Raw genomic sequence first — 125,079 nt, 5'->3', positions numbered from 1 at the left:
GACTATTTGCACTGTAAAATGTCTGGTGTTAATTCAACTCCAAACAGTGTTCATTTAACTCTTAACAGACAACGTTTGGTTCCACTCTAGAATGTGGGACCCAGTGTCATCTATTGAGTGTTGACTGAACACTGGATGTTTTTTTTTTTTACTGTGCCAGTGCATTATTAACAAAGGAAATCCGTAGACAAAGGTACTGCCCTTAGTGGTGTGTGTAAGCTTTGTTCAAAAAGAGCTATAAAGCTGGTGGCTACCAATTACAGTCTTCCATAAAGCCCAGGGGTAATTTATGGGTATGTTGTGCTTTGTCTTTTACCCCTCAACTCCAAATAAAGTTACAAAGCGCGACAATTTCAGTGTCTGGTACAGGACAAGCACTGTGCTCTTTTTATAAGATAAATCACCTGTGGTGACCACAGGTGCTCTACTTTTTGATTTACCACACACACAAGAAAGAAACCTTTTAAAATCCCCTTTAACAAGCTGAATGTATTGCACCCAGTTGGGAATTAGAAGACTTTCATGAGCTAACAGAAAATTCCCCATTAGGATGACAAATGTTTCAAAGGAGGAGTACGTTGAGTGCTTGATGTCATTTTTGGCAGGACGAGAGGCACAACAGTATTCTGGGACCCCTTTGTCCCATTATTAAATTTGCAGAGCACAGGTGGGGTGGAGTACATTATGTTCCTGTTTTTCAGTTTTCACATCTTTTGTGATTTGTTTCATCTTCACAATCTTTGTATGATCACTGCAAATCCTGCTTTTTGGAATAAGCACAATCAGACTGGGATTCAATAAACCCTCGTCCTTAACTTTGACTGGATCCAATCAACCCCTTGTCCTTAACTTTGCCTAGAAATTAAAAGCAAGACTTTCACTCACTTTTTTCCCTTTACAAGCACAGTCTTGTGGCTTTAGCAGTCTCTATAATTAACTCTTCATACCGAGTTTGTGAATTGGTTTGGATTCAATCAACATTTGACCAAAAATTAAAAGCAATAATTTATCAAAGGTTGAGCATTAGGCTATCCTCTCTGATTAGAATTTTCTTCACAGTATATTCTAAGGCTGATGTAACAATCACTGCTGGCAGTTGGAAGTAACAGAGTTCTAGAACACCGACTTAGATTTTTGAAAAAAAAAAAACAGATCTTCCAGAGGGTTAAATGTCCTTGTCAGATGAGAGAGTGAGGAAAGTGGTTAGCAATGGCGGGATATTTGAAACGTCGGAGTGCAGAGGCTGTTTCGGGTGCAGGTTATGGAAGCGTTTTTTGGCCGTGGGTAACTCTCGCCTCTCTGTTAGCGTACCTTGCGAAGGAGGTCTTCCCCACGCAAGGGGAAAGTTCAGTGAGTGTTTCCTTCTCCTTTTGAAAGCTCATCTCTTCACAAGAGGGGGGGGGGGTGGGGGGAGATTTCCTGTCAGACAGAGCCAGCCGTTTCCTGCGACCTCCGAACCGTTTGCGAATTTACCCACCCCCCCCGGCACCTGGGGTCCGGCGGCAGTCTCCGTCCCCCTAATGTCAACCAGGCTCTCTCCCCCCCGGCCCGATTTTCTTTACTTTCTCGTTAGCCGCCGCAGCGTACCGTCACTTACGAAGTCGACTGGTCACGGGAAAGCGATTCTCTGACAGCGAGCGAAGACCGCAGGGGACGAGGGAAGCCATGCAACGCAACCTTAACATGCTTTGTTGAGGGAACTGCCACGTGTGTCAGGCTTTTAATGATGTGGAGACTCCAGTTACGATGTGGGCGTGGCCATTTAAATGCACAAACTCTATGATTTATAAACGCCCTCGGGCCCAGTCTCGTTTATTTTGGAGGAGAGGGTCTCAGGTGGTGTGCTAGGGAGACAGAGGGCTTGTCGGATTGCTGGAAGGTCTTCGTGCTCTCTATCTCTCCCTCCCTCATGCCCTTGCTCCCTCTCTCTCTCTCTCTCTCTCCTACCTGTGAAGATTGGGATGTCCCGTCTCCTAGAAGTGAACAGAGGACGTAGCGACGGACATGCTGAATTTCGCAAGGCTCTGTGGCCAGGCCGTAGACCACGGCTGTCCAAGATGGCGTCTGGCCAGAGCTGCTTCATCACCTGCATGAGACTCCGAGCCTGTCTGGGCGTGTGTGCGTGCGTGTGTGTGCGTGCGTGTGCGTGCGTGTGCGTGCGTGCGTGTGTGTGTAGGGATTTCTTTCACCGTAGGTGTAAATTCAAAGAAAAGTTTCACAACACCTACCGATTCCTGGAAAAGGATAAATGTAGGGATGTTCCCACTTTGAACATTTTCGCTTGTTAACTTCCATTCATCACTTTAAAGGTCACATTAAAAAAAAAAAAAACATTTTCTTTGTTTGGTCTCACACTATATGGAATTAAATTGAACTGAATGGCGAGAGAAAGTTAGGTTAAGTGTGTGTGTGTGTGTGAAATGTGCACTCGTGTGAGTCTGTGAGAGAGAATAGGTACATATGCATTTGTGTGTGTGTGTGTGTGTGTGGGGGGGGGCTTAGTTTGCTTGTGTATGCTTTTCTACATGCTTATTTTTGGGGGGGCTGGGGGTCAGTATGCTGTGGCCAGCTGGTGAGACTCTCTCTCTGTCAATTATTCACACCCCTCAGGTCCCAGGAGAGGGGGGGGGGCAACTCTGACAGACCCCCCCCCAACAGAAGGCAGGGGGAGGGAGCACCCTGAAGCCCAGCACTGTCTAGTCATCATGCCCCGCACCCCCGTCTATTTTGCACAACAACAGAAGTCAAAGGGGGGTGTTGATGATTGACTGGAACCCCTTCTGGTAAACATACACACCCACACACACACATACACAATTAAGATGACAAATGAAAGCTCATAGACAAAAAAAAAAACACACACATACACAATTAAGATGACAAATGAAAGCCCACACGCACACACACACACACACACACGCGCATGCAAATAATGTTCATAATCGGATCAGCCTAAGACTAAATGACTGCATCTTTCATTAAGCCCAGATGAATGGCTGAATCACGTCCGACTCCACGCATGATGTATTTATAACCAGGTACAAAATGTCTCTGGGATTGAAGCTCATTGGGGCCCCGTGCACAGCCAGAGCCTAATCCCGCTTGGCTCACTCTCTGCGACTCCGTTCCCCTTTAACGAAATTCTGTTTTAGCCTCGAATCAACTTCGTCTTCAGTTCCACTTTCAGAGATTTCTCCTCAGTCGACTGGGTGGCGCACACCTGATGCCACTCAACCGGGTTCAGTTTATGCAACCTGACCAATTAAGGGCAAACCCCCGCGCCCCCCCCCCCCCCAACCCCCAACCACCCCCCTTTTTCACTTTCAAATGACAACCAAACAACAGAAGCAGCAATTAAATGATTAAAAGCTGTAAAAAAACATTTTTATATCTCATAATTACGCCGTGCGTCAGTATCCAGCCCTGCTGGAGGGCTTGGACGACGCGAAACCGCGCAAGTGCCGAACGTGAGCGCCGTTAACCCTTTCCTCGCCGCGAGAGCGGAAGCTCAGGCCATCGTTACGCTGGAGGGGGAAAGGAGAAAGCGCTTCCTCCTGAGTGACCGGCAGGCGCCCGGCATCCTTCCTGGAATTCCCGATTCTGGCCGTATTCCCGAGCGCCGCCCCCCCCCCGGGAACGCGCTGTCGGAACGTTCTCCGGTTTTTCCGCCCGAGGGGGAAACTCGACCCCCCCCCCGCCTGGGCGCAGATGAAGCGAGGGATTAGAACAATGGGGATAAAGGTAAGAGAGGGGAACAGGTAGGAACGGGCAGGGCGCTCAGAACCCTGGCGAGTGCCGCTCGGTGACCAAGGTGATTCGTTCAGGGGCGTGTAATCGAACCCCGAGCAGCCCAATTATGATGTCGTCACGCCAGCCGACACTCCCAAACCGCTGGGTGCTCGGTTTCACCGCGAGTGTGTGTGCGTGTGTGTGTGTGTGTGTGTGCGTGTGCGTGTGTGTGTGTGTGTGTGTGCGTGTGTGTGTGCGCGCACGTGTGTTCTCCCATTCATTTTGCATTTAAGATTTACTGATTTACTAAAAACTTTAGCATGTGCAAAACCTTCTAGAACGCGCAACGGCAATAACATGACCGCTGATTGGCCGTGGTAATCGTCTCGCACCAATCACTGGCCGCGTTATTAGTTTCATGTGCGTTAAAAGGCTTTGCGTATGCTGAAGGTCTCAGTAAACCAGGCGCACAGACGCTTAGCAGATGAGTAACAGGCAGTGACGACGCCAAGTCATCAGTGTGACAGGTGACAGTAGTTGTCAGCATACAGACCTACTGGAACACTATGTACCCTGGTAGGTGCAACAGGGAGACTGACTATATAGCGCTGCAAGTAAGCTACACTTAAGTAGGAGGATGCGTATGTATGCGAATTCATTGACAGACCTGAAGGTTTTTGTTTTTTTTTAAAGGAGAGAAGACAATCCACCTTCCTTGTTTTTTTTCCCACCCAAATTTATTCAGACAGGGGAAAGTAGAGATAGAGATTGCATCACAGTACTGGAGGTGTCATAGCACGGGTGGATTTGGTTTACACACTCGCTCGCAGGCACGCACACAAGCACACATGCAACGCACGCACACACACACACACACACACACACAGAGCCATGAGCAGGGGTGACTCACTACACAAGATAATATGCGGGCGAAATGAAAGAGAAAACTTCAGAGCTCTCCGACAGAAGAACAAAACAATAAGAAATGCCGTGGCAAGCCCAGACTGGAAGACAAAGAGTTAAGTAATAATAGGCTACTTTTAAGTGACTAGTGTATTAATGACTGCCACACGTACACCAGTTTCAGAAACCGTACATAGATTTTAGCACCCAACACCTCCTGGTTTACTCATTTGTTTATTCGGTCACTCGTTTAATCATTCAGACAGGCTAATCGAGGGCTCGTTGTTACATCACGGGAAGCAGGGTCAGATGAGAGATAAACACCAGATGACAGCCTTTCTAGGAGGGACGTCTCAGCGCGAGAGGTGTTAAATATCCTAAGTGTTACAGATACTAGGCCGAGACAGCCATCTCCCATCCCACCACTGTGCTCTCCGGTACAGTATCAGGGCCACACCACTACAGAGTAAAAATTAAACAAAATAAAATGATCATATTAGTGGAGTGTATGGTCATTCATTGCTAAAGTTGGATGGTTCTGCAATACCTTGCCATTGGCTACAACAGAGAAGACAGGAAGTGGAGATCCCAGAATCAGCAGGTAGGGCAAAACAAACAGAATTTAAAAAAAGCAATACAAGTGCTTTCAAGAACTCCACTCACACATGGTTACCTTTTCAAACAAGTTCACTTTATTTTCAAGGGAAGAAGAAGAAGAGAAAAAAAACTACAAACATGGACCTGATTATCCAGTCATCAAGCATCCAATCATTTTATCCAAACCATTTCAGATGTTTTTCTAATTCACTACATTCTCCCATACATAAGCGCAGGGCTCTTATGTATGTCTTACTCATACTGGTTAGCAGCCCGTTCCATACAATGCGATCATTCAGCTGAGGGTCACCAAGTTGAACTTTTTAGAGATTATACCCCATCGCAGAACAGGGCCTCAATCCTGCTAAGCATCTCGGAATTTCCCTCCTATAAGGAAGTTAAGATAAAAAGAATTACTCAGTTCACAGTTCCGTGTTCAGAGATGTTGAGCAAAGAGTCACAAACAACAGGAGCAAAATGGTCAAAACTATGTATAATTGTCTAAATATGACCAATAATTATATCTATATCTTCTCTATATAGCGTTGTCCAGATAAAGGCTGTGGTCCTGTCATTTGGATCCATTGTACTGTTATGATACCGTGGCCAAGGTGCGTTTTTTTGTAAAGGTACAGCAAAGGCACTCTTTCACAATAAATATCAGGTCATAATGCACCCCCCAGTGCCAGTAAGCGATGAAGACAGACGGACGGACAGCGCGATATCAGAGACAGCGGATGTAAACAGCGGGGGGCGGGAGAAGCGCTCGGATGGTACACGTCTCGTCTCGTCTAACGGCTGAAACCCAAGCTCCGCGGACTTGTTATCCTGCAAGAGCCTTGCACCGCCGCCGCGGCTGCAGGTAAACACGCAGCCTGGGCGGTTTCCCGGCTGGTTGCCGGGAAACGAGGCCCTTCGCCATGGCGCCGATGCTCCGGTCCCAGGAGGAACGTCAACGTTTCCCCTCACAGGCCCGTCCGTTGCCATGGCGAGTAACGCGATCCGTCATCGCGAACCGTGAATAATGCTAATTTAGTTAGCCCTCTTTAAAGGGCGTTGTAGTTCTTTCAGTCGCGACCGCCATGCCAAACAAATCAAACAATGGGCTGTCGACGCGATCATTTCCTTTGGTAGGTGTCAATACCAGTGTTTAAAGGAAATTACCTTTAAATAGTTGCCGTTCAAAATTAAACTGCTACAATCACATTTCGTTTACATGCACTTACATAAACTAAAGCTAGTCAGAGTAGTTATCAGCGTTACAGAATCATGGAACAATGACGCAGCACATTTCTTCAGACAAGCATGATATGAATAAATATTGCATCCTTCAAACCAATAAACCAGCTCTACATACATATGTGATCTGGTATTGATGGCCTACTCGTGTAAGGCAGACGTTGGCCATTACTGGTGTTTCACGTCCTTGAGAGGGTCACTGAAGCTTAACCTGAAGGCAAAATCGCTGGACTCTTATGACCATCTGCGATTTGACATCATGACTTCCCGATACGGTGTGCAGCTCCTTACCGAACGCCTCTCAAGGCTAAACGAGTAAACAGCTTTTTAGCGCGCGAGCGCTGAAAGGTCGGCCACGAAGCAGCAAAGTTGTGCCCTCCTACTGGTAAGATAACGGCGTGCACGGAGGAGAAAGCCTTTGCCCAATAAACGATATGAAACATGCTGACAAATAACAAGATACCAACAGGGCATTTTTTACTCTGATAAAACGGCTCGTCCTTTGCCTGCAAAACACACCCACCCACGCACGCACACACACACACACAGGAACAAGTGAACAACTGAACAGATTTAAAGTTTGTACACATTATGTAGAATATTGTTTATTATTATAACTGTAGGCACAAATTTTGTGTGAGAAATCAGGACATATTTGAAAAAAAGATGTATATTAAGCTTTCACTTCCATGGGAGTTTTTTTTGCTGACCTCAGGCATGCGTTTAATAAGCTACTCATTTGCCAAAACAAGATTAGCTTTGTCCCAATTGTTTTCTGTAGAGATACATTTTTACAGGCTTAATTTAGAAGACTAATAAGATTTTGTGATTACGTACACTGATAAGATATACAGGCTTTCAAAGGTCAACATTTTATACATGAAGAGCAGGGTATTATCAGTATATCTGATCACAAAAGCAACTGTCAGTCTCCGTCACAGATAAAGACAATCTCACTGATATCCCTCCGATTTACATAAGGTCAGAACATCTCACGCCATTTTAAAACAGGCCTAAGGGAAGAGAAATTTTAAAGAGAGCATTCTGCACAGCACTTTGTAGAGCGGTAGCAACCAACCCAGTTTCTGGAGATCTCCCGGCCCTTGTGGGTTTTGCCTCCAACCGTGACAAAGCACGCCTCATTCAACAGCTACAGCAGGGCTGCCCAACCCTGTACCTGGAAACACCTACCATCTTCCAGGTATCCACACCAACCCTAACAAAGCACAGCCCACTCAACAGCTAGAGCAGGGGCTGCCCAACCCTGTTCCTGGAGATGTAGCATCTTGCAGGTTTTCCCACCAATCCTAACAAAGCAGCACACCTCACTCTGCAGCTGGAGATTCCACTGAGCAGCTAATTAGTAGAATCAGGTGTGCAAATTAGGGCTGAAAGGAAAACCCACAGGATGGTAGATCTCCAGGAACAGGGCTGGTCGCCGTTGCTGCAGAGCTACGTGCATCAACAGCGAAGCGGAAAGCGTATATAAAAACTGGGAGCAATAAGCGGAGACAGAGTGGACGACGACAATCATCTAATTTCCATCAATTTATTCTCCTTATCACATTACTGCAATGTACGAAATGTGGTACAAAACAAGGAGGGGGGGGGAGGAAGGCCCCCCCCCCCCCCCCCGAAATATAAATGGTCAAGAAGTGCACTTCCTACGAAGCACGGCTGGAGCTAGCATCAGCGTTTCTGCTGCACGGTGACTTCAAGCTGTGCAAAGGTTTTTTTTTTTTTTTTTGCGTGTGGCACTGTCTGTCTGGAGGGGGGGGCGGGGCGAGGCATTTTCCCTGGGGGAAACATTTAATGCGCTGGGTTCACTGCCCCCAAAGCTAGCATAGCACAGACATGAGAAAACCAATTAGAACTGCCGACGCAGAATTCACTGCAGAGTGCCAGTGGCTGCCGCTCTCATTTGTTTGAATTTGAATTTGTGGAAATCGTGGCTTGAAGCCATGGTATTTTAACACACAGAACTACGTGACACTATCCACCTGTCAGGGGAAACCACCATTCCAAATGGGGAAACCACCCAAATTTAATCTATTATTAATGGGGACAAGAGTGGGCCACTCAAGTGAAAGTGCGCGGCTTAGGACTGTGATTGGATATCGTATGGACCAATCAAAATCAGCCATACCTTCTCCCAAAGAGGGAGGGTTTTCGGCTGCCATGTTTTCCCCCTTTCCACGACACGCGAGAGCGCCCCCCTCTGTTCGGAGGACTGCAGCGACTGCAGGGGGAAAAGATGCGGCGTTCACGTTCGCCTCCCAAACTGGGAGGTACTAGAGGCCGTACTACATGAATGAAAACGGAGGTAGAGACCAACAGGGCTCAACAACGAAAGAGTTAACCACAGAAACATAGGTCCCCACGTACGCCATGACTAAGCAGCTGGACAGGCAGAGTTTTCAGAGACGAACAGGAAATGCAATTGATATATATGTGTATATATCCCCTAACTGAATTAGGAAATACTGTAATGGCAGTAGAGAAGGAAGGGAATGCAATTTTATCCCTGGCTGTGTAAAAGGACCGAGTCTGCAGCAGTCATCCTTGGGCTGAGCTTGCAATGAAGACTGATGACAGAGGAAGGGTTCGAGAGAGAACAGCCCAAGGGCCAACAGTACAGACAGCAGGAACAACGGTACAGACAGCAGGGCCTAAAGGTACAGACAGCAGGGCCAATGGTACAGACAGCAGGGCCTAAAGGTACAGACAGCAGGGCCAATGGTACAGACAGCAGGGCCTAAAGGTACAGACAGCAGGGCCTAAAGGTACAGACAGCAGGGCCTAAAGGTACAGACAGCAGGGCCAATGGTACAGACAGCAGGGCCTAAAGGTACAGACAGCAGGGCCTAAAGGTACAGACAGCAGGGACACATAAGGTACAGACAGCAGCCAAAGGTACAGACCACTGGTACAGACAGCTAGGGCCTAAAGGTACAGACAGAAGAGCCAATGGTACACAGCAGCCTCGTCTGCAGACGAAAACATGCGATCAGCCTGCTTTACCCCCCAAAAAAAAAAAAAAAAAAAGACTGACACAAGCTCGTGCTTCTGAGATGATGTCTGTATTTCTGGCGGCACATGCGGGCTACTGGATGGCAACGCAACGTGTGGGTCTGTGGGCACATTGTAGACAGACTGCAATTAACATGTGCAAAATGTGTATAAAAACAAAAAAAAACAAAAAAAACATTAATATATCTAAACTGGCATCTCAATTTTTATGTGTTCATCGCGCAGTGTTTTTGTTTTCTGACGCTCCCTGGGTTGGGGGAGTTGGGGGGGGGAGGTCATGACACAGCATTAGGAGGAAGAGCACAATCCAACCAATCAGGGATCAAAGCAACAGGAAGGGAGTGAGTGGCCGGGTTAGGCTGACGACAGGAGGCCCCGCCCCTCCGTGATCTGATTCGCCGTCGGCCTTCCCCCTTCAGAACAGATGTACGTTCGGGATGCTTCCCGCTGTCCTGTACAGTCCACCCCCCGCCCCAGGCCGACGCACGGTCCACGGCCGGTCTCCCGCGGCTAGCTCTGGTGCACCACGCGGTCGATGCTCTCCTGGATCTCCGCCATCTTCTTCAGCACCTGGTTCACCTTCGCCTCGTCAAACTCCAGGCAGAGGAACTCAGAGTCCTGCGAGCACAGAGACAGAGAGAGAGAGACACGCATGCGTATGCACGCACACACACACACACACACACACACACACACACACACACACACACAGACAGAGAGACGCGCACACGTATGCACGCACGCACGCACACCACACACGCACGCACACACACACACACACAGACAGAGAGACACGCACACGTATGCACGCACGCACACACACAACACGCACACAGACAGCAACACACAACGAGCACGCACGCACGCACACACACACACACGACAGAGACACGCACAGTATGCACACGCAGACACACACACACACACACACAAGACAGCACGACACGCACACACGCACACACACACACACACACACACACACACACACACACAGACAGAGAGACACGCACACGTATGCACGCACGCACGCACACACACACACACACACACACACAGACAGAACACGCACGATCACACACACACACAGACAGAGAGACACGCACACGCAGCACACACACACACAACACCACACGCACACACACACACACACACACACACACACACAGACACGCACACGTATGCACGCACGCACACACACACACACACACACACGATGAAACACAAAAACGACACGCACACGTATGCACGCACGCACACCACACACACCGACGAGACACACCGTATGCACCACACCACACACACACACACACACACAGGAGTGGACACCACACACACACAGCACACGAGAACCACACGTATGCACGTACGCACACACACACACCGACAGACACACACACACACACACAGACACAGACACACATGCCACATACACACACAAGAGACACACGCACAGACAAAGACAGACAGAGCAGACTGGTTGAGTCACTTCATGTTTTCCTTGTCAAAGCCACATTAAATTACAATCACTTGGCAGACGCTTTTAATGAGAATGACAAACAGGAACGGAGAACATCAGTGCTACTCTCAGGAACACAAACATGCGGTATCACCAAGGAGGCACGGAGGTGTGATACTAATAAGTGTACAATAAGGGGTATAACAACCCAACAACGTTAAGAATGCATATGACCATACGGACTGTGAATTTACAGAAACATGGCACAATAATCAGTCATTCCCCATCCCAACCGCCCACGAAACTGGATATCAAACGCCTGTTTTAGCTCGGAACACATGGACTGCAAAAGTAAAAATTTCACTCTGTGTGTGTGTGTGTGTACAGAATGTGGGCGGGGCAAATGCAGGTCATGTGACAGGTGAGGGGAAATGGATGACAGAGCATTCTGGGGATGCGAGTTCCTGCGCAGGAGAGGAAGCGGACGTGAAGCTGAACAAAGAAGCGGAGGAAGGTCCCGCCCAACAGAGGCCCCACTAGGACAAAAAAGACCAAAGTGGAAATGGTGCAGAGCTACGTGGCTATGCTCCCAAAACCCCAAATACAGAGCAGGGGTTACAGCAATAACTGCCGAAAAATACAACTGGGCGTTTCAAACTGGGGAGAAAATGAGGGGAAAATCCAAATTATTATTATTTTTTTATTTTTTTAAACAATGGATGACACATGTACATTTTACCATTTACTCGAACAAAGAAGAGCTTACACGCAGTCATCTGACCGGGACTGGACATTTCTCAATTTTGCCCCAGAAGAAAGTCCCTGCCGAAATCTCTTACGGGCCACACAAAGCCCTGGGCCTCTTTATAAATAGCCCGGAATATCAGCCAGTGTTGAATGTGACCTTTTCCTAAGTGTGCGCCGCGCGCCCCTTTTTCGGTCTGCCGAGAGCCGCTGGTGGAGGCGGCGTTCACAGCCACGGGAGCGGCAGACACGGAGATAAGAGCTGGGCTGGGGAGCAGGATGGACAGGGGACAGGGGACAGGAGACAGGGGGCAGGGGAGCAGGGAAGCAGGGGACAGGGGGCATGGGACAGGGGGCAGGGGAGCAGGCCGGTCAGGTGGGAGGGGGCAGGGGGCAGGGCAGCAGGCCGGGCAGGGGGACAAGGGACAGGGGACCGGGCAAAGGGGCCAGGGGAGCAGGGGTACGGGTGAAGGCTGAAGTCAACCTGCAGTGAAACGGGCTGGTCCTCACACTGCCTGTGTCTGTGCGTTCAGCAGCGTACGATGTACAGCCAAGACCTGCAGCGTCTACAGCCACTTCACTCAACCCCTACAGAGGAAGTGACATGCACAGCCTCAGAATAATCTTTTAACCAATAAGTAACTTCACTCAACCCCTACAGAGGAAGTGACACACGTTACCTGAAAATGATCTCAACCAAAGCAATCTGGCTTCCAGATCATCCATTGCGTGTGACTCAACTACCCTGATTTTTAATATTTTTTCTGCCCCCACCCCCCGCCCCACCCAATATATTCTTTTTTCCTGGATGTGAATCATTAAATTAGATTTTCCAGAAACTGCACAAGAGCTTCTAATTTCATAAGACTATGATAATGATTTCCATCAGCAGTAAAAAGGAGAAGAAAAAAAAGGAAGAAGGATTCTAAGAAGCATGTTCCCTTCATGAAACTGCAGGGATAAAGAAATGGGCCCTGGATAGTCCTGCTGTCATCACATTACACTTTAGGAATACAGAGAGGGACTCCACCAATCACGAAGCACCACTGTACCAGACAGTGGAACAACACCAACAGTGATTGGTGGATACATTCTGACTATATTGTTGGTTATCTAGGAAGCAGAATCCACCAATCACCACTGGCCCTGTGCTATGGACGGTTAACAGCACACAGTTGGTGAAGCTCCTCTCCACTATGCTATGATGATGGTGATGAAGAATTGCGACCGTGGGAAGAAATGTGAAGAAACTGGCGAAAACGGTGCATTTAACCCCCGAAAAAAACATGGCAGCGGGAGGAGTCCGGCTCCTCCCCCTTTTCTGAGAGGCCACTCCCACACCGTCCCGTGCCGTTGCGGCTGAGCTTCACCCGGCTCCTCTGGAAGCCTCAGAAAACACCAGAAAAACGGCTAAAAACACCAGAAAAACGGCTAACCCGTCAGACGGAGGGGGAGGAGCCCGCCGTTTAATTTGCCCCAGCGAGCACTGAAAGCCCCTCCTTGTTCGCGCGATTGCTCCGTCTGGCCCAGCACATGTAGCATGTTTCAGAAATTACCACGGAAACAACCGAGCCTATAGACCGGTGGGGGGGGGGGGGATTTACAAATGAAACGGCCTTACTGTTCAGTGGAAATGCAATGGTCCTCCCTGCAGTCACTGCAAAAATGAGCCTCTGTTGCTTTGCCTAAATCTAATCAACTCCCGCCTTCAGAAACTAGGAAAAAAAGAACAACAGGCAGCTTCTGGATAACCTGTGCTCATGTTCTACATTCCACATTCAGATCCTCGGCACACAGTAATTATTTTGTATACTTTTGAACAATTTTGTACTGTTAACTTGCATGGTCACCAGCATGGATAATGTGTCACCTTTCATGCCTATGAGTGTTTATCTGCATCTAAAGAAGTATTTTAAATAATGATTCAATCTGAGGTCTGTCTATAACATCACAATTACAGAACAAAGAAAGGGGAGGGTGCGGGATGGGGGGGGGTGGGGGGGTGGAGTGTCCCAGTTTTGGCTAAACGGTGCTCCAGTTTACCGCGGCACATTGAACCACTTTGAAAACAGCGATTGTGTTCACGAACACAAAAAAAAGGCCAAAATAAAAGAGGTGAGTGGAGCTGGTTTTACTAGGCAGAAACACTGAAGAGTATCTGTTCCAAGGGAGGGAACCAGAGATCAGAACAGCACATCGAGGGGGTGCTGGGTGACTCACCCTGTTAAAGAGCTGTTCTACTGAATGGATTTTTTTTAAAACATTTTATTTAGACTAACCCCATTGAGATCAAAATCTCTTTTACAAAAGGGGGGACATGAACAGAAAACACAAAGTTACCAAACAGGACGGTTGACAATCAAAAGTTGAGAAACGTCAAATGGGGAATGAGGCAGTGGAAAAAGCAGTTAGAAAAGCAGAGTGGAAGGTTAAAACGTCATACTTCAGTCACTGAGTCATGAATTTAATTGTTAAAGTCAGCAACTGAAATTAATTTGTCAGGCTGCAGGGATTGGCCCCCGCAGTGTGGAACTGAACCCTGGACTACATCGGGGCCAATCACGGCCCCGCAGCCCTGCAGGGTGACACGTGATTGGCTGAGACTGGCTGTGGCGTTCGCCCAGGGAAGAGAGGGGTGCGTCCCAATACTCTAAAAACGTATCCTCCTTTCCCTCCACTACCACCTCCTCTCCTCCGTGCCCGGGGAAACCGATTTTTGCGTCCTCTCTCCCTCCAATATCCCAATATGGGAGAAGACGAGTGGGAAGCAAACAAAAAAAAGCAGCTCCTTGTTCTCCCCGCTACCACACATCACCAATTTAACTCCGAAAGGAAAATTAGCCGCAGCCGATTTTGCTGCTGGTTTAGTGGGTACACCAGTTGAGCTCGGCAAACCAGAGAGACAATCTCCTCTCTTAAGCGGATGCTTACCGTGTCCTGTCACTGGGTCCCCGATCACGCTGAAATCCACCCATATTCCCATAATGTAGACAAAAGGACGGACTCGATGTGATCGGCCTCTCCTGATTTCATCAGTGGTGGCTTTGTCGAGAGCCAATTAACTGATTAAAAATTTAAATAGTCGGCAGACAAAGAGCGAATTTAAAATTAAGTGGAAGTTAGGAAATCGGGGGGGGGGGGGGGGGAGCAGGCCATTAGTCAAGGGTAATTACCATGCCAGATTGAAATATCACAGAAGAGGGGGGAAAGGTTTCTGTCCAGTTTTACTCTTAATGACTGATCGAGCCCTGGGGGGGGGGGGGTTCAGGGATGGATATTCTCCACTGTAGCAACAGCCCCTTCTAATACAGCACAAAAACCCCACGGCCAACTCACATCTCTCACCACATCGGGCCCATCCCATCCCATCACATCACATCACACAAGACCAACTGACAGCAGAAAAGGCGCGCCACTGAAAAATGAATGAAGTTTCCGGAACCCGTAACCACGGACACCGGATCGTCCTCGTTCACGAACCTCTTTATTTATTAATCCGATCGTTTGAGGCAGTATAACTGCATTCTCACTCGATACTCCCCCCCCCCCCCCACTTCTCCACTTCGCCGCCGCACGTGCCCACACTGGCCCGACAAGGACGGGACAAACTTCCCACGCAGTGTTCAGAACAGCAGGATCCTAGTCCGCAAGCAAAAAACAAACAAAACAAAAAAAAAATCCACCTCCTCAGATGACATCCTGTTCCCCCCTCCAACCATCAGCCTCTATCTATCTCTCATAACATTCAGACTAGTTCAGGTTCTGAAATGTTTTCAAAAAAAAATTTTTTTTAATTGCTATTTTTTTTTTAGAGTGCTTATTATGGAAGTACTCCGTGTGCAGTATTCAGGATTTTAACATATTTTTGTTCTTGCTTTGCATAGTTACTCCACATTAGCACGTTAGCGATGCAAGCCTGGGAATGCTGTTAAGCAGGCCTGGCGGCATTACTCACACAGACTAAATCAGGTGAAAGTGCTTTTGCTCTCCTGTAGTGTGCGTCGCTCTGCATAACAAAACGAACATGCTAAATGAATGTAATGCAATAAAAGTTAAAAAAAAAGAAGAAAAACCTTTCAAAGTTAGCCAGTCTGTGCCACAGACGAGTAAAGATAGAGAACAGAGGGGCTGATCAGTACAGGACGGTTTTATAAACAAGCCCCTTATCACATACCACCAACAACCAGCGACTGGGCCAAATTTTTTCCCTCCAATCTACTGTGATCATATCAACGCGAATGGCATCTGAATTCCAGCGCCGTGAGACACATCATTCCTCTAATCAACAAAAACAACCTCTGGCTGTTCGGTTTCTCCCATAGTTCTCCAGCCCATCGAATTCCAGCCCACTGTCCACCGGGCACAGAATCAGCCAATCAGCAGGAGCTCCGCTGTCTACAGGTCCCTTCTTTTACATTACATTACATTACAGGCATTTAGCAGACGCCCTTATCCAGAGCGACGTACAACAAGTTCTTCAAGGGACAGTTTGGGCATTATGCGAGGACAGCGATAGCCACAATGCTACGTTCGCCATCGCAAGCGGTGCCAAGGCTTGCAGCACAACCACAGAAGCGTCATCACTCAAGCTTGGTCCCTGCGCCTGACCGAACCACAAACAGACAGTTCCGGGGGCGCGTTCTCAGGGCGCTTCTGCGATTCGATTTGGGGAAGTTCCAGCTACGCAGACTCGCCCCCTGACCACGCTCCCAATCTCGCCTCGTAGTCTATGCGGTTAACTCTGCCACTTCCCCTTTCCCGCAAGAAACACGTCTGGGGGGGTCGTACAGAACAGACACACACGCACACAAAAAAAAGCGGTAGTCTCTAGCTGTGCTGGAAACTCAGCCCAAAGTGACCGCTATCTGCCGCAGCGAGGCGATTTCGAATTTCCAGAAAGTTCCACGAGTAACGAGGGAAATGAAGCAAAGAAAGTAAAAAAAGGGCACTCCATTGGCCTGACCCCAATATGCAAAACCACATAAGAGGATGACCTGGACACCAGGAAAAATTGTCCTGAGCACTGACTAACAAACAGATTACTGCTTGTTTTTTCTGCACAAACATTTTTGATCATATTAATTTTAATGATTGCTGTACTTTGCCAAACTGGGTTTGTGCATTAAAAGGTTGTAAAAAAAAATCACTCCAAATTTGAAGGACAAAGGTTGGCAGAGGTTGGCAATCCAGGCAGACAACGGCTCATTACCGCCATTTGCTTGTGTGTGGGTGTGGGCTGGCAGTGTGCAGATGGGGGGGGGGGGGGGGGCGGGGAGAGGGAGGGGTTTGGGGGTAATCTAGGCCAGTCTTCCTAACAGCGACCCCCCAAAACCGCCAAACCACCACCCCAAGGCTCACGCTACCCGTGTGGTTTCATTCCATCAGCGCAGCCTACGCCCATATAAGGGCACACGCAGAACTTCTCCCGCCACTTCACTCTCACATCCCTCTCACAGAGCAACGGTGCAGAGGTGTGCCTGAGGGCAGAACTGCATGCTGGGAAACCGGCTGGCTGGCTGGCTGGCTGGCTGGCTGGATGCCCAGCCCTGTGGCATCGGGGTAGAGAGGGGGGGGCACCTGCGCCGGCGCCTGAACCGCTCCGAGCGGCCCTTACCGCTGGAAACCCGCGGTGAGAAAGGGCGAGCGTACCGCCAACGCGACCGGGACAGCATCGCCCCGGAGGAGCCCGCGTTACAAAGAGAGGCACCCGACACCTAATCTTACCTTGGGCTTGTGGGACATTAATTAGGTCTGCGCATCGAGCTGGGGGACCCCCCACTAACGGGACCCCTACTGATGGGACCCCGCCCGGCCTGAGGAGCCACATTCATTGGCTGCGCTCATCCCTGTCACTGAATTTAACTTTCTCAGGCCTACACCCCCTCACCCGCGCTCGCCCCTACGTCACTGTCCCCGTCCCGTCACAGTGACACAGCCTGACCCTCCCCCTCCACCTTAATTAAATCAAGGGAGACGCACATAACAGACAGACTCTCGGTCCAACGGCACTGGACGTGAAATTTAAGTGTGTTCGCTGGCAGAAAAGGGGAATGAGTTACTGTGTAGCCTACTCGCTGTGGCCATGACCACACTGTTAATTGCGTTGTTGTCGTTGCCGCAATGTTGTTTGTATTTCATGTTGTTTGTATTCCTGTTCCTGTTTCTGTGTGTACGCTTTGGCAATAAGTGCAAACGTATTTCATGCCAATAAAGCATTTTGAATTCGATTTTGAATTTTACTGTGATTAAAACGCCAGGGCTTGGCACAGGATCTGATCCCATGTAAACACCAGAGTGCTCCCATTACTAAGGAAGGACATGCAAGAACATAAAAAACACAATGAAAAGGGGGGGGGGGGGGGGGTCAGAATCGGGGCGTAAAATAAAAAATCCTTTAAGCCTGTGCAAGACATACATCTGCACCGATCGAGAGCGCGAATTCAGGATTTTGCATCATAACCCCTCATTAAATTTTGAAACCTATTGCGCTCGGTTTACACAAGATCCATTAACTGTGCAACCGCAACTGAAATAAACAGGCTTCTGAAGGACAGCGGAAGAAGATCGGAAAAAAGCTGCCATAAAAGTTCCTTCGTCAGCCTGAGCCAGCAGCACAATGCATAAGTGGTGCTCATAACTGTGCAACCACCCCACCCCCCCCCCAAAAAAAGGACAGACCCATTATCAATAACCCTGTAATAAACAGCGCATTACCACCATCAGCACACGTCATCGTATCAGTGATGGAGGTCTTCTAAAAATACGTACATAAAATGGACAAGTAGTAAAAGACTGCGTTTTTATGTTATGCAGCCGAAGCATAGGCCTACATAGATGCAGGGCTTTAGGGATAACATTAGGCCTCTATCTCATCACCGCAGCCAAAAACATTTCAGGCTGCACGTTGTTGCTTTCCCGTTCCCAGGGCAGTTTGTCGCCATGGCGATGGATGCGCGCTCCTTCAGACTGAGAGCGATGGTGAGGACGTTACTCTTGACACTCCCCCCCCTGAACGCCGGTCTGAAATCCCCATGTGAGGAAGTGTTCATGTGTTTTTGGCGTTACCTCACAGCTAACTGTGGCTCCCGTTGGCCTGGTTGGCTTTAATGCGCCGTTCGGCATCGCCTCCTGCTTTCAAGCCAAACCGCTCTCTCGCTTTCTTCAACAACGACGACGACGACGACAACAAAAAGGGGTTTAGAACAGGACACTCCGGGTGAAGAAACTGCCCGTTAACGTAAAGAATAAGCAGAACGTGCTCTCCACTGCAGCCGAATATGACCACGATTAGAACTTCAGGGTAATCACCGGAGGTACCTTTCATTTCAATATTCAGGCGGTTCAGAGACAAATCAATTTCCTGAGTCGGACGGTCCAGCCGTTCCAACGATTAAATCAATGTTCCCCGTCCAGAACGAGATAATGGAATTACGGCCGTGGGTTTCCTGTAAGAGGCGCCGGCTTTGTTGGCCGTGGAGCCCACGGATTTTGTGACGTCAGACGTGACGAATCCTCTCTTGATTTATCGTCAAAGGAACCCATCGACTGAATCCATTTCTAAAAAAAATATATCTGTCAATTAAGCCGACTTCTCCCTCCCTGGGAGTTATGGGTCCAAGACTGATCTGCTCAGGTTACTTGGATCCCGGGACGGAAAACAGGCTTTCCGAGCGGGAAAAACAGAGCCGTCCTTAAACCTGCACTTTAATTCTGTTTGAACTGAGAGTTAATCAGCAACGACAGCACCTTCATCACTGTATGTGTGCCTATGTCGTTCATATGCATGTGTGCGTGTGTGCGTGTGTGCGTGCGCGCGTGGAGTGCATTTCCATGATTAAGAATCTGTCACTGTGTTTCTGTGCGCCTGGGTGAATGTGTATGTGTGTGTGTGTGTGCACGTGTGTGTGTGCGTGAGTGCATTTCCATGATTAAGCATCTGTCACTGTGTTTGAATGTGTGTGCATTTCCATGATTAAAAATCTGTCACAGTGTGTGGATCTGTGACTGTGTGTGTGTGTGTGTGAGTGTGCATGTGTGGATCTGTGACTGTGTGTGTGCATGTGTGTATGTGTGTGTGTGTGTATGTGTGAGTGTGCATGTGTGTATGTGTGCGTGCGCGCGTGTGAGTCTGTCACTGTGTGTACAGGTGCTCCTGTGTGCGCTGTTTGATCAGCACAGGTTGGGTGACAGTGACAGATGCACAGTGCTCCGTTGCCGGGTTTCAGAGCTCTGCAAGCAGCGGCAGGCTCAACAGACAGCTGGAGGCTGGCGGCAGTGGGCGGAGCCACGGCAGGGTCGGGTTCGAGGATAGACCCAGTGAAACGGCGCAGGCTGAAGCCACGCCCCTCCCTGCGCATCGACCCCAACGGGCGGGGCCAGGCTGTGTCGATGCAGCGGCACTGCCTGGGCCACGTGCCACCGCGAGCACGTTAGCATGTTAGCACGTTAGCGCCCTCGCGCCTGTCTGAAAGTGTACCCTCCGGTCTGACGGAAATGTAGCGAGCTTTAAAAAAACGCCACCGCAACAGGTCCACTCAGGACTGGAACCCGCAACCCCCGCAGAGTCCGCCGATCTGCCCTTCACAGGACATACCACTAATGCCACCGTGCGCCTCTAGCCAAATTACAACATCTTCTGTACAACGGCAAGCAGACAACTGTGGGGGGTGGGCGAAGACTCGCTCAGGCAACTCGCGTTCGGCATACAAATTTTGAAGCCAGCGGTCGATTCCAGACTTGTAGGCTGTCTAATGTCCGGTCGTCTCCCTCCTCCACTGAAAAAATAAATACCATGTATTTACAATCCAACAGAAATCTGGGCCTACTTCAAAAGGAAAGGAACGAAGAGGGAGGATCACAACCATGACCAAAGAACAAACTGGCTAATTAGAAGCCTGGTATGGATTATGGCTTAATCTCTTATTCATGTGCGTGCGTGTGTGTGTGTGTGTGTATGTGTGCGCGTGTGAACGTGTGTGTACATCACAGTGTTTCTTTAAAAATTTTTCTACTGCCCATTCAGTGATCAGTTTGACACAAGCTGTAATTAGAAGCTTTGAGAACAGGATTCGGGGAGTCCTTCGCTGGGTTGCTGAACTGGGATCACTCAACACCGACAGCGAGTCGTGAGTGAAGGTCACACTCAGATTCTGTCACCGCACGCCACCGTTGTCAAAAAAAAAAAAGCCCTTACAAAGCCAGACAAACACGTTGAGCAAACACGGGTCTATTTCAGACTACCGGGAGCTCTGTTACTGATTATCAAGGTCAACAGGGTACAGACACCGTCTGGCCCCAGCGCCGACAAACAGCACTCAGGTTAAGAAATAATCAGGTTTTCTAACCGCTGAATTTTCGCCGAGTTTCGACTGAACCGTGTTTTTGCGGACGTTTGCTCAGACTGCGAGCGAAGCCCTCTTTGTCAACAGAAGGGGCGCGACTGGGAAGCAGCCGACCAATCAACACGGAGCGGCAGAATTTCGAGGCGCGTTTCAGACCGCGGATGTCAAGCTGACGAAAGGTTTTAACGCGATGTCCAAACATTCGCTCGGCCCGAACCGAAGCAGACCCACCCGCGCGCAGCCCTGCGCTGTCTCCTCTTATGAAATCGCGGCGCTCAGAGTCGCGATCGATAGGCTGGCCACGCACTGTGCACGCGCTCGTATCTCAAATGAGATAAATCAATAGGTGGGGGTTCCTCTGACTGCGATCAGCGGGCGAGGCTGCCGTCTCGCATCGACAAATCAGAGCTCTCGGCCTTCATTTTGCCGAGTTTTCCCTTTTTTTTTCCCAGCGGGATGGCGGGTGCAGATATTACATGACATTACATTACAGGCGTTTAGCAGACGCCCTTATCCAGAGCGACGTACACAACTTTTTACACAGCGTTTACATTTGCATCCATTCATACAGCTGGATATACTGTATACTGAAGCAATGCAGCTTAAGGTACCATGCTCAAGGGTACAACGGCAGCGTCCCACCCGGGAATCGAACCTTTGGGTTACGAGACCAGGCCCTCACCCGCTAGCACCACACTGCCGCCAGTTAGCGGTGCAGCGTCCAGCCGAGCGTGAGAACTACGTGCGTTTCCCTGACGACGAGGGGGGAGTGGCTCGCGGATCCCGGTCGCACGGCGAGCTAACGAGCTAACGAGCTAACAGCGTGGGCTGCTCTGTGGGGGGCAGCGGAGCGCGTGAGCTCCATCGAAAGCAGACCGCGGGAGACGGGAGGTTCAGCGAGCCGCCCCGAAATCCACGGCCCTCCGTCTCGACAGGCAGGGGAGCTCGAGGAGCGTTGCACTCTGGGAAAAATGCGCCGGAGCCGCCCGCGCGCTCCTGGATGCGCTACGCCTACTTTGCCGATAAAGCGGGGGACAGGCTGCGTTAAACAGATAAAAACCCCGAATCCCAGCGTGCTGTCGCAAACGCTGGCACCACACACGCACACGTCTAACGGAAAAAAGACAGAGTTTACATTCCTGTAGAAATGCTTACCAGGCCCCGGTGCCCACATAACGCTCGGCACGGAGACCTTGAGTCCGATCGGTATCTAGGCTACAGCTTGAGTTTTCGCCACAGTATCGGCACACGCTGTACTTAACAACCGTGTGCCTAAATTCGTTTTTTTTTTTTTTTTTTTAAAGATTTAAAAGATTCCTTTCTTTTAATAAAATGCCACAAATCAGTGTTTGCGATCGGTATCTGCGGCTTGAGTTTTGCCACAGTGTTGGTACACACTGTACCAACACACGGTGTGCCTAAATTAGCTTTCTTTTAATAAAATGTTACAAACAAATCTTCGTTAACTTCACGAGTGGCCTTAAAAACAAAAAACAGGCAAAGGGACAAAACCAGCAAGGGCAAGATTTGGACAGTGACTCAGCACTTCGGCACAGACATTTTGGCATTCGCTTATCAGTAATGCCCGGAGTGCGATGACCCCCTTGGTGTCTGTTGATACGGGACTTTCTTCACTTCTGAAATTAAAAATACATTTTTAAGTGATGCCAGTACCGGCGTGACCTGCTCATGCTGTGCATCAGCCCATTAACAGTGTTCTTTTTTAGGAAGTCCTCCGCGCAGATATGGGTTCACCTCTGACAGAGGTGCGGCAGAGTTTAAACCGGAGTAAGAAAACAATGACACACGTTTACGAGGCCTTCTGGGTGGCCTGTTACCCGCCCCCCCAATGCCCCCCAGGAATCAAACCCCGTCGTTGTCAGCGCACCACTCCCCCAATCCCCCCCCCGCCGCCCCCCTAATCTCCCCCAGGAATCAAACCCTGTCCCTGTCGGAGCACCACTCCCCCCCCCCCCCGGAATCAAACCCCGTCCATGTCTTCCAGCACAGCGGCTACATAGCTGGAGTCTGCAGACTTTCTCTCCCCCCCTCAGCGGTGTGGCGGAAGCGATTAAAGATTGCAATCCAGCAAATGCATGCCTCTGATTGGCTCGTGCGGTAAAAACAGGAAGCCGGGCTGTGAAAGGGCTTCCAAAAGTTTCGGGGGACGCCGCGGCGGAGGCCGTCTGCGCGCCCCGCTAACGGTCCGCCCTCTGTCAAACGAACAGGAAGTCACAACGCCCGCCCGGGGCGGGGCACAGGAAACAGAACCCCCGCCCCACCCCGCCAAAGGGAAGAGCTCGCCTTTCCTCCGTTTGAAAACCGCGTAAGGCCCCCGCCCAAACCGCCCCTTTGGCGGAAACGTACAGGCCCGTTCTGCGCGTCCACAAAACCCTTTCGGTGCAGACCTCCGCAGCTTCCGTTCACCTGGTGCACAGGGCCGCCGGCTTCAGGTCAGGGGGTTCGTAACCTTCTCTGATCCAGGGACCCCCACCCAGGCTCAAAGGCATCCAGGGGACCCCCGTCGTAAGTTAAAAAGGGGTGCATTTAAAAAAATAAATAAATAAATGTAATATTTTAAAATACTATCCAAAAATCTATATACATTCATTGCGTAACATGTCTGGCCCGGGACCCCCCCCCCACTCCAGTATCTTCAAGGACCCCCTGTTGAAAACACAGGGTGTAGCTGAAGAGGAGTCGAGCAGGCTGGAACGCACTGCCGTTAGACTAAGGCCTTAGATGGGCACTCGGGGAACACAAACGCATTGGCTCCGCCCACACAGGACAGAAGAGCTGCCCATTGGCCGCTCGACAGCAGTGTGCTGTATTGGTTTATTATGCTGGGTTAACTCCACACAGCCCGTGTATAGCATGAGTGAGGAGATAAGGAGGACCAGCTCACAGACAGGCCTGGCTTATATAATCATTTAAAATACTTCCAACACCTTTAGACTCAAGTAGGAAAAGATAACTGCAGATTGCCTACAGTTTTAAAATAAAAGTTGATCTTCATCAACATTCAGAAAAAAAAAAAAGAAGTTCTTTCCTGAAGATGGTTGGTTAGAAACATGTTTCACTGAAAATTCTCAGGGAGTTTTTTAACATTCTCAGGGAGTGTTTTAACATTTCAAAAGCATCTGAAATATTTCAGGTACTTACTTAACCAAGGAGTGGCACGCATTCATGCATGCTGGAGTGACTGTTGTTGTGTGCGCACAGACATGCACAAACACACACGCATTTTTTTATTCTGCGAGAAATCGGTCCAGACAAACCGCTAAATGGCTACCCACAGAGAGTGCACAGAACACACACACACACACACACACACACAGACACACAGACACACGCGCACACCCAGAAATAACACATCCTTGCTCACGTGTTCTCTCCAGGCATCAGACAGCTGAAGATAGGACAGTCAAGGCCTGTCCTGTTGCTGGCGAGGGACGGGGCGGGGGCGGCGTGCTTGAACCGCTCAGCGTGTGAAGCCAGGCGCTGCGGCCGCCCTACGCCCCGGCGCCGCCAACGCCAAACTTCAACCGGACAGGAAGTGTTTTTTGTTTTTTTTTCCGGTTTTTTTGGGGGGGACTTGGCGCCGAGATCAAAGCCCCCAGAAGAGCGCTGCGGTCTACAGGACGCCAGGTCGGGTCGGCCCCGCCCCGGTCTGTCCTCATCGCGAAAAAAGGTCAACGCCCTCCAGTTAGAACGCCGACCTCGTTTCAAACCTGCGCTCCGCTGGGACGGCCTGTTTTAGAATGGGATCAGGATCGGGACCGGCCAGAGTGACACGAATCTGGGACACTTCTCATTACACCCGTCCTGCCAGGGGATGGGGGGGGGGGGGGGCTGACTCTGTCCTGGCACCCTCACTGCATCTGCCCCTTATCAGGGGCAAAGACATTAGTACCCAAAATACAGAAACCAGTTACAACTGAATTGATAAACAGAAACAAAGAACAATGCAGAAAAAAGTACATATTACCAACATAGACATTACATAAATACATATTTCAGTATGCTATTTACCTTCACTTACTCTGCTGGGACTTCCACACTGGTAAATCTGCACTGTGCTCAAAAGCTAGACAGCTTTTCTCTGCTTCACCTAATTTCCTCACGTAGGCCGGCCAGCCCTGTCTCATCTCTCCTCTGATTGGTCGGGGACCCCAGACGGGCTGACCTCCAGAGGTTTTGGCGAGACTCTCGGCTTACACCTCTCGCCTGTCTGGGAGCTTTTAGTTTTGGCAGGCGGCAGAGATCCCCCAGCCGAAAAAGGAGGCACAGGACATCGGCCCGATTATCAGCGAGCGGAGAGGAAGGAGAGGGCTCATCTGCGAGAGAGCCAGACGGCTCACCTGTGAGAGGGCCACAGAGTTCACATGGCCACCCCCCATAGTACCTTCAAGGGCCCCCAGGGGTCTGTGGAACCCCTGTTGAAAAACCCTGGCTCTAGAACACACAACACTGTCCTTTACTGCTTTTCTTTTTGGGGGTATTTTTGCATTATTCAGATAGGGAAGACAGAGACGGTAACAGATACAGGAACAATCACAGCACAGAAATCGCTGTGGCGGGGGAATCAGAAACCCCCGCTGACATTTGGTGTGGGGATTCGTACACGGGAGAAAAGCCGTCTCAAAAGAGATGTAGAACTGCAGAGTTCTGTCACGGAGGTACATGCTGCTATGGAACAGACACAAAAGCAATGTCTCCGTACAGGACCAAAAGCTTTTTTAGAGGACACCTTGACCTTGGAGTGGGCCCCTACGATGGTTTTTAAGAGGACAGCCCCCCCGGCAACGGGTCCTATCAACGTGCCCAAACCCCCCTACGTAAAAAAAGTAAATAAAATTGTAATAATAATTTGCTGTAATGTCTGGAACGCAAGCTTCTCAAGCTACTTTACAAAACCCTTCAGGCACGGGGGAAAAAATTGGTTTAGAGGAAAAGCCTTCCTTGATGTAATAGAAGCCTGAATCAAATCTAATTTACCTGGCATGTGGCATTTAGGACTTCCCATTTACTGTGCCACTGGGAAAAAACATTTCCCCATGCCTGGTCTTCAGTGTCACTTTCCAGTTACGTGTGTGTGTGCGTGCCTGTGTGTGTGTGTGTGTGTTGTGTGTGTGTGCCTGTGTTGTGTGTGTGCTTGTGTGTGCATGTGTGCGTGTGTGCGTGTGTGTGTGTGTGTGTGTGTGTGCGTTGGTGCCTGTGTGTGTGTGTGTGTGTGTTGTGTGTGTGTGTTGTGCGTGTGTGTGTGCGTGTGCCTGTGTTGTGCGTGTGCTTGTGTGTGCCTCCGGTTGTATAACCACCAGTGCAGGGGAACGCACATACAGTGCATTAAAGGTGCTCGAGCAGTTGCATCAGAGGTTAATAATTAAGAGAGGTTGGCACAAAAGTTGGCACGCCCGTCCTAATGTATATCCAAACTGAGTATTGCATTTATCACTTCTTACACAACATTAGAATTTTTTTCCCCCATTTGAAAAACATGCTGGGAAAATAATAGGCACGCATCCTGCAGACACTGGAGCATCGTGGCAGGGGGTGGTGGCATTGAGATCGTGAGAAGGAGCAGTTAACCCCCTTCCTCTCCTGTTTTTTCCACTCAGGGCTGCAGGAAGCGGGCTCACTCATCCAGTTCTGCAGAAAGGCCGCAGCAAGCCACAGAGCCTCCTCAGACCTGGCCTGCAGCACACAGCGGCGCAAAGTGACACCGCTATCTACACAATGCAGGGGGAGAGCAGCACTCTGTGGTCTCTGGCCCTCAAAACTCCACTCTACACAGCCTCAAAACCCACTCAACACAGCCTCAAAACACCACTCCACACAGTCTCAAAACACCACTCAACACCATCTCAAAACACCACTCCACACAGTCTCAAAACACCACTCAGTCTAAAAACTTTGCCCCACAGTCTCAAAACTCCATCCCCCGTAACTGACATCCTGCCCCCCACACCAATCAGTCTGCAATCGCCCAATCAGAGGTCAAAGTTCGAGGATTCTACCCGGTCTACTTACAGTGGGCCCACTTCAGAAACCTGCACAGGAGCAGCTAGCGCAACCGCTAAACCGAAGCACGACCTGGTGGGTTACACCCATTGATAACCGGGATGTGCTGGATTACACCCACTGATAACCGGGATGTGCTGGATTACACCCACCGGATGCGGATACACCCACTGATAACCGGATGTGTTTGGGATTATTACACCCACTGATAACCAGGATGTGCTGGATTACACCCACTGATAACCGGGAGTGCTGATACACCACTGATACCGAGTCTGGATACACCCACTGATAACCGGGATGTGCTGGATTACACCCACTGATAACCGGGATGTGCTGGATTACACCCACTGATAACCGGGATGTGCTGGATTACACCCACTGATAACCGGGATGTGCTGGATTACACCCACTGATAACCGGGACGTGCTGGATTACACCCACTGATAACCGGGACGTGCTGGATTACACCCACTGATAACCGGGACGTCCTGGTAGCCCGGTTTCCAGGACAAAGGTGAGCAACGAGGGCCGGACGCATTTCTGGTTTTCATCCCAATATCTGGCCCTTAATTACTTAATCAGCCCGAACATTTACGCCCGTCTGACATTTTCGCTAACACAGCGGTTCATTACACAGCTAGGCCTAACACACACACACACACACACACACACACACACACACACACACACACACCTATTTTCTTCCAAGTCCAAATCGGGTTGCTGCGTTTCGGGCGAAATCAAAAAGCAGCAGACGTTGTGGCTCTCCAGGTCCAGGGTTGAGGACTCACTGGTTCATTCAACATCACCCCCCCCCCCCCCCGGTTTGAAAAATAAATGAGTATGAGATTTTTAGTATGAGATTAGACACCTCTTCAGCATACGTGTGGCGTTTTTCGAGTTGGTTTTTGTCCCCAGTGTGATGTTCGTTAAACAGGACCCGTTTGAGCTGTGGACTGAAGCCTTCTGTAGGCACCTCTTCTTCGTGGTTAAACTGCTCTGAACGCTGTGTCGAAAGAAACGTGATGCTGGAGGTGCCCTTGTCCTCGGGGAGTCTCCGTGTTGTTCACTCTCAGCGTCTTTCGTACACTGCTGTTTATGCAGGTGTGCGGTGGTGGGGGGGGGGGGGGGGGGGTTCTTCTGAGAATCCCGTCCAATAACAAGACCAAAAACACACTGGTGTTATCACTGCGCACACCGACTCGATGTGAAGACACACGGCAGCCATGTTTTCTGCTGTTGATACAGGGTCATTATGATTTTTTCCGATTATGAGAAGATAAAAAAAAAACAGGAAGTAGATCTGAGTAGACTACCACCGGATATCTGTGCCAAACTGAGGCTTTAAAGTGCATCAAACTGCAACACAGTTGAGACAGGCTTAAACAGGCCCAACAATCACACGTCTTACAGCTTACAAACTGTAAAGATGGAAACACGCCTTCCCATACACCTCGGTACAAATAGTTAGTTTATGGGCCAGCAAACACATTTGCACACACAAATACACACACGAGGGGGGCAAACTGAGGGAGAAATCACAAAACACATTTCCTTTGCTGAAAGCGCCCCACAAGCAAGCAGACATCTGGGACACGCATTCCATGGGTCTGCAAATGAATCATTTTGTTATAAAACAGCGACCAGCCACAGCCTTTCCCTGGGACAGGAGCTCTTAGGGCCGAATCCAGACCTGCGTTTCAGTGCCGCATGGCAAGGCCTCCGAGATCCGCAAACGCACAGCTGCTCAAGGTCATCCACACAGGCAGGGGGCAGCAGACGTACGGCGGTGTGCGCCGGGTCCAGTCGGCATCAAATTCACGTTCATCCTCTTCCAAAAAGGATGCAAAAAACTTGGCCATAAATTCTTGGAAAAACTAGACCACAGACCGCTACAGAGAACATCGCTTGCTCATGCCAGGGCAACACGTTGATGTATTTATAGCCATATGTCAGGCTCATAGGGGGCCAGCCTCATCATCAGTGAAACTCAGTGACGCTGATGGGAGGCCAACCCCAAAGAGCTGACTGCGCACCACCGCAAGCTGTGACCTAATTAATGTTGCCCACATCACGACAGCATTCCGCCAAAGATGTCGCTAGCCGCTAGCTGCTTTTTTCTCGCTCGGTTCGCGACGAAACAGTGACACGACGAAACCGCCGTGTTTTTCTTTTCTGTCCGCGTCTCGACAACGATACGCCTGCACCGTTACCCCCACACGCTGCGCTCGAGTGATGTCGAGAACCAGAAACGCCAGTTCAGGAGAGCCGCACACAATACGACGGGCAGATTAAAGCGACTCGCTGCTGTGGCAACTGAAAGAGGCTTTTTTTTTTAGTTATGCGGAGTCATTTACTGAACCGCGGGTTCCGTCGGTGGAATGTGCTCATTTTCCACCTGACTTAAAATTCCATCTCGATAAATCGCTTCAAAAAAAAATGAGCTGGACTTAAAGAACATTAAGCCCTTCTCATAGGGTGAGAAGGTCACCACAAACACACACACACACACACACACACACACACACCGTGCAACAATATTTTTAAAAATTACAGCACTCGATCCCGAAAACAACAAACAAAAACACAGGTTACATCTGGGGTTCCTGCCTTAATTTTGCCAAAGTATCTGTCAAATTCATCAGCTACTTTTAATTTCACCACAAAACAGGAGTACATGTCAATAAAGTCAGACCAAAAATGGAGGATTCTTATGTCAAAATGGAGTGGAACAGGGAATTGAGACTGAAGGCCAGCCTGTCTGAGGAAATTGTTTGCGAAAGAAAAAAAGCAGAACATAATCGGAGAGCTGGTCCGCAAACACGTGGTCTGAAAAAAAGAAACAGCAGTCAGAACAAGCAGACTGCAGAAACACAGGCCCCAGTAACCCAGTAACGAAAGCTTTGATGCAGGCTAACTGGCCATTACTGAGATCTGTGGCTTTTATATCAAACACGCTGGCGGCGCCCACAGCAATTAAAACACCGTTTCAGTTCAGGCCAGACAATTACAGTGCTAAAGATAACAACAACAACAGCTACAAATGAATGACTGAATGAAGGAATGAGTGAATGATTAAATAGGTAAATAAAGAAATAAATCCCACGCAACTTTGCTATTTTTTCCCCTCACCCTTAAAGGGCAGTATTCCGTAAGGTTCGTTTTATCGCGGCCCACGTTCCCCTCCCGTGCTGTCGCTAAACGGAGCGCAGCGACGAAAAAACGATACAAATCTTAATTTATAAGCCTCCCTTAAAAAAAAAAAAATGAATCCTCAATTAAGCACCTTGCACGTGCGACCAATATTGTTAAATTATATTAGTCTGACTGTTTTTCGTGTGGGGGGGGGATGTGGATGACAATACCCCCTCCCTCCCCCCCCCCCAATGGAGAAATAGCTGAAGAGCAGCTTCCGATACCAGAGAAGGGGAGGATGCTTCTAATCCACTGTGAAAAGCCACATCATAATTTGCTTTGCTGACTGTCCTGATGAAGACTTTACCTGACTGAAGTGTTGTCTTTGTGACTGTGGTTAATAAACTTACTTTAGCATAACTAAACTGTGTGTGGGACATTTTTCCATTCTGCAATTTGCCTTTCACCCTCAACCCGCCCCCCCACCATGCTTGCATGTGGATGTGATTTTTATATACGCTGGTAGAACAGCGCAATTTTAATATTTTACAAGAGGAAGTGACTTGAAATAGCTGCATTCCCACAGCTGAGGGCGTCACATTGAGCCAGAAGGTCAAATTTGTACCCAAATCTTCAACTCAAAATCTCTGGTCCTGTTTATTTGGACCTGCACTTTTGAGCCAAATGACTTGGCCATACCCCTTGACCTGCACTGACCATGCCCCTTGACCCGCAGTGCCCCGCCCATACCTCTCCAGTCCGGCCCATCTCCAGCTCCACCACGGCGACGGGGGCGTTGACAGGCTGCCCCCTGCTGGCGGAGGTCGGCAGGTCCACCCTCCAGCTCAGGCCTCGGAGCCCCGGCTCCCAGCGGCTCTGGGACAGCAGGCTCTCTCGAACCCGGGCCCGCTGGCTCTTCCAGAACTTGGACAGGGAAGCCGCCTGTTCGGGGCTCACCCCACCGCCGCCCTGCTTCCTCGACTGGGCCGTCAGGAAGGCCTCCAGCTGGGCCTGGTCCATGTCCGCCGAGGCTATGGACTAGACAGGGGACGGGGAGACGGATAAGGACACACAGAGTTATTGATGAGAAGCACCATGAGTGCTAATAGCTCCCCCTTGTGGAGAATCTTCAGCCTGCCAAACATGACTCGGTGAGTGAGCATATATGTACATACATATAAAGAGGACAGAAACAGAAATGGAATAGCAAATTTGTAGGGCAAAGGGGTTTTTTTCTGCACTAAGGAGAAATTTCAGATTGTGCTTTTACATGAAGACGAGAGAAATAACATCAGCAAGGTGATACCCTGCGTTCAGTGACGCCAGTACAACAAGACTTATTACGGAAAGAGACTTAAACTGTACAACCATCAGATTACTTGGATCTGTAAACTGAGATCCTAGGATCCTAAAGTGAAAGCAGGGAACGCATAGCGTGTGTTAGTGCTGCCGCCCGGTGGTCACATTAAAAAGCAAAAACAATTGGCAAGAAAATCCACCGCTACATCACACAAGCAAGCATGTACCAATTACGGGGAACTATTTTGGATGAACGGTATAGTAGCAGGCATAAACGATACATGAGGTGTGCAAAGTAAGATCTCCAAAGGAAATAAACGCAGTGTGGCTTGTCTATGCCCATGCAAAGTGTGCATCTGCATTTGCAGTTATTTAGGTTTAAGTGAAGAAGCAGCAGTTGTAGGGTTGTCGGGTCAGGTTTGCGATGCATGTCGCTATTTACAACCTGCAACCATAAAACAAATCTTGCTGCAATGCATGCAGATTATTGGACTGGCACCGATGGGCACCGCTAAGACCACTAAACGCAACAGTGCATTGGCATTCCTAGGGCATTCGTTTATATTTTATCTAATTGTGTAAACTACATTATGACCACCTTACATGAAGTGACACAACAGGAAATACATTTTATCAAGACAAACAAACAATCATGTTTGCACATAAAAACGTTAAAATGTAAACATCTGTATACAACACAAAAATGTAACGCTAACTAGCTACCTTCAAAAGACCTTTCATCTTCTCGAGTAAAACGTGAAACTCCTCCTGTGACAAATCGGGGTACAGCTCATTTTTCAAAAGCTCCTCTGAAATTTCTGAATTGTTATAGTACACTATCTGAGCGATCCCATTTAGCAAGCCGTTCAGCGACTTCGAACTGTCTACGTCCGCCATGTCTGCGAGCCTGTATCCGGGTCACGTTGACAATGTCATGTGATTGCGCATGGGCGTGGAAAGAGCACGTGAACTGATCACAGCCTCACAGAACTGGAAGACTCTCTCGTGTATATATATGCCTATGTCTATGGTTTATGGTTTTGAGCCCATTTTCCTATAATTAGCCGACCCACTAGACGGACATCTAAGCAAATAAAAAGACAGTAAACGTTATTTGTCTTGGGAAAAGCACATTGCATCATGTGTGCTTTGGTACTGTAATAGCTGTCATAATTCATAATTCTACTAGTGCTTCCACCACTTGTAGTTTTTGCTCAAATCTGACATCCTTCGACCGTAAATATGTTCAGTTTGTGCATAAAGAATGTTTACTTAAGTTATTCCAATATCATTCCTAATTTAACAAATACCGTGTGCATGACAAATTACAAAGCAACCCATTTTTACAGCTTGATGTACTGAAGCAATGCAGGTTAAGTGCCTTGCTGAAGGCCATACATTGTATTCTCGTATCTTCTCGTATTTTGTGTGCACAAAGTGCACATTTCACAAATACCACAGATACAATATTTAATATAGTTTAGCAAATCCATAAGACAATTTCTTATAGAATCCCAATGTTTATTCTCCAAATGTATATTAAATACAATATAACTGCAACACGAAATTGAAAATCACAATACTTTGAATAGTAGAAAGTAACTGTGTAGAACTAAGGAATTCCAAAATATCATATAATATTTTTATGACATACATAGAATTACAATGAGCACATATATTTATTCGTGTAATGTGTTGTTACATGACAATGTGCACGATTAAATTAAAGATAAACAAATAATAGGCGTTACATAGTACACATGGAGTAAGCAAGGAGCATAAGCGCCACGCCTCTGAAATTAAAATGCCCCGCTGTTTTTGCCACCTTTTAAGGGAAAAATATTTTTGGTCCACCGAGACAGGAATTATGAATTGGCGAGAACCTACATTTTGTATAATGTGAGAGTTTATAAATAGTGTATGTATTATATTACATATAATAAGAACCTTTAATGAGCATTAGATAAAGCTCAGGCGAGGCACAGGGCAAATTCATGGACAGCATATTTCGTCATAACTATGCGTCATCAATTTTGCAGAGGGTCCTTTCGCTTGTTGTCGCAGCCGGTGGCTCTGGAACATTCTGAAGCGCGGAGGCGATTACAATTAACGGAGATAGAACTGAGACCGAATCCGAAGCCATCCGATATAAGGCGACACTCCAGGGGATCCGGCATTCATCCGTTCCCATCCTTTAAACATCTTTAACATTTGTGAACTAAAATAAATAATCATGCCCGAAGCCATCGCAGCCCCAAGAGCCTCCGGTGGGAAAAACAAAGGGGGTACCTATGTAGACCGTGATAAGCCGGCCCAAATTCGGTTCAGTAACATTTCCGCTGGAAAAGGTAAATGCCGAATTAATATGTATTTTTATTTACAGTAGATTGGCCTTTTCTCTTTCGCCTGTTGGTGACAGAAGTTGTTGACGCATGCGTTACTATGTGACACTGGTAATCTGTGCTAGATACTTAACGGTAGCGTGGATGAATGGGCGGTAGAACATGGCATGGGCAATGTAGTTTAGCTAGCTAACCAATTGTCTCAGTTCTGCCGTGACGAGCATGTTCTATCTCCGCAATTTCGCCGAGATAACGGTTGTTGGAACCCCGTGCAGGCTAGCTTTATGTATTCGCCCTGTTCTCCCTAAGCATCATCCATTTTAGCATAATCTGCGTTGTCATTACTGTGCGTCTTCCTCTTTCTTCCGTCCAGTAGACCTAAAATGACTTTACTACGGCCGACTGCCAGTGCATTGCAGTCGGCTTTTTCAGAAACTGTAAATCTCAGCCGGTAGAATCTGGCTTTCATTGAAAAGGTGCAATAGCTTAACAGTCATGTTAAGAGGCTTTGTTTAACTGATCTAAACGAATTGCCGTCGTCCTGGGGCTGGACGCACATACAGATGGGCGGGGATGCTGAAGTAATGTCTTCTCTGTGATTGACAGCTGTCGCCGATGCCATCAGGACCAGCCTGGGACCCAAGGGCATGGACAAAATGGTAAAATACTGTGAATTATCATTCGTTTCATAATCCGGTATGCTGTTGTGGTGACCAATAGTGATCTGTGCTCTTGATATATTCATAGATCCAGGATGGCAAGGGTGACGTCACCATCACAAACGATGGAGCCACTATCCTCAAGCAGATGCAGGTTCTCCATCCAGCAGCTAAAATGGTGGGTATTCATGTTGTTGTGACTCCTTCCTAAGTACCATTTTCTGTGACTATAAGCAGTCTGCATCCATCTTGAATTGTTTCTTTAAAAGTGAAAATCCCATCAGGTAAAAGTAGTTAGTCTGTTGTATGTATTTATCTAAAATGGAAGTGTGGTACGTTTGAAGGTTTAGTCTAAGCATCAGTTTGCTTCTAGTCTGAGATATGTAGAGGTGTGGGGGCGACTATGGTTGTATTCTGTTTAGCAATTAAACCGGTGCCATATGTTCTGAAATGTTTGAAGTTGAAATTTAGAAACTTAATAAGGCTGACTGTTTTTCCTGGACCGCCCCCCCGCCCCGTTCCCTGCAGCTGGTGGAGCTGTCTAAGGCCCAGGACATCGAGGCTGGGGATGGCACCACCTCTGTGGTTGTGATCGCTGGCGCGCTGCTCGATGCCTGTGCCAAGCTGCTCCAGAAAGGTGCGTTTTTCCAGTGCCTCAAGCTCAACCTCAATCACACACATTATTGCCAAATGTGCTGAAGTCATGGAACCCCAGTATATTTGGGGATCATTAGCGTTGTCTGCCTTGTCCATGCTAGCAGGAATGGATATATGTAGATAGGGAGTGTTATACAGAAGGATGTGTTAGCGCTCATCAGGGGCATCGCTAGTGTGGTTGAAAGGTGGTGGCTGTTCTCGAGGCCCACAGCTAGAAAAAAATCAGTTTGTTTTATTATCAAAAGGGCCCCAGAGCAATATTATTTTAGGGGGGCCGATTTCCTACCTACACCCTTTGTGATCATCCATTCACATTTGTCTTGGAAATGTTAGATGTACACTTTGCTCTGGAATGAACACATCTGTTACGTGCGTAGCTGTATGTAAATGTGAGTTCCCTTGTTCCCTCGCTGGGCAGGTATCCACCCCACCACCATCTCCGAGTCCTTCCAGAAGGCGGTGGACAAGGGCGTGGAGGTGCTTACCAGCATGAGCCAGCCCGTGTTGCTGAGCGACCGGGAGACGCTGCTCAACAGCGCCACCACCTCGCTGTGCTCGAAGGTGGTATCGCAGTACTCCAGCCTGCTGGCGCCCATGAGCGTGGACGCGGTCATGAGGGTCATCGATCCTGCCACCGCCACCGGCGTCGACCTGCGCGACATCCACATCGTCAAGAAGCTGGGGTGAGCGCGCGTGCACCCCTGTGCTCGTCATACTGAGGAGGAGCGTTTGGTCTTGGTTTTGTAGTCATAATATGGCAGGAATATGGCAGATGTGCTTTGCCAATAAGGTAACTGTCAGTTAAATCTTCTGACGAATCAGGGTCATGTGATCAGGGTGGGACTGGAATTGGCAGTGGTGTTGGTGGGAGCTCTGATTCAGTACTTGCTTAGCCAAATCTATATCCAAAGCAGAACTGAATTGTCACATTGAAAGGCTGTGGTTTTTTGGGCACTAAAATCTTCTGACAAATCAGGATCATGTGATCAGGGTGGGACTGGAACTGGCAGTGGTGTTGGTGGGAGCTCTGATTCAGTACTTGCTTAACCAAATCCATATCCGAAGCAGAACTGAATTGTCTCATTGAAAGGCTGTGGTTTTTTGGGCACTAAAGCTGAGTAATGTGCTTTTTCTCCAGAGGGACCATCGATGACTGCGAGCTGGTGGACGGACTGGTGCTGACCCAAAAGGTGGCCAACTCTGGCGTCTCCCGCGTGGAGAAGGCCAAGATCGGCCTCATCCAGTTCTGCCTGTCCCCCCCGAAGACTGACGTGAGTCAATGTGAATGTAGCGTGAATGTGATTTACATCAATGTTAGGGGCAGTGTAGAGGACACAACATGAACCAGTGGAGGGTGTTGTCATCGGTTCCTCCTTCGGTGTGACCCAACTGTGAACAGTTTTGCAGTGTCACCTGCTCGTGAACAGTTCCGCGCTATGTCTTGCTTGTGAACAGTTTCTCTGTGTGACTTGGCCCTTGAATGCATTGCTGTGCACGAGCTGATTTTTGGATTTCTCTCTCCTCCATCGATCAGATGGACAACCAGATCGTGGTGTCGGACTACGCGCAGATGGACAGGGTCCTGCGTGAGGAGAGGGCCTACATCCTCAACCTGGTCAAACAGATCAAGAAGGCCGGCTGCAACCTGTTACTCATTCAGAAATCCATCCTCAGGTGAGCTTTAACTGTGTGAGAATTTAACCACTGCTTCACCTCTGAAATAACCATCTCAGTACATTCTAGAAATGTATTTATTCATTCATTTATTTATTTATAATGGCCGCTTCCCAAGCTCAGCTGTGTGGTCATGTGATGCTGTTAGAGCTTGGCTATAGGTGACCATTTTAAATATTGCTGTTCTTCAGAGATGCCCTCAGTGATCTGGCCCTGCACTTCTTAAACAAGATGAAGATCATGGTCATCAAGGACATTGAGAGGGAGGACATTGAGTTCATCTGCAAGGTAACAAAATGGCTTCTCTCGGTCGTGCAAAGGGAGGGTTTCTGCTTTTTGCCGAAAATCTTGGGGATTTCAAACGTGGACGGATCTAACATGTCCGTTTCTGTACAGACTCTAGGAACCAAGCCCATTGCCCACATCGACCAGTTCACCCCAGAAATGCTGGGCTCTGCAGAACTGGCTGAAGAAGTCAGTCTGGATGGATCTGGCAAGCTGATCAAGGTAATGCGTTTGAGTTAATTAGAGGGTATTGATCTTTTATCACTAAATGTGTTCTTCAAACTCGTCACACCTGCTGCTCTAACAAAACATACATGTCCACAATGCAAATTAAGGTTGTGAATTTTGGTGCGGTTCAATGTAGTCTGTTGAATACGTGCCATTTTAATATTTGTCATAGTCTCAAATTATGATTTTGGTCTGTAAATATTGCGTGTCCTAGCAACCCAGTTCATTTGAGTGGCTTTCCCTTAGCAACCCAGTTCATTTGAATGGCGTCCCTGTAGCGGTAGCCATGTTTGCACCCTGTGCTCTTGATTCTGGTGCTGAGTTGAATGTGTCTGCTGGCTCAGATCACGGGCTGCTCCAGCCCTGGGAAGACGGTGAGCATCGTAGTGCGCGGCTCCAACAAGCTGGTGATCGAGGAGGCCGAGCGCTCCATCCACGACGCCCTGTGCGTCATCCGCTGCCTGGTGAAGAAAAGGTATCCTCTCTGACCGGAGTGTCTCTGTAGCGCTGTACGCTAATGCGCTGCTTAAACCAGGGCCTTGTTTCACAAAGCCGGATTACCGAGTTAGCCGGATAACTTGTGCGGGGTAAAACCCAGGACTGTCTCAGTATGGAATGTGGACTGAAGTAGAGCAGTTCTGGGTTTTACTTGGTAGAGATATCCAGCTTAACTCATTAATCCTGCTTCTTGAAATCTCCCCCAGCTCTCCCCAACTAGTGTGAGCTGCTCTGTTATTACTAAGCCCTGATTGGTTAATAAAGCAGAACTTGCCTCGCCTGGTTTTTCTTGGGCCTAACCTGGTTGTTTTACCCCCCGTCCCTCTCTCTCGCGGATCCACAGAGCCCTGATCGCGGGGGGCGGCGCCCCGGAGATCGAGCTGGCGCTGCGGCTGGCGGAGTACGCCCGCACGCTGAGCGGCATGGAGGCCTACTGCGTCCGCGCCTACGCCGACGCCCTGGAGGTGGTGCCCTCCACACTGGCCGAGAACGCCGGCCTCAACCCCATCTCCACGGTGACCGAGCTGCGCAACAGACACGCCCAGGGGGAGAAGACCGCCGGGATCAACGTCCGCAAGGTGGGTGGGGGCGGAGTTTACCGGGCTGACTGTGTCAGCAGTTAGTGTGAGTATGCATGCCTGTGTGTGTGTGTGTGTTTGTGTTGGGTAAGTGTGTGTGTGTGTGTTGGTGCAATTATATGTGTGTGAGTGTGTGTTGTGTGCAAGTGCAAGGGTGTGTTTCATAAGTGGAGGTGTGTGTGTGTGTTGTAAGTGCAGCTGTGTGTCGTGTAAGGGCGGATGTGTGCATGTGTGTGTTAGTGCAATTGTGTGTGTTTAAGTGCAGATGTGTTGTTCTTGTATTTAAATGGGCGAGGCCTCTCTCTCTCTCTCTCTCTCAGGGGGGCATTTCCAACATCCTGGAGGAGCTGGTGGTCCAGCCCCTGCTGGTGTCCATCAGCGCCCTGACCCTCTCCACGGAGACGGTCCGCAGCATCCTCAAGATCGACGACGTGGTACGGGCCTTTCGTTCCGCTGCTAATGGGAACACGGACATAAATGCGAAAGCCATTTTGCAGAACGTGCTATAAAACCAAATGGCTTCTGACTTTTGGTTGTTGTTTATTCAAGGTGTATGATGTGGCAGTCTCCTGTCTCCTGTAACTTCATATCTTCTTGTGGAACCCTTGTTTTTATGTGTAATTGCAATGTTCCATATTGTTGTCCTGGTGAAGTTCTAACACGTTTTACCTCTTTTTTTTTGCCCGTACAGGTGAACACTCGATAAGGAGTGAAGGTGGCGTTGTGAGGAGATGGGTTTGGAAACACCTGTTGTGTGCTGCGTACCTCCTGGTCCTTCAGTGTGTTTGTTAAGGCTCCTGTTCAGGTGCCATCTGTACTCGTCACATAATTTAATAAACTGTCTTTTGAAACAAGAGGAAACAAACTGCGCTTTTGTGTGTTCTTTTCATTAAAAAAAGAGTCCAGTTTCCCCATAGAATTGCCAGTTTTCCTTCAGAACAGAATACATCAGCTCAGCTGTCATATGTAACCTTTGAAAGACTGATTAATGGAGTGATGAGTAGCACTGGTAAGGAACTGGCTTGTAACCTAAAGTCGAGTTCGATTCGGTAAGGACACTGCGTTGTCGAGGAAGTATTAACCCGCATTGCTCATATATCCAGCTGTATAAAGATACACAATGCTATGTAAGTGTGTAAGGCTCTGATAGGCGTCTGCTAAATGCCTGAATGTAATGTGTAATATGTTTAACCTAAAATCTTGTAAATATGAGAATTTATGCACAATTGACATTTGAATGCGTTCTCCTGATAGCAAATGCCACAACAATGTGGGAATCCTGTTTGCTTCCCAGCTTGAATTTCCTTTTCGACAAAAGACAGTGAAGTCAAAGCCAGCTTATGTTTTGAGATCAACTCTTGTGTTGTGATTAACATTGTTACTCTTTAAATCAAAATTGTTAATTTGTGACATAAGAGAAAGAACATGAATGGATATCTCTACCATGTTTGCTTGCTATATATAGCTAAGCTTATATTGACATATGGAGAGCACCTATTCCAATGTCTTGCTTGTCATTTGAATTGGAAGGCAAAATGTTATCATTGTATAAATGACAGTGGTCTAACTCAGCCAGCATTTATATTTTGGTATTTTATAAGCATGTCTTCTTGTACGACAGATTGTATGCCTACAATCAGGTTTGGTCTATTAAATTGGAACAAAGCCCGTCCATTTCTGAATACAAGCGCTTGCGGTTTGTTAGAGACGGTGCAGTCTGCAGCAGGTTTGTCCCTGTGGGTATACCGTAGGCTCCTGTAACCAGGGTAGCCAGCGACGCCGCAGCGCCACAAAGCGCGGTACCGTAGCTGTTGAGCTTACGGGGCGGACCGCTAACAGAAACTGCAACTAACTGCGTTCAGTTGAATCAATGTTCAAGACGAAGTGAAAGAAGATCACAGGGCGTCATGGAGGATTCGCATCGCGCAAACGTCCTGGTGACCTCGTGTTTGAAAACGCCGGTAGATCCGCACACTAAAGCCCCGTTAGCTCAGTATGAGCGGGAGAGAGCACTCCCATACGCGGCAAGACACCCGCCGGATAACCGGGACTATGAGAAAGAGGTAACTCGTGTACTCTAGCGCTAATCTGGCCAAAGTAACCTACTTCACTCGCTTGCTAGCGAGGCTGGTTGTGTGATGTTCTTGACAATGCAATACGATTCAGCGACCTAGCTAGCAACGACAATAATAAGTAACTTGATAGCTAGTTGGATTAGCCTGTACTTTACGCTTGCATAGCTCGGCTAGCTAACTGTATTAGTTGTTGATCAGTCGTTCAGTTTATTGATAGTATTCTGAAATTTTTTTTCACCAATTAACCAAAGGAGGAAATTATCAGTCAATCTAGCGAATGGATTGGCAATGTGATTATGTGCGATTTATGTCACTTTTGTTAAAATATTACTTCAAAGAGTGACAAAAAAACAGTAACAGCATTTATCATTCTACTAGCTAGTCACTAGTTTGACATACTAATATTTTCTACATTGACATTTAAAAATTATTAAATGATAAAATCTCAATACTTTAACTTTACCTGTTGAATGTATTCAGAATATTTTAGAAACCAATGGCGAAATTAATAACTACCACAGAAACTATAATGCAGAATATAATCAGTGACTCGGATTGACTTGGATTCAGGTATCAGTGTGAGAGAGATGTGAATGCATGATGTTCAGCAGGAAAAGGATTTGACCTGTATATAAAGTACCTATTCTTGGCCTCTAAAGAACCACCACCTTCCTTTGCTAGATCACAACATCTACCGCAGTAGAGACGTGGTAATCCTTCCTGTTACTGAAGCATGGACCAGCCCTAATCACCATTCACTCACTGTCGCTTTAAGTCCTCTATCTGCTGGTGTGTCCTGGTTTGGGCATATTTCCCAACAGGGGAAACGTACCTGCAGGGGAAATTTAAGATCTTAAAAAAAGCCCACTTCACGGTCTTAGGAGGTTCTGTACGTGCACGTTTTGGGCGTGTCCTTTCCCTTAAACACACGCGGGCTTTCGGTGGAAGAAAAAGAATATAAGGACAGGTGGACACTAAATTCATTTAATCTGCAAGTATATGCAAGGCTCACGTGATATAATTCCTTATATTTTATTACTTTTACGTCATAGTAAACAAGTGTTTAGTGAACTCTGCCCCTTAAATGAAGCAACTACACTCACTGAATCAAGATATAGTCTTGTCCCTGGAGTTAATGGTTAATTGATTGATAAATTAATGCTGAATGCGGATTGATGTATTCAATATGTTGACTGATTTAAAAAAATGATATTGCAGTTTTTTTTAATATGGGCCTAAACCTCTGGTGCAGTTGTTGTGCTTGAATTCAACAGTATGCCTCTGTGTGGAATCGCTATTGACAGTCTTACTTGTTACCTTACAGAAGAAGGTTTACATGATAATACTTAGACAGCACTGTGTGCTGGTGAGACATGTTCTTCTTTCATCATCTGCTAATAGCATTTACCGACTGCAAAGAGCCATATGGTCTCCCAAGCCCCCGCTAATGAGCTTTAGAGATTCAGCTTAATTCTCACAGAGGCTGTTCCCTGGCTCCATGTTTAATCTCGCCTGTTTTTTTTTTTTCTTTTAAAAATGACAGGTGCAGGGTGTGGAGTGAAAGCACTCTGGTGGGCGTTTATCGCGGCACTTCTAAAGCAAATTTAATTTGAGTTTGAAATTTGCTCAGTATTTTTTTTTTTTTTTTTGAAGGCAGGTAAGGCTAAATGCAAAAACTAAGAGGGAAATATTACACCTTTCGCAGTGTCACTGTTGGTCGAGGTGTGAAGGAGTTCTGTGTCTACACGGTTTTTATCTATACTATTCTGTAAAATGTCCTGGGTATGAGGGAAATAATTCGTCCACCCCCCCACCCCCACCCCCACAAGGATTAGAGTGACTTCAAATCCAGATGAGTGTGTTTAAATAGCCCAAGGCCCCCTACTTTAAAATATTGATGTCCACTTACGGTACTCTCTAAATGCTGATTTTGAGTGGGAGGGGTTAAAATAGTTACAAGCACTGCATCTGTTAAATTCATGCTTACAAGCCCTGAATTTGTGGCTCTAATGTGAAGTAAGATAAGATTTCTTAATTAGCACATTATAAGCAGGGCTGTTTGCTGGCGTCTTTGTGGGCAGAAAAACATTATTGTAGCTGCTCTTTTGTAACCTTAGAATAGTAACCTCACCAGACTCCCGAGAGTTCAGTCAGGGGCTTGTTTGAGTTCTCCTGTTGAGCTGAGGTCTCTCGGTTTGCCCCCCCACCCCCCCTTTGTGGCAGACGGAGAATGACTCCGAGTCGGACCGCAGCGACGGGGAGGAGGCCGGGGGAGATCGAGGCGACCCGCCGCTGACGCGGGACCCCGGGGTGCCGTCTGGGGAGCACATCGACCTGCGCCAGTTCTGCTCCTCCAACCAGGAGTACTACCGGAGGCTGGGGGAGCTGAAGAGGGCCCACCTGCGCACCATGGCCGAGCTGGAGGGAATGTACCGGAACAAGCTGGGGATTACAGCCGCCGCGTGGCCGCCGGGCAGCGTCACCGAGGGCAACCGCAGGTTCGGTCCTGTCGCTAGCCGGGGGGATAGGGTCCCTGTCTGCTGTCCCGCTGACCAAGGGCTGCCCAAGCCTGCTCCTGGAGATCTACCGTCCTGTGGGCTTTCACTCAGCCTACAAGATCTCATCACAGTAGAGATCTCTTGCGCTAATTAGTAGAAGCAGATGTGGCAAATTAGGGGTGAACTGAAAACCTACAGGGTAGTAGATCTCCAGGAACAGGGTTGGGCAGCCCAGCTCTGACCTGTGGCACTGTCTGTTTTAAAGCTGTATTGACTGGTTTGAAAGAAATTTTTAAGCATTTGTTTGTGAGTTCTTGTAAGTTGACTCACAAAAGACTATCGACTAAATGGAAATGAAACTGGCCTTTGAAAATGGTCTACCTGAATAATACAAAATAACTATGATAGCCATATGGTGTCATAAGGTATAATATGATGGTTTTGGTTCTGTTTTCAGGTCGAAGTTGGAGAAGAACGCTATAACGCCCGTGTGTAAGCTGCGCAAGGCCTTCTCCGCGGTGGAGCTGACCCACGGGTGGGGCTGCGGTCTGTCGGACTCCTCGGAGGAGGGCGTGGCCGACAACGACGTGGCGAAGGAGAAGAGTCAACTGACCTCGCCGAAGGAGCGAATCAGGACCATGTGGCAGGACTTCACCGTGGGGGAGCTGACTCCGCGGGAACGCCCCGCCTCCTGCTCCTCGCTCGGGAGCGAACCGGAGGGCCGGGGGGGCGGGAGGGGGCGGGGCAAGGGGAGGGGTGTGGGCGGGGCGGGGAGGGAGGACGGGCCGGAGCGGGGCACCTGGCGGCACAGGGTGACGGTGCCCCGGCCGTTCCGGATGACGGTGCGCGAGGCGGAGAGGAAGCGGCTCGGCGTGAAGTCGCGCTCGGAGGTGGAGCTGGAGAACGCGCTGCTCCGCAGGGAACTGGCCGAGCTGTCCGAGTGCCGGAGGAAGTTCCGGGCCAGCCCCGTGCCCGCCCACGTCTACCTGCCGCTGTACGAGGAGATCGCCGCCCGCGACCAGGAGCGACGAGAACGGCGGCAGCTCTCCCACCAGCGCCGCGCGGGCAGCTCCCAGGAGCCCTTCAGCTTCCTGGAGCGGGAGAGGAGGAGGAAGGAGGAGAAGGAGGCGCAGCTGCGGAGCCTCCCCAGGGAGGAGGAGGAGGCGGCGGCGGCGCGGGGCTTCCGGGCCAAGCCGGTGCCGCGGCGGGTGTACGACTCCACCGTGAGCGAGCGCATGCAGGAGGACCGGCTGTACCGCGCCATCAAGATGCAGATGCGGGCGCAGGAGCTGCTCCACAGCTCCTCGCTCCCCCGCGGCATGACCGCGGCGGCCCGGCGGAGCTCCAGGCCGCGGGAGCCCGCGGAGGAGGAGCGGACGGAGGCCGACTTCCGGCCCAGGATCAACGGGGAGGTGCCGGACTTGGACGGGAGCTACCGGCGCTTCCGGGAGCAGCTGCTCAGCCGGCGGGACGTCCGGCCCACCACGGCGTGCGAGCCCTTCCGGCTGCGCACCGCGCAGACCGCCGCGCACCGTCGCCACCGCGTCCCCGCCCGCGCCGTCCCGACCGGCCCCGGGGGGGTCGCCCGCCGGCTCCGCCTGACCCCCGCCCGCCCCCGAACCGCCAGCTCCAGCCTCTGCTCCTCCCTGTCCGGCAGCCTGGAGCTCCTGCCCGCCAGAACCACGGACGCCACCACAAAGCGCCAGGAGGCTGTGAGGTAACGGCTGACCGCGGCTGAGGTGGCTCCCGTCCGGCACGCCCGCGCCTGTCTGTCTGTAATCGTGCTTGCTGTGGACCTCCCAAATCGACTCAAACCTGAAAACCCCTCACCTTTGAACCCCTCATGACGTCTCCCCTTCCACGCCCCCTTCCCCGGTTTGGTGTGTCCCCAACCCTTCCAATCCCACGGTCACACTAGAGCCATAGAACTCCCATACCTTCAGAAAGTCTTCGTCTCATTGAATCTCCCATTTGAACCTTTCAACCACCTTCCGATTCAATCATTCTTGCTGCCAAGTGACCCTCAAAACCTCACCCCAGTGCCATGTCCATGTTAGCCCCCCGGTGTACCCCATCCTCGGATCCCCACATCCTCCCCCTGCCAGTGCCCCCCCAGACCTCCTGAGCAGTGGGCGGCCTTCTCTCTCTGAGTAGGAGGGTCCTGGAGCAGAGGACGAAGGCCAAGGAAGAGGAGGAGAGCTGGAGGCGAAGGCAGAAGCAGAGAGAGCGGAGGCTGCAGAGGGTGGTGTCCAGCCGAGCCCGGGCCAACGACCCCCACCTGGCCCTGTCCCAGACCTGCAGGGCCAAACAGTCGTCTAGCAAGGCTTCAACCGGTCTCTCAAAGCAGGAGGAAAAGAGGCCTGTACCCAAACCCGACCTTTAACCCCTGCAGCCCTCAACTCATACCTGCCAGCTTCGCGCCCCCCATCAGGAAACATGGAAGAAAATACTGATCAAGATTCTTATCTTATGGACAAATGGATCTGATTTCATAGAACAAAATAATACCAAGACCACTGCTGTAATCCTAAAATAAACTGAAATGAACTAATGCGAAAGTTTTTTTTTTATTATTTAAATTAATTTTTAAAAATAATGTGGCGAAAGCTTTCTGAACATTTATTCCTTTTTAATTTAATTAATTTAATTAATAAAATGATGTCTTATTTATTTCAAATTGAAATTCAGTCTGTGAAGTTCTCCACCATGAATGAAATTAAATGTGACTGGTTGTTGCCAAAAGCTGGGAATTTCAGGATGAGGACAGAAGCGGCCAAAGTAAATAGAACTGAAGGCGCTGTATTTAAAAGCAATAATGTCTTCAATGAGTAATATTTGTATGTTTGAACAAGCATTGATACATTTGATTACATGTTTTGTTCAATAAACGTAAGTAAAAAAAGACAAAGAAATTGTTTTGACTTTTTTTTTTTTTACACTAAATGCCTCCAAAATGTAATTATTATTATTTTTTTTTTTTAAATAAAAAAATAAAAAATATATATATATATACGTGCATACTTAAAATGTCATACTGTTGTGATTAATCTATAAAACTGAATACCAAGTTAGAGTGAGTATTTTGTAGAGGTCCATTGATTTCAGTGATGTCTGACCTTCTGAAGATATGTAGGTATGGGGACGAATTTAATATTTTTTTAAATGTTGCACAGGACAAAGCACTATGGCTGTGTTCTTGATGTGATTACACTTATTAGTTCTGGGGACCATGCGTTCTGGGGACCTTGCCTGATTTCCCCAGTGCGTTCATTGTGGGGACAGTCCTGACTAGCGCCCTGTGTGTGTGTTTGGGACAGGAAGCAGGACCTCCAGCGCAGGAAGGAGTATCAGGAGGAGATGCGGGAGATGCGGGAGAGAGTGAAAGAGAGACCTCTGCTGCTAGAACAGGTGACGCAGGTGAGCAGGAGCTTGCACACACACATGCACACATACACCTACACACATACATGCACACACACTCATGCGCGTGCACACACGCATACACACATGCAACACACATACACACGCAACACACACTCATTCACGCATGCACTTTTTAACTCTTTACACTTTCTTTTTCTTCTCCTTATACACAGGTAGGGCTCTATGTTAAAAAGGAGAACAACAGTGCATCCGAATAAGCAGATGTGCTCCTAAATAATTTTTCCAGCTAACACACATCTATATTACATCTGTGTCACACATCTATTTTAAAATGGGAGCATCGTAGAGCCCTGTAGAGGGAATAATCTTGGCCCTTATTATTCCCTGATGCAGTATTATTGTGTGAGGATATGGGGTGTACATATATGGAGGATATATGCTGCTTTATTATCACGTGAGGATGTGCGGTTTTTCCTCCCCGCTTGCCCCAATCCAGAGGAACGCCAAGCGGGCCGCGGAGAGGCGCTACACGGACGCGCTGCGGGGGCACGGACTGAGCGAGGACTTCGTCCGCGGCATGGCGCCGGAGCGGAAACCACGGCAACGGCCGCGCGGCGCGCCCAACGACCAGTCCTCCGTCGCCAGCGAGGAGAAGCAGCGGTAACGTCCTCTCACGTAGCGTCGCACGCGTCACACCTGCGCGGGTTTGGTATGCGGGCAGCAGTGTGGTATAATGGGTTAGGAGGTGGTCTTGTAACCTAAAGGTCGCAGGTTCGATTCCCAGGTAGGGCACTGCCGTTTGTGCTCTTGAGCATGGTGCTTAACCTGCATTTCTCCAGTATATATCCAGCTGTATAAATGCATGCAATGTACTGTAAATGCTATGTAAAAACTTGTGTAAGTTGCTAAATGCCTGTAATGTAATGGAAGAATAATATAATAAATAGCTGTCCACCGTGGTTATATTAGTGAGGCCAAGTTACTGACTATGAGCAGCTATTGTATAAGTGTTGATATGTTCGTAAGGTATTTCCTAGTCCCAAATTTGTACGCCACCTGAGCAGTTCTGTTTAAACAGAGGGTTTGTAACAGCAGGTGACTCCTCCTTTTTCCCCAGTGGGAAGGGGGACGCTGGTGCTGCACTGTCTGCGGGAGCAGAGTCCCCTGCGGATGACTACCCAGACGACTACGAAGAGCTCGACGATCGGGAACTGTCTGGAGAGGAGCAAGAGGGGCAAGAGGAAGAGGAAGGTGACAGCAATAAAGACAGTGAGGAAGAGGAGGAGGAGGAGGAGGATGACGACGAAGCCGATCGGGAAGTGGATGAGAACGACCAGTAGGGAGAGACGGAAGACCATTGTTTAGACGGAGATGGGAGAGAAGGAGGGAGAGGAGGAGCGGGAGGTCAGAGAGAGGAGGAGGAGCAGCTGGAGGAGGGGCAGTTGTGTGAGTGACAGAAAAAAGAGGATGAGGAAAATGGGAGGGACAGGAACGGTAATGACAGAAAAGAGATGAGGCATCTGCTTCCTGATGACTAGCCTCTCTCCCTCTTTCTCCCTTCTCCCCCTCTCTCTCTCCATCTCCCTGTCCCTCCATCCCTCTCCCTCTCTCTCACTCTTTCTCTCTTCTTCTGTCTCTCTGTCTCTTACATGTAGGATCTGGACTAATGTAAATCATTATTTTTATAACAATACAAGATAATTGGTTTTGTATTTTAAATGAAGTACTTTTTCTGAGATCAGAAAATAATATACCTTTATCTTTTTATTATGTACTTTCAGTCTATGCAAAATATGTGATATCGGACATTTTGTGGGCAAGTAAACAAGCACGCAGGTTTTTTCTTTTTTCTTTTTTTACCTATAATACAATATTAATTATTGTAAATGTTGTAATTGTTTACTTACTACTCATGGCAGTATTGAGTAAACTATTCTCTTTTGTGAATATTTAATATGCGGGACCTGTAGTATTAATAATTAAACCGATTCCACTGTGGCTTTATTGACCTGCTTTTTTCAATTACCCTTTAAATAAATGTTTGTACATCTGGAATCACGATACCCAAGTGGAGTGCTGAACCCTTAATCTATTAGAATTGACTGTTGAAGGCTGAATTTTAGGGCTCCAACAATGTCCTAAATTTTGAAAGTTTATAATTGACATGTTGTATCTGCTTATTGAGAAATGAAGGGAATCTTAAGTTATTCAAAAGCACCCTAGCAGGAAACCACTCCTTCTTGCACCCAGTAATATTCCTCCATATTGTTGCACTTCTCTGTTTACTAGTGGTAGAGGTTATCTGTGAGGTGAAATAGTGGGTAGAGAGAAGAGAGAGTGGCCTGATGATAATCCTACAGTTGCCTCTACATCCTGTCGGAGTGGTCAGCAAACTGAACCCACCTCTACGTTCATTCATTCATTCGTTCATTCATCATTGATGAATGAAACCTGATGACTTACCTGCCCAGGTGAACGGTCACGGCCACGCCCACCTCTCATGTCCTTCATCAGAGACGCAGATGAGTTTCGGTTGGTGCTCACGAAGTGGTCCGAGCACGCAACCTGCTCTGGTGCACGAGCGCAAAAACGGAAGGTGGACAATGGCTCCTCTGACTGTCTGTTTGTCGCCCAAAGACAAAGACCCTCTCGTTTTCCCCTCCTTTGTCAATTGTCCCTGAGGGAGAGAGGATCAATGGCCTTCATTGTGCACGGTACACCATTGTGCCTTTAGTAGTAATTAGCCTTGTCATGTGACCGTCACTGGTCAGAATCAGCCGCTTTAAGATTGTTGGCTTGTGGGGGGTTTTCTGGTCAGTTGTATTATGAGGTTTGCATATTTTTGGTTTTCACATTGACCCTTCTAATGTTATTTAAACATAAAACACACTTCAACATGATGTAGATTATCAGCATGCAGATGTCATTCTCATGACAGGAGTTAACTAATATCACTTCTGGAGGGGAAAATAATGAATTTTATTTTGAGTTGATTTAACTTTTAAAAAATAAACAGGGAGAACGGACAGTTCACCCTCTTCATGTATTACTTTTTACTTTATTCAGAAAAAGGGAAAAGCAGGTAAGGTTTTGTATGGAGAGAGGCTCACAGCACAGAAAATGTCACAGCCAGGAATTGAACCCGCAGCTACACAGAAAGAAGTGTTTATATGTGAGTTGAGAGGTGTGGCTCCACTGACTGTACCGTACGTCCCAATGGTTAATATCACTTCTGAACACTAGAGGGCACTCCCCAATCTCTCAGTTTCGCTCTGCATCTGAAATTTCCAGTCTGCACTGTTGTCAAGGCCAGAATGACCTAGTTTGCTGTTAGAGGTCAAACAAGTAGTTGGCCAATAATGCAAATACATAATTTAACTTCTACAGGTATAGTGTGTGTTTTTGATAACTTTTTTATAAATACTTTCCAACATTAGGATCTTTCGCTATTTCTTTTTATAATAATGACATTGAATACTTGCAAGATATTAATTATTCTTGGCTGCTACTTAACATTTTTCTCACTCTAAATGATTGATTTCATTTGAATCTCATTGATTTCCTTGAGCTCGTTCTTTGATTGTTGTGCCCTTATAATGTTCAGTGCATCTGATGATATATGGTAATGCCTCAGTATTAACTGTCATTTAAAATGTCACACAAATATTTCAGTTGGAATTATGTGCCCATTCCAGCAATGTCATATAATATCAGAGACATCACAAGGAAATGCTTCTTAAAAACTCCTGAGAGAGATTTTACTTCAGTGTTATAAAATAATTATAAAATACTATACTTTTCTCCTGTTTGTGAACATTTTACTATTGATACGATTGTTACTGCTTCCTTTTAACCCAAAGGCAAAGTTCCAAGCATTGTATGTATGGACCTACCTAGTAGATAACATGCAGGTATATCTTTCATTTCTTTGGGTGTTTTCTCACTTCTAAAATTCTGTCATGGAACATTAATTAACACCTATAAACCAGAGCTTTCAAAGGAGCATTATGTGAAGTTTAGGCCCTATTTCAACCTTTGCAGCAGAGTTTAGATTTGTTCTTTTTACAATTACGTAATGCCAATGAATGTTCCAAGTACGTGTTTTCATCGACTGGTTGTTTTTATAAAGAGAAAGTACACATTGTCACAGTATCATTAAGTTCTGCTTTATTTCAGTTATGGGAATTACCTCATACCCACTGTATGTCGTCAAAAATTTCATCACAAACAAAATCAATGTCTCGGGCATAGTTTATTTTATTTTTTTGTCGACCTGGGTTGAGTTTTCATTTGAGAACCTTCGTATCCAAATACAACCTCACGCACGTCAAAAGTACACTAATCACAGTGCAGACTTCCATTTTGAAGTAAAGAACTTATTCTTTGCATAAATTAAATAAAATTTTGTAAATTTGATGGAATGGTACCCTTAAACATGATTAGACATTCTAATTCACATATCACCCCCCCCCCCGGACCCCCTCCCCCACCTCCACTCAGCTGAGATCCGAGTCCTGCTCCCAGCCACACACCGCAGAAGGAACAGGTCGTCAGCTGTGAAGCTAGGCCATGACATGAGCGGTAGGAAAAGGTCGTGCCCAGATAATGTATGTCGATTGCCTGACTGGGCCCGACGGAACGAGATTTGGCCAGTCAGATCCAGAATAACGAAGCTCTCTGCCATTTGCTTACTTGTGTAACAACATTTCCCTGTTCCTATGGGTTCTCAGATTGGCTGGCGGTGAGACTACCCTCCTTTCCGGGGATGTTTTGAGCTGAAGCTTTTGTGAAACGGTTACATAAAAATATTTAGTTTTTTTTACGTGAAGTGTATTTCATATAACATATTTTGAATTGATTAAGACTGTAATGCGTCCTTAATAATCCTCAAGTCCCTGAACTATCCTTTAACTGCCCTGAAATTCTGTTTCATCTTTTTAGTTTTTTTTTCTCTCTTTTTTTGGTTGACCTCATAATGAAAATGACTGAGACCATAAACCAAAACAAAATCTGTTACGCGTCAACAATTAATGAAAATACATATTGCTATTATAGGAATGCACACTTATTTAGCCTGTACCTCTACATGAGAGCTCAACTGAAAATGCTGTATGCAGAATTGTGTTATTGGGATTTCTGTTTCCAGTCTTTAGTATCAGTTCCCTATTTTATTTGGGGTGCAATCACTTTAAAATTTCACTTTATAGTTTTTTTCTTTCCCCAATAATGTAAAATGAAAAAACACAAGGCAACATTTAAACTTCAGACTTGGAGAACAGTGCAAGGACTTGTGAACCAGCAAATTTATTTAGAATTTATTTTTAATACCACTGTTTCAGAATAATTGATATTCGCAGGAGGATGCCCCTCCCCCCACAACTGTGCAAATAGTTCTGAATGGTGACATTCTGAAGAACTGCCTATTGAAAAACTGAGTGAAAACTACAAGTAACCAAAAACACCCATGAATACAAAATAAACATGCAGTATGGGCAGATGCAGTTGGGGATAGCAAGAACTCACACTCAAGACAAGATGTTCCTGTGTGAACACCTTTCAAACCAGTCAGACCCAACTTTAGAAGTCGATTGGCCGAATATAATTATTTTTTTTTTTTTTTGCTTGTTCTTGCTTTTTAGTAGTGGACTTAGGATACCATCAAAGGCAGGGGTTTGACTTCTGTTCAGCCAAGCAATGGAAACAACAGCACTCTGGATATTTCAAAATACTTGCACTCTCAGCTTTTACAGAAACACAAAAATGCTGTAGAGAGATATTTTCAATCAATTCATTATATTACTTTTTTCTCGTAGTTGTTATTGTTTTCAGGAACAGTGAATCATTTACAGAACCCTAAAGCAAAAAAAAAAACAAATCATCTTAAAAAAAAAAAAAAAAAAAAAACTGAGCAATTTACTCATCCGTGAAATATTTGGTGTAATGTTCAGATGGAGAGAATACTAAAGGTGAATGAGAACATGTAGGGAAGGTCTTGGCTGGCTAGACGGAGTTCATTTGCAACATTCTGCAGGAGTTACTCTACCTTACTTTCAGGGTAAAATCAGCTTCCACTGTCTTCACTTAACCATTTTCAGTTGACGTTGCCCATCTAAAAAGTGTAACGAACCTATTTGCACTTATATTGAGCTACTTAGATTTGAGAAAAAAATGCAATTTTGCATTTGCTTTCATGTATTCTCCGGACAGTGCTACTAGAATGTACGTGCTATTCTTGCGTTTCAAATGGTGCTTCAATTATAATGTGTATGTAAACATATCTACATTTTAGACATACATGTTGATGAATATGCTGAATAATGATGGTGAACAATGAAAATGAAAGTAATAGAAACGTCAGTTAGAGGTTACATTCAGACGCAAAACATTTAAATGATTATTTAGACATGAATGAACCCATACACATATACATTAATACAGAATCTACAGAAAAGCAAAAAAATCTTCATTTTTGTTGTTATCCACGGCGTACAACAGGATTAACAACAAGGAAAATTGTTCCGTACAAAACAATAGGGGACATTGCTGTTGTAGGGAAAATACAGCTGTACTCCGTCCCATTAATGTAGGCTACGCTGTAATTCTGCCTCTCCTAAGTCCAGTATTTTTCCATGAAGTGGTGCGCAACACAGGAGCACGTGACCTGTCAAAACGCTGGCAGTTCTGAATGCATGTCCGAATCCAAATGTTTGATACATATAGTAGTTTACAGTTTTTGTCCATTGCAGCCACGGAGATTTTTTTCTTGATGTTCGCTTCTTGGGCTCTGACTCTCCTCCTGTCCGCTCCATGAAACGTGCTTTCTCCGTTTTTCATTTTTCACCTTGCCTACCATGCACCGTAAGCAGCAGCCCAACCACTCCCCTTCGTGGCGAGTGGAAAATTACCAGGTTTCAAAGAGCTCCGACTAGACGAATTATTTGCATGGAGCATAAAACGTTGATTTTGTCGCACTTAGTGCAACAATTTTCACAAATCGGTTAATTTCGTTTTAAGAAAACATTATTTTATACGTGATTGTTGCCTTATTAAGTTATGTTTTATAGTAATAATAATCGGCATGGCAAAAACACCAAGAACGAATGCCAATGGTCGTTTTAAGACAAATGTATGACTGGTGGTCATTCATAAATTCATAACATTAAAAAAATCGCATCAGTGTAGTAAATTCATATCACTGAAAGCGATGACAAGGAGAACTTCATGTGCAAATCTGCTTGCCTTCTTTTTCCCACCAAGGGCGGAGATGTCGCGTAGGCGCTCGCAACAATTGAAATTGATTGACACCACATTCGGCCTGTAGCGTGACAAGAAACCCGTCGTTTATTTTAATCAGGCCAATAAAATAACAGAGTGGGCGTGGACACCAGTCCAAACTTTCCGCGGCCCCGTCGGCTGAAAACTAAACCGAGATGGAATCTCCCAGTCTGAACCGGTTTCAACCGGTTATGAGTGTGTTACTTGAGAGGAGAAGAAGCACAAGCTTACACTCTCTCAAACTGCCCCGCTGCACAAAATATTTCAGAATAGAACAAAAAAGTAAATCAAGGATTACTGCTTCTTAAAATGAACCGGAATAATATATTACTCAGCCTGCCGTGAAAACAGTTGGGAGAACCCACGTTAGCGGTTCTTCGCTACAAGCTATTAGCAAGCAGGACTCCTGGTGGAATAGCTAACGTTAGCTGGTAGCTAGCTTAGCCACAGAAAGTAATTGAATTAAGTGTAACCTAGTAACCTAGGAAGGTACATTTTCTAAGGTTTGACTTTAACGTTTTGGCAGGTTAGCTATCCAGCTAACTGTGGAACATGTAACTGATTCGCCGTTGTCGTATCCTTTGATAGCTGGCTGGCTAGTTGCATATCAATTCAAGTATAGGTAGCTAACTGACTAGCAATTAATGTTAGCTTGCTAGTTCAGAATTGGCTCGCTGTGTAGATTGCGGCAGATTTTGCTAACTAAAAGCAGAGAAAACAGCCTAGTGTGCGCTTGCTAGTTTACTTTTGGGATTTGAAACCAAAGGAGGGGAACAGTGATTTTAAAAAGTTGGTAAGTAAATGACTTAACACTTGGGTTTTTCTGTGTTGCAAGAGGTTGCGATGTGTGTGTGTGTGATTTGGCTAACTCGTGCATGGGTGTCTGGAAGCGTGGTTCTGAAAAGTGAAAAACCCGATATTGGAAATTGAATGGAAAGTCGCGTCTCCCCTACAAGTTGCAGCGCTCGGGAGGTAGCTAATTGCAAACCGAAACGGCAGATGCACTGGGAGTGGATGCCAGAGTCTTTAGACTAACGTCAAATGATCTGTCGTATTGAACATACCAACAAAGACGAATTGTGGTGGAAGATTCTGGAAATAAATATTTCTCTCATCGGCGATGAGAATGACCATGCATGCAAAAAATCACGTGTTGTAACCTCGGTGAGAGGGAGGGGTTGCCCTGTCTTGCGTCTTGTCCTGAAAAAATACATCGCTGGCTAGCTATCCACTGCCATGAGGAAATATTGCTTTTGTGTGCATAATGCGTGCTTGATAAGTTAACTTAACTGGTGTGGAGCAAACACTTTGGCTTCGGTGTTAAATGATGTCTTCTCGCTGACGTTAGATAGGACGTCGTTCTACAATCGTTTTGGTGTTGCTAATGCAGCTATACAATTCGCCAACTCGGGTAGCTACCCAGCTAATGTTAACTGCTGCAGCCAACAAAAAGAAAGGAAGCACCGTTTGGTTAAAACCAAAGCTTGCCTGTAACTAGCTACAACAAAACGCGCGGTGTTAATTGGGAGGATGCGCGCGTAATTTGGGACACTGCCGTTATATTTTGAGCATTTAGCTAGCTTAGTTCTCAACCTAACGCTTGCTATTAGTATTCGCCAGTTTCCACTGCACCACCTAGCTATAGTCCAAGGCGGCTAATTTGTGGCTACCTAACTTACTTTGTGCAAGTTGCGTAGATTTAACGATGGTCGTCTTATTTAGCTATAGTCTATGACTCGCTAGCTACCCAGTGTCGGTTATGGTAACTTGTGACTTGAACGCTGCTCGCCGAGGTTCAGCAAGCCCGTTAGCTATTTTGAATAGTAGCGTGCTTCTTATTGACTAGCTAGCTGACACAAACTGACAGTTGCTGGGTAAAATACAATGTTTTTCTTTTAATGACCCATGAATACGAAGACAATACTGGAAATACCATGTTTTTTCTGTCGCTTTTTGCAAAGTTGTTAGCGAGCCAATGTTATGTTTTGCAAATTGGATGCCGTTTTCAGTGGCACTGCTGGGTAACGTAGCTAGCTAAACCGTGTGGCTAACGCTAATGCAGTTCAGTTGTGTGATCCTCATTGCGACTCGTAGTTGGGTAATGCTAGCCAAGGTAGCTAACGCTAACAATGGTTACATTAGAACAACTTTCAATTGCTGGCGGTAGTCACATTTATCGTGGTTTATTATGTAAAACCCGTTAGCATATAAATGAAATATTTTACACTAAATAAGTGTTAGCCAGTGGTAATTTACTAGGTTTTGTTCCTGTTTTATTTGAACTTTCATAACCGCAGCAAGATATCTTGCAAACTGTTTTGTGAACGAACTTGCTTAAGATATATGGCGCTATCCACTCCAACGAGTCTAGTTGGGGGATTTAGCTAGCTGAAGTTAGAAGGTTGCCTTTGGAAAAGGGCGGGTAACGTAATGTTCAGTGTCCGACGCCAGCTCGCGGAACACGTGTGCATTGCATTAACGTGCGTCGTTGGTAAATGCGTGTTATTCAGTTTATAAAACTAGTAGCGAGTTACGCGGCACAAAATCATGAGGTCGCACGTTTGAACTGTAGCTTGCTGCCTAGCTAGCTAACCCAGGGCTGCACAAGAACATGAAGCAACAGGTGGCTAGGACGCTTTGTCCTCATCTAAGCCTAGCAAGATATTGTTCGAAAACCTATAAGTGGTTCGTATGAAAACAACGACTGTGGATTCAGGCTGCTGATATCTTGCTAATAAAAAAATTAATGCAAGCAGAAGTCGTGTGGGAAACGTAAGTCTACAAAGACTTTTGTGGCGTGGGGTGTGTAGCAAACCTCCTCTGCGTTGCATGCGGTGCTTTTGGGGATGACAGAACGGTTTAGGAATGCGTGTTCTGGTCGAGGTTGAAATTCACGCGACCCTACGTTGTCTTTTCTACCCCACCTCCCGCTTTTTATTTTTACAGAGCTCCATGCCAGCAATTATGACAATCCTAGCGGACCGCGCAGCCCAGCAGCTGCTGGATTTCAACCAGAAACTGGATATCAACCTGCTGGACAATGTGGTGAACTGTATGTACAACGACATTGGATCACAGGTAAGACTAGTGATAATACTGCTGTGATTGTGTTGGAGTACACCGCCATTTGGGGTCTCTTAAATGTAGCTTTGCAATGCAGATATAATGCCTTGAAGTGTGTGCAAAAGGAACGAGGACAGAAATAGATTTGGTGTGATCAGAAAAATTTTTTTCTGAGAGAGCTGGATATGGGCTGAAATTAAATTAAAAGCTCTGGAAATCCTTTTAACTCTTGGGTATTGTACTCGGTCCTGCAGGGCTGCAGTGTCTGCAGGTTTTTGTGTTTTCCTTTCAGTCAGAAGCCAGCCCAGGCCTTGGAAACGAGGCGCATGGACTTTTCAGACAATCGCCGACTTAAATTTATCGCCCAAGTGTTGAAACGCGCAGAGCAGGCAGGGACTGGAATCCTCCAGCACTGGAGTTTACCGCTCCTGTTTTACGGCAGCGGGAAAGTATATTGATGAAGACAGGCAAGGCGTCCCCGTTGTGAATCATTTGCGTGCGTGTGCGTTTATTGCAGCAGAGAATGGCACAGGAGGTGCTGACGCATCTGAAGGAGCATCCCGACGCCTGGACGAGAGTCGACACCATTCTGGAGTTCTCGCAGAACATGAATACCAAAGTAAGTCATGCCAGAGGTGCTGGGCCAGTGGGGGAGCATCCATATTTTGAGAGAGTCCCATGCAATTATGACCTGGAAATAGAGGACAACTTAATTTTTTTTTCTCGTTCATTCATGATGGCTGGAACTTAGTCAACTGGCAAGTGCTAGAGTTTTTATGACAACGCTGGCCAAGTGTCTTGTGAAGACATTGGCTAGTATTTGTCAACTGTTTATTTTTTTTTATAGTCACCCGTTTCCCCTGTATCTTCTTGCTGGCTGGTTTGTACCAAATTAAAATGGATTTAATATAGATGTCTCTGTATTTAGATGGCCAGCTACCACATGTTGGCCTGCTGAAGAATAATCTTGGAGATCCAGCTGAGACCTGTCACTCTGGTGCATCACAGAGCCCCTCCCCCCTCTCCTTAGCCCCTCCCACTCCTCTGTTTGGTGTAAAAATGTTTTTTTTTTTTTTTTTTTTCATTTCTTCTCTCTTTGCGTAACTACTCGGACGGACACTTTCATGCTTGCGTGAACCCGAACTTCACTAGTGGAAGTACGGTGACAGTTTTGTGCTACAGTGACCGACTCTTTGCGTCCAAGTTAGACTGATGTTGAGTCTGTGCACAGACTGGTAGTGCGGCCATAAGTGCATCACGTGCACATAATTTGAATGGCATTTATGTTTTGATGTGTAGCTGACCTGGGTGTGTTTGACTTCCTCGCAGTAGTAGTAGTCAATCACAGGATGTTGGTTTGACTTAAGTTTCACTTCCATCTGATAGTCATAGCAAATCCCTGCGTTTGATTCATCAGCAGTATTTAAATACTAACGCTTCCCAAACACGGAGTCATCAGATGGTCATAAGAGAAGGCCTCTAATGCCTAAAAGCTTCTTAAATGTGCTCTAATCTTTATTATTATTTCTTAATACGCTAGTGACGCACGCGCTACTGACACACACGATTATTTGGCCTTAAACACCATCTTGGTGGTTTAAACAGCGTGTAAATAGGTGAGGTCTCTGTTGCACTTGTGCGCATTAAATGGTGCCGTGGCTGAGATTCACCTTCAGTGACTCAACGTTCGCATCCACGTTACAAATGCCTCCTTCCTCTGTCATTCCCTGACATTTTCCCCCTTACCTCTACGCAGATGATCCCCCACCGTGAAAATACTGGCCTTCCTTATCAAATCTCTAACATGACAGCAGTTTTATTTATTTTTATCCAAAAAAACATTTTTAGAATAGATATATCACTGCCTCAGATCATATAAAAGTTGTCTTGGCATGTCTTGCCGTTCTTTTAGGTGTCCCAGTGTGACTGGGTAATTTGTGTGTGTGTGTGTGTGTGTGTGTGTGTGTGTGCGTGCACACCTTGGTGTCGTAAGCTGCCTTCTTTTGGTCTGTTTTGGAACTGTACTGCCATTTCTGACAATTTGTCTGCCCCCTCCCTCCCTATTCTTTACAGTACTATGCCCTGCAGATTCTCGAAACTGTGATAAAAACAAGATGGAAGATTCTGCCCAGGAATCAGTGTGAAGGTAAGCTAATCTGCAAAATTGAGACCCCACCCCCCCAAGCCTCCAATATTCCCGAGGGCCTGTGTACTATTCTTTTTTGGAAAGTGTGTCCTCTTTAGAGAAGTGCCTGTGCAGTATGCTGTGAAATTGTCATTGTTTTCAGAAGCCAATTTTCAATAGCTAGTAACGCACGCTCATGCACACATGTGAAAGGGGGAAGGGTTGCCATTTAAAAATCCTGAATAATGAAGAGGATTATGCAGTAATTTGTTTCTTACGCAGGTCTGGACCTGCTGATACTTTGTTTCTTTAGCACACTCCCCATTTTAATTACTGCTCTTCATAGCAAGATTATATTTTGTGCTTAATTATAAAAAAAAAAGAACAATGTGTAGTGCAGTACTTTCACTTCATGTTTACTATCAGACGGTTGTTAGTTCTTTCCACGAATACAGTTCATAAAATAATTGTTTGGCAGATTTCAGGTAAGTGTTCAATGCTACATTTTCGTTATGTTCTTATCTTAGATAATGTAGAAGCAGGGTCTGTTGGATGTATGTTTTTTTTTTTTACATGATACTCGCCACTTGGTTTTAGAGTTGTAAGAGGGGAAACCAGTACGAAGCAATTGGCAGCTGATAGGAATACTTTCAGAGCGCCTCACAGTTGGGTTCACCCTCCCCAGTACTCGGTGTCCTGCACTGTTCTCCGGGTCCGTGAAGGCTCGTTTGTGCCGTCTGGGAGCACAGAGCCTGTGTTTGGTCTGAGCCCGTCTGTGCAGGATCTGGAATACCAATTCTGCTGCATAATGGACGAAAAGAAAAGTTGCCGTGCACTTTTTTTTTTGTGTGTGTGTGCTTGTGGCCGTCGAGGGGAGGGTTGCGAAGTTCGGCTTGTTGCCTGGCAGCTGGGTGACGGACAGGGAGGGGTTAGCAGTTTCTCTTTCTCTTTCCTGCGCGCTGTGAGGCGTCGCCCGTACATAAATCCCGCGCGCGTGGCTGAGCTGCAACTCTCTTTCACTTTCAGGTATAAAGAAGTACGTGGTCGGGCTCATTATCAAAACTTCCTCTGATGCATCGATGGTGGAGGTGAGTGCTTATGCTGACTTCACCGGCGGGGCACGCCAAACCTGCAATTTTGAAGGGGGGGGGGGAGAAATATTTATTTCTCATACTGGTTTAGTCAGCATTTTTCCTTACTGAATCATCAATCTGGTGGTTCTGCCCAGTGTAGTATAGTAATGTCTCTTTCTATTTTTTTTTTTTTTCATTGTTACAGAATGTTACTGTAGATCATTGTTGTAATAATTATAATGATGATGATAATGCATTATTACCCAAGTCATCTGTAACACTGCTACAGAATATTTGTAAAAAAATAAGCATAACTGACATGCTTTAAGTGATGTTGCACACAAATTTGGTTTTGTTGAGGTTTGTAAAGTATTTCTGTGATGGAACATGACTGTGGTGTTTATGATTTGTCAATTTCAGAAAGAGAAAGTGTACATTGGAAAGCTTAACATGATCTTGGTCCAGGTGAGTTACGATTTTTAAAAAAAAATTTTTTTTTTTTTTTTATAAATCTTAAAGCCTTGACTCTGTCATGATGTCACCCATCGACTCTGGATTGGCAAAATGCCAGAAAATTCCAGACGCAATCCTCAAACAGTCTGTAATGCTGTCATTGATTACTGTTAGTCAGCGAGCCTTTCGCTTATAAACAATCAAGAACTGAAGTGGTACAAAAATAAGATTCCTTAAAATAGCATTGTCCTGCTTAATGCCAGTAAATTGGGCCAGACCACGGTCTAAACATGAGCATGGAGGTTTTTTTTATGTTTTATTTTTAAACCCTAAATTGCTGAGTTTGTGCAAACAACCCCCTCCCCTCCCCCCCCCTCACGGCGTCTCTCCCGCGCAGATCCTGAAGCAGGAGTGGCCGAAGCACTGGCCCCACTTCATCAGCGACATCGTGGGGGCCAGCCGCACCAGCGAGAGCCTCTGCCAGAACAACATGGTCATCCTCAAGCTGCTGAGCGAGGAGGTCTTCGACTTCTCCAGCGGACAGATGACCCAGGTCAAAGCCAAGCACCTGAAGGACAGGTAACCTGGGGCTTCACCTGGGACAGGTGGGGAGGGGGGGGTCAGGCCCAGTACCCTTTATTTTTTACTGTCACCATTAACTGCTCAGACAGCGGCCTCTGCCAGTGGTTTCAGTTGGTTTTTAAACCCCTGCGAGCATTCTGTGTAGCTTTCATCTCCTGATTAAAAAAAAAAAGTACAAAAATAACTTGACCTTATTTATTTGTTTTCCCTCTCCTAGCATGTGTAATGAATTCTCCCAGATATTCCAGCTTTGCCAGTTTGTCATGGTACGTGTACTCTTGAAACAATCTCAAAAAATATGAAACATGAGGTAATTTTCTAATGGATAGCTCATTCTGAAATCTTAACTAAGTTAAAGTGCTTTTGTTTTTTCAGGAAAACTCCCAGAATGCCCCTCTGGTCCAAGCTACACTAGAAACATTGTTGCGATTTTTGAACTGGATTCCTCTGGGGTACATATTTGAAACCAAACTCATCAGCACGCTTGTGTACAAGGTAACTCACTAGCAATTGAACGGTAGTAAGATGTCTGAATGGTGATAACCTTTATCCTTTGTTTGTAATGTTTCCGCATAGCTATTAAAATTCTTCAGTGGCAGTACTGCTGTAGTGTAATTATTACAAGAGGAATTCATGCTTTACTGAGCTCTGCAAACGTGACTCACATTTAGGTTGTTTTGAGAAATGTGGGGATTGTTTTGAAGTCTTTTTACAGTTGTTAAAGGGGTGATTTATTGTAGTGTTTTTCGAACTGCTGTACCCCCTTAGAGCTCCCCAAGGTGTGTCGTGGAAAGAGATCAGATTCCACCACGACTGAGAATGTGTGTGATGTTTTTAAGTGCTTAATGGGACAGTGGTGTGCTTAAAAACTGTGCCATCGCAGAAAAAAAAGCTGCTTCATTGAGCGTATGAAACAATCCTCTTACAAAGGCGCACTTGCATTGGTTTGCTTGCAACTGCGTAAGAACTGGAGGAAAATCAAATCGAGTGGTGACTGTTCAGTGTCTCTCTGCTCCGGCAGACAGACTGGTCACCACTCGTACACGTTGAGCACAGGCGGCTGTGCGAATATGAGTAAAAGAGTCTGTTAAAAAAAAAAAAGAGTCGTTGCCACGGAAATGAGCTCTGCGCCTGCCCCTCCCGCCAGTTTTTGAACGTGCCGATGTTCCGGAACGTGACGCTGAAGTGCCTGACGGAGATCGCGGGGGTGAGCGTGAGCCAGTACGAGGAGCAGTTCGTCACCCTCTTCACCCTCACCATGATGCAGCTCAAACAGGTAAATAATCCCGCCTCCCCCCCGGCTCTCATTGGTGGAGCTGTGAGACAGGCGGCGGGGCTGCGGGCTGTTCCCGTAGTAACGCGAGGGGTCGCTGGCGTGTGGCACGTCGCGTTTGGTCCCGGCTGACTGGCACCGTCCTATCCCTGAGCGGTTGTGTCACCATGTGATCTGCCAGCCACAACTCTGCACTTGCTCAGGCTGTGGCTATCAAAGCTCATTGTTGGCTTTATATATATATATATATATATATATATATTAGAAGTATTGAAACACTGTAAACCAAGGTTTTATTTAGAAATATTTTTCTAAATCTGTATGTATATAGTCTTTGCATATCAAAACTGGCTGGGCTGCTGACCCTCCCCTTATGTTGAAAACCCAGGGTCTGAACTATTTCACCCTTGTCCCCGTTGCCAAAAAATAAAAATCTCTCCACTGATTTTCTGTGAGTGCGTTGGCGTTTATGTTAATACTGAATGGAAGAATCTTTTTTTTTTTCTTTCCAAAAATGGATGGTTTCTGTAGTAAAGTCTATAAATAATTTGTTCCCCCCCCCCCCCGTTCTTTTAATCTTGACTTTCCGCTGTTCTAAAAATACGTTCCCTCGTTTTCTCTGCGGCGCGAGCAGATGCTTCCACTGAACACCAACATCCGGCTGGCCTACTCCAACGGGAAGGACGACGAGCAGAACTTCATCCAGAACCTGAGCCTGTTCCTCTGCACCTTCCTCAAGGAGCACGGCCAGCTGATCGAGAAGCGGCTCAACCTGCGCGAGACGCTCATGGAGGTGAGACCCCTCACTCCCCCCTGTGTATTACCGAACATTTCCCCAACACATTTTATTATTGACAAAAAAACCGCAGTTTCTGCAGGTGTCTCAGAGATGAGGAAAAGGTAGTTTGGGCAGGTGTGTGTTCAGTCTGCAACATAAGGAAACACAGTTTGGGAGGAGGAAATGAGATGGGTGAACGCGGTTTGGGATGAGGAAATGAGATGGGTAAACACTGCCCCCTCTCCCCACAGGCCCTGCACTACATGCTGCTGGTGTCGGAGGTGGAGGAGACGGAGATCTTTAAGATCTGCCTGGAGTACTGGAACCACCTTGCGGCCGAGCTGTACAGGGAGAGCCCCTTCTCCACCTCCACGTCCCCGCTGCTCTCAGGCAGCCAGCACTTCGATGTCCCGCCCCGGAGGCAGCTCTACCTGCCCGTGCTGTCCAAGGTGAGCGCCAAACATGCGCCCCAAACTGGGGCCAAACAAGCGCCCCAAACCAGGGGCAGCTCTACCTGCCCATGCTCTCCAAGGTTGTTGCCTGCTATAGCGCCCCTCACTGTGACGCTCGACACTGCAGCTCACTCTTGTGTTGCGTTAAGAATTTCAGGTGACACCCTTTAGAACACAATTCGCTACGCGAATCGTCTTCGCGTAGCTCGAATCGTGTACTTTCGCGTACTTACGTAGGTTATGTTTTGGTTCTTGTGATGCATTTGATCGAGCCCCCTTGTCTCTGAAAGGACGAGCGACGTGTGTCCGAGCAGGGCGTTTCTCTGGTTTCGCCGGGCTCCTCTCAGTCCTGGGCTCCGTCTGTTCTGGAAGGTTCTCTCATGCCCCGCTCCTCCCGCCCCTCCGCAGGTCCGGCTGCTGATGGTGAGCCGCATGGCCAAGCCCGAGGAGGTCCTGGTGGTGGAGAACGACCAGGGCGAGGTGGTGAGGGAGTTCATGAAGGACACGGATTCCATCAATCTGTACAAGAACATGAGAGAGACCCTCGGTGAGTGTCCCGAGTCACCAGCAGCTGGTTGGGGGGGTGGGGGGGGGTTCTCTGGTTTACCTCCCACCTCTAGGGTTACTGTTACTCTGAACCCCGATTTATGCACCCGTCTTCTCATTGTAATTCACTTTGGGTGAGAGCGTCTGCGAAATGCCTGTAATGTAATAATGTAATGGTTCTGGAGGGCCACGGGTCTACCTTCACGGGGTCTGCTTTTACTCCGCTTTTAGTTGATCAATTAATTAACTGTGTAATCAGCTGCTTTATCTGGTTTCTGGGGTCTAAATTGGTATCTCATTTTTAAGGTGAAAATGCAGACCAGCAGAACCGGCAGCCATTTTGGGCCCAGGGTTGAGAGCCCTCACTGTTAACACTGGATGAAGCCGCGCGTTTGCTCTGGTTTCCGCTCGGGTTTGTTGACCGCGCACGTCTCTCCCCGCCCCCCCCCGCAGTGTACCTGACGCATTTGGACTACGCGGACACGGAGCGCATCATGACCGAGAAGCTGCACAACCAGGTGAACGGGACCGAGTGGTCGTGGAAGAACCTGAACACGCTGTGCTGGGCCATCGGCTCCATCAGCGGAGCCATGCACGAGGAGGACGAGAAGCGCTTCCTGGTCACCGTCATCAAGGTCTGTCCCCGGGGGGGTCGGGGGTCGAGGGTCGCTGCCGTTCTAGAATGTCCGCGGGACGTCACCGTGCCTTGGCGCTGTGCTAATTTCGGCGGGTTCTCCCTGCAGGACCTGCTGGGGCTGTGCGAGCAGAAGAGGGGGAAGGACAACAAGGCCATCATCGCCTCCAACATCATGTACATCGTGGGCCAGTACCCCCGCTTCCTCCGCGCCCACTGGAAGTTCCTCAAGACCGTGGTCAACAAGCTGTTTGAGTTCATGCACGGTGAGTGTGGGCATCGCCAGGCCAGTTTCTGCAGTGTTGACTCCCCCAATTCTTCATGACTGTGTCATTCCTTGGTCCACCTTTTTTGCGAAACGTGGTAGTCTTAGTTTTTTATAACGCCAGCGTTTGGCGTCGGATTCCAGTTTTTATGCCTTTTAAAAAGACGAGAAAACCCTCAAGAAAAAGCACACTGTGTTTTAAATCTTGACACTTTGATTTGTTTATTGAGGTTTTTTTTAATTGCTCAGTTTCTGCCTGTCAGCGAGGGGAAATTTATCTCTTTTGGAATGAAAAAGGCTGATTTAAATAAATTTTCTGTCTGTAAGGACACACACACACACACACACACACACTCACACATGCACACGCAATTCATTTGAGGCCTTGGCAAAGCTAATGTGCATTAGCATGTAGTGAATATTGCATTCAGAGTTGAAGCTGTGTCTGAAGCTAGCCTTAGAGGAAGTGAGTGTTACGGCCAGGCTGTGATTCGTCCGCTGGCGGGCTCGGCTCGACTCTGATTGGCTGCGTTTCGGGGGGATTTTGGCAGAGACCCACGACGGCGTCCAGGACATGGCCTGCGATACGTTCATCAAGATCGCGCAGAAGTGCCGGCGGCATTTCGTCCAGGTGCAGGTGGGCGAGGTCATGCCCTTCATCGACGAGATCCTCAACAACATCAACACCATCATCTGCGACCTCCAGCCCCAGCAGGTCGGTCCCTCCCGTTGCCGTTAGCAACACCGTGTCTCACACACACACACGGGACTGCCTTCTCACAGACTCGCTTGCTTTTGAGTTTGGTTGCTTGACCTTTGACCGGTGACCTTTGACCCCTTCGTGCGCAGGTCCACACTTTCTACGAGGCGGTGGGCTACATGATCGGAGCGCAGACGGACCAGGCCGTCCAGGAGCACCTGATCGAGAAGTACATGCTGCTGCCCAATCAGGTGTGGGACAGCATCATACAGCAGGCAACCAAGGTGAGCGGCGCTTGTGTTCTACCTGCCTGTGATGTCGCTGAGTTACTAACGCATCAGTTTCATCTTTGAGAAATGGAAGTGTTGGATGCTTCATAAAGCATTCTAACCAGCAACTGTAACCCTAATTATAGATTCGATTTCAACCTATCAATAATTCAGGCTGGATTGCAAGGTTCGTTGATTGGTTTCATGTGAGCAATCATAATGAACTCTTCTGGCCAATCATCTAAATATCTCATCTGAACTTCTCCCTGCTTACAGTTAAGTTGTGTGTAAATTTAAGGACATCTAATCAATTAGTGTTCACACAAACGTGAAACAAAATCTAACCAGGAATACATTTTTGAACTTGTTTTGACGCAAAGCACAACGGCGTAGTTTTCTCCTCTAATTCTTTCTCTTGTGATGGCTAAATAACTATAGCTCTGGCACGAGGAAGCGCTTTAGCCATTAAGAGTCGTTTGGGGAAACGCCCTTCATTCTGCCCCCCCCCCCCCCAGAACGTGGACATCCTGAAGGACCCGGAGACGGTGAAGCAGCTCGGCAGCATCCTGAAGACCAACGTGCGGGCGTGCAAGGCGGTGGGCCACCCCTTCGTCATCCAGCTGGGCCGCATCTACCTGGACATGCTCAACGTGTACAAGTGCCTGAGCGAGAACATCTCCGCCGCCATCCAGACCAACGGTGGGCTTTTTTCTTCTTCTTTTTTTGTCCCCCCCCCCCCCCCCCCAATTTGGACCCATTTGTAGCTGTAGCATAGGCTCAGTTGAACTGAAGATGGTTAACTGATTAACTTTGAGCTTGTTTGTTGGACTGTGAAGTGAACTTCAGACTAATTCATTTTTACCCCCCCTCCCTTTTATCATTTTATTTTTTTGGGTCACTGTACAGGAGACATGGTAACCAAGCAGCCTTTGATAAGGAGCATGCGGACCGTCAAGCGGGAAACCCTGAAGCTGATCTCGGGCTGGGTCAGCCGCTCAAACGATCCACAGATGGTGAGCTTCTAATATTCGCGCTCGCTTCGCCGGGGAAGAAGCGGGGAGAATGTTAAGTACACTTCACAGAGACACTCCAGAGGCGCGCTTGCTGTATTAACGCATATGGGCCGTGTGCGGTGTTCAGGTGGGAGAGAACTTCGTGCCGCCGCTGCTGGACGCCGTGCTCATCGACTACCAGAGGAACGTCCCCGCCGCCAGGGAGCCCGAGGTCCTCAGCACCATGGCAACCATCGTCAACAAGCTCGGCGGCCACATCACTTCGGAAATCCCGCAGATATTCGACGCGGTCTTCGAGTGCACCCTGAACATGATCAACAAAGTGAGTCGTGTTTCGCCGCGTCGCAGCGTCCGAATCGCCCTGCCGGTTTTAGAGAGGTCAGAAACGGTGTCGGGGTGATTTTTCCCGTTTTAACACCTCTTAAAACGCACCTGCTTCTTCGCCTCCACCAGGACTTCGAGGAGTACCCGGAGCATCGAACCAACTTCTTCTACCTGCTGCAAGCGGTCAATTCCCACTGCTTCCCGGCATTCCTGGCCATTCCCCCGGCGCAGTTCAAGCTGGTGCTGGACTCCATCATCTGGGCCTTCAAACACACCATGAGGAACGTGGCCGACACAGGCAAGCTCCGCCCCTTTCCACTGCTGAAATACGAGCTCTGTGGACCCAACGGTCCAGCGTACGAGTCTGTGGTGTAGGATGATCCAGCCTTTACCCACTGTCATAAATATGTTGTTTTTCCACCGTTTCTAATAGTTATTATGACTGTGCCCTGACCTAAAGGTACGGGTGTATTATAAGGAATGATGCGGTCTTCGCCTAATGTGGCTGTCGGAGGGGGGGGAAACAAAACCAGAACATCTGCTGTTTTGAGTCATTAGTTCTTTAGTTTATTTTTATTCTCCGGTTCTGTGCTGGGTGCTGAAGAGCGATAGAAGGAGCAGGAACATGAAAAAGCTCTGTGTTCATTGTGTGCTGACCTGATTGGCCGGCGGTGGTCGGTGTTAACGCTGCTCCCGGGTCTGGCCCACAGGTCTGCAGATCCTCTACACCCTGCTGCAGAACGTGGCCCAGGAGGAGGCCGCCGCCCAGAGCTTCTACCAGACCTACTTCTGCGACATCCTGCAGCACATCTTCTCCGTCGTCACGGATACGTCTCACACGGCCGGTGAGGAGGGATCCCCCCCCCCCCCCCACACACACACACACACACACACACACACACACACACACACAGAGACACACATAGTCACACGCACACTGGCACACACACACAGACAGAGAGAGAGACACACATACAGTCACACGTACACTGGCACACAGGCACACAGACAGAGAGAGAGAGACACAGACACACACACACAAACACACACACACAGACACATGCACACTGGCACACAGGCACACACACACAGACAGAGAGAGAAAGTCACAGACACACACACACACACACAGAGAGAGAGAGAGACACATACACAGTCACAAGCACACTGGCACACACACACAAACAGAGAGACACATATACAGTCACAAGCACACAGGCACACGCACAGAGAGAGAGAGAGAGAGACACAGGCACACACACACAAACACACACTCACGCGCATACCAGAAGGATGTTTCTTTGTAACACGTTGTGTTGTGTTCCCTTTGCGGTTATGTGTTCATGTTTCATTGGCTGGGAGGATTAATTGTCCCGGCTCCTCTTGCAGGTTTAACGATGCACGCCTCCATCCTGGCCTACATGTTCAACCTGGTGGAGGAGGGTAAAATCAGCGTCGCACTGAACCCCTCAAACCCGGTCAACAACCAGGGCTTCATCCAGGAGTACGTGGCCAACCTGCTCAAAACCGCCTTCCCGCACCTACAGGAGTAAGTTCTAATCCACGCGAGTTTAACTCCAGATGTGTTTGAGAGTAAATGACGGTTGATAATCACGTGGTGTCTCTCTGTCATTGTTTTCAGTGCCCAGGTCAAAGTGTTTGTGACAGGACTGTTCAGTTTAAATCAAGATATTCCAGCCTTCAAGGAACACCTGCGGGACTTCCTGGTGCAGATCAAGGTTAGCAACCGTAAACTTCATTATTTAAAAAAAATGAAACCTTCAAAATGAGTGCACTGGTGTCTACCACTGTAGTATACTGTAGTAAAATGGGTACGGTCTTGTAACCTGAAGGTCACAGGTTCAATTCTGGGGAAGGACATTGGAGCAAGGTACTAACCTTAACCATTACTTTAGTATATCTCCAGCTGTATAAATGGATGCAGTGTTAATGCTATGTGAAATGTTGCGTAAGTCGTTCTGGATAAGAGCGTCTACTCAATGCCTGTAATGTAATGCAGTCTCTATGGTGCTTTATAACTGAGGCTCTACGAGACTGAGACTGAAGTCTTATGAGACTGAGGCTCTATGAGACTGAGGCTTTATGAGACTGAGGCTTTATGAGACTGAGGCTTTATGAGACTGAGGCTCTATGAGACTGAGGTTTTATGAGACTGAGGCTCCATAAGACTGAGGCTTTATGAGACTGAAGCTCTATGAGACTGAGGCTTTGAGGCCGTTTCTCTCCCCCCTGCAGGAGTTTGCCGGCGAGGACTCCACAGACCTCTTCCTGGAGGAGCGGGAGGCCTCCCTGCGTCTGGCGCAAGAGGAGAAGCACAAGCTCCAGATGTCCGTTCCCGGCATCCTCAACCCGCACGAGATTCCGGAGGAGATGTGCGACTAACAAACAACACAGACTCAATTGTATATTTGTGTAAAAAAAATAGAAAGGAAAAGAAGAAAAAAGAAGAAAGAAAAAAAAAACAGTACAAGCCAAGAGTCATGGAAGCTCTTCCCGAGGGCGTTGTGCAAGCCGGCCCCCACCCTCCCCCCCCATCCGGAAGAGTCCAGCACTGGTGTTTCTTGACCAAAACCAATGCCAATATGTAAATTATACTGTGTCGCCCCCCAATGGTCCTTTTTACACAGTATGCGTTTTGTATGGAGACTTGTGTAATATCTTTCCATTGTTAAGTCATGCTTATGTTTGGTCCTGTTTCTTTATTTAGAGCTGCATGAAGTCAGAATTAAAACCTTAACTTTTCTGGCCCCCCTTTTCCTCCTCCCCACCCTTTTATTCCTTCCTCCCCGCCCCCCATTTATTCGTTCGTATCAGTTGTATAAATGTGCGGGAGAACACAAGTTTTGTGCAAGAAAACAACGAAAAGGAAAAAAAAAAAACTAATGTCTGTGTGTCAAGTCCATCTGCAGAGAGAGTTCTAGAACTTGCGACGTTGGGTCTTCTGTGATTATTTTTTTGGTTCTAGAATTTGAGGGACGCTAGGGGGGTGTGTCCCCCGGATCGGGTCCTCTGGGCACAGCCGGAGAATGTGAGGCGCTTTGGGCTTTGCCAAACGAAGGTGCGAACGACGCTGCTTTTTTTTGTCGGCGGCGTCCGGGGCTGAGGCCTAGCTCGCGGCGGTTCTCGATTTGAAATAAATAACATGCAGTTTGTTACTGGACAGGAGTTTTTTGAAGCGAGGATAGATTATGTGCATATCATCCCCCCCATTGTAAAGCGTCTTTTAATACCACGGGAACATAAAGGTTGGTTATTTTTACAAAGGTGTGTGTGTGTGCGCGTGTGTGCTGTCGCTCGGCCGACAACTGGTTTTTGTTTTCCTCAATGAGGACTGTTGCTCATTTGTGAGCTTTCATTAAATCCAAGGTTAAAAATATTTATGGGTTAGTATGTAGGCTGCCTCTTTGACGACCGGTGTTAATTCAAATGGCTTTTGAGATGGCGATGTGCTAATTTACATGGTTTTCCATGCAGTAGTGCTTCAAGAACACTATTTGAAGAGCAGAATAAAAAAAAAAAACTTGGTTTACATTTAAATTTTTTTTTTTTTAATTTGTATTTTGAAATTCTATCCAAATAACCAAGGGGCTTTCATTGAGAGAGTGCATCTGATTAGAATGTATAGATCCAAATACTGATCTCGAAATGACAAAATACTCCCTTCTCTAAGTGTTACATTTGTTGTGAACCTTTTTGAAACTGATTAAAGTTGAGAGGATTTTACAACTCACTGTCTCATCTAATGATTTGCTTAAAGACACAATGCTGACTAAAACCAGGCGGAAGCACTGAATTTGAAGGCAGCAGTGCAGTACTGCCGACTGCTGTGTTCATTTGAAAGTGACCATATTGCTGCAGTCTTGGATCTGCAGTGACGTTTCAGTTTTGGGAGCCATTACTCTGAAGTCTCATCTCAAAAAGGTGCAGTGATGTGGAGGTCTCAACAGGGAGCTAAAACTACTGTTACTCAGACGCCTTCTTTTCTTAAAAAAATAAAAGGAACAAACAGAGGCTGCCTTATGTATTTGTTTTGGTCTACTTTATTCGGATGGAGAAGGTCATAGAGGGTTACAGATTGCAATGGTGTTGATGTATTGTTGTTCATGGTACACCATGGCTGGTAATCCCACCACTGCTGGGTCTGTACATGGGCTGAGATTTGGCTGCCTGTGACAGACTGCACTACACTGATTTTTAAGCATTAATGAAATATTGAAATGTGTGTGTGAAACCTTGGAAGGACCCAAAGTCCCATCCTGCATTCTGCTGGTGGATCGATGCTCTTTAAGTCCAGGACATGTTGTTGCCTAGCAGCCTGTACCCAGGAAGCCTTAAATACAGGATGTTACACTAAGTGAATCAGGAAGGGACCATGGAGTATTTCTCATCCTTAAAGGAGAGCCCATCCTGTGCCCTGTAGTACATAGCAGTCATATATGGATTGCACACATCTAATGATTGCCTGTCGATGGCTTTGCATCAGAACGTTAGCCATGCTGGTGTTCGATTTCCCAACGAGGAGCCATGTAGATTGGTGGGAGGTACTGACGCATATATTTCAAAGTCGTGTGATTCCTGGTGCTGAATTGCATGCTTTTAATGCAAAACCTGGTTTGTGGATTGCATGGGTTTTTTGGAAAGTACCAAAAATTACCAGCAGCCAATATACTGGAAACTTCTGTGAAATTATATTTTCACAGTACTGTGTTAGTCCCCACAGGATACAAAAAATCTGCTGGCTATAACCGGTTGTTGGATCTATTACATTTCCTGTTTCTGTCTTTATAGGAAATGCAATACAAATGTCATGTGTTTTGGGGCTCAGTTCAGTCTTACACAGGATGCCAAAATGTCCTTAATTGAAAATCTCCTCATGGATTGTAGCTTTCTTGCCTTATGTGCGTTTTCAAACTTAAGACCATTCAGAGAAACTTGTGTTCACATTCCGCCGTGCATTCTTCACTGATAAGATTGACTGAAATGGGGTAAACCACAAGCATATTTTCAAATCTTTTGGTCAACTTTCAAAAAGCACATTTATGAAAAGGTGCCGTTGCACCTGAATCGCTAGTTTAATTTTCAGTAGGAATGGGAACATACTGCGATTAGACCCCTTTGTTTATCAGAAACTGGATGCAGTGGACCAAGCCACCCGAGAACAACAGAGGGAGCAGACATTTATTGGGGCAGCTTGTAATTAGACATCAATTTCGGCAAAAACCTGCAGTGACTGCGTTTTGCCTTTGCATGGCAGCATAGATTAAAAAGATGATTACTGCCCGGAGATCGACATCGTCACCCGTGAAAGTAAAAGTAAAAATGTTAACACGTTCATGTTTCACACGTGCATGTATTCCTAAAAAAAAAATAATAATGGAAAAATATATTATTTTTGAACATATAAATTTGATGGGGGGGCTTCTCAAATTGTATTGGCTACACAATTCTGACCACATGAAAACCTGATATGCATGACTGCGTGCTACAATTTTCTTGTCAATATTACACTTCCATTCAAGCGATCGGTGTGTGAACTCCGCTATACTGTATTTACAGCACTATATTTCTAGTAGCGTGAACAGGTGCCACCTGTCAACCAGCTATTAATACGTCGGGCGTCATCCCCGGCTCTTGGTTAATGATGTACATGTGAAATGGAGGGACTGAACAAAGTAATTGTTGGTTAAGGAGAGAGGAAACCCCGTATGTTTAAACTTTAACGTCATCTGTGCAAATGAGGAATAATAAGTAAAGAAATCATACACTACTTGAAATATACATCACTGGCGCTCTTTGATCATGTCATATATTGTGCCTGAAAATAAATACATTTTACATTTTGAGTTGCATTTGCTACTAATTTCCAGACACCCCCGCAAAATTCTCAATGTTCATCCTTGCAAGCGGAGTACAGCTAGCTAAATTGTGATTTCAACTATGCATTTGCGTTCGATTTAGACCGGAAACAATAGCTATGTCCATATTCCCAACAAGACATTTTATTGCATCGACTTTGTGTAACGTTAAAAGTAAATCGGCGAACACTGTCTATGTGTACCTTTGAGTTTGTCTTTCCTTTCTTCCGAGTTGCTAGGCAGTTACCTCTACCGTTCATTATAGAGTTGCTTCGAATCTTCCGATTCGGTGAGCCGCGTTTGTCTTCGGATGTTCCTGGCGGATTTGGACCAATCAGAAACGAATGCGCGTAGAAAAAAAGAAACCAATCCCCTTTCCTCTTCGCGAGGGGAGGGAGTGACCGCGAGATTACCGAAATGAGCCGAACCAGACAAGGAAGACAGGACGGAAAGAGACGATTTTTTACCGAATGCCCCTACCCCCCCTTTTCAATATGGCTGTCGTATCTGCTGTCTCCTGTACCGCTCCGATTGGAGATTGACTCGACTCTCTCTTCCTTATTGCCTCTTACTTTTGTCGCTGTCGTCGAGACTTTTGAAAACAAATCAAATTTGCTTCTATTCATCTTTCCCCTTCTCCGTTTTTTTTGCTCCAACCTTCATCAAGCATCGCACTGGGCCTTTTTTTGCCCCTAAACAACCAGCTTCCAATACTCCCAGTCAATCAACAATTTCCAATGGTTTGAATACACTTTTCGCTTTTCATTTTCTTTTTAATGAACAATGTGTGAAAACTGCGCTGAGCTGGTGGAGGTATTAAATGAAAGTAAGTAAACCATCAATATTTTCGTTACCCAGATTTCTCATCCGCGGCGGTGTAGCATTACCATTGCTAGCTGGCTAACATTGTCGCTATTTTTTTATTTTCTACTTTTGCAGTTTCTGCTTTTACCACTAGTCAGCTGCTGGTAGGCCGTAGAGAAACAGAAATTTGGCTGCATGCAAATGTGGCTTGCTCCTAGCTGCTACAATAAGGCCCCGCTGTTGGTTTCAGAACTAGACAGCTATTTAGCTTGAGTTTGCTCATTGAATTGACCCCTGTTAGCTAGCGCTGTCACCAACATCTAGCGCTAGCTGGGTGACTAGTAACCTCTCTATATTCGACAGACCACTAGGCACTAGCTGGGTTTGTTGAAATGTGCCTTGGTCTTGAATATTGCATCAGGTGCACAACTAGCTGTGAAAGTTTGGAATGCCTGATGGCAAGCCTGGTTAGCTAGCTACCGCAGTTGCTAACTGACATAATTTCGTGTATTTTTTAAGGCAGAGATTTCGGAAGTAACTTAGTTTAGTTGTGTAGCTGGCTACCTCGCTAGCAACAGTGCATGGTATTTAGCAAGTTAGTTGTGTAGCAAGTGAGCTAAATATAGCTAACGCAAATAAAGCACACTAGCTAGCCACATGTAGAAAGTTGAATGCATAACGTTGATTAACTGGCCAGCTCCTAGCAAATTAGTTATGATAACGACAGCTGCACAAAAATTCACATCTTTTTTTCCATTTGCCTCGTAGAACGTTTACAGTTTGTCTTGCTTGCAGGCGATTTGCAGTTTCTATCTTGCTTGCTAGCTAGCTAATGAACTTGACGATGTTGTTAGCTACAGTTACTAGCAATTTATTAGATAGTTAGCTAAACTTTGTTGCTAACCTTTGTCAGTGTCCAGTTCTAGTTCGCGAGCGAACTCACTAGCAAACATAAACTGATTGCGAGCCTAAGTTATGTTTGGTAGCCAGCTGAACTAACGTTCGATGGTTAACCAGCAAAGTTGTATGCTGGTTGATTTTTAATTCGTGTTAACTCAACTCGCTGTCTCTTGCAGTGGATTGCCATGAGTTCATAATAATATCAGGAGATAGCTTGCTAATAATAATATACGCGATGTTTTTGGAGATGCATTTAATAATTGGTGTACGTCCGTTTAATTTGAAAGAGCTCTGCAGGGTTTAGCTAGGAAGTTGGATTTAACTTTCATATCTTGCTGTAACATGCATCGTTATTTTGCCAATATGTGTTTTTTTTTCTTTAAAAAAAAACCTTCTGTAGTGACATTGGATTGTATATATTCTAGTGCAAGAGGTCCTGACAGCAGGGCCTGTGGCCTGCGTGCATGCAACATGTCATTTATAATTGCCAATTCACAGGCTGCTAACTACAAACTTAGCTAAGTTGCACAAACAGGTTCTGCATTTAAATATAAATCTCATCAGGTAGACCATGCATGTGACGTCAAATCTAGCTGATCGCGGAGATGATGTGCCTACAAATGCATAGCTTGCATCTCAGGATTCTTATTTTCAAATAACGTGTCATTTCTTCAGGCTAGCAAGTCGGATGGCCATACGAAAACGCCTAATGTTGGCTAGCATGCTAGCTCCTTGCGAACAATGATCTTTGAAACACAGCGAGCGAGCAAGCTAACGATAGATATCTTAAACCCGTCTGACCTGAAACAGAGGGCAGCCATCTTATTGTTATTCATCATGCAATTACGGGACGTTAGCTACTGAATGTATTTTTAAGTGGGCAAAGAAGTTTGGGTAATTTGGTTATGGTACAGCTAGCTGAGAATGGACATAATCAGTCGTTCTTGGATAACGTGGGTAGCAAGCTAGGTGGTTGGTGCTAACTAGCTAGAATGGTGTTAAGTATCTTGGCTAAGGCTAGCCACGTAGTGTTTTCAATAACGGAACCGAATTTGTTAACAAGACGGGAAAAATGACCTATTTTAAAGCAGATTAATTCTCCTGTACAGTCCGTCGCGCCAGTCGAAGGATTTTTTGCTGATACATTGTCAAACTTGAAGTATGTTGCCAAAGTGTTCTACCAGGATTTCTAAAATGGCTTCTTTTGAGAAGACTTTTGTTTAGTCTGTTGTGAACAGCTGTCAGAGTTGAATTTGGTAATAAAGCTGTTTTCCCTCTGGCTAAATCTAAAACTGTAAATCTTGTTGCTTTGCCTCTGTGTTTTTTATTTAGTAACCCGTGGTGCTGGTCACATTCGTTCATAGACTAATTATCTTCAAACATATTTCACCAAAATTATCTTATTAGTTTATCTTTTTTATATTTATGCTCTTCGGGTTCATTCACATTGACTTAGTGAGACCTGGTTATCGGCCAGGCACCATTAATGGTACCAGGAATTGTTTGTTATTAGTGTGGAAGCTTGGTGAACCTGATGTTACTCAATGGTGTTTTCATCAAAATAACTTTACTTTGTGTCTTTGTTTAACATATGTCTCTATATGTCAAATGAAAAGGCATCCACTTCAGACTTAATCATTAAATATATAGTTTGGATGTATGCTTGAATAATTAAAGTATTGCACATCAGCTGGCACTTCAGTAGGACTGTTGCCGAACAGTAGGCTAAAACACATTGAAGAGCAGCGATCTGAAGTCCAGGAATTGGTGTGGGTACTCAACAGAGGCCTGTGATTTTATGAACTGGCTTTGACCTTGGACACATTCTCGAAATGAAGATCTGCTTTGCTTTGGTGGACTTTGATTACTTTCGATGGGGGTGCTTTCGGTGGTGTTGTGAAACGGCTGATTGGGTTAATGATGTGCAGGGTCTCTGGGCCTTCTTTGAAAGTGTCGCGGTCGTCTTCTGCTTGCTGGGTACTGTGCAGATGTCATTTCCAATGCTGTCCATCCCTTTGTCCTCTGTTTGGTCTCCTTATCAAGTTCATCACCCTCCCCCCCCCCTCTGTTGTGGTGATAAAGCTAAAGGCTTGGCGATACTGTTGCCAGCAGTTTGGTTTTTATTACACAGACGAGTTGGTTTGGACCTTCTGTTGAGTGAACTTCTCACTGGGGTTCTATTTATTACTTTGTTTCACACAGTGTTTTCATGTAAGATTTATGCTCCTGATTTAGAGGCATGAACTCACTATTCCCCCAGAGGGCTCAAAAACACAGCCGTGTGTGTGTGTGTGTGCACGCGCACGTGTGAATGTGAGTGTGTGTGCCTATATGTGTATGTGTGTGAGTGTGTGAGAGAGTGTTAGAGTGCGTGTGTGTGTGTGTGAGCATGCTAACCTGCTAGCGTGTGTGCGTATTGTGTGTGTGTGTGGAGGTGTTAGAGTGCGTGTGTGTGTGTGTGAGCATGCTAACCTGCTAGCGTGTGTGTGCCTGTATTTGTGTGTGTGTGAGTGTGTGAGAGAGTGTTAGAGTGCGTGTGTGTGTGTGTGTGTGAACATGCTAACCTGCTAGCGTGTGTGTGCCTGTGTGTGTGTGTGTGTGTGCATGTGCCTGTATGTGTGTGTGTGTTAGTGAGAGAGGCAGCAGGGAAAGGAGGAGAGGCTTTATGCAGAAGGAAAAGTATTGATTGCAGTTTTTATGAGCCCCTTTGGGAAGAGGGTCGTAAGGTTCCAGAGCGGCCTGTTGTTGGCCAGGGCTTTACGCAGGTGGGCAGCACATATAACAGCCTGGGATGCTGTGTGATGGCTGCCATTCTGATTATATTGATCTGCAACGTTTGACCAGCAAATAGAAAACGAGCAGTGCCATTTCTCTCAGTCAAGGTGTGCGGTCTGATTTTACTGCAGAGGTCATTATGTGGGTTATTGGTGTATCGATCCCCAGATTCGTTAATCGCCACCGATTTCCCCATGAATTAGGCTATTGTCAGAGTGAAGTCAGGCCCTCGTTATGGGTGGAGTCACCGTTTTAAACGTGAATATGAGCGTCGCCAGTTTTCAGTGTAGCTAACCCCTGTGCTAACAGCTGAGCAGCTGTGCCAACCCCTGCTCTGAGCTGCGCAGGCGATGCGCCGGAGCTCGCCAGCACACGCGCAGCCGACGCAGACGAACTGCGGCTGGCACGCATGCGGAGGGGGGCCTCTGATGCGCAGTGAGGCGGGCGGTGCCCCCGCCCAGGGCTGAGCAGGACACAAATTTCTCTAAATAAATTCTGATCCCCGATGAGGACTGTTTGCACCAATCAGTGAAGCCACAAACCGCTGTAGCCTCATGGAAACGCGCTTCCACTGTGACTCGAGTCATTTACCGCTGGACATGGGCTCTACTTCCTCAGGCCCCTCTTCAGGCCGCTGCGATGACTGTGCGTAGAGTGACGTCGCCTGAGAAGGCCGGGTTAGCGCATTCTGGGTTGCAGAATGTAGCATTCCTTCCTTTCTTCCTTCCGTGCCCAGCGGTTGTTTTATCTGGCGTTGGAAAAAGAAACCGTGGCGTTCCGGGGAAGTCAGTGCTGGCGTCTGAACCGCCCGCTGTCTGTGTGACTCTGAGCGCGCTGTAAGACTGGACAGCCCCGGACGACGGTAATCCCCCGAAAGGAGGCGAGACGAGAAAGGGGACAGTCTGGGCCAGGGTAACCCCTGGGTCTGCCAAATGTGTGCTTTAGCTGACTTGACCTTTGACCCCCCCCCCCCCAATCTGCTGGCCCTGCGTGTATTTGGGTCTGTGAGGGGAACGTCCCTGCCCCTGCCCCCTAAGCGCTCTGCTCTGTCCCAGTTTGGACGGCAGACGTGTCCACTCTCTCTCTCTCTCTCTGCCCGTCCCACTTGGCGTGGGGTTGGGGCTTCCGTCGCCAGGGAAACAAACTCCGGCGCCATACGGGGTCGTGGTGGAAGCCGGGGGGGGGGGGCGCGTTTGTACAGCTGTTTAATATCTGAGGCAGTTCGGCTGACCCTCTTACCAAATTAAAATGCTTGCGCTCACTGACACGCACACGCACACACACACACACACACACACACACACACACACAAAAATAATAATCTGTTCCACACAGTAGGTTTTGCAGCATTATTAGAGATGGAGGGAACTGGGATAATAATGAGGACCAGAGATCCTGCCGCTCTAATTAAATAAAGCACACACAGCCCTTCTGCGCCTCTTAACTTTTCCATTTTCATACGGGTCTGCGTCTGCCTGAAGCACAGCTGCTTTGGCTGCTTCGGCTGCTTCGGCTGCTTCAGCTTCCGCTAAAAAACCTGCCGCCTGGACGCCGCTCCAGTCTGTCGCGCACGGCGGCGTCGGTTGACCCGGCGGGCTCTGTGAGGTACTGAACCGGCAGACGCGTTGCTAGGACAACAGATCACATGAACCCCCCCCCCCGTGACCATGTGGCCCGTCAGTCCGGATTGAGGCCTTCTTTTGTGGAGAAAACGGGCCTTTTTTCACAAAGATGTCCTCTTTTTGTCCCCCTCGCCCCTTCCGTTGTTTTAAACAACATGGACGCGCGCGCTTCCCCTTGAAAGTGGCCTTTAAAGACAGTTTAACGGATCGCGCGTTTGTTTTCTGTGACTGACGTGAATGGCTGCTGCTGCGGACTCTGTCCTCCGTGTTCTGGTTTTGCGCTCTTTACAGTGAGTGCATTATTGGTCCTGGGATAGCCCTGCTGTGTCCTTACTGCACTCCGTAACACTGCTTTAACAGTCAGGAACAGGGCCAGTATGCTGTGTGTTTGAACCCTGGGTGGCCCCCCACAAGGTCACGGTAACCTTGGGCGAGGCACAGAAACGGAATCGCTCGGGTCGTGAACCGGCTGTCCGAGAGGACAACGTGTGAAATGTCCGCCAAGCACTTTGCCGACCCCGGTGTGTCACCCTGAGCAGGTAAATAACGCAGGTAATGCCATCGATTAATCAGCGTGTCGGGCTAACGGCTAACGGAATCCTGTATGTTTGTAATTACGCGCGCCCCTCTCGTCGGTTTTGGTACTTGGCGTCCTGTTCAGGTGGCCGTATCGGGGGAAGTGGCCGTGGCTGTAATCAAACAAAGCGCTTCAGTGTGAGAAATGACCGTTAACAGTCAGGCGCTCTTTGCTTGGGTTTTTTTTTTTCTTCTTCTTTTTTTGGTAATTGTTTGAGCAGTCAAGCGTGTACAGGGGTCACTCGGCTTGTCGAAAGCCGTCCGTCGAGGCGCTCGATAGGGCCGGGGGAAAGCACTCTGGCTGCTTCGAGTGCCTGGAGCTTCTTCGTTTACTGTTTTTTTTTTTTTTCCAGTCTTTCGAAAGCACATAATCACCGTGGTTACAGCGTGAAGGCGGGGTATCTCGCTAAGCGTCTTGCTGAAGTCCTTGCACAGAGAAAGGGGGGAAAAGTGCACCTGAAGGCCCTTGAGAAGCCCTTGAGTTTCGCAGTGGGGAATATTGCAGCAACGTCCGTTGATTCTGACTGACGTGTCGTTGTTGGTGCTAAGCAACAAACCTGGGCAGCCATGTTTAGTCAAGTGTGTGTAGCCTTGATTTAAATATGGCCCTTGGGGCCTGTAGTACTGCTGGCTTTGTTTTCTAACTGATGGTTAATTTATTGATTAGTGGCCACTGATTGGCCAGAGATTGGCCAACTGTCCCTGATTGGAAGGGAATAACCTGGTTCCGTTGGTGCTGCCGTTTCCCTGACGACGGTTCAGTCCACAACGGGTTGTTGTGGCTTTGCCGAGGGGGAGGAGCTAGGCCAGGGCAGCCATTGGACGCTAGGTGAAGTGCACCCTGGGAGTGCGAGTCCTCTTGGCTGCATCCACTGCTGTCGTAGCATACACGATTTCCCAGATCACCTATCATGTGGCTGTCGTACAGTGTTGATAACATTGTTGAATGAAAACATTAAAATATGCGATCTCCCCAAGGATAATGTCCTCAGGCTTGCAGCAGAAGGCCACGGAGCTCCATTTTGACCTCATTTGGTTGGGCTCTGATCTGAGCCAGTGTGTTTCTTTGCATGTGAGATGTTTAAAATCTCACTGGAATGAAGGTATGGAGTGATTTAACGTACTGGTATGCGTTATGAAGGCTTATGGGTTTTGTAAGTGGTAGGTCTGTATCCTATTTAAAGGGGATGAAGGTCGATGCGTTCTGCGGCTGTGACAGCGTGTTTGTGTTGAAGGGCGCGTGCGCGCGTGTGAAACGTAAACATTTTCTCTCCTCAGTATCGGATGCCGACAGCACTGATGGCCTACAGCTGAAGAAGGAGCATGCCCTCAGAGTTTTCAGCTACATCAGCTCATGGACCCAAAGGTCAGTCTCTCTCTCTCTCTCTCTCTCTCTCTCTCTCTCTCTCTCTCTCTCTCTCTCTCTCCCTCTCCCTCTCTCTCTCCCTCTCTCTCTCTCTCTCCCTCTCTCTCTCTGTATCCCCCTCTCTGTGTCTCCCCCCTCTCTTTCTCTGTCCCCCCTCTGTCTGTATCTCCCCCTCCTCCTCTCCTTGTTTTTCTGCCACATCAGTACATATTGCGTTATGGCATGTTTTTGTCACATGCTCTACACACAGTGTTGCACAATGTTGGTGAAGAACAGGGGTCTCCAGTCCTGGTCCTGGAGAGCCACAGAGTCTGCTGCTCTTACTGTTAACTGTCCTCTTGACCTCGTTTCTCTGGTCTGGTTGGGTTAAAAACAGCTCCTCCGCACCAGGACTTCAGTAGATTATGCACATTCACTGGTTCTGGCCATAATTATAGTTGTCAGACTGTACACAGATTTATAATCCTTCCATTTAATTTCTACCTGCCCCCTGACTTTTTTTTTGTTGGTAGAGGGGATTGGATGACACTAGTTCTGTTTTACAGAAATGTGTTATGCAGTACAAAACTACATTTCTCCCATCATGCAATGTGCACAACAGCACAGGAAATACAAAATTCACAGTGTCTGCAGAGCAGATTATGGACGAGCTGCACGGGTTCACCAACATGAATCTGTCTGTTATCTGTACTGCGTTGAGTGTATTTGTAGTTTTGTATTTGGACAGCTTTGAGTGTATTTGTAGTTTTGTATCTGTACGGTGTTGAGTGTATTTGTAGTTTTGTATCTGCACTGAATTGAGTGTATTTGTAGTTTTGTATCTGTTCTGCGTTGAGTGTATTTGTAGTTTTGTATCTGCGCTGCATTGAGTGTATTTGTAGTTCTTGGCGGGCATGCGTCTGAAACGCTGTTGTCTTTCTCTCCCGCCTGCAGGCAGTGTCTATGCTGCTTTAAGGAGTATAAGCACCTGGAGGTGTTTAACCAGCTGGTGTACGCCCTCATTAACCTGGTCATCAGCCAGGTGCAGTGCCTGCGTGAGCGCCTGTTCCGGGGGCGGGGCGGGGAGGCGGAGTGGGCGGGGCCGGGCCCCAGGCCGCCGCCCCCCGGCGAGGATGAGCCGCTCAACGTGGAGAGGGACTCCGCCGAGGAGGACGGGGGCGGGGAGGCCGGCGGCTCGCGGCTGGACCAGAACCAGAACCAGAACCAGGGCCACCGCGGCGGGAAGCCGGAGCAGGGCGGCGGCGTTCCCGCCGGTTCGGAGATGCCAGAGCCCTTCGGATCCTGGAGCACCGAGGACCGGGAGAAGCTCCTGCTCTGCGCCGCCAAGATATTCCAGATCCAGTTCCCCCTGTACACGGCCTACAAACACAACACACACCCCACCATAGAGGTACGACCCGTGTGTGTGTGTGTGTGTGTGTGTGTTGTGGTGTCGTCTGCTGTGTGTGTCGTCGTGCGCGTGTGTGTGTGTGTGTGTATGTGCGCGCGCTTGTGTGTGTCTGTCCCCGCTTGTGTGTGCGCGCGTGTGTGTCTGTGAGCACTTGTGTGAGAGGGTGCTTATGCCAGGAATGCATGTGACAGGTCCATATCGCTGCGTGCGTGTCTGTGTGCACGTGCTAGTGTGCGCATGCATGTGCGTGTGTGTGTGTGCGTGTCTGTGGCGTTGTGTGCTGCTAGTGCGTGCTGCTGTGCGCTGTTGCATGTCTGTGCTGTAGAGGGTGCTCCTGGTAGGAGTGCGTGTGGCAGCTCCACAGCGCTGCTGAACTCACGCTCATCGTTTCCACTCTGGCTTTTGTTCCCCTCGAGCGTTGCGGCCGCTCTGAAAAAGGAGCGGTCCAAAAATAGCCCGTCCGGTCAGAGCGGCCTCCTCCCCTCCCCCCCGGCCACGCTGCGTTTTAATTGGCTGGGGGACGGCCCGACAGGCAGCGGTACGGTGCACTGGTGCTGTTTAAAGGCGAGGTTAATATGGGGGGGGGTGGGGGGCGTTATTGATAAACGCCGCATGGCGCGCTGACCTCGCCTGCACCCGCCGCTCCGGCCGGGGCTGTGCCCGCGCGTCAGACGCACCGCCGTCTCCTAGGTGACAGCTGTCCGCTTCACGCCGTGTTCCCGAGGGCGACACTGTGGTCCCCCCCCCCGCCCCCCCCTTTCTCTCTCTCACTCCTTCCTCATCTCTCTCGTCTCTCGCGCTCTTTTTCTCTCTCTTTCTCTATCCCCCCATCTCTCCTCTTTCTTCTCCTACTCTCTCTCTAGTCTCTCACGCTCTTATTTCTCTTCTCTCTCTCTCTCTCTATCCCCCCATCTCTCCCTCTCTTTTCTCTCTCGCTACTTCCTCATCTCTCTAGTCTCTCGCGCTCTTTTTTCTCTTCTCTCTTTCTCTCTCTATCCCCCCCCCCCCCCCGCTCAGAACCCGTTCTCCTGCGTGAACTCGTTCCACCGCAGTCTGTTCTTTTATCTCGATCTTTTGTTTGCAAAAAAAAAAAAAAAAGAATATTGCAGAGCTGCTTTTGCTCAATAACTGCGTCTGGAACCCGGTCGAATTCCTCCTGATAATCTCACGGTCCCACAGTCCAGGAAGGGCCGACTCATGGTCTGTTTGGGGGGGGTGGAGGTTGGAGGGTGGAGGGTGAGGGGGGGGACAAGACGGGCAGCCTTGGCGGGGTTTTTTTTTTTTACCCGTCTGGCACATGGTGTCCCAGATGACGATGAGCCTGTTCTCGGCCTTGAGTTCTTCTCTCTCTCTTCTCTCGCTCCGCGACCACTGTGGTCATCGGAAAGAGAGTGAGAGTGCAGAGAGGAGGAAAGGGGAGGGGAGAGGAGAGAGAGAGAGGAGGAGAGAGAGGAGAGAGAGAGGTCTTTAGTCATGTGAGCATCAGTGCTCATGGCCAGACAGTAGGCAGAAGGGTGGTGAGTTGGCGTGCTCTGGCTGGTGTTTTTGTGCACAGTGTGTAACGAGAGTGACCTGCAGGCAGGAGTGCTTCCTCACTTGCCATTTCTAGCCCCCCCCTCCCCCCCCCAACCAACCCAAAAAAAAAACATTTGTGAGGATAGAAGCACAGGAGGAGTGTTTGGAGGTCAAAGGTCCTGTGCTGCATCCCTTTTGAGCTCCTCCCTTCACTTGCATAGCACGTCATCTTTAAAGCTTTCTGGCTCCTTAGTGATGTCATGGTGATGTTGTAGTGATGTCGTAATGATGTCACAGTGATGTCACATTTGTCATTCCTTTTTTTTTTTTTTTGCCCCCTCAGGACATTTCAGCCCAAGAAAGCAATATCCTTGGATCCTTCTGCGATATGAACGTAAGTGCAACACATACGTGTTCGCATGCTTTACCACCACGTTGCTTTACCTCGAAAATAAGTACGGGGTTTTTTTTTTTTGTATGTTTTATTTAGACCTTGCATTGAGAGAGATGGTGTTTGGGTGTGCAGTGCTTCTGTGTGGACATTCTTTCATCTCTCCTTTTTATAGGTTTTATAGCACCTGTATTTTATCTAGGTTTGGCTTGTAGCGTCTTTGCACCCTTTCAGACCGGGGCCAAAAACAGTGCCGTAAAAATGTGTTTGTGAATTTCACCTCTCACATAAGCCGTGTTTCCATAAACGTATTTTGATGCACATTTTGCTATTTATGGAAACGGCAGAATGCCCAAAAAGTACCTCAAATTCGCAAAAGTTTTTGCGCTCGCTTGAGGTGGTTTTTGCCTTTTGCGAAAAAGAGTTAATGCGCAAAATGAGAAATGGAAACGGTTTTTTTCGAATAAGTTCTGACGTAGCGAACATTTAAGTCACATGACTGATCAGCTGTTTCCGTTGTCTGCGTCTTCCCGGATTTCCTGAAGACCTCTCTCCATTTTTCGCTATAGTTTATCACTCTAGCATACTACAGCGAAATTACCCCACGCTGGGCCCTGACCAGTATTACACAGACAAAAGCCCTTTACTGACCCTCTTTCCAGGTTCGGGATAAACCAGCTGAAGCACAGAGGGCAGACCTGGAAAAATCTTTGTGAAAAGCAAATCGTTACTGCCATGCGTAACGTAGCCTATACCGCCAACTTCTGACGTAACTACGCTTTGCGTAGCCTGGTTCATTCGCTCCAAACCAGTTAATGGAAACACTCGCATTTTTTTTTTTCTTTCTTGCGATATTTCAAAAGTTCGCTTAAAATTCGCTTGACAATTTAACGGAAACATGGCTATAGCTGGAAGTATGCAAATAAATACTTGGCCCAGTCGAGCGTGTCTTCCAATATGCCTGCATTGAGCCCACAGTAAACAGATTATTTGAAAGTATTTAAAGCAACAGCTAACATTCTCTTAAAAGCAATAACGATTTGCTTTTCACAAAGATTTTTCCAGGTCTGCCCTCTGTTGCTTCAGCCTGGTTTTATCCAGAACCTGGGAAAGATGGGTCACGTAAAGGGGCTTTTTTGTCTGTGTAATACTGGTCAGGGCCCAGCGCGGGGTAATTTCGCTGTAGTATGCATGTTTTCTGAGATTAGTGTGGACATGATTGATTTCCATCTTCCCCCCCGACGACCCATTTGAAGAGTAACCCGAGAGCTTGTGTACACAGTAAACTGAGACACTGCCCCTCGCACGTTAAACTGTTTCCTGTAAATGTTGTGAAGCTAAAGGTTTCAGCCAGATGTCCTTTTGACACCAGCAGGGCTTGAACATGTCAACAGATGTGATGGCGAATGATAAATGATCTCTTCTCCTGATGAGTCAGCGATTTGGGTTGTTTTTTTGGTTTTTTTTGGGCAGAGATTGTATACGTTGTGCAGGTGTATATATTTTTAAGATTACTTTTACATTATTAAGCTGCACACCCTGAAATTTTGTTTGTAGCACTGGTGTTTTTTGGAGCTCTTTGGGTGTTGCACCAGTGGAGCAGTGGAAATGCCCCTGCCAGGGTTCGAACCCGTGACCCCGGCACCCGGACCTGCATTCACTGAATCTCTAGCAGTAGCAGTGTTGATCATGGATCAAGTTTCTTCCATGAATATCGCTGGCATTATCCATTATGAGCGAAAAACGTGGCACTGATCCTAGATTAGCGCCCCTACCGTGAGATTCTTTATGAATACAGGCCCAGGTTCCCCATGTTCATATCCTAACCTTATATATTATGAGTGAAGAGGCAGTACTGATCCTAGATCAGCCCTCCTACGTTGGGATGCTTTATGAATACAGGCCCAGGTTTCTTATGTTCATATCCTAACCTTATATATTATGACTGAAGAGGCAGTACTGATCCTAGATCAGCCCTCCTACATTGGGATGCTTTATGAATACAGGCCCAGGTTTCTTCTGTTCATATCCTAACCTTATATATTATGACTGAAGAGGCAGTACTGATCCTAGATCAGCCCTCCTACGTTGGGATGCTTTATGAATACAGGCCCAGGTTTCTTCTGTTCATATCCTAACCTTATATATTATGAGTGAAGAGGCAGTACTGATCCTAGATCAGCCCTCCTACGTCGGGATGCTTTATGAATACAGGCCCAGAGCTCTCGCCGTTACGGCACGCCGGGCGCCGTTCTTTTGAGCTTTTTTTGACCTCACTTCCTGTTTCCTGCGCGCTCGACAGGACGTGGAGGTCCCGCTGCACCTGCTGCGCTACGTGTGCCTGTTCTGCGGGAAGCACGGCCTGTCCCTCATGAAGGACTGCTTCGAGTTCGGCACGCCGGAGTCCCTGCCCTTCCCCATCGCCCACGCCTTCATCACCATCGTCTCCAACGTGAGCGCCCCGCCCCCGCGGCTGCACCCCCTCCCCCCTCCTCCTCCTCCTCCGTACCTCTGTACCCCCCCCCACCCCATCCCTCTGTTTTACGCCCCTGTTTGTTCTCTCCACAGATCAGAATATGGCTGCACATCCCTGCCGTAATGCAGCACATCATACCCTTCAGAACTTATGTAATCAGGTAAGAGCTGCAGCCCCAGATCGCGCACGCTGACCCATTTTCGTGATCCCCCGCACAGCGCGCTCTTGAGCATTTTAACGATTCCACAGACCGTCTTATAACTGTTTTAACTCTCATAGGTGCTACACGAGCTGAACGATTCTCCCGCTCCACACGCTCTTGATTCCCAGCAGCTAAATGGTTCCCAAGCCCGTGTGTTTATTGTATTAGCTCTTGGTATTACAGGTACAGGTTTTAGCGGTAAACGGCCAGCTCAGATAGGCTGAACGAGTTCTTCCTGTCATTTTTTGTATTCTTAAACGTTGTTGCGTAACCAGAGCCATCTGTGTGATTCTGAGTGTAACTCGGGTGCCGTGGTAACGGGGGGGACTTGTCTGCGCAGTGCGTTTAATAAGTCTGAGAGAGGCTCGTCCTTAGCGTGTTCTGCGCGTTTAATGTAGCGTGTGATAAACGCACGGAGGCCGTGCAGCCGGAACTCGATGAATCGCGGCAGCAGCAGCAGCAGCGGCAGGCTGGCCCCCGTGCGCATGCTCCCGCGCCGAGCGTGTTGCTAGGAAGAGCATCCGTAACCACGGCAACTGTCGCCGGGCAGCATGCTCCGTCTCCTCACATGACCTTGGTGGGGCGAGATGGGGTGGGGTGGGGGGGGGGGATGATGGCACGGGGGGAAGCAGGCAGTGGTGCGCTCCGCGGGTCACGTGACCGGCAGAGCAGGATTTAGCGGTGCTTTGGCCGCTCGCGAACGGCAGAAGCGGATCCTGCGGATGGTTACCGCTCGCGGAAAAAAAACCGCCATTACCAACGCTAATTTCCTCTGGGTCTTTTTTTTTTTTGCGGTATTCTGGGATTGCGTGCTGCCGCGCGTAACGAGTCTCATGTTGCTTGTGCCAGTTTTACCCCCCTCCCTGTAAAATTTCGCTCATTTTTTGAGTTTCCATAACCAGCCCTGCCGAAATTTTGCGTGTAAAGAGGCCGTGTGGCCGCTTGTTAAAATGTATTCCCTTCCTCTCGTGAGTTTACGAGGCTGCGAGCCGAGCCGTGTGAGTTTACGAGCTGAGATTTGCGTATAGAGTGCGGGCTTTTTACACCTTTCAAGTTTAGGCTGTTTGCGCAGTCTCGCCCTTATAAGCATGTGATTAAGATTCCCACAGAGGATCGTTCATCCGCTAGACAACACCACTGCACGTTAGCGTTTTCCCCCCTGCGTTTCACTGTTGGTAACCGTTCACATCTTCAGCAGTGCTGTACCCCTGCAGATGTACAAGTACGTACGCGTGTGTGTGTGTGTGCGTGTGTGCGTTTGTGTGTCCGTGCAAGCGTGCGTGTGTGTGTGCATGCAAGCGAGGGTGCGTGCGTATGTGTGTGTGTGTGCGTGTGTGTGTGTGTGTGTCTGTCCAGGCGTGTGCATGTGTGCATGCGTCTGTGCGTACGTGCATGTGTGTGTCCGCGCATACGTGTGCGTGCATCGCAAGAAGCTAACCGCGTCCGCGCGCTCCCTCCCCCCCTCGCAGGTACCTGTGCAAGCTGTCAGACCAGGAGCTGCGCCAGAGCGCGGCGCGGAACATGGCGGACCTGATGTGGAGCACGGTGAAGGAGCCGCTGGACAGCGCGCTCTGCTTCGACAAGGAGAGCCTGGACCTCGCCTTCAAGTACTTCATGTCCCCGACGCTCACCATGCGGCTGGCCGGCCTCAGCCAGATCACGGTGAGCTCCTCCGTCCAGCAGGGGGCGCTGCGGTCTAGCGCTTAGAGTACTGGGCTCGAAACTGTTGAGGTTGCAGGTTCAATTCCAGGGTGCTGTGATATTTGAGCCAGGTACTCGACCTGAATTGCTTCAGTAAATATCTAGCTGTATAAATGGATTATCAGGGGGATGGGGGGGGTTATTTTTGTAAAATTCTCTGGATTTGACTGTCTGCAAAAAGCCTAAATGTAATTAAAATTGATGCAATGTACAGGATGTAAGCTCTTGATGGAGGTGCTGTTCTTATTGTCAGTGATCTTCGCGGTGTTGTTGCCACGGGGACTGTGCGTGTGCGACTCTATCCGTTGTGAAAGTGTCTATTTCCAGACGGTGTTAGTTGCTTAATTGCCTGTGAAGTCTCGCTTTCCTCACCCGTCAGTGATGTGCGCAGAATCAATAAGACCTCTTCTCTTTTTTTTCCCCCAGAATCAGCTGCACACGTTTAACGATGTGTGTAATAACGAGTCTCTGGTCTCTGACACTGAAACGTGAGTGGCAGCCCGCCTTCCTCTCCAACTCCCCCCCCCCAAATCATTTTGATAAACGGCCGCGGTAAAGTGCGGTGGTCGATATTTTCTTTTTTGTGAGAGAGCGCGCGTGCGTGCGCGCGTGTGTGTGTCTTCGCAGGTCGATAGCGAAGGAGCTGGCGGACTGGCTCATCAACAACAACGTGGTGGAGCACATCTTCGGCCCCAACCTGCACATCGAGGTGAGCTGTGGGGAGAAGGAGGAGTAAACGCCTCGCTCGCTAACATGCCGGCCTTTCGGTCACGTAGACCCTCACCGGGTGGTTGGGACAGTGAGCGACGAGGGACAAAATGTTCAAAATTTGGGGAGAAAAAAAAAAAGGATTGGATGGGGGGGGTTGCATGCTGTTGAGAATAAAGACAGTAAATTCAGTAAATGAGTAATGAGTTGAAGGAAATGATGAGGTGTAATAAATGCTGTCCACCGCTTGGAAAATGGAGGAATTGATTATGCAGGTTTTTTTCCGCTTGGAAGCCCAGTAACTCATTTTGTGTTGGCTGGTTTCAGATCATAAAACAGTGCCAAGTCATCCTCAACTTTCTGGCGGCGGAGGGGCGGCTGAGCACGCAGCACGTGGACTGCATCTGGGCGGCGGCGCAGGTATGCTAACGTGCTATCGTGCTAACGTGCTAACGTCACCCCCCGGAGGGCCCGGGCTCGTGAGGCAGGCTGCCGAAACGGCCAGATGGTCCCGTCACGCAGGGGCAAGTCGCCACACTCTCTCTGCGCGTTTTGTGCTAATTGCTGATGGCATTCTGAACCGGGAGGCTTGCTGGAAGCGTTCCTCTTCACGCTCTACCTCATGCCAACGGCAGATTATTTTTGTGTCTCGAAGACAAAAGTTTGTGGGGGGGGTGTTTTTGTAAGAGTAAATTAATCTGCTTTTTTTTCATGTTTTGTGGATGTCTAACTTGAGCATCCAGTTTTCAGTTTTCCACCAGATTCACTGTGCAACACTTATGATCTTGGAAAGGAGGGATTGATTGAGTGCTGATCTAGGATCAGTTGTCTCTTTTAGCTCATAGAAGGTAGGGGTTGGATACAGACATGGGGAAACCTGATCTGAGGTCAGCGCTCCTTTTCGAAGTCGCACCCTGAACACCGGGTCCCCGGTTTCACGGTAGGAATCGGAGCCCTGCGGTGGCTCGTCTGCGTTTGTTTAATTAACCAAACGTTTGTTTTTGTTTTTTTTTTTGCCCCCGTGACCCTTCGTCGCGCAGCTGAAGCACTGCAGTCGCTACATCCACGATCTGTTCCCGTCGCTCATCAAGAACCTGGACCCCGTTCCCCTCCGGCACGTGCTCAACCTGGTGTCCGGCCTGCACCCCAGCGCCCACACCGAGCAGGTACGCGCACCACCTTCCGGAATGTTCCGTCTTTCCCCTTAGCCGTTCCATTGCTGCCGTTATTGTTCACAGGCGATAAGAGTGATTAGGAAGTCATTGGTTGTGAACTTTGATTTTTTTTTGAAAGTTTTCATTGCCATCACGGACTGGAAGTTGGTTGAGTGTGTGATTTTAGTTTTGTTTTTGGTGAAAGCCTAGCAATAGTTTTGTTACCTTCTCATCTTTTCATGCCAATTTTGAAATGCAGAGATTACCTTGAGCTTATATTGCGTGAGCTTCAGCTTTGTATCCTCCAAAGAGCCCGTTGTTCGCAGAAAGGCCGCCATTTCAGAAGTCTGTGTGTGTTTGCATGACCGTAGAGTCTGAGAGCTTTCTCTCAGTGATGTTGGGGGGATTCTCAATCAGGGGGTGTGCTCAGTCGGGGCTCCGCGGCGGTGCTCAGTCTCACCTGCCTGTTTGTGCCCCCCCCCCCCGGTCCCGCTGGGGTTTTTCCAGACGCTGTACCTGGCCTCCATGCTGATCAAAGCGCTCTGGAACAACGCTCTGGCCGCCAAGGCCCAGCTCTCCAAGCAGAGCTCCTTCGCCTCCCTGCTCAACACCAACCTCCCCATGGGCAACAAGAAGGGTGAGTGGGCGTGACCCGGGGGAGGGGGAGGGGCCGGGAGGGTGCGTCCCAGGTGTAGTATTGTCGTAGAACTACATTACCCACATGCCCCAGGTGCCCTTACTTTAGGGCAGAGGTGTAAAACCGAATCCCAAGGGGGCCGCAGTGTCTGTGGGTTTTTGTGGTTTCCTTTCAATCAGCTGCCAATTAGGGCTTTGAGAACAAGATGTGTGGATTCTTTAGCCAATCGATGACTTCGGTGAACCACTTGTGCCAAGAACATCCCAAAATCCAGCAGACACTGCGGCCCTGTAGGACTGTGCTTCAGGGAGTCTGTGTGACACCGTGTGACCTCTGCCCGGCTGTCTCAGGTTCCCCGGCCGCCAGTCCTGAGAGCAGCGACAACAGCGACACGCACCACAGCGGCGGGAGCGACATCGAGATGGACGAGCAGATCATGAGCGGCGGGAAGCGGGGCCAGCAGCGGCTCTCCGACACGGAGGTAGGCTAACGGAGGCGTTGCTAGAAGGCGAGCCGGCGACGCTAACAGAGCTCGCGCTAGACCGGGCTGTAACGCTAACGAAGCAAGCGCTAATGCTAACGGCTGTGCCCCTAACTGGGCTAATGCTAAAGGAAGCACCGCTAATGGTAACGGCTGTGCCCCTAACCGGGCTAACGCTAACTGAAGCACCAGTAACCGGGGTAATGCTAACGGAAGTGACCCTAACCGGGCTGTCATTGAAAGATAAATGTAGAACTAACACACAGTTAAAGTGATATGAATGGTTTAAAAAATGTGTGTATTTTTTTGTTTTCCCGCCGAGCAGGAGTCGATGCAGGGCAGCTCGGACGAGACGGCGAACAGCGGGGAGGAGGGGAGCAGCGGGCCGGGGAGCAGCAGCGGCCGCAGCGAGGGCTCCAGCAACGAGGCGGGGTCCAGCCGGGCCAGCCAATCGGCCGGCAGCCCCGGCAGCGAGCTGCACTCGGACGACATGGCCGACAGCGAGGCCCTGAAGGAGGAGGAGGAGGAGGACGACGACGACGAAGAGGAGGACGACGATGAGGAGGAGGAGGAAGAGGAGGAGGCGGGAGCAGCGGGAGCGGGAGGAGGAGGAGGGGGCGGGGGAGGGGGGGTGGCGGTGGCTTCGGCCGGAGCCGCTGGGGGAGGGGGAGGGGGTGGGGGGGGCAGCTCGCAGAAGGAGCGCAGGGACCCGGCGGAGATCAGGAAGAGGAAGGCCGGGGAGTCCCAGCCGCAGGGGGGGCTGTGTTTGGGGGACCCGCAGGGGTCCGGGGAGAGGCCGGGGGCCGGCGGGGGCGGGGCCGGGGTCAAAGGCATCCCCTTCACCCCCGAGGCGGCGGCGGCGTCCATGATGGCGGCCTCGTCGGCGGCGGCGGAGACCCGCATGAGGATGCTGGACGCCTGCTCCTCGTCCCGCCCCGAGGGGCCGGACCACGACATGCAGGCGGAGATGGGCCCCGCCCACATGCCCCCCGGCCCCCAGGACCCCCCCTGCCTGCCCCGCTCCGGGGACTTCCTGGGCGAGGCCATGGGCAGCGAGCTCTTCAACTGCAGGCGCTTCATCGGACCCCAGCACCATCACCACCACCATCATCATCACCACCACCACCACCACCACGAGGGGTACGTCTGTCTCTGCGCCCTCCACACAGTGTTTATCATCCGGCCTATACGCCACATCAAACAGCCCCCCCCCCCCCCCGCAGGACAAATGTCAGATTTGGAATGCCAAACGCGTGCGTTTGAAACTCATTTTCCCATCATCCCCCGCAGGCACATGGTGGAGGACATGCTGAGCGCGGACGACGTCAGCTGCAGCAGCTCCCAGGTCAGCGCCAAGTCGGAGAAGAACATGGCCGACTTCGACGGGGAGGAGTCGGGCTGCGAGGAGGAGCTGGTGCAGATCAACTCCCACGCCGAGCTCACGTCCCACCTGCAGCAGCACCTGCCCAACCTGGCCTCCATCTACCACGAGCATCTGGCGCAAGGCAAGCGAGGCCCCGCCCGCCGCCCTCTCGCCTCACCGGCCCCTCGCCGTCTCATTGGCCCGCTTCAGGTCTTTTCCCCGTTTCTATTGGTCGGGATCTGCCCGTCGGTCCCGCGTGCCAGCGCGCTAAACGCCTGCGTCTGCGATTGAGAGGTTGGAAGCGGGGGCTTCCGATTGGCGGGAAGTCCGCAGAGCCGAGACCATCTGGTGGCCTTTGAGCTGTGGGAGTTTGTTTATGCCCGAGGGAAGTCCGCAGCTGACGGCTTCCTTTGCTGAGTAAGAGCAGAATTATTTCCTCCTCGTTCCCTGCGTGTCTGGGAGGGCAGATTGGTCGTTTAGACGCACAGACTGCTTCTCGGTCCTTTTGGCTGCGTTCCCCAGCATCCAGCGACTGCGCCGGGTCAGAATTCCCACATGGGGTGCGGGTGACTCGGGTCTGGAGTTGAGCCAGAGGCGGGGTTAGCCTGACGCTTGGTACGGCACGGAGGAGATTACAGACTTTGAGCAGAGCTCCCTTTTTTTATGACTGCAGGTGATCAGGGGAAGCGTGGTGTGATGGTGTCCTGCTCCAGTGTTCTGTGGTCCAGTGCACTGAGCCTTTGTCTTTCTGTCCTCCCTCGCCCCCCCCCCCCTCCCCCCACAGGTCCCGCGGTCCACAAACACCAGTACTCGGGCCACGCCGTCACCGACATCAACCTGGACAACGTGTGCAAGAAGGGCAGCACCCTGCTGTGGGACCTGGTGCAGGACGAGGACGCGGTGAGGACCCCCCCCCTCCCTTACAGAACACCGGCCGAGTCCAGAGACCCCCCCTCCCCCCCCATTCCAAACCTGCTGCCCCTGAGAGAAGGGGTCTGGCACGCGCGGTCCGTTCAAGGGCAGCCTTCAAAGCCGCAGGAGAGAGGCCCTCGTCACCGATTTAATTATTCATAACGAGCAAATTCACTCATTTTAATGGACTGTCGCTTCATCCTTTATCTTTTTCTTTTCTTTTTTTTTGTAGTCGTTGATTAATCTGAAGATGAGTAACTTCACGGGTAATAATAGCCCAGCGGTACTTCTGGGTCTTTGTGGTGTTCTGGATTCGGTAGTGCCGGGCTGTGTGTGTGTAGCACTTTGTTTGCTGTTGAAACCACCAGAAGAACGGATCAGACGACGCCCGCTGCCGTGTCTCGTTAACACGGGCTAACAGCAGTATACCTGAGTGCACCTGCTGTCGCTTTGCGGTCGTCTTAAATGACCATTAGCGTCCCGAAGGGCTCAGCCAACCACAGGGCTGCTTATCAACATGCGCAGCTTGTAAAGCGTCGCCCCTTTTAGTCCCAGTCTCGCGCTCGCCACGCTCCGCTTGCTGCAGGTAATGTTCCTGTGGCCCACGGGCAATCCATCATCGGCCCTCATATCCATATTTGTGATTAAATATTAAAGGGAAATTGATATTCAGAGTGATATGTGACCTTTGTAACACACTGCTCATTGGCCATGCCGCTGTGCATTGTGGGAAACGCTAAAATGATGCAAATGCAGAAATAGTGACTTTATTAAGGGAAACATCTATTATTGACTGCGTTTATCTGACTGGTAACCTTTTCAATTTACAACTTTTTTGTAATAACCTACTCAGGACACTTCAGAAAGATTTTTAAATCAAATAGATTGATTAGTCTTATCTGAGCTACTTGTCGGTTGATTGGTGTTATGGGATTGGTTCCTGCACTGCATTGATTAGTGTTATCTGATTGGTTCCTGCAGATCCACCTGTCGGTTATTGATTAGTGTTGTCTGATTGGTCCCTGCGGATCCACTGTCGGTGATTGATTAGTGTTGTCTGTTTGGCTCCTGCAGATCCACCTGTCGGAGGGGCTGATCAACGAGGCGGAGAAGCTGCTCTGCTCGCTGGTCTGCTGGTTCACCGACCGCCAGATCCGCATGCGCTTCATCGAGGGCTGCCTGGAGAACCTGGCGCACCACCGGTGAGAGGGAGCGCGACGGGGCATCATGGGAAGGCTCCCGTCACATGACACGATCAAGCTCTAAAAGCAGGCATCTCACACCCAGTTCACATTATCCAGTAGGGGCATCTGAGGAGAGAGTCCAGTATGGTCTGTTCCTTCACATGCTGTGAACTTTGACTTGACTTGACTTGCATTAAACGCAGTGAGTATTCCCCACAGTGTGTCTTTAGGTGCGTCGCTACATTGTGTGTGCTGTCGGTACGTTATCGTTGCCGAGTTGATGATGCGAATTTGGCGGTGCCCCTTAAAGTTAAGCTGATGGATTTGTGAATGAAGTATTGCTCAGATTACCCAGTCGTGATTATGTTGTGGTGTTTCTCTCTGTCCCTCCTCTCCCCCTTTCTCTGTCTAACTCTCACCCCCCTCTCTCCCTTTCTCTCTCCCCTCCCTCTCTCCCCCCTTCCCTCTCCCCCCCCCCCCCCCTCGGCAGGTCGGTGGTGGTTTCTCTCCGTCTCCTGCCCAAGCTCTTCGGCACTTTCCAGCAGTTTGGGAGCAGCTACGACACGCACTGGATCACTATGTAAGCCCAGCTGCTCGATCTGTTAAAATGTTCTCGTGTTTCTCGCTCACGGGCCAGACATGCCCGTCAAATGAGCCTTCCTTAAGCACCTCCCCTATCTATCAATCTCACTCCCCCTCTCCCCCTCTCTCTCTCTCCCTCCCTCCCCCTCTTTCTCCTTTCCCCCCTTCTCTCTCTCTCTCTCTCTCTCTCACACGCAGGTGGGCTGAGAAGGAGCTCCATATGATGAAGCTCTTTTTCGAGGACCTGCTGCACTACATCCAGGAAGTGAGGGAGCAGCGGCACAAGTTTGCACTGTGAGTTCACGGCTGGGTCACGATCGGCCAATCACACGAAACGTCTTTGCCAGCAACTTATTTTGTCTCCTTAGTATTTTCCTTGTCTTGTTGTGTTGCTGAGTGTGTATTTTATGGTCATTTTTGGCAGTTGAAATGCCACGCTAACAGTCAGTTTGGCTCTGAGCAGCAGTTTGGCTCGTCAGTCTGTCCCAGCTTGTAAATGGCAGTTTTAAATAAAGTTTTTTTTTGTTAAAAAAAAAGAAGCCGGTTCAGTCCTGCTGCTCTCTGCCCCCCCGGTCAGCGTGAAAATGGCGCCTGCTCTAACTCCGCCACTCGTGGGAGCTCGTAGCCCACGCTAGCGATCGCCGCTCTTTTTAGAGAGATGAGCAACGCCTGTCTTTTCTCCCCTCGGCTTGCTGCAGATACGGACACAGCGCTGAGGTGCAGGTGCGCCTGCAGTTCCTCACCTGCGTCTTCTCCACCCTGGGGTCCCCCGACCACTTCCGTAAGTACCGCCGCCCGTCGCGGTGTCCTGCACCTCACCGTAACGCCACAGAGCGAACAAGACCAGGTCAAAACCTGGTATACGGCTGGACCTAGCACACGTGATCCGACCGACCAATGGTGTAACGTCATAACTCGGCCGACCAATGGTGTAACTTCATCACTCAGTCAGTCAGTCAGTCAGTCAGACATTCGCGTTTGGAGGGCTGGCCCCCGCTGTTGCAGTCCAGCCAAAAATCACAAAATAGGCAGTTAAAAACAGGAAGAAAAAAACAAAACAACAATAGCCAGAGATGCAACTTCAGATAATGAAGCGTTTCCCCCCTCCCCCCTGCGTCCCTTATCCTTCAGACGTGTCTCTGCATGTCTCGGTTTTTGCTGACGTTCGTCTCCGCTAACTAGCCGCGCCGCGAGGGGATGCGGTTTTTGCATTGTGTGCGTTTGGTCTAATCCTGGCGGCCATTTTGCAGAACCGTTAAAATAAGATTAGGTGATTGTTTTTTTTTTTAGCACCTGGTGTCTGTGCATCTTCACCTGCTATAAAGGGGACTACAGGTGCAGATAAAATTAGCCGTGTAGCTGAACGTGGCGCGGTGCCTTGACACAGCTGCTGCTGTGCGTTGTCCCTTTTAAAGTAGACTGAGTTGAAAAAGATGTGCAAAAATCTTCAGCGTAAAAAAAAAAAAACCTGATTACGCATGCGACAGGTTTGAGTGTAGAAGCCGAGGGGGAGGGGATGCTGAATTTTCAGCGAAGTTTTCAGCGTGAAAGGCAGTGAAAATGATACCAAATTTAACGTGTTCTTTACGGGTAAGAACGAGACAACCGATACCGTCTCCACACAAAGTGTGCGGGTAGCGGACGCGGGGAGTGCTGTCAGTCAGCAGGTGGAGCGGCGGGTGAGAAGTGATCGCCATGGCGATACCCCATTCCCAGGAGACTCCCCACTACCCCCCCTCCCTGCTTGCGTAGCCGTGGCGACCCAGGAGCGTAACCCAACCGGCCCCCTGGTCAAACACCGACGGGCTTGTTTTCCCTCGTAAATCTTTGAAGAGGGGGCCTGGTCGCCTCTCAGGGGGAGGGGGTGGGGGGGGGACTCCCCGGAAAAAAGGCTCGTCGGGGTGCCTTTGTTCCTCAGGCCGCGCGCGGTTCTCCGCGGGGATTTTTCCGGAAACGCGAAATCCAAAGAGAAAAGGGGGTCTGGTTCTCTCATTTCTCCAGCAGCGTAGAGTCCTCCCACCCTGTGCGCTCTGTTGAGTCAGTGCATTTAATTATCCATTCATTTAGCAAACGCGTAGACCAAAGAGATGAGTAGGGCTGGGAAGATCATATCGATTCACGTGAAAGTTTAGGTTTAGTTTCTTGCACACACAGCTGGTTCTGATACCCATTTCTGTGTTGATTCTTGCCTTAATTAAAACAGCGGGGTTGACCTGCCGGTAAGCGCCGCCCACACAGAACAGTAGTGCGGCACATGCCTACGCTAGCTTGACCTTCGCGTGCACGGACGAGTGTAAATCGTTTCAGAACTCGGAAGATTATTTTGGTCCGAGGCTTGTGATTAACTCTTTTGAGTCACCAGGCCCGTATAAGATGAAATTATGGGGAGCTGTTTCGAAAGTGCATGTTTATGTGGCTCTCTAAAGATCTGTTGTGTGTGTGGTGTTTCGCGAGAAGTTTCTGGAACAACCTCAAGCGTAAACTGAGTGAAGTGTAGCAGTTGCTTTCCTTGCGTTGCAAGTCACCCTGGATAACAGTGCCTGCTTAACAAATGTGGTGCTGTCATTGTTTCATAAGACTGTTTCAAAACCCTTTGAAGAGAAGGTTTTTTTTGGTAATGTTTCTTGTAATGTCAGTGTTCTAGAACTCCATCTAGAGCTTTCAGTCACCGGCAGTGATTGTGACATCAGCATTAGAATGTTCAGTTCAGAGCATTCTAATCGCGTATTTGTGACCTCACAGAGGGGTTAAAGGTTGACGGCAGGCTCTCTGCCTCCCTCCCTTGTCAGGGCTGAGTCTGGAGCAGGTGGACATCCTGTGGCACTGCCTGGTGGAGGACTCGGAGTGCTACGACGACGCCCTCCACTGGTTCCTCAACCAGGTGCGCAGCAAGGACCAGCACGCCATGGGCATGGAGACCTACAAGCACCTCTTCCTGGAGAAGGTGAGCCACGCCCCTCTCCCTCGACAGGTCCTCACATTCCTGGGGTTAGGGTGGGCGGGGTTTGGTAAGAAGGGGGCGGGGCCTGCGCGCTGACCCTTGACCCTGCTCTCTCCTCAGATGCCCCAGCTGAAACCCGAAACCATCAGCATGACGGGACTCAACCTCTTCCAGCACCTGTGCAACCTGGCCCGCCTGGCCACCAGCGCCTACGACAGCGGCTCCAACTGCGAGGTCAGCACCCCCCCCCCCCCCCCCATTTGTCCCGTCCCGCCACGGCCTTGCCTGTTCCCCTCACGCTCCAGAGAGCCAGTCGGTACTCACACACCTGATTTGGCCTGTCCGCGCGCTCGACCGCTCGATAGCCGAAACGTGTTCCCACCAGTCCGTGAAATTGAGCAGGTATCAAATCCCACGGTGAGCTTCACGCCTGGTGTTTCTAATGAACACTTACCTTCATGAATACTTCATTACCATGTTGTTTTCTCTCACCCTGTCACACTCGCACACACACACACACTCGCGCGCACACACACGCTGATTAAGTCCGTTTCCCTCTCAATCGCCTCATTTAAAACCCTCTTAGCGTTTTATGACCAGTTGCATTCGTTAACTGGATGAACTGACTCATTCCAGCTCTGTTCTGCTGTAGTGCTCTCAGGCAGCACGTTCGCTGTAAACAAAAACTCCATCAGAATTCTCCTTCACAACCAAAATAGGTCACTGAAAAGTCACTGGTTTACTTTGACCTCATTGGTAAATATGTTGTGAATTCTTTTTCCCTTGAGCCTTCAGTACTATAACTTTTTATGCCATTATTATGCCTAAATGCTTATGTCCTTTACTTGTGGTGTGAACATATGCAAAGACTCCCTGATTTGAGAGAGGGATGTCATCAAATCCTGGAGGGCCGCTGTGCCTGCTGGTGGATGTGTTCCAGCACTTAAGTGCTTAGTATCAGTCTCTGATTGGCTAGTGACTCTGCACACCTTGTTGCTAAGGCCTAAATTGGTTCCTTTTGCAAAATGAATTCAGTAAAAGCTGCAGGTACTGCAGCCGTCCCAGACTGGAGTTCAGGAGCGGAGAGGGGTGCGGAGGGCTGTTTTGGCGGTGCTCTTACCGCGTGCCTCGTGTCTTTGTGTGCTCCTCAGCTCTGCGGGATGGACCAGCTGTGGGGCATCGCACTGAGGGCTCAGTCTGCGGACATCAGCCGCGCGGCCATCCAGTACATCAACTCCTACTACATCAACGGTAAGAACCGCCAAACCGCCATCCAGTACATCAACTCCTACTACATCTACATCAACGGTAAGAACCGCCAAACCGCCATCCAGTACATCAACTCCTACTACATCAACGGTAAGAACCGCCAAACCGCCATCCAGTACATCAACTCCTACTACATCAACGGTAAGAACCGCCAAACCGCCATCCAGTACATCAACTCCTACTACATCAACGGTAAGAACCGCCAAACCGCCATCCAGTACATCAACTCCTACTACATTAACGGTAAGAACCGCCAAACCGCCATCCAGTACATCAACTCCTACTACATCAACGGTAAGAACCGCCATTCAGTACATCAATGCGTGTGTGTGTGTGTGTGTGACTGTGCGTGCGTGTGCGTGAGTGTGTGTGGCTCTGTGTGTGACCGTGCGTGTGTGTGAGACCGTGCGTGTGTGTGCGTGTGACTGTGCTTGTGTGTGTGTGTCTCTGTGTGTGACCGTGCGTGTGTGTGAGACCGTGCGTGTGTGTGAGACCGTGCGTGTGACTGTACGTGTGTGTGTGTGGCTCTGTGTGTGACCGTGCGTGCGTTTCTTTGTGCTGCAGGTAAGACGGCGCTGGAGAAGGAGCAGGAGTTCATCAGTAAGTGCATGGAGAGCCTGATGATCGCGTCGGGGAACCTGGAGAAGGACCCCCACTCCAGCCTCACCATCATCGAGCGGGGCCTGCTCATGCTCAAAACTCACCTGGAGGCCTTCCGCCGCAGGTACGCGCCCCTGCCCGTCACATGACCTTAGCCCCGCCCCTCACATGACCTCAACTCCGCCCCTTCCCACCACACACACGCACATGTGCACATGTACTCTCACACACACACTGACACGTACACACACAGTGCACGTGCACACACACTCACACACACAATCGCAGAAACGATCACGCACACCGTCAGCTGACCCATCCGACTGGGTGGTGACATTGTGCAGCAAATCTGGGTCTGAGGTGTGAATTTCAGATGAGTCAGTGTTTGAATATTTCATGACTCTAAGAATATTCCTGTAATCAAACATTCCTCACCTCTCCCCTAAAGCTCTGTACTGAATTCCAGTCGTTTTTGTGTAGATGGTGATGTGCAGATTATAAATGTAAAACCCAAAAATAATGATGTACACCCTGCAGCTTCACCAGCCCTTTTCGGAAGAGACGGGACACCCCTGCAATAGGGTAACGGGCCAATGTTCTGTTAGACACCAGAATTCAGTTCTTGTTCGATTTTAAAATCTGCATAGTTGAGCCTCCTCCAACTGTACTTCATTATTTATGACACTCTGATTATAGCCCTCACAACGTTTATGCTTTTTAATATCTGTGAAACAATTGCCACATTCTTCTGCTTAATGTTTTTTTAGCCAGCACTTTGGCCGGTATTAATTGTAAATCATCCGAATGTGTTTTATATGTGCAGAGAGTAGAGTATCTTAGTCTTTGTGTCTTTGGCCTCCCCTGGAGGTACTGTGAAATATGCTTGCCCTAACGTGACCTGTGACCCCGCCCCCGCTTCTCCGTGATTGGCAGGTTTGCGTACCACCTGCGGCAGTGGCAGATCGAGGGCACGGGCATCAGCAGCCACCTGAAGGCCCTCAGCGACAAGCAGTCCCTCCCGCTGAGGATCGTGTGCCAGCCCGCCGGGCTGCCCGACAAGGTGCCCGTCCCCCCCACCCCCCCTCTCTGTGATCCTATCTGATGTGTTTGCCTCATGTTGCATCAAAGGCAAACCAAAGCAAAAAGTCTTCGAGACTTGAAATTTATTATTTTTAATTTTTTTGCCAAATTTGCTATAAGCAAATGCCCAACCTGAACTGTGCATTTCCTGCTGTGAATCATATCCAGCTGTAGAAGTGCCTGTTGTGTGAACGCAAAGGTGAGCTTTGTACGCTGCTCTGGATAAGCGTATCGGCTCAATGGCTGACTTCCTGTGGCCGGTGACGAGCGCTTCCTCCTCCCCCCTCTCTCTCCCGGCGCACAGATGACCATCGAGATGTACCCGAGCGACCAGGTGGCGGACCTGCGCGCTGAGGTGACGCACTGGTACGAGAACCTGCAGAAGGAGCAGCTGAACCAGCAGGCCCAGCTGCAGGAGTTCGGCCAGAGCAGCCGGCAGGGAGACTTCCCAGGTCAGACCAGCAGGGGGCGCGGGAGAGCGCGGGCGAATGAGACCGAGACCGCCGCTCCTCTGGGCGAGCGAGGCTTCACTGCTCCTCTGGGGGCCAGCCAGTGAGCTGCTAAATGCTATCATGGTGCTACCGACTGGGGCCAATCACTATCAAGAGCCTTTGATTTGGTTTAGATTGACAGCCAATCATATCTCGGCCTGTTGCAGGGTTTGTGAAGCCTCTGTTTTGCATCTGGGATCGAGGGAGGGGGGGGGTAGTGGTTTAGAGGATTGGGAGGGTGGAGGTGAAATTAAACATTTATTTTCCCCTCTTCCGTTTCCATGACAACCGAATAACAGACTTCATGCGTAACTTCTGCTTTTCTGGGATGTGAGCTGCTGTTTGTTTCTCTTTCTGTGACTCGCGCGTATCTGCTGCGGAAGGGCGGTCAGACCGCCATTTTGGCTGCCTGGCCACTTCCTTTCCCGCGGAGGCCAGGCGTCGGTCAGTAGCCGGGTTATGTTCAGAAGCTTCCGGAAGCTTCTCGGGAGCTGACCGTCTCCACCGTGTCCCTCTGTGTGCAGGAGGTCTGATGGGCCCGGTCCGGATGATCTCCTCCGGGCACGAGCTCACCACCGACTACGACGAGAAGACCCTCCACGAGCTGGGCTTCAAAGACATGCAGGTGGCTCCTCCCACTCCCCAAGCACACACAGCCCGTCTGTTTTTATTGCTTTAAAAAAAGCTGTGTTGCGTTGTTTCACTTCACCTCTGGTTGCCTAACAACTGGTCGCAAAGTTTAAGAAAAAACAAAAAGCAAACCAATAAATTGGTACTTGAAGACGGTAAATTGAATGGATGGATGTGTGACTACTTGTATCTTTTGAATTTTTGCAGTGGACGTTGCATTAACTGTTATAAATGACCTAGTTACATTATAATAAAATATGACATTTGTTTTGGATTAATGGCAGATTTCGGTGTTGATAGTTGTGGGTAAGATGTAGTCCTTTCCTCACCACAGTTGTGTAGCTTGAGCCAAAATGGACGTGAGCCCCTTTGTTACCCATTTGCTGATAAGAAAATTGAGGAGAGAACGGACCTGGTGCTGTCGAGCCTCAGGTGAAAGTGTCCCCTTACCCTCCGTGTCCCGTCCCATCCTGTCCCGCAGATGGTGTTCGTGTCCCTGGGCGCCCCCCGGCGGGAGCGGAAGGGCGAGGGGGTGCAGCTCCCGGCCTCCTGCCTGCCCCCCCCACAGAAGGACAACATCCCCATGCTGCTGCTGCTGCAGGAGCCCCACCTCACCACCCTGTTCGACCTGCTGGAGATGCTGGCCTGCTTCAAGCCCCCCAGCGCCGAGCGGGCCATGGAGAACGCCGAGGTAAGGGGGGGGCAGTGGGAATGGGGGGGGGTCCCAGTCCCCAGTCCCCAGTCCCCAGTCCCCAGTCCCCAGTCCCCAGTCCATTATTAGATACAGTTGGTTTCATCTTCTTCCCCCTACCCTGTGTCCGAGGGTTGCCATGGTTACTGTCATTTATTTTGCCAACTGTTAGCCAGAGTTTGATTGTACGTGTGTGTGTGTGTGTATTTTTGTGTGTGTGTGCACGTGCGTGTACATGTACGTGTGTGTGTGTGTGTGTGCATGTACATGTGTGTTGTTCCTGCAGAGCATGCAGAGTGAGGAGCTGCACCTCCATGCTGAGAACCTGTCCCGACGTGTTTGGGAGCTACTCATGCTGCTGCCCACCTGTCCCAACATGCTGCTGGCCTTCCAGAACATCTCCGAGGAGACGGTCAGTCTGCCCCTCTCCTGCACCCTATCCAATTACATTTCAGTTCAGTCAATTCAGAAAGTAAATTGAAATTAAATTGACAACTTGCCAGAATGCCAGTAATGTTCTTTCTATGATAATTTTCTTAATTCATAATTCATCAATTTAGTTGCTGTCTGAAACTCTGAGTCAATTTTTATTCTAGCCCGACTAATTTAAATCACCAAATTTAAAGTGTTTGATATTTGATTCTATAATACATTCAGTGATTGCAGTTCCACCTCCTGAAATGAAGAGGGCGCTGTTATCTGGGTGGGTGCTCTGTCCTGTGTATTATCCTGACTGGTGTGCGTGCGTTTCCTCTATCAGGGCAGTGACGGGCTGTGCTGGAAGGACCTGCTGAGGATAAAGAGCCCTCACAAACTGCTGTACGCTCTGGAGATCATCGAGGCCCTGGGCAAGCCCAACCGTCGCATCAGGCGGGAGTCCACGGTAACGACCTTGTCTGCCACGCCCGACCCGCTCTTCTCTTGGGCCGCCGTTTCGCAGCCTCACGCTGTGCTTGCTGGTCTTCATTCTGATTCACCTCCGATTTATTTGTATGCAGGGTTCGTACGGTCATGAAAAACCTGGAAAAGTCATTGAAATTTAAAATGCAATTTCCAGGCCCTGGAAAAATTATGGAAAATAATATTTTTTGAAAAGTTTTGGAAAAGTAATGGAAATATAGCTACAGTTGCATCAAATACAATTGCTAATTAATCCAATCATAAAAATAGTATGTATAGTAATAAAACGTAAATTGGCACGTAACCTTCGCGGTATTTTGGTGGTGTGAGAAGTTAATTCGGTCTGGCTCAGTCTGTTTACAGGCACGCCCAACAGGCACGCTTCTGCTAATGTAGCAGTTAGTAAACGTAGGCCCTACTGTGCCAACAATATGCCAGGGAAGTGCAGCTTCAATTATATATCAGGGCTCGATATGAACTTTCTTTACTTGGTAGCACTGGTGCTACCAATTTCAAAAAGTTAGGAGCACCCACCAAAATTTAAGGAGCACCAACAATATATGCAATAGATTTTTTTTTTATAAAAAAACGACAATAACAGTACGGTTTACAAGTAACAGTTAAACTGTCACGCCTAAAATGTGTCGACTCTTCAAGAATTGCGTGTTATACATTCAAACGACAAAGCGCTTCTGTCACATTAATACCGCTAATTAAATCAACCGCCAGTAAACTGCATCGGAGAAATTAGCTGTTTCAACCGGGTCGCTACACAAAACGCTACGTTAATGTTTCAAAAAAATAAAAATGCCGTAATCGTTCGCTTCAACTTTTCAGCTTTCGATAACGCTAATAAATTGAACATAAACTTTTGTCTTCAGGTAACAAGTAAACGCATTAGCGCTCTGTGTCGCGTGACAGTGGAGCGCTGCAAAAGGGAGTGATTGAAGGCTAATATTAACCAATTTAAAATCAGCATTAAAGGTAAGAATGTCAAGCTCACGATTGATTAGAAGGGTCACCGTCAGCTCACAAGGCACATACTGAGTGTACTAACTAGCGAATGTACAGAGAAAGAGACGTTCGACTGAAAAAAGAAAAAAAAAGGTTGCACCAGAACAATTATTTGCACTCGCACAAATGCTCCCAATTATATTTCGAAGTCGCACAGATTAAATTTTGGGAGCATATGCGACCAAAATGGTCGCAATTTCGAGCCCTGTTTGAGACATTGACGAAAATGTTAAACTATTCGAATTAAAAAATGAAAGAATGTATCTAAGTGTGTCTGTCTGGTGTTTATTTGTTTTAGAGAGGCACCATATGTTTCAGATGCAGACCTAATTTTACTTAGTGTTACAATAAATAATTTTAAATCGTCCCGCTGAGATAAAGTCATTTGTTTTGGTCATGGAAATTCAGTTAAAGGTTGTGGAGAAGTCATGGAAAAGTCATTGAAAATCATTGGTGAAAAAGTGTATGAACCCTGTGTATGATACACTTCTCATGAGTCTTGTCCTGCCTGCAGGGGAGCTACAGCGACCTGTACCCGGACTCTGACGACTCCAGCGAGGACCAGATCGAGAACAGCAAGAACTCCTGGAGCTGCAAGGTACCGCCCGTTCTTCTGGGGTTGGACGACGGGCATTTTCTGACACTGACAGAGCTGCGACCAATCACATGATCTCTCTCCTTTCCTCGCTCCGCAGTTCGTCTCCTCTGGAGGCCTCCAGCTGCTGCTGGAGATCTTCAACTCGGCCATTCTGGAGCCTAAAGACCAGGAGTCCTGGACTGTGGTGAGCGCTCCAGACCACCTGCGTTAGCGCGGAGGCAACATTACATCCACAGGGCTTGCAGTTATTAAAGGGTTAATACTGCGACTGAGAACACCAAGCGCACAGAAACGTGCTGTGTGACCCTTTGAAGAACTTGAACTCTATTGCTTTCAGTTACCAGCAGTGGTTGTGACATCTGCATTAGAATGTTCAATTTAGAACGTTCTGATAACATGTTTGTGATCTCACAATCATAAAGCGTTAATAGGATGATGATTTGTGGGAAATGCAGTTCTAGCAGCTCTGGGCTTGGAATGGATTCCTTCTGTAATTCATGAAGAAATGCGAATCTGAACTGAAGTGTTTGTCTGTGCGTAACGCAGTGGCTGCTGGACTGCCTGGCCTGCCTTCTGAAGCTCATCTGCCAGTTCGCCGTGGACCCGGCCGACCTGGACCTGGCCTACCACGACGTCTTCGCCTGGTCCGGCCTCTCCGACACCCAGCGCAAGAGGGCGTGGCCCGGGAAGTCCCGCAAGGCCGCGGGGGATCATGGGAAGGGTCTGCACATTCCTCGGCTCACTGAGGTATCTAGGCAACCGCATTCTTTTTCGGCTGATTTCTCTCTTTTTTTGTTGTTGTTGTAATCGCCTGCATTCTTCTTTCCCTGTGGGTAGTCATTATCGTTCTCGTCTCCCTTGGTTTCTCACAAACCCGTCCGTTGCCTGTGCTGTTATTTTACGTTTTTTTTTCATTCTTGGAGTTGTTCTCTGTGCTCCCTTTGGCCGCCCTTCTCTTTCGCCCCGTTTCTAATGAGCTGGGTCTCTGCAGTTACTCAGGCGTGTCCCTCCCCGTCTCTCCAGGTGTTCCTCGGCCTTGTCCAGGGGACCAACCTAATCCAACGGTTAATCAACGTTGCCTACACCTACGACAACCTTGCACACAGGTGAGAGGACTGGCCTGTTTGCTCTCACCTGACAGTCTGCTGCTTATGAGGCATTATCAGTCTCTGGAGGCTTAATTTATAAAACTACAAAAGTTAGCCTTGCTCATATGCAGATTATTTGTGGGTATTGTTGTAATGGGTAATGAATTAAATTTCCAGGTTATGACCTTGATGTGTGTGTGTCAGTGTTGTTGGTACTCCTGTGATAAATGAGAACGTCCGTCGTGTTCACCTTGTTCTCTGCAGAGCTTTGAAAGCGCAGTCCGACCACAGATCTCGTCACGAAGGTGAGCTCGCGTCTGGGGGGGTGGGAGGAGCCTGCGGTGGTGCCTGTGGAATGTTGGGCCTGGTTGCCGTGGAGACGTGTGTGTGACTCTGTTGTGTTGCGTTGCAGTGACACACTACTCCATGTGGCTGCTGGTGAGCTGGGCACACTGCTGCTCATTGGTCAAATCCAGCCTGGCTGACAGCGACCACCTGCACGACTGGCTGAAGAAGCTCACCCTATTGGTGCCTGAGGTGAGGGGGGCGTGGTCTGGCTGTGAGGGAGGGGGAGGGGGTGGGGCTTTGGAAAAGAGAAAGGGTCTGATCTTTTTGATTTGAAGTGTGGATCTGTAAGATGACCGCTGTGTGTAAGGTGTTTATGGTGGAAGTGTGGTTCTGTAAGACGAACGTTGTGTGTGAGGTGTAACGGCGATGTGTGGTTCGGTAAGCTGACCGCTGTGTGTGAGGTGGTTGCGGTTGAAGTGTGGTTCTCTAATCTGACGGAGTGTGTATCTAAGGTGTCTGCGGTTGTAGTGTGGTTCTGCCATTTGACCGCTGTGCCTGTGTTGCAGACGGCGGTGAGGCACGAGGCCTGTAACGGCCTGTACAAGCTGTCCCTGTCGGGGCTGGAGGGGGGCGAGTCCATCAACCGCTCCTTCCTGCTGCTGGCCGCCTCCACGCTGCTCAAGTTCCTCCCCGACGCACAGGCGCTCAAGCCGCTCCGGGTGCGTCCGCGAACCGCGACCGCCAACGCCGCCGCCGCCAGCACCTGTATTTCCCCTGCCTGCCTGCCTGTCGAGACTGACGGGCCGTTTCCCTCTCCGCAGGTGGAGGACTGTGAGGAGGAGCCTCTGCTCAGGACGGGGTGTAAGGAGTACTTCTGGCTGCTGTGCAAACTCATCGACAACATCCACGTCAAGGACGCCAGTCAGGTGGGCGTGGCCTCTCGTCTGCCGATTTCGGGCCTTTTAGGCTCTGCCCCCAGAGCCCGTTTACATGCCAGGGAGCGGATGCTGTCTCGCTGTGAGGGTCACACGCGTGTGGCAGGGGAGCTGTTGGGGGTCGGGGCTCGTTTAAAGCTGCGTTTAAAATGGCCGCTCGCTGACCCTGCCATTCGCCTCTCTGTTCCCCTCAGACTACGCTGCTGGACCTGGACGCTCTGGCGAGACACCTGGCCGACTGCATTCGCAGGTGAGACACAGCCTCTCTCTCCCTTCGGGGGGGGGAGGTCTGCGGGTTCAAATCCGACCCCGTGGGCTCCCAGTTGACCAGGAGGGGGTCGCTGTTGCGCAGTTCTCATACAGCCATTCTGGTTAGATCAAGATAAATGAATGTGGACGGCTGTTTCCGTACCCTGACCCCTCTTGTGCCCCCCCTCCCAGCAGGGAGATCCTGGACCAGCAGGACGGGAACGTGGAGGACGACGGCCTGACGGGCCTGCTCCGCCTGGCCACCAGCGTGATCAAGCACAAGCCGCCGTTCAAGTTCTCGCGCGAGGGCCAGGAGTTCCTGCGCGACGTGCACAACCTGCTCTTCATGCTGCCCAGCCTGAAGGACCGCCAGCAGCCCAAGTGCAAGTCCCACTCCGCCCGCGCCGCCGCCTACGACCTGCTGGTGGAGATGGTCAAGGGCTCGGTGGAGAACTACCGCCTGCTGCACAACTGGGTCATGTCCCAGCACATGCAGGGTAGGGGCTATCGCTGCGGCATTGTGGGAAAAGGGGGGGGGGGGGGGGCGAAGGGGCGGGAAGGTTGAGTCTGCTCGACAAGGAGTGGTAGACCCCATTTTGACTTACGGTGTCTTATTGGGGAAAACTTGCCTGCTCTTCCAGTTGACTGATGACTTGGATGGCGCCCAATCGTGTGGGGAAAGTTGCGATCTTGTCCGTTTTAAAACATGAAATAAATGGTGCTTTGCATGCTGGGAAGTGTAGTTTAGATGATGGTATATAGGTGGTGGAGATGAACCCTCAGGGCCTTATAGATATAAAACCCCACCTGCATCGAGAGTGAATCTTTCCCGTCCCAGTGGGCTGTTCGCTTTGCACCGTGTCAAATAAATTTAACACAGACAGCAGCAACAGTAATGGACGATTGACTTTACAAATGGCATGCTTGTAATGAATAATGAATTCAGATTTCATCACGGTGTGGTAGGGCCGTCGGTCTCTAGTGCTGTTTGGAAATACACTGGGACTCCGTCCAGGCGAGAGCCCGTCTGTCTGAGTCTATCTTGGGCTGTTTTTCTCTCCGCTGCAGTGTTTATTGATTTGCTGTGGATTCTCATCCTGTTGATTATTGATCACTGAAGGGCAGCTCGGGCTGTTATTTAGAACTGACAAAGTATATTTATTCAAATACTCTTCCAGCTCAGCGTTATGAAATATGTTTTAACCCATTAAGATGTAAGACCACAATAATATGTGATTAGTGTTCTCAACTGAACATTATAATGCTGATGTCACGATCGCTCCTTGTAACTGAAAGCAAAGGTTGTAGGTTCTAGAAACATTTTGAACCTTGCGTTTGGGATATAAAATCATCTCACACTAACCGCTCCCGCTCTCTGTCAAAGCCCTCAAGCGGTTTTTGTGCATTGCACATTTCCTCCGTCCGCGCCAGCCTCCCACGCCCCGTATAAGTGGGACTACTGGCCCCACGATGACGTTCGGGCAGAGTGCCGGTTCGTGGGGCTCACCAACCTGGGCGCCACCTGCTACCTGGCCTCCACCATCCAGCAGCTCTACATGATCCCCGAGGCCCGGCAGGCTGTCTTTACCGCCAAGGTGAGCGGCATCCCGCTACGCCTGCACCTTCTCCTTCTGCTCCTGTTCCACCTGCACCTTCTCCTTCTGCTCCTGTTCCACCTGCACCTTCTCCTTCTGCTCCTGTTCCACCTGCACCTTCTGCTCCTGTTCCACCTGCACCTTCTCCTTCTGCTCCTGTTCCACCTGCACCTTCTCTTTCTGCTCCTGTTCCACCTGGTCCTCCTCTTCCTCCATCCAACTCCTGTTCCTCTACCCAGCTGTAGTTACATCTCCTTTTTATCCGTCCTGTTCCACCTGTTCCTCCTCTTCCTCCATCCAACTCCTGTTCCTCCACCTGGCTGGAATTACATCTCCCCTTTATCCATCCTCTTCCACCTGCTTCCCTCCCTCCATCCAGCTCTGCTTTCTGCTCCTCCACCACCCAGCTGTAATTAGGTGGAGGTTAGAGTCCTGGTTCTGTATGACGTGTGTAACGGTGATGCGTTTCCTGTCTGTTTCAGTACGCAGAGGAGATCAAACACAAGACCACCCTGCTGGAGCTGCAGAAGATGTTCACCTATCTCATGGTGAGCACCACCTGCCTGACTGGACACAGTCTTCTCCTCCTTCATCCCTCAGTCCTGTTCTCACTCTCATTCTTTCGTTCTATCCCGTACTCATCTCCCCTTCCTTCTTCCTTGTGCCCCCCCCCCACCCCCCACCCCCCTGCAGGAGAGTGAACGGAAGGCCTACAACCCCCGGCCGTTCTGTAAGACCTACACCATGGACAAGCTGCCTCTCAACACTGGCGAGCAGAAGGACATGACCGAGTTCTTCACCGACCTCATCACCAAGATCGAGGAGATGTCCCAGGACCTGGTAAGCCCTGCCCCTTCCTGCCCACGCCTCACTTCCTGTGTCTCTTCCCCTGGTATGGGGGGAGGAGGGCTCCCTGTTCAGTCTTACTGAACCAACATGCAGTACGGTCCCTCCTGAAACAAACGGTTGAGATCTGTGTCTGTAGGCCGGTGGATTATTGCGTGAGTTTTGTATGAGTGATGTCTGTGTTTTTCAGAAAAACACGGTGAAGACGCTCTTCGGAGGGGTCATAACCAACAATGTTGTTTCTCTGGTAAGGAGTTGTTACCCTGATTCAGCGTAGTTCAGCCGTCTGTTTTTTCACTGGGATGGTGGCTCTGGGTTTGGGCTTTGCCGAAGACCCAGGGTGCTATCTGTGTGGAAGCTGGTTGAGGCTAGGCTAATGCAGCTGATTTAGTGTAAGGTGAACTCTGTACGTGCATGTGTGTGTGTGCATGCACGTGTGTGTGAGTAAGAGAGCTGTTTCACTCCAAGGTGAACTGTGTTTGTTGCAGGACTGTGAGCACGTGAGTCAGACAGCAGAGGAGTTCTACACGGTCAGGTGCCAGGTGGCCGACATGAAGAACATATACGTGAGTTTCCTCAGTGTGTCTGCGTGGGGGGAGGGTGGGTTTCTGTGTGGGGATTGGGGGAGTGGAGGGTGGGGAGGAGATGGGGGGGGCATGGTCTGACACACTTGCTCCTCAGGGGGCCTGACCCTGTGTTGCAGTTTTTCACTCCCTTCTCTTTCTGAGAAGTGTTTATCCGGCTGGTCTCTGCTCCATCTCAGCATTTCCCTGTGTCTGTTTCTCAGGAGTCCCTGGATGAAGTGACCATCAAGGACACGCTGGAGGGAGACAACATGTACACCTGCTCCCAGTGCGGGAAGAAAGTGCGGGCGGAAAAGAGGTGGGTCCCGGGAGTCGGTCAGCCAGCAAGCCAGCCAGCCAGCCAGCCAGTCAGTCAGTCAGTCAGTTAGTCAGTCAGCCAGCCAGTCAGCCAGTCAGCCAGCCAGCCAGGCAGTCAGCCAGTCAGCAAGCCATCCAGCCAGCCAGTCGGCCAGCCAGCCAGTCAGTCAGTCATTCAGCCAGTCAGTCAGTCAGCCAAACAGTTAGTCAGTCAGTCAGTCAGCCAGCCAGCCAGTCATTCAGTCAGTCAGCCAAACAGTTAGCCAGTCAGCCAGTCAGCCAGCCAGTCGGCCAGCCAGTCAGTCAGTCAGTCAGCCAGTCAGCCAGTCAGCCAGCAGTCGGTCAGCGAGGCGTAGGTCAGCAGTCGTACCGTATGTCAGTACATCCAGTCTCGTCAGCTCAGGTCAGTCAGTCGCCGCCAGCCCGCCAGTCAGTCAGTCAGTCAGCCAGCCAGCCAGCCAGCCAGCCAGCCAGCCAGCCAGCCAGTCAGTCAGCCATCCAGCCAGCCAGTCAGTCAGTCAGTCAGCCAGCAAGCCATCCAGCCAGCCAGTCAGTCAGTCAGTCAGTCAGTCAGCCAGTCAGCCAGCCAGCCAGTCAGTCAGTCAGTCAGTCAGTCAGTCAGTCAGTCAGTCAGTCAGTCAGTCAGTCAGTCAGTCAGTCAGTCAGCCAGCCAGCCAGCCAGCCAGCCAGTCAGTCAGTCAGCCAAACAGTTAGTCAGTCGGTCAGCCAGCCAGCCAGTCACGTGGAGCATAAAGACGAGTGTGTAAAGACGAGTGTGTAGAGACGAGTGTGTAGAGACGAGTGTGTAGAGACGAGTGTGTAGAGACGAGTGTGTAGAGCAGTGGTAAAGACGAGTGTGTAAAGAGATGAGTGTGTAAAGCCGGTTCGTGAGAAACGAAGTGGCCCCGTGTCACTGAGGGGCGTGAGGACAGGAAGTTGTGACCCGTGATGCTAACGTTACATTCTTCCCTCTTCCTCCTCCTCCTCCAGGGCCTGCTTTAAGAAGCTCCCGCGCATCCTCAGCTTCAACACCATGCGCTACACCTTCAACATGGTGACCATGATGAAGGAGAAGGTCAACACCCACTTCTCCTTCCCCCTCCGGCTGGACATGACGCCCTACACCGAGGACTTCCTCATGAGCAAGAGCGACAGGAAGGAGGGTACGCGGCCAATCGGGGACCGGAATCTTAAACTGGGCTCTGCTGTAATTGGACAGTGGATCTACTGGCTCTCAGCAATGTGCTCTGTGATTGGATAAAAGCTGTTTTGTGATTGGAGAAGATATCACTAACTGGGCTATTTGCACTGTATTGTTAAAGATTCCTTGACTCAGCGGTCTGTGCTGTAAAGAGAGAATTGTTAGTTTCTGATCAGCAATTGGATGAAAGCTCCCAAGACTCTGTGCTGCCTGTTCTGTGATTGGACAAAGTCTCAGCGGACTTCGTTGTCTGTTGCGCAGGCTTCCGGGAAGACGGAGAGTCGAAGGTGGCGGAGAGCTACGAGTACGACCTCATCGGGGTCACCGTGCACACGGGCACCGCCGACGGCGGCCATTACTACAGCTTCATCAGAGACATCATCAACCCGCACGCCTACAAGAACAACAAGTGGTGAGTGGGCTGGAGCTCCGGGCAGCAGGCCGGGGCCTGTCCTCCCAACCCAGAGCCAGGGCCTAGAGCCAGGCTGCTCGACTCCTGTTTCTGGAGATCTAACTGCCTGTAGGCTTTCACTCCAGGCCCTGACAAAGCTCAACAACATCTAGAGCCAGGCTGCTCAACTCCTGTTTCTGGAGACCTAACTGCCTGTAGGCTTTCACTCCAACCCAGACAAAGCTCAACAACATCTAGAGCCAGGCTGCTCAACTCCTGTTTCTGGAGATCTAACTGCCTGTAGGCTTTCGCTCCAGCCCTGACAAAGCTCAACATCTAGAGTCAGGCTGTCCAACCCTGTTCCTGGTGATCTGCCTGCCTGTAGGGTTTCACTGACAAAGCGCACACCATTCAACAGCTAGAGCAGGGCTCCCCACCCCTGTTCCTGTAGATCTACCGTCCTCCAGGTTTTCATTCAAATGAAAACCTACAGGACAGCAGACTCCAGGAACAGGGTTGGGCGGCCCTGCTCTAGGGAGCCTTAAGGTCTACTGGGATTTAGTAGTTAGTGAGTTGCTTTAATCCATAAGTTAAAGAGCTGAGTAACAGCAAAGAATCAGAATCGGGATTGAAGATCACTGACCTGCAGCCCATATTTTTTCACGAAGCGTCTGTTCCCTGGTGTTTGACTCCTGCTCTCTCGCAGGTACCTGTTCAACGACGCGGAGGTGAAGCCCTTCGACTCTGCTCAGCTGGCTTCTGAGTGCTTTGGGGGCGAGATGACGGTGAGCTTGGGGTGGTAACTCTAGGGGTGTAACAGCCATTGCGTGTTTCTCTGGGTTCTTGGCAGATAACGAATGTATCCTCCTTACCGCTAGACTTACTCAGACTTAATTACGGTCTAGTCGCAGTCCTGTTGTGTCACGTTGCATCATTGGTTCCCGGTCTCTGGGCTGTATTTGGACAGTCCAAACGTGTTGCCACGGTTGAAATGGAGGGTATAACCTTGAATAACAGCTGTGATGTTCATTTCAAAACCGCAGGAGTGTTTCACACAAGCAGAATGTGACCGTTACAGTTGGTTGCCGTGGTTATGTTCCAGACTCGCTGGAAAACGAACATTGCTTTCACATAAATATCTCACACGTCTGGGGTTTTCAAGTTGAGAGGACGCTCTATTTTTTTTATCGCTGGCCAAGAATTTTGGACCCCTCGTACATCCTTGTGTTTGGCTGGTATGTTTGAATTGGAGAAATTGCAGCCAAAGAAAGTAAAGCTCTCGAAATGGAGGCATTCCTGCGGTGCGGAATGTACGCGGTTCAATAAACTGTTTTTTTTTTCGGTTCCCTTTCAGACAAAGACGTACGATTCGGTCACAGACAAGTTCATGGACTTCTCCTTTGAAAAGGTGCGTTGTCTCTGGTTGTCGCGCGTGTGGGGTCCTCTGGCCGTTGAGTTTCTGTTTTTGTTCGAGGTCGGTCGGGGGTCACTGCGGACGCTAGCGGGGGGCTAACGGGTTTCTCGCTCTCTCTCTTTCTCCCTCCCTCCAGACCCACAGTGCCTACATGCTGTTCTACAAGAGAGTGGAGCCGGAGGAGGAGAATGGGAAAGATTTTAAATTCGACGTTTCTCCCGATCTGCTCGAGGTAGGACTTCCTGCTCCCACTGTGGCCAGATGGGCGGAAAAAATGGCGGTTTATTATTTTAGCCTCCCCGACCAGACTTTTTCCTTTAACCTTTGACCCCCCTGCTGTTTGTTTGTACGTTGCCAAACATGTCGTGACCTTTGACCTCTTGTTTTGCAGTGGATTTGGCATGACAATATGCAATTTCTCCAGGACAAGAACATTTTTGAGCACACTTACTTTGGGTGAGCGACGCCGGCCCCCTTTTTTTGATTGTGGAAACCCAGGTCCCAGTCGCTCGCTGTGAAGCTGTAGCCAGCCGCTAACTCCCGCCCTCGCGCGCGCCTCTGCTCTCTTTCTCTCTCTCTCTGTCTCTCTCTCTCTCTCTCAGGTTCATGTGGCAGCTGTGCAGCAGCATCCCCAGCACCTTACCTGACCCCAAGGCCATCTCCCTCATGACCGCCAAGGTGAGGCGCTACAGACCCGCGCGGCGGTGTGGACTTGGCCGTGCGAGAGCCGGAGGTCACCGGGCTGGGCCGTTCGGGTCCTGGCTTTACACGGTTCTGGAGTCTTTCTGGACCGGGGATCTCAAACTCCCATCCTGTGCTGGGTCTGGACTCCCTCTGGACCGGGGATCTCAAACTCCCGTCCTGTGCTGGGTCTGGACTCTCTCTGGACCGGGGATCTCAAACTCCGGTCCAGGACAGCTCTGACGTTCTGTGCTGGTTCTGGGCTCTTTCTGGACCAGGGATCTCAAACTCCCGTCCTGTGCTGGTTCTGGACTCTCTCCGGACCGGGGATCTCAAACTCCGGGCCTGTGCTGGTTCTGGACTCTCTTTGGACCGGGGATCTCAAACTCCGGTCCAGGACAGCTCTGACGTTCTGTGCTGGTTCTGGACTCTCTTTGGACCAGGGATCTCAAACTCCCGTCCTGTGCTGGTTCTGGACTCTCTTTGGACCAGGGATCTCAAACTCCCGTCCTGTGCTGGGTCTGGACTCTCTCTGGACCATGAATCTCAGAACTCCTGTCCTGGACGGGTTGTGACGTTCTGCACAGTGTGCTGGCTCTGGGTCCCTCTCAGCTTTTTATTTGCTTAATTTAGGCCATTGATTGGCTACACAAGTCCACACCCAAAGGTCTAAAATTGACTGCTAACTGAGAGGACACTATAAAACCTGCAGACACTGCAGATATCCGAGTTTGAGATCCCTGCTTTGCACTGCGGGTGTCTGACAGGCCTTGATGGGCTGAATGGCCTGTTCTCATCATTATGTATTCTTAAGTATTCATGCTTTTTATTTACAGTGCAGATTTACAAGCTCTGAAATGCACATTACTGTCATTAACAAAGTGCTTTTCTCCCGTACAGCTCAGTACGTCTTTTGTCTTGGAGACGTTTATTCATTCAAAGGAAAAGGTAAGCGATCATCGGTCTTGTCTTGGCATTCCTTACGCTGTTAATTCTTTAACCCTTTCTTTCCCTGTTGGGGCTGAACGGTTAGGCTAACCTGTTCAGAAGTAAAGGAAGTTCAGATTTAGTTTGCAGTGAATAGAATGCGCCTGTGGGTTGTCGTGGTAACGATAGTGGGTCGCTCTTCTAGAGACGGTATATTTCTTTTTTGTGTCGGCAGCCCACCATGTTGCAGTGGATCGAGCTCCTGACCAAACAGTTCAACAACAGCCAGGCGGCCTGTGAGGTAAGCGCTACCGCCACCCTCTGTCCCGAACCACGACGAGCGGTTTAACTGCTTTTCTACCGCGTTTCAGTCGCGCTTCCGCCATCTCTGACCGCCACCCTCTCTCCTTCGTCTCCCAGTGGTTTTTGGATCGAATGGCTGACGACAACTGGTGGCCCATGCAGATCCTCATCAAGTGCCCCAATCAGATCGTACGGCAGGTGAGGCCCGTCCCCTGATTGGCCGTCCGCTCCCTCGTGAGCATGCGTATGAGCGGTGGTAAAAGCCCCCAGTCAGTGGCGTGATCCAGGGCTCAGTACTGATGTGAAATATTTTTACCCTCCTTCTTCAACACTCCTGCAGAACCCTGAGAATTTTCGATGTGACCTGTAACGTGTACAGAAACTTGAGTAGAAATAAGAATTTGTTGGTTTGTTTCTCTTATATGGTTAAAAATAAATGTTTCTTCTGGGGGGAAATAATTTCACTCATCTGCTGGAATTTTGTACTGTTGTCTAAAGAGATGAAGTTGTCCTATTTCAGATAATCTGGTGTGTGATTTGATGTGTGTCTGACTGGGTCTCTAGACCTGGGGTGTGATTTGACCTCTGTCTCTGTCTGGGTCTCTGGCAGATGTTCCAGAGGTTGTGCATCCACGTGATCCAGAGGCTGAGGCCGGTGCACGCTCACCTGTACCTGCAGCCTGGCATGGAAGATGGGTACGGAGCTCCTCCCCCTTTTGTCTGCGAACATGTGCTCGTTTTACATTTCTGCTGCCCTCTTCTGGCAGGCATTGGTATTGCCCGTCAGCTGTATTAAATTGAAGCTTATATTTCCAGTGGATGCAGGATAATCAGCAGTTCAGTCCGTCTTCTGTTCACAGGCTGTTCTCATCTGGTTAATCAAATCGTAATCAGTCCTCTGCTTGAGTACTTATTATGACAGAATGCTGCAGACGACCTTATCAGGGTCTAGGGCAATGCCATTTCAGTTCAGTTAATTTAGGAAATTAATTTCAATTCAAGACTTCATGGGTATTTTTTAATTTAATTTCCTAAATTGAAATGCAGTTGACCCTGTTTATCATACATTATGTATTAAACTGAAATAGGATTCCCCTCTTGCTCCTTCCCGTTTATAACAGTGGGCTCTCCTCTTCAGCCAACCGCCGGTCTTGTTCCCAGGATCTCCTGGTGTTCCCTAACCACAGTTTGACCATGTGCTCCCTCTCTCCCTCCCACCCTCTCTATCTCCCCCTCCCTCCCTCCCTCCCACCTTCTCTCTCTCCCCCTCCCTCCCTCCCGCTCCTTCTCTTTCTCTCTCGCTTTCCCCCCTCTTCCTCTCTCCCCCCCTCCCCCTCCCTCCCCCTCCCCCTCTCCCCTCTCCCCCCCCTCCTTCTCGGGGCAGGTCTGATGATATGGACGGTGCGGGTGGAGGACTAGGAGCCGCTCTGCGTCACGTGAGCCACTCAAAACACCTGCTGTCAATCATGGAGCGGGGGAAGTCCACGCAGCCTGCCGTACTGTGCTTCCTGTACATTCCCAGTGGCCGAGAGGATTGCTATGTGGTCCTGTTCTTAACGATACCCCAAGCAAACTCTCTATGGGCCTGTCTTACAATACCCCAAAGTGAACTGTCCTCTTCGCCTGTTCTGCCCAATACCCCACAGCCCAGCTGTCCTTTAACGGGCCTGTTCTGACCCAATACCCCCCCAGCCCAACTGTCCTTTAACAGGCCTGTTCTGACCCAATACGCCCCCAGCCCAGCTGTCCTTTAACGGGCCTGTCCTTACCCGACACCCTCTGCTAACGGATCTAATTCTGCTTCTCTCCCTGCAGAGTCAGTTTCTCCTCTCCTTACAAGCCATCTCCATTATGGTCCATTTCTACATGGGAACAAAAGGCCCTGAGAATGTGAGTCATGTTTCATGACCTTTGTATACTATAAGCTCTTATTGGTGGAAGTCCTGTGCCATTTTATGATGCTGCATTGTGATTGGTGGAAGTTCAGTGCTTTGCTCTATTGCTGGATTGTGATTGGTGGATGTGCTGTGCAGTGCTTTATTTCTGTACTGTGATTGGTGGATGTGTGCCCTGCTCTTCTTCAGCCGCAGGTGGAGGTGCTGTCGGAGGAGGAAGGGGAGGAGGAGGACGAGGAGGAGGACATCCTGTCCCTGGCGGAGGAGAAGTACCGGCCGGCCGCCCTGGAGAAGATGATCGCTCTCATCGCCCTGCTGGTGGAGCAGTCTCGCTCAGAGAGGTGAAGGACCAATCAGAGAGCTGCGTTTGCACCCCATGACCATCCTCACTCGCCACCCTATTCCCCCGATCCTGGTTTCATCCACCGGCTCGGTCATAGACTCTAGCCACCGGACTTCCTTACTCGTGGGTGAATGTGGATGTGGCTGAACCTGAGCTTGAGAATGGGCCTTGCTCAGTCCGTGTGACGCGGTACCCGCTGTTTATCTGGTCTCCATCGCCATCGTGTGGCTTCTGCTGTGCATCGCTGAGCGAGCGAGCGAGCCCGGTAACAAGGCAACAAGGGAGAGAGAGAGAGAGGGTACCGTTTCCATGGTTACGTCCACAGTCACTGCCGAAAACCATCCGTGTCCTCGTGTGAGCCCCCGAAGCTAGATCTGCCCCATCTGCTACCCCCCCGCCCCCCCTTCACACACGTTTTAATGTGATTCTGTATTTGGAAGAGAGCAGATGGTGGTGTTTCAGTTCTTCAGTCTGATGTCGTTATTTACCGCTGTCCCCCCACACCCCCCTACCCCCCCACCCCCCCCAGGCACCTCACACTCTCCCAGAACGACATGGCGGCTCTGACTGGCGGGAAGGGCTTCCCCTTCCTGTTCCAGCACATCCGCGACGGCATCAACATCCGGCAGACCTGCAACCTCATCTTCAGCCTCTGTCGCTATAACAACCGGCTGGCGGAACACGTAAGTGCGCGCGTGCGGCTTTAAAAAATTTTTATATCATGACTGAACCTGTGACTGTTTATAATAAATCAATAAAGCTTTTTTAAAAATGATCTTTGTGTGCCTCTGGGGAATTAATTTTGCGATATGTAGGCATGCGTAAATATCAGTTTGTTGTTCTTTCTGTTTCAGATTGTTTCCATGCTCTTCACATCCATTGCAAAGCTCACTCCAGAGGTACGTGCTGTTACTTATCTGCGTATATGTGGTTTGTTTATCCTTAGGATGCCTTGCATTTGAGGGACAGGTCTCTCTCTCCATCTCTCTCTCTCTCTCTCTCTCTCTCACTCTGCCTCTGTCCCTCTGTCAGTGTATGTCAGTTATATTTATTGGCCCTTGGTTCTGTGCTGTTACAGCATGTGTATATAACAGCCTATGCTGTTCTCTCTCTCTCCCTCTCTCAGGCTGCTAATCCCTTCTTTAAGCTGCTGACCATGCTGATGGAGTTCGCTGGAGGCCCCCCGGGCATGCCCTCCTTCGCCTCCTACATCCTGCAGAGAATCTGGGAGGTAAGCCCTGCCTGCCCCTCCCTGTCCTGCCCCGTCCTGCCCCGCCCTGCCCCACCCCGCCCCGCCTCAGCGCCTCCACACGTCTCACACCGTTCTGAGGGACACTGTTTAGGCCGCGGTGGTCTTGGCCTGAAGGGGCTCCATCTCTTACACTCCTGTAGTCAGACTTATCTGCAGTCTGTGCATCAGGAGCCACACCACTGGCCCTGACGGCTGCCAATGCTACTGCCTCCATACTGCAGGGACTGTACCTGACTCGTGTGTGTCTGTGTGTGTGTGTGTTCTCAGGTGATAGAGTACAACCCCTCGCAGTGCCTGGACTGGCTGGCGGTGCAGACTCCCCGTAACAAGCTGGCGCACAGCTGGGTCCTGCAGAACATGGAGAACTGGGTGGAGCGCTTCCTGCTGGCCCACAACTACCCCCGCGTTCGCACCTGTACGGAAAGTTCCGGAACTTAGGGCCCCTTGTGACCAGCATGTCAGCTGACTGTGTTCAGAAATTCAATGTGAAATTGTCAAAAAAAAATTAAGTTAAACTTCTGACCTTTGAACCTTGACCTCTCGCCCCCCCCCCCAGCCGCAGCCTACCTCCTGGTGTCCCTCATCCCCAGCAACTCGTTCCGGCAGATGTTCCGTTCGACGCGCTCGCTGCACATCCCCACGCGGGACCTCCCGCTCAGCCCCGACAGCACGGTGGTGCTGCACCAGGTGTACAACCTGCTGCTCGGCCTTCTGGGACGCGCCAAGCTCTACGTGGACGCCGCCGTCCACGGCACCACCAAGCTGGTGCAGTTCTTCAGCTTCATGACCTACTGCCTCATCTCCAAGACTGAGAAGCTCATGTTCTCCGGCTACTTCATGGACCTGTGGAACCTCTTCCAGGTAGGCGTGGCCTGGCGCCGGTTTGAGCAGGAAGTGGTCAACACCGGTGGTGGAAAAAGCCCAGTTCTGCGCTGGTGTTGATAACGGCCTTTTTTGTCTTCATCCCTCTCTCCCTCCCTCCCTCTCCTGCCCTCTCTCTCTTCTCCCTCCCTCTCTCACTCCCTCTCTCCAGCCCAAGCTGTCCGAGCCGGCCATCGCCACCAACCACAACAAGCAGGCGCTGCTGTCCTTCTGGTACAACGTGTGCGTGGACTGCGCCGAGAACGTGCGGCTGGTGGTGCAGAACCCCGTGGTCACCAAGAACATCGCCTTCAACTACATCCTGGCCGACCACGACGACCAGGAGGTGGTGCTGTTCAACCGCGGCATGCTGCCGGCCTACTACGGCGTGCTGCGCATGTGCTGCGAGCAGTCCCCCGCCTTCGCCCGCCAGCTGGCCTCCCACCAGAACATCCAGTGGGCCTTCAAGAACCTCACGCCCCACGCCAGCCAGTACCCGGGGGTGCGTGTGTGCCCCGCCTCTGCTCCCGGGGGACGGGGGGGGGTTCAGCTTCTCTCTCTCTCTCTCTCTCTCTCTCTCTCTCTCTCTCTCTCTATCTCTCTCTGTCTCTCTCTTTCTCTCTGTCTCTATATCTTTTTACTGTGTGTTTGTGTGTGTGACTGTGTTCACACTGTCCCAGGCGGTGTGTAGAAGTTACTGTGAGTGTGTGTGTGACTTTGCTCTCTGTGTCTCTCCGAGGTGGTGTGTAGAGGTCACTGTGTGAGTGTGAGTGTGAGTGTGAGTGTGAGTGTGAGTGTGAGTGTGAGTGTGAGTGTGAGTGTGAGTGTGAGTGTGAGTGTGTTATGACTCTGTTCTCTCTCTCCTCTCCCAGGCAGTGGAGGAGCTCTTTAACCTGATGCAGCTGTTTGTGGCTCAGCGGCCAGACATGAGAGAGGAGGAGCTGGAGGATGTGAAGCAGTTTAAGAAGACCACCATCAGCTGCTACCTGCGCTGCCTGGACGGGCGGTCCTGCTGGACCACGCTCATCAGGTGTGAAACACACACACACACACACTCTTACACACACACACACACACACACACTCTTACACATGCGCACACACACACACACACACACACACACACACACGCATTTACCAGCTTGCACACAAGCACTCTCACAGACGAGCTCATTCTCTCTCTCTCTCTCTCTCTCTCTCTCCCTCTCTCCCTCTCTCTGTGGCAGTGCCTTCCGAGTTCTGCTGGAGAACGATGAGGACCGGCTGCTGGTGGTCTTCAACCGGGGCCTCATCCTCATGACTGAGGTCTGTACCGAGGGCCTACACCACACCTTAAAAAAAAAGCCAAATTCTGAATCAGTTATTAAGACAGAATATCCCAAATATCTCACAGGGGTCTTTGAGTTAATCTTCAGACTTTAGCGTGAACAGTTCCAGAACATGTTTGAAATAATCTGCCCTAGGCTGTCGCACAAGAATGTCGCCGTGGTCACAGATGTGACCTGTTAACCTTCTGAAGAGCAGGTTTGGATTGGATTGTGTATTCAACATTCTGAGCCGGTGTTCTAGAACTCCATTGCTTTCAATCACCAGTAGTGATTGTGACATCCGCACTAGAATGTTCAGTTAGGAACATTCTAATCACAGTTGTGATCTCACACCTTAAAGGGTTGACTAGTCCAGCTCTGGGGAACCATAGAAAGGCATGTAATCCCAGGCAGTATCAGACTATGTCATGTGACCAGTTCGGTATCCCCCACCCCCCCCCAGTCCTTCAACACGCTGCACATGATGTACCACGAGGCCACCGCCTGTCACGTGACCGGGGACCTGGTGGAGCTGCTGTCCATCTTCCTGTCCGTCCTCAAATCCACGCGGCCCTACCTGCAGCGGAAAGGTAAGCGACAGGCCCCGTCCACCGCTGAGACCTATTGTAGCTGCCAGTTTTTTTGGTGTGTTCCTGCACTTCAAGTGCTTAATTGTATTCAGTGTTTGGCTATAGGGTATGCTCACACCTCCTGTTTACAAGGAAACCACAAAAGCCAGCAGTCAGTTTGAGATCCCGGGATTGGCATTTTGGGTGGAGTTTGGATTCTTTGGGGACTAAGTGGCCTGTTGTTATTCTGTTGTTTTGTTATATCCTGGTATTTTTAACGTACTGTCTTGACACACGATGTCGGTCAGGCGTGGTTGGTGTTTGGAGCTGGAGGTTCTGACCCGTTTGTTGGTGTTTGGAGCTGGAGGTTCTGACCCGTTTGTTGGTGTTTGGAGCAGGTGGTTCTGACCCGTTTGTTGTCCTTGCAGATGTGAAGCAGGCCCTCATCCACTGGCAGGAGAGGATCGACTTCGCCCACAAGCTGCTCACGCTGCTCAACTCCTACAGCCCCCCCGAACTCCGCAACGCCTGCTTAGGTGCTTTCGCTGAGCTGCGTTTATCTGCGCTGTTCCACACTGTGGTCTTAACCCCAGTCCTAAAGTGTTTTGTTGTAATAGCCGACGGACACTATTTATTTCTAAATTAAATGTTTGATATCAGTTTAATTTCTAAATGAAATGTTTGATATCCCTTTGATTTCTAAATGAAATGTTTGATATCCCTTTGATTTCTAAATGAAATGTTTGATATCCCTTTGATTTCTAAATGAAATGTTTGATATCCCTTTGATTTCTAAATGGAATGTTTTATATCAGTTTGATTTCTAAATGGAATTTTTGATAGCGGAGCTCTAATGTTTCTGGTCTTTTCCCCTGCAGATGTGTTGAAGGAGCTGGTTCTCTTGAGTCCACATGACTTCCTGCACACGCTGGTGCCCTTCCTGCAGCACAACCACTGCACCTACCACCACAGCAACATCCCCAGTGAGTATCCTGTGCACTGGGTTTAGCAGTGAACAGCGTTCCCCTGTGTTTCCCCTCGATTCCCCTCCAACCCCCCTCCAGTCCTTCGCTGACACCCCCCGTGTCCCTTTGCTAACCCCCCCGTGCCTCGTTGACCCCCCCCCCCCCCCCTGTCCCTTTGCTAACCCCCCCTGTGCTTTGTGTTGGCAGTGTCCTTTGGCCCCTACCTGCCCTGCAGAGAGAACATCAAGCTGATGGGCGGGAAGAACAACATCCGGCCCCCGAGACCCGAACTCAACATGTGCCTCCTGCCGACTATGGTGGAGACCAGCAAGGTGGGTGGGGAAATGTGGTGGAGACCAGCAAGGTGGGTGGGGAAATGTGGTGGAGACCAGCAAGGTGGGTGGGGAAATGTGGTGGAGACCAGCAAGGTGGGTGGGGAAATGTGGTGGAGACCAGCAAGGTGGGTGGGGAAATGTGGTGGAGACCAGCAAGGTGGGTGGGAAAATGGGCAGAGACTGTCGAAGTGGGTGGGAACAGAGGTGGAGATCAGCAAGGTGTGTGGGGCCTGGGCTTTATAAGGGGCAGGAACCGGGGTGATGACGAGGGTGGATCCAGCGAGGTGGGCGGGGACAAGGGAAGAGGAGGAGACCAGCCAGGTGGGAACGGGGCTGGGGATTCGTCCCTGGGCGATATGTTCACGCCCAGCTTCACACGCTCGGATGTTTGGTTTCCTCGTTCGGGTTCCGCACCGCCGGAGAGGCACCGCAGTTCCTTCCTCCTTCACGGAGTCTGTGCTTCCCTCCTTTCAGGGGAAGGACGAGGTGTACGACCGGATGCTCCTGGACTACTTCCTGTCCTACCACCAGTTCATCCACCTGCTGTGTCGAGTGGCCATCAACTGCGAGAAGTTCACCGAGACGCTGGTCAAGCTAAGTACGTCCGCACGCCGTGCTGCTTGGCGCTTGTGTGGCAGAATGCGCTGTGCGAGCGCTCTGTCTTCATCACACTGGTGTGCAGGTATAAAGAGGGAAGCACAGTGGAAATGAATGGGAATTTGGGC

At 49.2% G+C, this 125,079-nt stretch overlaps 5 protein-coding genes and 1 long non-coding RNA gene across 8 annotated transcripts in view; 5 read left to right on the top strand and 1 right to left on the bottom strand.

Annotated features, from left to right (window-relative positions):
• The first annotated feature begins 9,033 nt into the window (after positions 1-9,033).
• On the top strand, positions 9,034-9,443 carry LOC135244154 (uncharacterized). Its single transcript, XR_010326900.1, has 3 exons — positions 9,034-9,143; positions 9,252-9,338; positions 9,418-9,443. It is a non-coding gene; the product is annotated as an uncharacterized LOC135244154 (long non-coding RNA).
• A 42-nt stretch (positions 9,444-9,485) lies between these two features.
• On the bottom strand, positions 9,486-32,447 carry commd1 (copper metabolism (Murr1) domain containing 1). The gene is made up of 3 exons (XM_064316375.1): positions 32,221-32,447; positions 30,949-31,236; positions 9,486-10,116 (listed from the first exon to the last, which is right to left on the bottom strand). The coding sequence occupies exons 1-3, from the start codon at positions 32,392-32,394 to the stop codon at positions 10,009-10,011; spliced, it is 570 nt and encodes a 189-aa protein (XP_064172445.1). The 5' UTR covers positions 32,395-32,447; the 3' UTR covers positions 9,486-10,008.
• A 1,080-nt stretch (positions 32,448-33,527) lies between these two features.
• On the top strand, positions 33,528-39,283 carry cct4 (chaperonin containing TCP1, subunit 4 (delta)). Its single transcript, XM_064316363.1, has 13 exons — positions 33,528-33,845; positions 34,446-34,498; positions 34,587-34,676; positions 35,027-35,135; positions 35,574-35,838; positions 36,294-36,426; positions 36,690-36,829; positions 37,021-37,117; positions 37,226-37,336; positions 37,687-37,817; positions 38,184-38,418; positions 38,739-38,852; positions 39,110-39,283. Exons 1-13 carry the CDS (start codon positions 33,731-33,733, stop codon positions 39,122-39,124), a joined length of 1,608 nt encoding a protein of 535 aa, XP_064172433.1. The 5' UTR covers positions 33,528-33,730; the 3' UTR covers positions 39,125-39,283.
• Positions 39,284-40,114: 831 nt separating this feature from the next.
• Positions 40,115-48,430, top strand: fam161a (FAM161 centrosomal protein A). The gene is made up of 7 exons (XM_064316349.1): positions 40,115-40,481; positions 42,717-42,991; positions 43,449-44,708; positions 45,146-45,301; positions 46,309-46,408; positions 46,872-47,035; positions 47,493-48,430. The coding sequence occupies exons 1-7, from the start codon at positions 40,326-40,328 to the stop codon at positions 47,713-47,715; spliced, it is 2,334 nt and encodes a 777-aa protein (XP_064172419.1). The 5' UTR covers positions 40,115-40,325; the 3' UTR covers positions 47,716-48,430.
• Positions 48,431-53,806: 5,376 nt separating this feature from the next.
• xpo1a (exportin 1 (CRM1 homolog, yeast) a) lies at positions 53,807-70,947 on the top strand. Of its 3 annotated transcripts, XM_064316293.1 has the most exons (25): positions 54,579-54,814; positions 56,597-56,728; positions 57,231-57,332; positions 58,787-58,859; positions 59,865-59,926; positions 60,332-60,376; positions 60,762-60,943; positions 61,164-61,212; positions 61,322-61,441; positions 62,094-62,222; positions 62,854-63,012; positions 63,249-63,446; positions 63,858-63,996; positions 64,449-64,630; positions 64,739-64,895; positions 65,446-65,609; positions 65,744-65,878; positions 66,379-66,562; positions 66,770-66,876; positions 67,004-67,198; positions 67,330-67,498; positions 67,911-68,045; positions 68,590-68,749; positions 68,843-68,939; positions 69,457-70,947. In XM_064316293.1, the coding sequence occupies exons 1-25, from the start codon at positions 54,692-54,694 to the stop codon at positions 69,601-69,603; spliced, it is 3,345 nt and encodes a 1,114-aa protein (XP_064172363.1). In that variant the 5' UTR covers positions 54,579-54,691; the 3' UTR covers positions 69,604-70,947. The 3 variants fall into 3 exon arrangements, with proteins under 3 accessions (XP_064172349.1, XP_064172363.1, XP_064172356.1); XM_064316279.1 differs by lacking the exons at positions 54,579-54,814; positions 67,911-68,045; positions 68,590-68,749; positions 68,843-68,939; positions 69,457-70,947 and adding an exon at positions 53,807-54,443 and having other exon boundaries at positions 67,330-67,590; XM_064316286.1 differs by lacking the exons at positions 54,579-54,814; positions 67,911-68,045; positions 68,590-68,749; positions 68,843-68,939; positions 69,457-70,947 and adding an exon at positions 54,858-56,422 and having other exon boundaries at positions 67,330-67,590.
• Positions 70,948-73,499: 2,552 nt separating this feature from the next.
• usp34 (ubiquitin specific peptidase 34) overlaps positions 73,500-125,079 on the top strand; it is a 55,801-nt gene continuing 4,221 nt past the window's right edge. Inside the window, exons 1-73 of the mRNA XM_064325165.1 lie at positions 73,500-73,902; positions 81,032-81,119; positions 82,053-82,509; positions 84,368-84,418; positions 86,718-86,867; positions 86,984-87,051; positions 88,563-88,755; positions 89,221-89,282; positions 89,422-89,503; positions 89,830-89,922; positions 90,543-90,668; positions 91,164-91,293; positions 91,644-91,774; positions 92,100-92,914; positions 93,065-93,279; positions 93,922-94,037; positions 95,124-95,251; positions 95,724-95,813; positions 96,014-96,109; positions 96,514-96,596; positions 98,605-98,759; positions 98,877-98,990; positions 99,908-100,007; positions 100,590-100,749; positions 101,559-101,685; positions 102,010-102,157; positions 102,721-102,821; positions 103,308-103,517; positions 103,804-103,929; positions 104,278-104,400; positions 105,946-106,029; positions 106,127-106,213; positions 106,576-106,776; positions 107,053-107,135; positions 107,382-107,422; positions 107,530-107,654; positions 107,972-108,124; positions 108,227-108,331; positions 108,535-108,590; positions 108,782-109,086; positions 110,021-110,184; positions 110,667-110,732; positions 110,878-111,024; positions 111,221-111,277; positions 111,519-111,596; positions 111,818-111,912; positions 112,902-113,074; positions 113,374-113,524; positions 114,210-114,288; positions 114,858-114,911; positions 115,054-115,149; positions 115,309-115,373; positions 115,520-115,595; positions 116,499-116,546; positions 116,761-116,826; positions 116,946-117,026; positions 117,439-117,524; positions 118,213-118,324; positions 118,557-118,718; positions 118,913-119,064; positions 119,596-119,749; positions 119,921-119,965; positions 120,193-120,297; positions 120,586-120,733; positions 120,875-121,179; positions 121,352-121,681; positions 122,052-122,209; positions 122,405-122,483; positions 122,949-123,075; positions 123,483-123,590; positions 123,933-124,037; positions 124,227-124,351; positions 124,829-124,952. Of these exons, the coding sequence (XP_064181235.1) occupies positions 73,860-73,902; positions 81,032-81,119; positions 82,053-82,509; positions 84,368-84,418; positions 86,718-86,867; positions 86,984-87,051; positions 88,563-88,755; positions 89,221-89,282; positions 89,422-89,503; positions 89,830-89,922; positions 90,543-90,668; positions 91,164-91,293; positions 91,644-91,774; positions 92,100-92,914; positions 93,065-93,279; positions 93,922-94,037; positions 95,124-95,251; positions 95,724-95,813; positions 96,014-96,109; positions 96,514-96,596; positions 98,605-98,759; positions 98,877-98,990; positions 99,908-100,007; positions 100,590-100,749; positions 101,559-101,685; positions 102,010-102,157; positions 102,721-102,821; positions 103,308-103,517; positions 103,804-103,929; positions 104,278-104,400; positions 105,946-106,029; positions 106,127-106,213; positions 106,576-106,776; positions 107,053-107,135; positions 107,382-107,422; positions 107,530-107,654; positions 107,972-108,124; positions 108,227-108,331; positions 108,535-108,590; positions 108,782-109,086; positions 110,021-110,184; positions 110,667-110,732; positions 110,878-111,024; positions 111,221-111,277; positions 111,519-111,596; positions 111,818-111,912; positions 112,902-113,074; positions 113,374-113,524; positions 114,210-114,288; positions 114,858-114,911; positions 115,054-115,149; positions 115,309-115,373; positions 115,520-115,595; positions 116,499-116,546; positions 116,761-116,826; positions 116,946-117,026; positions 117,439-117,524; positions 118,213-118,324; positions 118,557-118,718; positions 118,913-119,064; positions 119,596-119,749; positions 119,921-119,965; positions 120,193-120,297; positions 120,586-120,733; positions 120,875-121,179; positions 121,352-121,681; positions 122,052-122,209; positions 122,405-122,483; positions 122,949-123,075; positions 123,483-123,590; positions 123,933-124,037; positions 124,227-124,351; positions 124,829-124,952 (9,742 nt within the window). The 5' untranslated portion in view covers positions 73,500-73,859. The remainder of the gene's footprint in view (positions 73,903-81,031; positions 81,120-82,052; positions 82,510-84,367; positions 84,419-86,717; positions 86,868-86,983; positions 87,052-88,562; positions 88,756-89,220; positions 89,283-89,421; positions 89,504-89,829; positions 89,923-90,542; positions 90,669-91,163; positions 91,294-91,643; positions 91,775-92,099; positions 92,915-93,064; positions 93,280-93,921; positions 94,038-95,123; positions 95,252-95,723; positions 95,814-96,013; positions 96,110-96,513; positions 96,597-98,604; positions 98,760-98,876; positions 98,991-99,907; positions 100,008-100,589; positions 100,750-101,558; positions 101,686-102,009; positions 102,158-102,720; positions 102,822-103,307; positions 103,518-103,803; positions 103,930-104,277; positions 104,401-105,945; positions 106,030-106,126; positions 106,214-106,575; positions 106,777-107,052; positions 107,136-107,381; positions 107,423-107,529; positions 107,655-107,971; positions 108,125-108,226; positions 108,332-108,534; positions 108,591-108,781; positions 109,087-110,020; positions 110,185-110,666; positions 110,733-110,877; positions 111,025-111,220; positions 111,278-111,518; positions 111,597-111,817; positions 111,913-112,901; positions 113,075-113,373; positions 113,525-114,209; positions 114,289-114,857; positions 114,912-115,053; positions 115,150-115,308; positions 115,374-115,519; positions 115,596-116,498; positions 116,547-116,760; positions 116,827-116,945; positions 117,027-117,438; positions 117,525-118,212; positions 118,325-118,556; positions 118,719-118,912; positions 119,065-119,595; positions 119,750-119,920; positions 119,966-120,192; positions 120,298-120,585; positions 120,734-120,874; positions 121,180-121,351; positions 121,682-122,051; positions 122,210-122,404; positions 122,484-122,948; positions 123,076-123,482; positions 123,591-123,932; positions 124,038-124,226; positions 124,352-124,828; positions 124,953-125,079) is intronic.

The sequence above is a fragment of the Anguilla rostrata genome, chromosome 2 (genome assembly GCF_018555375.3).
Source record: "Anguilla rostrata isolate EN2019 chromosome 2, ASM1855537v3, whole genome shotgun sequence".
NCBI classification, from domain to species: Eukaryota; Metazoa; Chordata; class Actinopteri; order Anguilliformes; family Anguillidae; genus Anguilla; species Anguilla rostrata.
Note: the sequence above shows the minus strand (reverse complement) of the source record. Positions and strands in the feature narration are given on the sequence as shown.

Excerpts from the sequence above, each read along its gene's own strand:
- commd1 (XM_064316375.1), bottom strand. The coding sequence starts at position 32,394 with ATGGCGGACGTAGACAGTTCGAAGTCGCTGAACGGCTTGCTAAATGGG. Across the intron at positions 31,237-32,220 it reads AGATGAAAGGTCTTTTGAAG|TCCATAGCCTCGGCGGACAT; the intron begins GTAGCTAGTTAG and ends TCCCCTGTCTAG. Across the intron at positions 10,117-30,948 it reads AGATGGGCCGGACTGGAGAG|GACTCTGAGTTCCTCTGCCT; the intron begins GTATGGGCGGGG and ends CTGTGCTCGCAG.
- cct4 (XM_064316363.1), top strand. The coding sequence starts at position 33,731 with ATGCCCGAAGCCATCGCAGCCCCAAGAGCCTCCGGTGGGAAAAACAAA. Across the intron at positions 34,677-35,026 it reads TCCATCCAGCAGCTAAAATG|CTGGTGGAGCTGTCTAAGGC; the intron begins GTGGGTATTCAT and ends CGTTCCCTGCAG. Across the intron at positions 37,337-37,686 it reads GATCTGGCAAGCTGATCAAG|ATCACGGGCTGCTCCAGCCC; the intron begins GTAATGCGTTTG and ends CTGCTGGCTCAG.
- fam161a (XM_064316349.1), top strand. The coding sequence starts at position 40,326 with ATGGAGGATTCGCATCGCGCAAACGTCCTGGTGACCTCGTGTTTGAAA. Across the intron at positions 42,992-43,448 it reads GTCACCGAGGGCAACCGCAG|GTCGAAGTTGGAGAAGAACG; the intron begins GTTCGGTCCTGT and ends TTCTGTTTTCAG. Across the intron at positions 45,302-46,308 it reads CAGACCTGCAGGGCCAAACA|GAAGCAGGACCTCCAGCGCA; the intron begins GTCGTCTAGCAA and ends TGTTTGGGACAG.
- xpo1a (XM_064316293.1), top strand. The coding sequence starts at position 54,692 with ATGATCTGTCGTATTGAACATACCAACAAAGACGAATTGTGGTGGAAG. Across the intron at positions 60,377-60,761 it reads TTAACATGATCTTGGTCCAG|ATCCTGAAGCAGGAGTGGCC; the intron begins GTGAGTTACGAT and ends TCTCCCGCGCAG. Across the intron at positions 61,213-61,321 it reads AGCTTTGCCAGTTTGTCATG|GAAAACTCCCAGAATGCCCC; the intron begins GTACGTGTACTC and ends TTGTTTTTTCAG.